General features: G+C 46.9%; 2 protein-coding genes across 3 annotated transcripts in view; one reads left to right on the top strand and one right to left on the bottom strand.

Moving 5' to 3' along the window:
* The first annotated feature begins 35,454 nt into the window (after positions 1-35,454).
* Positions 35,455-106,423, top strand: LOC106595272 (SH2/SH3 adapter protein Nck1). Of its 2 annotated transcripts, none has more exons than XM_082970830.1 (3): positions 35,455-35,713; positions 97,435-98,198; positions 105,388-106,423. In XM_082970830.1, exons 1-3 carry the CDS (start codon positions 35,488-35,490, stop codon positions 105,586-105,588), a joined length of 1,191 nt encoding a protein of 396 aa, XP_082826956.1. In that variant the 5' UTR covers positions 35,455-35,487; the 3' UTR covers positions 105,589-106,423. The 2 variants fall into 2 exon arrangements, with proteins under 2 accessions (XP_082826956.1, XP_045566688.1); XM_045710732.2 differs by lacking the exon at positions 35,455-35,713 and adding an exon at positions 69,513-69,795 and having other exon boundaries at positions 105,388-106,421.
* A 35,550-nt stretch (positions 106,424-141,973) lies between these two features.
* The window catches only part of glyg (Glycogenin-1), a 40,347-nt gene continuing 38,141 nt past the window's right edge, over positions 141,974-144,179 (bottom strand). Inside the window, 1 exon segment of the mRNA NM_001139830.1 lies at positions 141,974-144,179. This exon segment is cut by the window's right edge and continues 462 nt beyond it. The gene's annotated coding sequence lies outside the window, so the exon portion shown is untranslated.

The raw sequence follows: 144,179 nt of genomic DNA, 5'->3' as shown, positions 1-144,179 counted from the left end.
TATTAGAGGATAGAGGGGGGCTGGTAGACAGTATCAGTACTGTATATTAGAGGATAGAGAGGGGGCTGGTAGACAGTATCAGTACTGTATATTAGAGGATAGAGGGGGCTGGTAGACAGTATCAGTACTGTATATTAGAGGATAGAGGGGGCTGGTAGACAGTATCAGTACTGTATATTAGAGGATAGAGGGGGCTGGTAGACAGTATCAGTACTGTATATTAGAGGATAGAGGGGGGCTGGTAGACAGTATCAGTACTGTATATTAGAGGATAGAGGGGGCTGGTAGACAGTATCAGTACTGTATATTAGAGGATAGAGGGGGCTGGTAGACAGTATCAGTACTGTATATTAGAGGATAGAGGGGGGCTGGTAGACAGTATCAGTACTGTATATTAGAGGATAGAGGGGGCTGGTAGACAGTATCAGTACTGTATATTAGAGGATAGAGGGGGGCTGGTAGACAGTATCAGTACTGTATATTAGAGGATAGAGGGGGGCTGGTAGACAGTATCAGTACTGTATATTAGAGGATAGAGGGGGCTGGTAGACAGTATCAGTACTATACAGTATCAGTACTGTATATTAGAGGATAGAGGGGGCTGGTAGACAGTATCAGTACTGTATTTTAGAGGATAGAGGGGGGCTGGTAGACAGTATCAGTACTGTATATTAGAGGATAGAGGGGGGCTGGTAGACAGTATCAGTACTGTATATTAGAGGATAGAGGGGGGCTGGTAGACAGTATCAGTACTGTATATTAGAGGATAGAGGGGGCTGGTAGACAGTATCAGTACTGTATATTAGAGGATAGAGGGGGGCTGGTAGACAGTATCAGTACTGTATATTAGAGGATAGAGGGGGGCTGGTAGACAGTATCAGTACTGTATATTAGAGGATAGATGGGGCTGGTAGACAGTATCAGTACTGTATATTAGAGGATAGAGGGGGGCTGGTAGACAGTATCAGTACTGTATATTAGAGGATAGAGGGGGGCTGGTAGACAGTATCAGTACTGTATATTAGAGGATAGATGGGGCTGGTAGACAGTATCAGTACTGTATATTAGAGGATAGAGGGGGGCTGGTAGACAGTATCAGTACTGTATATTAGGGGATAGAGGGGGCTGGTAGACAGTATCAGTACTGTATATTAGAGGATAGAGGGGGGCTGGTAGACAGTATCAGTACTGTATATTAGAGGATAGAGGGGGGCTGGTAGACAGTATCAGTACTGTATATTAGAGGATAGAGGGGGGCTGGTAGACAGTATCAGTACTGTATATTAGAGGATAGAGGGGGGCTGGTAGACAGTATCAGTACTGTATATTAGAGGATAGATGGGGCTGGTAGACAGTATCAGTACTGTATATTAGAGGATAGAGGGGGGCTGGTAGACAGTATCAGTACTGTATATTAGAGGATAGAGGGGGGCTGGTAGACAGTATCAGTACTGTATATTAGAGGATAGAGGGGGCTGGTAGACAGTGGTATAGCAGATGGTTTTCAAAAAATTTAATAATCTCCATAAAATCACTATTTTTAAAACAAGCCATAGAAAGTTGGTTGTAATTTCAGTTTAATCCACCAGAAAGACAGAACAAATAATACAACAAATATTATGGTTAAACTCAAATATATATTAACTGATAAAAAAACGACTTAAAAAAAATAGGTTTTTAAGGTAATCTTAAAATAACACATATGGAATCATGAAGTAAAAAAAAAAATGTTAAACAAATCAAAAAAAATAAAATGTCTTCAAAGTAGTCATGCTTTCACTTGATGACAGCTTTGCACACTATTGGAATTCTCTCAACCAGCTTTATGAGGTAGTCACCTGGAATGCGTTTCAATTAACAGGTGTGCCTTGTTAAAAGTGAATTAATTTATTTCCTTCTTAATGCATTTGAGCCAATCAGTTGTCTTATGACAAGGTAGGGGTGGTATACAGAAGATAGCCCTATTTAGTAAAATACCAAGTCCATATTATGGCAAGAACAGCTCAAATAAGCAAAGATAAACTACAGTCCATCATTACTTTAAGACGTGAAGGTCAGTCAATCCAGAATTTTGAAAGTTTCTTCAAGTGCGGTCGCAAAAACCAACAAGCGCTATGATGAAACTGGCTCTCATGAGGACCACCACAGGAACGGAAGAACCAGAGTTACTTCTGCTGCAGAGGATAAGTTCATTACAGTTAACTGCACCTCAGATTGCAGCCCAAATAAATGCTTCACAGAGTTCAAGTAACAGACACATCTCAACATCAACTGTTCAGAGGAGACTGTGTGAATCAGGCCTTCATGGTCAAATTGCTGCAAAGAAACCACTACTAAAGGACACCAATAATAAGAAGAGACTTGCTTGGGCCAAGAAACACGAGCAATGGACATTAGACCGGTGGAAATCTGTCCTTTGGTCTGATGTGTCCAAATTTGAGATTTTTGTTCCAACCGCCGTGTCTTTGTGAGACGCGGAGCAGGTGAATGGATGATCTCCGCATGTGTGGTTCCCACCGTGAAGCATGGAGGAGGAGGGGTGATGGTGCTTTGCTGGTGACCCTGTCAGTGATTTATTTAGAATTCAAGGCACACTTAACCAGCATGGCTACCACAGCATTCTGCAGAGATATGCCATCTCATCTGGTTTGCACTTAGTGGGACTATCATTTGTTATTCAACAGGACAATGACAACAAGGAGAGCGATGGAGTGCTGCATCAGATGACCTGGCCTCTACAATCACCTGACCTCAACCCAGTTGAGATGTATGGGGTGTGTTGGACCGCAGAGTGAAGGAAAAGCATACAACTGTGTCCCCAAAATGTTGACTGGTACTGTGTGTGTATGTACACACACACACACACACACACACACACACACACACACACACACACACACACACACACACACACACACACACACACACACACACACAAAATATATATATATATGGAGGATTGTAAATGATGCAGACAGTTACATTGATGGATGCTACAGTCTACTAGGTACTAAAGCTGATCTACCTCATGTATGAATCTGTTATTCAATGCGTTTCTACGGGATAACAGCAGTATTAAGGCCAAATTCAGTATGTCATCAAAAAACATTTTCAGATTTGTTTATATACCTACAGGGTTCCTAAAATTCTAAATCAAATAGCTGAATTAACTTTGGTATGATGATGTTTAAACAATTCCATATGTTAGTTTAGTTGTAATCTCGCGTTGCCATACTTCCAAAATCACGTCGCTGTCACGCCTCCCTTGACGGTCTGGGTACGGTCTAGCGTGTCCCGTGTAGCTCAGTGTGGTAGAGCATGGTGTTTGCAACGCCAGGGCTGTGGGTTCGATTCCCACAGGGGACCAGTACGGGGGGGGGGGAAAAAAATGTATGAAATGTATGCATTCACTACTGTAAGTTGCTCTGGATAAGAAGGTCTGCTAAAATGTAAAATCATTTTTTATTGTTAAAAAATTGCTGGCTCTGTGGCAAGATTTTGATTGGATGTTACATTTCAAGAACCCTCCCCCCACACGCCCATTGGTGCACCGTGTTGTTCCCTGTTTTCAGACCCGGGAAGGACACATTTTGCAGAGAGTTGTTCCAATGTTTGCAACATTGCAGAAAATGGAAGAAAACCTAGAGAAAAAACATAATTCTGTTTTGTCAGTGTACTATATATAGAAAACATGATCAACATATTTTTATGGGGTTGAAAAATAAATAAATATATAAAATATATATATTATTCAGGGATTTCCCGGCCATCCTCACCATAAACTGTAAAAATAATCGTCACACACTGTTGCACGTACGACACTAATCTAGTGAATAAATTATATAATAACGTCTCTACTATAAAACCCATAAAATAAATGGGATGGGTGGTGGGGGGGCTCAGACTGGCCTCTGCCTGGGTCCTCCAAATCACTAAGTCTGCCCCTGGTTTTGTGAGAGCAACCATTTTGTGAGGTTTTGATGAATTGTTTGGGGTGTGATTGGATTGTGGCTAGATGGTATACAGCTTGGGTGGTACAGTAAAGATGTAAAAATGTATACCTTTGCATGCTTGAGTTGCGTCAGTCAGAATTAAAGCTAACCTTAACCCAATTATCCTAACCTTAACCCAATTCTCCTAACCTTAACCTAATTATCCTAACCTTAACCCAATTATCCTAACCGGCTATGAAAAGTAAATTCTGTCCGTAGCAGCTTACCGTCTAGTCGAGAGGTATGTTTTGTTCCTGTACGTTTATTTGTTTGACAATATTCATAATGTTGTATTATTTTATTAAGTTACGCCACTGCAATAATGTATTTAGTTTTCAGTTGGTTGTGTTTTGAGTAAAGTATTTACTATGGGCGTATCACTGTCAGACATGCAGTACCTTGATGGGTGGAGTAAACACCTACTATTAAGTGTTGATACATGGCTCAGTAAGTAAGCCACTGGGCCCTATTGGCTATGCTAAAGAATGTGTAAGCAGGAAATACTGTTTCGACTTAGAAAGAGAATTGGCTGGGTTCTTTGCCTGAGAGAATATTACAGAGATTGGCCCAGCACACTGCAGGATGCAATCTGTTTCCTGCTAAAACAGATGGACTTACTGTACCTAAAGGCGGTCATAGTGATTTGGAGGCCCCAGGCAGAAGCAAGTCTGAGGGTTTTATAGTAAAGATATAATTACATTATAGAAATGATTTTACCTTGTTAATGTGCTATGAACACAACCGGTCGTGATGTTTTCATCTGATTGTCAAACAAAATCACTTTAAAAAAATAGCTTACCTTCACACATTTCCTCCAGAATTATTCCAGCATTCGAACAGTGAACTGTGAACGCGACAACTTTCCTACAATTCGGAAGTGGCTGAAACGATCTCTCCAGAGAAATCGTCCGATGCGACCGAAACAGCGCCCCTCTGTGTTACTATACGTAACCCATGTATCTGATGACGTCTGGCCAAAAAGAGTAATGACACGTCAGCATCAACACAGTTCGTGTCCTCTGCTTCAACGATGATGATGATGGTGACAGTAGAATCAGCAGCACCTGTCTTCTTTTTTTTTACTAAAGAAATGGATATTGTATCCCCCTACAGTCTAAGGGCACTGGGCTTGGTTTCTACCGAGCTAGCCTTGTGGAGAACCAGGCATCCCTCCTAAGGGTTAGCCTGGGGAAGTTCATGGCCGAAAAAAACCCCAGCTAAATGGGGAGGTGACTCTGTAAATCAGTGACACCTCGCTACATGTCAAACCAATTAAATGCCACGCTTAGTACTCTCTAGATTAGTGGCCCTGTCACATCCTGACCAGTATAAAGGGTTATTTGTTATTGTAGTTTGGTCAGGACGTGACAGTGGGGGTGTTTGTTTTGAGTGTTCCGGGGTTTTTGGTTTAGGTTCTAGGTTAGTGTATTTCTATGTTAGATCTAGGTTGTTTAGTTCTATGTTTAGTTTATTGGGATTGGCCTTCAATTGGAGGCAGCTGTTCCTCGTTGCCTCTGATTGAAGGTCCTTGTATAGGGTTGTGTTTGTAATGGGAATTGTGGGTAGTTGTCTCCTGTTTAGTGTCTGTTCACATGACAGGACTGTTAGTGTCGTTTATTGGTTTTGTATACGTGTTTTGTTTGTTTTACCTTCTTTTAACTATTAAAGAAGATGAGTACACACGTTCCCGCTGCGTTTTGGTCCAATCATTACGACGCCCGTTACAGGCGCAGGTCCAACAGAGCATAATAATTACTTTTTTACAGTCTATGGTGAGGATGGCCGGGAAATCACCCCATCAAAATGTTGACATTGATTTTGTCTATTGAGCACACTGACAACACAATTATATTTTTCCTTCAGTTTATTATTTTTTTTTCTCCTCCATTTTCTGCAATGATGCAAACATTGGAACAATTCTCTCCCCAAGATATGTCCTTCCTGGTCTAAAATCAGTGAGGAACATAACACGTAGGTTTAGAGCTTGATGTAGTCACCTCATACAAGTACTTGGGAGTATGGCTAGACGGTACACTGTCCATCTCTCAGCACATATCTAATCTGCAGGCTAAAGTTAAATCTAGACTTGGTTTCCTCTATCGTAAATCGCTCCTTTTTCACCCCAGCTGCCAAACTAACCCTGATTCAGATGACCATCCTACCCATGCTAGATTACGGAGATGTAATTTATAGCTCGGCAGGTCAGGGTGCTCTCGAGTGGCTAGATGTTCTTTACCATTCGGACATCAGATTTGCCACCAATGCTCCTTATAGGACACATCACTGCACTCTATACTCCTCTGTAAACTGGTCATCTCTGTTTACCCGTCACAAGACCCACTGGTTGATGCTTATTTATAAAACCCTCTTAGGCCTCACTCCCCCGTATCTGAGATATCTACTGCAGCCCTCATCCTCCCCATACAACACCCGTTCACTCCCCCCTATCTGAGATATCTACTGCAGCCCTCATCCTCCACATACAACACCCGTTCTGCCAGTCACATTCTGTTAAAGGTCCCCAAAACACACACATCCCTGGGTCGCTCCTCTTTTCAGTTCGCTGCAGCTAGCGACTGGAACGAGCTGCAACAAACACTCAAACTGGACAGTTTTATCTCCATCTCTTCATTCAAAGACTCAATCATGGACACTCTTACTGACAGTTGTGGCTGCTTTGTGTGATGTATTGTTGTCTCTACCTTCTTGGCCTTTGTGCTGTTGTCTGTGGCCAATAATGTTTGTACCATGCTGTGTTGTTATGTTGTGTTGCTACCATGTTGTGTTGCTACCATGCTGTGTTGTTATGTTGTGTTGCTACCATGTTGTGCTGCTGCCATGTTGTGTTGCTACCATGCTGTGTTGTTATGTTGTGTTACTACCATGTTGTGTTGCTACCATGTTGTGCTGCTACCATGTTGTGCTGCTACCATGTTGTGCTGCTACCATGTTGTGTTGCTACCATGTTGTGCTTCTACCATGTTGTGTTGCTACCATGTTGTGCTGCTACCATGTTGTGTTGCTACCATGTTGTGCTGCTACCATGTTGTGCTTCTACCATGTTGTGCTGCTACCATGTTGTGTTGCTACCATGTTGTGCTGCTACCATGTTGTGCTCCTACCATGTTGTGTTGTTGTCTTAGGTCTCTCTTTATGTAGCGCCGTGATGTGTTTTTTGTCCTATATATTTATATATATATATATATCTATATATTTTATTTATTTTTAATCCCAGGCCCCGCAGGAGGCCTTTTGGTAGGCCGTCATTGTAAATAAAAATGTGTTGCCTAGTTAAAAAAAAATAAAAAAAAATGTAACCTTTATTTAAGTAGCATCAACGAGTGTGGGGGGGGAGAGTTATTGAAATGTAATATCCACATCGTGTCACTGGGAGCCCGTCGTTTTTGCAAAAACATTCTCCAGACCTCCAAGAGAGGCGTGACGGCAACGGGAATTTAAACGCATGGCAACGGGAGACTACTAAGTTAACACGTGTTTAAAGATGGAAACTAAGGATAACAACAAGGATCATTTAACTATTTCATTTGGAATTGTAGGACCTCTGTAGGTATTTTTATTTATTTTTATCGAAAAAAGTTTGATGAATGAATGCGTCCTTACTGCTATTAGCCCATAGAAACACATTGAATAACAGATTACTGCTATTAGCCCATAGAAACACATTGAATAACAGATTACTGCTATTAGCCCATAGAAACACATTGAATAACAGATTACTGCTATTAGCCCATAGAAACACATTGAATAACAGATTACTGCTATTAGCCCATAGAAACACATTGAATAACAGATTACTGCTATTAGCCCATAGAAACACATTGAATAACAGATTACTGCTATTAGCCCATAGAAACACATTGAATAACAGATTACTGCTATTAGCCCATAGAAACACATTGAATAACAGATTACTGCTATTAGCCCATAGAAACACATTGAATAACAGATTACTGCTATTAGCCCATAGAAACACATTGAATAACAGATTACTGCTATTAGTCCATAGAAACACATTGAATAACAGATTACTGCTATTAGCCCATAGAAACACATTGAATAACAGATTTCTTTCTGAAGGCACCGTATGTTTTGAGGTGTCTGTCCTATATTGGAGAGATAAATAATAAATAAATATTTTACAATGTAATTACCAGTACAGCTTTTTTACACTTACATCCATTTTTCAGCCCGGTACCGGGTTACCTTCAGATGAGTCTCATATAGCAAAAACAGAGAAGACAATCGTGTTGGTGAGAATCAACATTCCATGGGGTTATATTCATTTTGCCAAATCGGTCATAGGATACAGATGTTTTCTTAAGACAGATTTTAGAGATGCCTCCTGGTCTGAGAAATAATTGTTATATTTTTATATATATATATATATATATATATATATATATATTATTATTATTTGTTATACGCAGGTCATGAGGCCCCCTGATGTGAGGTCTAAGGTCATTTTCTAATCTGCCTGAAGGTAAGTCTGCCAGTGCACACAGCACAGACCTCTAACCTAGACAAGACTAAGTCTACATTCCAAACACTTAAAAAGACACACCCTCTACCCTCAGCCCTCAAATTAAGTGGACGCTTCTGATGACGTATCATGATGTCTGACGAGTGTACACTTGCAGGGCGAGGGGGCGAGGGAGGAAGGAATGAATTTTAAATGGGCCTCCCTTGGACGGAAATTCATCACTCGTTCATCCCGCAATGATTGTGTTTTCAGTGCTTTCTATGCGTTAAGTCAATTATGATTGCATGTCTACTTAAATTAACTATATAAATTATTATTTTTTAATTTCACCTTTATTTAACCAGGTAGGCTAGTTGAGAACAAGTTCTAATTTGCAACTGCGACCTGGCCAAGATAAAGCAAAGCAGTTTGACAACATACAACAACACAGAGTTACACATGGAATAAACAAAACATACAGTCAATAATACAGTAGAAAAAAGAAAACCAAAAAGTCTCTATACAGTGAGTGCAAATGAGGTAAGTTAAGGAAATAAATAGGCCATGGTGGCGAAGTAATTACAATATAGCAATTAAACACTGGAATGGTAGATGTGCAGAAGATGAATGTGCAAGTAGAGATACTGGGGTGCAAAGGAGCAAGATAAATAAATAAATACAGTAGGGGAAGAGGTAGTTGTTTGGGCTAAATTATAGATGGGCTATGTACAGGTGCAGTGATCTGTGAGCTGCTCTGACAGCTGGTGCTTAAAGCTAGTGAGGGAGATAAGTGTTTCAGGTTTCAGAGATTTTTGCAGTTCGTTCCAGTCATTGGCAGCAGAGAACTGGAAGGAGAGGCGGCCGAAGGAGTTGGCTTTAGGGGTGACCATAGAGATATACCTGCTGGAGCGCGTGCTACGGGTGGGTGCTGCTATGGTGACCAGTGAGCTGAGATAAGGGGGGACTTTACCTAGCAGGGTCTTGTAGATGACCTGGAGCCAGTGGGTTTGGCGACGAGTATGAAGCGAGGGCCAGCCAACGAGAGCGTACAGGTCACAGTGGTGGGTAGTATATGGGGCTTTGGTGACAAAACGGATGGCACTGTGATAGACTGCATCCAGTTTATTGAGTAGGGTATTGGAGGCTATTTTGTAAATGACATCGCAGAAGTTGAGGATCGGTAGGATGGTCAGTTTTACGAAAGTATGTTTGGCAGCATGAGTGAAGGATGCTTTGTTGCGAAATAGGAAGTCGATTGTAGATTTAATTTTGGATTGGAGATGCTTAATGTGAGACTGGAAGGAGAATTTACAGTCTAACCAGACACCCAGGTATTTGTAGTTGTCCACATATTCTAAGTTATTAATATACGCCTACTGTATAACTAGCAAATGAATTAGCTAACTAACATTAGCCTGCCTAGCTACTTCTGAAGAAGGAAAATTTCTTATTTCTACAATTTCCAAAAGTTAACCTAACAAAAACATCATTACTTTTATGAACCGTGTTTGTGCATTAGTAGCACAATTTCTAACTTATTTACACTCGTTTTTACTTACACTTCTATTTTGGCTCCATATTTACGTTGAGTTTTTAAGTTTTGGCGGACAATCATCGTGAATTGAATTATGTGTCGTTTCAGGCCCCGAAGTGAACCTAATTACACTCGCAAACTCCGTTAAAAACGGAGGCTCACGTTACAAACATCCTTTACTTGGCGAATCATTTGGACCGAGGACAAATATGGACGCTGGTATTCCCATAAGGGCATAGGGTTTAGGGCCGAGAGTTTAGGGCCGAAGAACGTCTACTTTGAGTTGAAACTCCGGCTAAGAAGAGGCAGAGACGTTGAGGGTATTTATACGTTCTACAGGTTCCCCATTAATAAATGTCCCAAAGGAAACACTGACCTAAACATTGGTTCCTAACTTGTCACACTTTGCGGTGTCCACCACGGCCTCATCAATAGGCATACACTGTCACACAACCTACATAAATAGATCTTAAATAAACGTGTAAATATTGATTTGGAAATGTGTTTCTAAATGCCTCAGGAGGTAAAGGGAAGTGCACCAATGCGTTTCCAAATACCACAGGTATGCAGACAAACTTATCAATCAAATGTGTAGAATAAATAACTTGAGTAAAAGTATATGAATTACTTGGTTTTAAATAAACGTAAGTATCAAAAGTAAATGTAATTACTCAAATATACTTAAGTATCAAAATAAAATTATAAATAATTTCAATTCTTATATTAAGCAAACCATATGGCACGATTTATTTTATTGCATTTTATTTATGGATTGTCAGGGGCACACTCCAACACTCAGACAAACTAAGCATTTGACAAGTCCGCCAGATCAGAAGCAGTAGGGATTACCAGGGATGTTCTCTTAATAAGTGCATAAATTAGACAATTTTCCTGTCCTGATAAGCATTACAAATGTAATGAGTACTTTTGGGTGTCAGGGAAAATGTATGTAGTAAAAAGTACTGTAATGAAACAGTCAGGGAGCAGGCCTCGAACCCTCGACCTTCTAGCCCGAAGTCCAGCGCGCTAAAAGCATGCAGTACATTATTATAACATTATAAGTTACAGTACATTATTTTCTTTAAGAAAATAAACAAATAAAAAAAAAAAAAAAATACAGATACTTAAAATGTATTTACTTAATTTTACTTCACACCACTTTCTATATGAGAGCACATATGGAAATAAAAATAAAAATATATCTCATGGAAAAATAAACATTTCATATCAGTGGGAATGTTGCGGTGGACCGGTTTGATTGACACTGACATCGTCCAATAAAAATACGAAGTTTCACCTCAAACAACCAATAGGAGTGGCGTATCGTGAACACAGTGTGAACATCTATGTCGTCCTGGAAACTACAAGGCTAAGCTAGCTATTTCCAAAAAAGGCATATGATAACAGCCAGCTAGCTAGGTTTTTGGTTCTATCTAGTCACCATCTATCTAAACCGGCGTTTCAAATCCCCCCTTTTTTTCAGTATAATATGGTGATTTCATCAAACAAAAACGGACAGTTACGGCCTATCAGCTAAATTCACAGGTAAGAAGACCAGCGGGGGATCTGAGATGCTCATTATGCCAGCGTTTTAATTAGCTTCGCCAACTAGCCTGTTTTGTCGGCTAACGGTAGCTAAGCTAGCTATGTTGGCTACACTTCTCTGACCTAAAATCTGGAATAGGGGCACGGCCTGACAATAAAATAACTCATGTTTAACGTTGTAGCTAAACGTTGAGAAATTGTATATTGATTAGTTACACATTAACGCTTACTTCACAAGCTAACTAACTGGCTAACGTTAGATTACGGAATGTTAGTGTTAGCCACCTTAGTTAGCGGTCTAGCCAAAGTGCCAACTAACTTGGTTGGCTTTGATTGTTCTGTCTCACGGATTCCGTTTTATGTGATACCCTCAATTAGAAGACGATGAAATTATTATTATTATTATTGTTGGTCAGAACCGGTCATAATTGGGGCTGTTGTCTTACATTTTGTCATGGCATTTTAAACTTGGAATGCTTATTAGTTAACTTAGTTAGCCAACTAGTTATACAGTAAATTGGCTGGTTAACTAGCTAGGCTACCTTTTTTTTGTAAGATTTCCATAGTCATTTGCCACTCAGTAACGGTTCACGGGTACCTCTATCAAGAGCTATCTGACGGATCTTTAGTGCCCTTATCAAGAGCTATCTGACGGATCTTTAGTGCCCTTATCAAGAGCTATCTGACGGATCTTTAGTGCCCTTATCAAGAGCTATCTGACGGATCTTTAGTGCCCTTATCAAGAGCTATCTGACTGATCTTTAGTGCCCTTATCAAGAACTATCTGACTGATCTTTAGTGCCCTTATCAAGAGCTATCTGACGGATCTTTAGTGCCCTTATCAAGAGCTATCTGACGGATCTTTAGTGCCCTTATCAAGAGCTATCTGACTGATCTTTAGTGCCCTTATCAAGAGCTATCTGACTGATCTTTAGTGCCCTTATCAAGAGCTATCTGACGGATCTTTAGTGCCCTTATCAAGAGCTATCTGACGGATCTTTAGTGCCCTTATCAAGAGCTATCTGACTGATCTTTAGTGCCCTTATCAAGAGCTATCTGACTGATCTTTAGTGCCCTTATCAAGAGCTATCTGACTGATCTTTAGTGCCTCTATCAAGAGCTATCTGACGGATCTTTAGTGCCCTTATCAAGAGCTATCTGACTGATCTTTAGTGCCCTTATCAAGAGCTATCTGACTGATCTTTAGTGCCCTTATCAAGAGCTATCTGACTGATCTTTAGTGCCCTTATCAAGAGCTATCTGACTGATCTTTCACTCACGACTGTGGTAAACCATTGATTGTCATCTAGGACCTTGCCATATTTTCCTAAACGACCTAGCTAGTTAACCCAACCAAGCTGGGTTAGTTTTTTACAGTCTGGTACGTTACCTGTGTTTTTAACTGTTTAAACTCTAGTCAACCATCATGTTATCAAACTTGTATCTTTTTGACAGAACGGGTTGGATCAAAGACGTTGTTTTTTAAATGCAGAAGTCATCATTTTAAAATAGTTCCTCTTTATCAAAAACAACTGACACAATGAGATGCAGTCTCTTAATCAACATGATTGCCCATCACAATGCCATACATGAGTTATGTACCATGTTTGTCTTGTCAGAGGGAACTCCTAGACTAGAACAGAATGTATTACATGCTCATAGTGAATATGCATGGTGCCAATGCCAAGTAACTATTGTCCTTGCAACAGCAAGACAAATCAGAGCATCTGTGGATGCAATTAAACGTCACTAGCCGAAACCGCTATCATCTGAGGGGGTTTGATTAATCCCGCCCGGGCCCCTGTATAGCCGTGTTCTACTTCGGCTGAAAGTTGATTGCATTCGATTTGGAAGTGGGCTGCCTCCCGGTCGTGAGCTAAGTTCCCCGTTCAAAGCCCACGGCGAAGTCTGCTCGAAATAAAAGTTTTGTAATTAATCACGTGTAGTAATTAGTAGCATTCGGTGTTTTCCCATGCAAAAAGGATTGCTTTAAAAAAAAAAAAAAACGCTTTTAATCAGAAAATTCAAACCATTTTATTTGATAGAAAACAGATTATGTATGTGTCTGGACGATGCACCATGCTACTTTGTTGACAACATGACCAAAGGGCTCCTCCGCTTTCGCCCTTTTCAAGTGACGCTTCGGTGCTTGTTTCCCCACGGTTCAGCATAATCGAATCCGCCCATTGTCCAGTCGTTCCACAGCGCTGTGAACCGCGGCACATTGAAGCATATGATTGGTCTAGTTATGTAAAGGGCTAAAGGGGATTTGATGCGCGTTTTAAAAGAAACGCCCCTCAACGTTAGAGTGGAGATGAATGGAGAGGGAACGTTCTCCCGCTGAGTTTATACAACTGTAGAAAGAGTAGCACGGTTTTATGTACAATATTGTCAACAAAATTAGGTTGCTGTAACACTCGTTCCTATTGCAGAATGCAACCTTTTGACAGCATAACGTTAATTTAATTCACGCATGTATTAGTCCCCTTGTTCGGTGATTTGTCATTTAGGCTTTGACAACGAAAAGGTAGCAGGCGGAACCTGTAGTATGTTTTAGCAGGGAAGTTTTGGTAAGGTGGCCTGATTTTTAACTATGGAAATAATTTGGTCAAACATTGGGGATCCAGAAGTGGCATTTTAGTGTTGTGGAGATGGTAGGGGGACTCACAACTCATAAATGCATCAAATGTTTTATCTGTAAAGTAAGTTTGTGGCAGAGATCTTAAACTAATAGGCATAAACTACCTGAGTAATGATATATATATTTTTTTTGAAGTTGGGTGATTTTTGAGAAATGAATTGTCATAACAAGAACATTTTCCAACACCCAGCACCTCCTGGGGAGCAAGCAGGATTTTCTTCCAGCCCTATTTTAAAGAGAGTTCACCCAAAATGCTAAATGTTTGTAGCCTTACCTTGAAAGCACTCTATGGACAAAGGGGACTGCAATCTATGATTTGGTTATACACTGCCATCAACCGTTAATATAAACTTTTTCTGTGCAGAGCCTTGGTGTAGTGGTAACATTTCCCGGCACGTGTTGCAGAGAACTTTCCACCTGAGAACCAGGGATCAATCCCTGCTTCCAGCCTTCCTACTGTTCCCCCATTTGCTATCTCCCCATATAATATCATTACTGTCTGAATAAGGTGTCAAACCACCTAAAAAATATTTTAAAAAAAGGTATTAGTGTACTTAAAATATAATCTGCCAAAAATCTCAACAAAGTCGTTGAAATTTTAAGTGTTCATTTAATGTTCAAAGTATCCTGAATACACTTTGGCCCAGTTTCCTGTTTAGAGATAGAATTTAGGCTTGGAAGTGTTTTAACGGTTCATCTTTCCTCTAATGGCCGACGATGTAACATTTCACAAAACGCCACGCAGAGAGGAAGTTCGTTAAGTGCGTCGTTCAGGCGTGTGTGTCGATACTGAATGAAAGCACTGTTCTCGGATCAGCGTTCTCCCTTTCTAATCTGACCTTAACATTTTTAAATGATTCCACAATACTGACGACAGATCAGCTCCTAGAGAGATATTATCACCTATGGATAGAAATATTGAGGCTGCTTATTGTAATACCCTGTCAGGGCCAAAACAGCATCTATTTACCTGGCTCAAAGAGAAGGAATATAATATCTATTGTTTACAGGAAACTCATTCAACAATTTTAGATGAAGTTGTGTAGAAAACAGACTGGTGGAGGTGAAATATGTTTCTCTCATGGGGCAAATAAACTCAAAACGTGTGATGATATTAATTAACAGTAATTTTGATCCGAATGTGCAAATTGTACAAACAGATCCTCAAGGTAGGTGGATGATTTTAAATATGTTATTGAACCATAAACAGATATGGCTTATTAACCTATACGGTCCAAATAATGATCCACGCTTCTTTGAAAATATAATAATTGATCAACCCCACAAGCAATACAAGACTATTATTATGGTGGGAGATTTCAATACGGTCTTAAATACCTCAATGGACCGGAAAGGAAATCACACTACAAACTATCACCCTCATGCTCTTAATGGAAATCATGAATATCATGGATATATTGGAATTAGTGGATAGATGGAGGCTTAATTACCCTGACCTAGTGAGATATACATGGCGGAGGTTTAATATCCTGACCTAGTGAGATATACATGGAGGAGGTTTAATATCCTGACCTAGTGAGATATACATGGCGGAGGTTTAATATCCTGACCTAGTGAGATATACATGGAGGAGGTTTAATATCCTGACCTAGTGAGATATGCATGGCGGAGGTTTAATATCCTGACCTAGTGAGATATACATGGCGGAGGTTTAATATCCTGACCTAGTGAGATATACATGGAGGAGGTTTAATATCCTGACCTAGTGAGATATACATGGAGGAGGTTTAATATCCTGACCTAGTGAGATATACATGGAGGAGGTTTAATATCCTGAACTAGTGGGATATACATGGAGGAGGTTTAATATCCTGACCTAGTGAGATATACATGGAGGAGGTTTAATATCCTGAACTAGTGGGATATACATGGAGGAGGTTTAATATCCTGACCTAGTGAGATATACATGGAGGAGGTTTAATATCCTGACCTAGTGAGATATACATGGAGGAGGTTTAATATCCTGACCTAGTGAGATATACATGGAGGAGGTTTAATATCCTGACCTAGTGAGATATACATGGAGGAGGTTTAATATCCTGACCTAGTGAGATATGCATGGCGGAGGTTTAATATCCTGACCTAGTGAGATATACATGGAGGAGGTTTAATATCCTGACCTAGTGAGATATACATGGAGGTTTAATATCCTGACCTAGTGAGATATACATGGAGGAGGTTTAATACCCCGACCTAGTGAGATATACATGGAGGTTTAATATCCTGACCTAGTGAGATATACATGGAGGAGGTTTAATATCCTGACCTAGTGAGATATACATGGAGGAGGTTTAATACCCTGAACTAGTGAGATATACATGGTGGAGGTTTAATATCCTGACCTAGTGAGATATACATGGAGGAGGTTTAATCAAGCTAGTCGTCTTGACTACTTTCTTATGTCATTCTCGTTGGCACCAAAAGTTAAAAAAGTGTTGATAGGGGACAGAATGTGGTCAGACCATCAACTCTTACAGAATTTCCACATGGGCGAGGATATTAGACATGTGATCAAAGTCTATTGTTTTTAACTAGGACAGGAATTTATAGCGTAATGTTTCAGACAACATAAGAACAGCAGATCCTTTATTGTATGGGATACTTTTAAACGTGTCTTTAGAGGCCATGCAATTCAGTACTCGGCTCTAAAACAAAAGCAATTTAGGTCGAAAGAGTCGATTTTTAACAAAGGAAATACAATGTCTAACAGAACAGATAGATAACAATAAGAACGGCACCATAGAGGATCAGAATAAGTTAGAGAAAAAACAAAAAGAAATGGAGGAACTTATTCATTAAATATCCAGTGTAATATATTATTAAAAAAAATAAAGCAAACTGGATGGAATTATTTTTCATCTTCATCAGAAATACAAATGACGGAATCACCCATGATTCACCAAGTTATATTTTGAAAGACGAAGTAAAGTGCTTTGATCATATGTTTATGTTTTTAAGTCTCCTCCATCTCTAACTGAAGATAATTGTATGTATTATTTTTTTCTATTAATAATTTAAAGTTAACAGCTGTACAGAAAGACTCATGTGAAGGCCAAATTACAGAGGAACTTCTTGATGCAATTAAAGCCTTTAAGGCTGGGAAAACTCCAGGGCTGGATGGCATACCAGTGGAGGTATAACCAAACTCCAGGGCTGGATGGCATACCAGTGGAGGTGTAACCAAACTCCAGGGCTGGATGACATACCAGTGGAGGTGTAACCAAACTCCAGGGCTGGATGACATACCAGTGGAGGTACCAAACTCCAGGGATGGATGGCATACCAGTGGAGGTATACCAAACTCCAGGGATGGATGGCATACCAGTGGAGGTATACCAAACTCCAGGGATGGATGGTATACCAGTGGAGGTATACCAAACTCCAGGGATGGATGGTATACCAGTGGAGGTATACCAAACTCCAGGGATGGATGGTATACCAGTGGAGGTATAACCATACTCCAGGGCTGGATGGTATACCAGTGGAGGTATACCACACTCCAGGGCTGGATGGCATACCAGTGGAGGTATACCAAACTTTAAACAGTTTGGAAAATTCCAGAAAATGATGTAATGGCTTTAGAAGCTTCTGATAGGCTAATTGACATTTGAGTCAATTGGAGGTGTACCTGTGGATGTATTTCAAGGCCTACCTTCAAACCCAGTGCCTCTTTGCTTGACATCATGGGAAAATCAAAAGAAATCTGCCAAGACCTCCACAAGTCTGGTTCAAGTCTGGAGCAATTTCCAAATGCATGAAGGTACCACGCTCATCTGTACAAACAATAGTACGCAAGTGTAAACACCATGGGACCACGCAGCCGTTATACCGCTCAGGAAGGAGACGCGTTCTGTCTCCTAGAGATGAACGTACTTTGGTGTGAAAGTGTAAATCAATCCCTGAACAACAGCAAAGGACCTTGTGAAGATGCTGGAGGAAACAGGTACAAAAGTATCTATATCCACAGTAAAACGAGTCATATATCGACATACCCTGAAAGGCCACTCAGCAAGGAAGAAGCCACTGCTCCAAAACTGCCAGAAAAAAGCAAGACTACGGTTTGCAACTGCACATGGGGACAAAGATCGTATTTTTGGCCATAGAACTGTTTGGCATAATGACCATCATTATGTTTTGAGGAAAAAGGGGGATGCTTGCAAGCCGAAGAACACCATCCCAACCGTGAAGCACGGGGGTGGCAGCATCATGTTGTGGGGTGCTTTGCTGGAGGAGGGACTGGTGCACTTCATAAAATAGATGGAATCATGAGGACGGAAAATTATGTGGATATATTGAAGCAACTTCTCAAGACATCAGTCAGGAAGTTAAAGCTTGGTCGCAAATGGGTCTTCCAAATGGACAATGACCCCAAGCATACTTCCAAAGTTGTGGCAAGATGGCTTCAGGACAACAAAGTCAAGGTATTGGAGTGGCCATCACAAAGCCCTGACCTCAATTCCATAGAAAATTTGTGGGCAGAACTGAAAAAGTGTGTGTGAGCAAGGAGGCCTACAAACCTGACTCAGTTACACCAGGTCTGTCAGGAGGAATGGGCCAAAATTCACCCAACTTATTGTGGGAAGCTTGTGGAAGGCTACCCAAAACGTTTGACCCAAGTTAAACAATTTAAAGGCAATTCCTCCACATTCTAATTGAGTGTATGTAAACTTCTGACCCACTGGGAATGTGATGAAAGAAATAAAATAAAATAAAATATTAAATAAATCATTCTCTTTTCTATTATTCTGACATTTCACATTCATAAAATAAAGTGGTGATCTTAACTGACCTAAGACAGGGAATTTTTACCAGGATTAAATATCAGGAATTGTGAAAAACTGAGTTTAAATGTATCTGACTAAGGTGTATGTAAACTTACGACTTCAAATGTATATGCCCACAGGAAGAAATGATGGTGCCTGTAAGTGTGACAGCCTATTTAAAACAAGTTGTTGTTTCGTTTTGCTTAGAATTCGTTTATAATTATTCATTCTCTTTTTAGGCCTTATCAATAATCAATTTAATCTTTCTTATTGACAATTCTCCTTTTTTGAAACCTTTTTTCTTGAACAAGTCATCAGTCAAAATATAGGCCTGTGAGGTTTTAGTGTTGCGAAGATTAGCTGCCTGCAGGGTCACTTATCTTGTTCCAGACAGTTTCCCCTGGATGAGTGTCTGCTAGATGTCTGGATGGAATGGAAATGTTGAACGGCTTCACTGCAGGTAGATTGTAAATAAAAAAATCCTATGTTTTCATAGTGGGATGGCAACCCAATGTCTGTAGTCTGCTCTACTGGCAACCCAATGTCTGTAGTCTGCTCTACTGGCAACCCAATGTCTCCAGTCTGCTCTACTGGCAACCCAATGTCTCCAGTCTGCTCTACTGGCAACCCAATGTCTGTAGTCTGCTCTACTGGCAACCCAATGTCTGTAGTCTGCTCTACTGGCAACCCAATGTCTCCAGTCTGCTCTACTGGCAACCCAATGTCTGTAGTCTGCTCTACTGGCAACCCAATGTCTGTAGTCTGCTCTACTGGCAACCCAATGTCTGTAGTCTGCTCTACTGGCAACCCAATGTCTCCAGTCTGCTCTACTGGCAACCCAATGTCTCCAGTCTGCTCTACTGGCAACCCAATGTCTGTAGTCTGCTCTACTGGCAACCCAATGTCTGTAGTCTGCTCTACTGGCAACCCAATGTCTGTAGTCTGCTCTACTGGCAACCCAATGTCTGTAGTCTGCTCTACTGGCAACCCAATGTCTCCAGTCTGCTCTACTGGCAACCCAATGTCTCCAGTCTGCTCTACTGGCAACCCAATGTCTCCAGTCTGCTCTACTGGCAACCCAATGTCTCCAGTCTGCTCTACTGGCAACCCAATGTCTGTAGTCTGCTCTACTGGCAACCCAATGTCTCCAGTCTGCTCTACTGGCAACCCAATGTCTCCAGTCGGCTCTACTGGCAACCCAATGTCTGTAGTCTGCTCTACTGGCAACCCAATGTCTGTAGTCTGCTCTACTGGCAACCCAATGTCTGTAGTCTGCTCTACTGGCAACCCAATGTCTGTAGTCTGCTCTACTGGCAACCCAATGTCTCCAGTCTGCTCTACTGGCAACCCAATGTCTCCAGTCTGCTCTACTGGCAACCCAATGTCTCCAGTCTGCTCTACTGGCAACCCAATGTCTCCAGTCTGCTCTACTGGCAACCCAATGTCTGTAGTCTGCTCTACTGGCAACCCAATGTCTGTAGTCTGCTCTACTGGCAACCCAATGTCTCGCAGTCTGCTCTACTGGCAACCCAATGTCTCCAGTCTGCTCTACTGGCAACCCAATGTCTCCAGTCTGCTCTACTGGCAACCCAATGTCTCCAGTCTGCTCTACTGGCAACCCAATGTCTCCAGTCTGCTCTACTGGCAACCCAATGTCTCCAGTCTGCTCTACTGGCAACCCAATGTCTCCAGTCTGCTCTACTGGCAACCCAATGTCTCCAGTCTGCTCTACTGGCAACCCAATGTCTCCAGTCTGCTCTACTGGCAACCCAATGTCTCCAGTCTGCTCTACTGGCAACCCAATGTCTCCAGTCTGCTCTACTGGCAACCCAATGTCTCCAGTCTGCTCTACTGGCAACCCAATGTCTCCAGTCTGCTCTACTGGCAACCCAATGTCTCCAGTCTGCTCTACTGGCAACCCAATGTCTCCAGTCTGCTCTACTGGCAACCCAATGTCTCCAGTCTGCTCTACTGGCAACCCAATGTCTCCAGTCTGCTCTACTGGCAACCCAATGTCTCCAGTCTGCTCTACTGGCAACCCAATGTCTGTAGTCTGCTCTACTGGCAACCCAATGTCTCCAGTCTGCTCTACTGGCAACCCAATGTCTGTAGTCTGCTCTACTGGCAACCCAATGTCTGTAGTCTGCTCTACTGGCAACCCAATGTCTGTAGTCTGCTCTACTGGCAACCCAATGTCTGTAGTCTGCTCTACTGGCAACCCAATGTCTGTAGTCTGCTCTACTGGCAACCCAATGTCTGTAGTCTGCTCTACTGGCAACCCAATGTCTGTAGTCTGCTCTACTGGCAACCCAATGTCTCCAGTCTGCTCTACTGGCATATTTCCCTTTCTGTCCTCACTGGAAAACATATGTGACTGGGTTACTGTGTGTGTGTGGCAGGGGGCCTGTTGCAGCTGGTGAATATTGTACTTTCCCCTCTTCAGTCTCAAATGAAGGTTCCATGGATGGGAAGAGGGAGGACTGTATCCCAGTGTGCTGAGGGAGGGGTGGGAAGCTATAAGCTCGCTAGGGGAAGGGGGTTGAGGTCAGCTAGGCTATTTATAAAAGGGCCGTTTCCTTTAAGGCTAAAAGTCACCCAGTCCATTGAGTGAGAGATTTCCGGGACTGGCAAATAACTGGCCATTGGGAGCCTCTAGCCCCGTGGAGAAGTCCTTTCCCCCCCCCCCTCCCCTCCCGCTATGTGTCGCTCTCTCCCAGGCCTCAGCCCCTTGCCCAAGGCCCTTGCCTGCTCCCTGAGGTCTACAGTGTGCAGCAACAGTTAGCAAGGGCCCCCCCCCCCCCCCTGCTCCACATCCCAGCTCTCTTTCCAGAGCCATTTGGTGGTGGTGGAGGTCTTGACAATGCAGTGATGTGGCTTTATTTACTTAATGTGTGTCTCATTCACAAGCCCTGCATATCCTGCCTCACGCTGTGCTGCACAGCTCTGCCTAGCGGGCTAGGCTAGCTAGCGTTAGCCACATTGTACAGACTAGTTTTAAACTGAAACGGTATAAAGAAACAGACCCTACAAAAGTGGTGACTAGCCTAATAGGTGGCAGGTAGAGTCCTGGAGCCGACAAGGTGAAAAATATGTCACTGTGCCCTTGAACAAGGAACTTAACCCCAGCAGCGAAGGTGTATAAAGATGGCGGCTCCCATGCACAATCGCCTCATTGGCTAAGTTCGGCGTATCGCTACTTTTTGTTGTTGTTGGCATTAGCGCAGTATACATCTCAATTTTAGCTCCAAGACGACGGCAATTTATAAAAGCGAAAAAGTAGATTTGTGCATTTAAAAAAATAAATACAATTTTTTATAGGTGCGCCATAGTTTAAGAACTCTGTGGATCATGTTCGAATGATGACATCTGAATTCCTCCATCTTTATGGTCCTGGGGCGCTGGACAATGATGACCCTGGCCTTGACCCCATTGCTTGCGTATGTCTCGGGGAGATGGGATATACAAGAAACAGATGTGATAAAATACCTAATATAAGCACCCCTTAATAATAATTAGTTTGTAAGAGAATACCGGAAAGTATTAAGACCCTTACATTTTCCCCCCACATTTTGTTACGTTACAGCCTTATTCTAAAATTGATTAAATTGTTTTTTTCCCCCCCCCTCATCAAATCTACACACACTGCCCCAAAACATGTTTTTAGAAATGTTCGTAAATGTATCAAAAATTGAAATATCATATTTGCATAAGTATTCAGTCCTTTTACTCAGTACTTTGTTGAAGGACGTTCGGCAGTGATTACAGCCTCGAGTCTTCTTGGGTATGACGCTACAAGCTTGGCACACCTGTATTTGGAGAGTTTCTGCCATTTCTTCTCTGCAGATCCTCTCAAGCTCTGTCAGGTTGGATGAGAAGCGTCGCTGCACAGCTATTTTTCAGGTCTCTCCAGAGATGTTCGATCGGGTTCATGTCCAGGCTCTGGCTGGGCCACTCAAGGACATTCAGAGACTTGTCCTGAAGCCACTCCTGCATTGTCTTGGCTGTGTGCTTAGGGTCGTTTTCCTCAGTCTCCCAGCCCCTTCCGCTGAAAAACATCCCCACAACATGATGCTGCCACCACCATGCTTCAGCATAGGGATAGTGCCAGGTTTCCTCCAGACGTGACGGTTTGCTTTCAGTCCAAGGAGTTCAATCTTTTTTGGTTTTCATCAGACCAGAGAATCTTGTTTCTCATGGTCTGAGTTCTTTAGGTGCCTTTTGGCAAACTCCAAGCTGGCTGTCATGTAACCTTTTACTGAGGAGTGACTTCCATCTGGCCACTCTACCATAAAAGCCTGATTGGTGGAGTGCTGCAGAGATGGTTGTCCTTCTGGAAGGTTCTCCCATCTCCACTGAGGAACTCTGGAACTCTGTCAGTGACCATCAGGTTCTTGGTCACCTCCCTGACCAAGGCCCTTCTCCCCCGATTGCTCAGTTTGGCCAGGTGGCCCAACTCTAGGGAGTGTCTTGGTGGTTCCAAATTTCATCCATTTTTAAGGATGATGGAGGCCACTGTTCTTAGGGACCTTCAATGCTACAGACATGTTTGTGCCTCGACACAATCCTGTCTCGGAGCGCTATGGAGAATTCCTTTGACATGGCTTGGTTTTTGCTCTGACATGCACTGTCAACTGTAGGACCTTATATAGACAGGTGTGTGCCTTTCCAAATCATGTCCAATCAATTGAATTTACGACAGGTGGACTCCAATCAAGTTGTTGAAACATCTCAAGGAGGATCAATGGAAACAGGATGCACCTGAGCTCAATTTCTAGTCTCATAGCAAAAGGGTCTGCATGCTAATGTAAATCAACTTTTTAGTTTTTAGATTAGAAAGTTTTTCAAATGTATTAAAGCCCTTTTTTTCTCTTTGTAATTATGGGGTATTGTGTGTAGATTGAAAATAATTAGGGCCCTATAAAATCTTATTATTAGACCTCTGTTCGGTTAGGGATGCTTCTGGAGCGTTCATGTGATGGCAGATTTCGCAAAACAAAATGGCCACTGGATTGACGCAAATAATCCTGATCTCCTTCTGCCAGGTAGACAAATAGCTAATTTGTATCTCTATAAGAAGAAGGTTATCATTGGCATCATCGCCAACGGCTAAACCATGTACACGAGGGCGGGAAAATGCCAATTACTGATTCACGTTGTTCATATCTTATGATTTAACTTCGGCAAATTAATTCATTTTCTAATAAGTTCAATACATTTAGTTGATTTCCTACTAAATTCAAAATGTTTGAATATTATTGAATTCAGTTTTAATGTCTGGACTTTGTCATTGTTCTCCAAAACACCGAATTTAGTTTTTTTTAAATGTATTTTTGTTTCAATCTATTAGTTAATTAGTCTAATTGTTTCTGCTTTAGCTCCCCATCCTGTAAACTCCTTGCACCAGTCTGTTTTTAAAGCTCTGGTTAGCTAGTAGGCTCCAGTTTCCACAACTGCCATTCGAGAGAATGTTCTGTCGGGTAATAAGTGGCTGAAAACCCCCTCTAGTCAAATGACAACTCTGCTGTATTAGGCAGTTCACATTTTAGGAGTAAATTGAGCAATGGAGGAAAAAAAAGACTCACCACCATCTTACCTCACTTCTCTAATGCTCTTGCCAGTCTCAATATTGCATAAACTGAGCTTCATTTCACTTCCTCATTTCTGGTTCATGATATCTCTCTTTGGCTGACTGGTTTTACTATGGCTGCTCATGCATGTGGACACATGTCTGAACGCTCATTAATAACCAGGGGTTGGAGCAAAAATTATTTTCCCAATTTTTTGTTGTTGTTCTGAACAGAACCCACATTTTTGTTTTGGTTTCATGCTACTTGTTCCGACCAGCAAAATAAAGTTCTGAACTGGTTCGAACCCTCAACAAAGTACTGGTTTATATTGTTCCTTTTTTTAACCTTTTGAAATCAAGTTTTTCACATTTTAGGTCATTGAATTATTTCACCAATCAGTGGGGATAGATAGAGCAAGCTAGTTGTTTAAATGCGTGATGGACAGTGTAGCCTATGTCGCAACATTTGTCTGACTTTTTGCCGGCGGGGAGAGAGGGTTGAGGAGGAGGCTTGAAGCACTGGGGCATCTTGTTATGAAATGAAGTTGCACCAATTTGTAAGTCGCTCTGGATAAGAGCGTCTGCTAAATGACGTAAATTTAAAGTACACAGAATTATATCTAGTTGGAGCGGCTTCTACGGAAGAACTTTGAGCTAGCTAGCTAGCTAACGAGCTCGTGTTTGCGAAGCGGCACCAGAATTAAAAACACATCATGCCCTTTTTGTAGTTAAGAAATACAACACGAGATGTTATAACTAGGCCTATAGTATCCTTTAACAAGCATTGAACAAGTTAACCCGTTCTTCTCGAGATAGCTAATTTAAAAAAAATATATATATATTTTGAATCAAACGTGTAGCGTCAGTACAGTAGCCTGTAGGCCCGGAGAGGCAGGTAGCCTAAACCCACTCAGGTAAACATTTTTCAGCTTGCAGGTAGACATTGCGTTTGAGTGAGGGCTTTGTTGCGTTTTTGTTGTTGTCGTGGGATTAGAAGAAAGATGTCTAACGTAAATCATTTTATTAACCGGTTCCAAGGCTTTAAACAGTTTCTGTTCTGGATCATTTCCGTTTCAGTTTCTTTAAAAAAAGTTTGTTATTTTTCATTTCTGTTTCCTGAACCGGTTCCAACTCCTGTTAATAACAGAGAGGCGCGCGGCCTCGTCAAGGAGAGGCCTCGTCAAGGAGATGCGTCTGAAACAGCACCCTGTGGGCTCTGGTCAAGAGTAGTGCACTACCCATAAAGCTCTGGTCAAGAGTAGTGCACTACCCATAAAGCTCTGGTCCAAAGTAGGGCACTATCCATAAAGCTCTGGTCCAAAGTAGGGCACTACCCATAAAGCTCTGGTCCAAAGTAGGGCACTACCCATAAAGCTCTGGTCCAACGTAGGGCACTATCCATAAAGCTCTGGTCCAAAGTAGGGCACTACCCATAAAGCTCTGGTCCAAAGTAGGGCACTATCCATAAAGCTCTGGTCCAAAGTAGGGCACTACCCATAAAGCTCTGGTCCAAAGTAGGGCACTACCCATAAAGCTCTGGTCCAACGTAGGGCACTATCCATAAAGCTCTGGTCCAAAGTAGGGCACTACCCATAAAGCTCTGGTCCAAAGTAGGGCACTACCCATAAAGCTCTGGTCCAAAGTAGGGCACTACCCATAAAGCTCTGGTCCAAAGTAGGGCACTATCCATAAAGCTCTGGTCCAAAGTAGGGCACTACCCATAAAGCTCTGGTCCAAAGTAGGGCACTATCCATAAAGCTCTGGTCCAAAGTAGGGCACTACCCATAAAGCTCTGGTCCAAAGTAGGGCACTACCCATAAAGCTCTGGTCCAAAGTAGGGCACTACCCATAAAGCTCTGGTCCAAAGTAGGGCACTACCCATAAAGCTCTGGTCCAAAGTAGGGCACTACCCATAAAGCTCTGGTCCAAAGTAGGGCACTACCCATAAAGCTCTGGTCCAACGTAGGGCACTATATACTGTTTTTAAGGTGCCATTTCAGACAGCGCCTCAGTGTGCAGCGGAATGTTCTCACAACTTGTTCGTCTTTGACTTATCATGCAGAAGACCTGAAACTTCGGTGGTTTAACTTCCTGTTTCTGTGTAGGGAAGTTGTTGTCCACAGTGTCGATGTTTGGGTTTCATCTGTCTGTCTAACGTGGTTTTGGGGGATTTTAATGAAGTTCCTCTTAAGTAATAAGAACGATGTGACCACTGTTCACGTCGGTCTTTCTATGAAGAGATTTTTTATCTCGCCACCGAAATAACTTGTCATATTTCATCTCGTGGTTTTCTAGAGATTTGAGACGACAGTTTTTTTTTGTTGTTGATTTGCTACAAAGATAACAAGTGATACAACAATACAGATTTTAAACGGTGTGGGTTTAGTGATACAACAATACAGATTTTAAACGGTGTGGGTTTAGTGATACAACAATACAGATTTTAAACGGTGTGGTTTTAGTGATACAACAATACAGATTTTAAACGGTGTGGTTTTAGTGATACAACAATACAGATTTTAAACGGTGTGGTTTTAGTGATACAACAATACAGATTTTAAACGGTGTGGGTTTAGTGATACAACAATACAGATTTTAAACGGTGTGGGTTTAGTGATACAACAATACAGATTTTAAACTGTGTGGGTTTAGTGATACAACAATACAGATTTTAAACGGTGTGGGTTTAGTGATACAACAATACAGATTTTAAACGGTGGTTGGAAGCTTAAGGGCTTGTAGAAAAACTACACCACAAAAATAACGATATAGAAAAAAGAATATATAAGTACAAAAATAAAGGTTTGTTAAAATAAATAATGTAACCTACTAATTATGAATGTATAAATGTAATTGATTGTTAATCACAACATTCTGCTAGGTTAAAGCTCTGACAAACAACAGCTTTCAACATTTTGTCATTGTTTAGTGAAGGGCAATGTCTTCAAGGTGGTAACAGTTTTGAAGGGGGGGAAGACTAGGCTACGACATGAGAGATGTGGTTGTACATAACGAGAGTACGCTTCAACGGTTTCACTATTATGCAGTGTATGTAGACTTTTATAAAAAAACCCAACCTCAACAGCACACGGGAGGAGATAGGAGTGATCCCAGAACAGGAAATATAGACCTACAGTTTGTGTGTGTGTGTGTGTGTGTGTGTATGCACCTCAACCTGATTTCTGTATGAAAGGAACATTACATTGCCAGGTGTGTGTGTGTGTGTGTGTGTGTGTGTGTGTGTGTGTGTGTGTGTGAGAGAAATGTAAATGTCTGTTTTCCTTCTCTCTTTCACCCATTTTTTTTTTTTAAACATCAACTAGCCTACATCTGGACCATTCCATTTATCACCATACTCCTTACTATCATCCTTACTATCATCCTTACTATCATCCTTACTATCATGGGAAAGAAACAGGAAGCGGATTTAACTTCTTTAGGAAAACAGCCGTAGTGTTGGAAACCCATGTCACACGTGTTTTATTTCCCAAGCTACGCCACACAATATTTAAAACGCAGCACGTTTTTTTTTGAAGGACCAATTAGATTCGTGTTTTACATTTTTTGGGGGGGGGGGTACTGGTATCGTCCCGGCCAATCATCTGTATCGTCATGCGTTCCAGAACTCCTCCCTCTGCTTCAGAGATTGGTCGGTTTGTTTAGTCCTGTAGTGACAGCCAGACGGCTTCCCCGGGCTTGTTCCTGTCAGGGTGTAGACTATGTACGAGGACAGTCACTGGATCCATTTTCATCTCACAACCTGTCCAGATCTCTGTCTCTCTCTCTCTCTCTCTCTGTCTCTCTCTGCTCTCTCTCTGTGTCTCTCTCTGTGTCTCTCTCTGTGTCTCTCTCTGTGTCTCTCTCTGTGTCTCTCTCTGTGTCTCTCTCTGTGTCTCTCTCTGTGTCTCTCTCTGTGTCTCTCTCTGTCTCTCTCTCTGTCTCTCTCTCTGTCTCTCTCTGTGTCTCTCTCTGTGTCTCTCTCTGTCTCTCTCTCTGTCTCTCTCTCTGTCTCTCTCTGTGTCTCTCTCTGTGTCTCTCTCTGTCTCTCTCTCTGTCTCTCTCTCTGTCTCTCTGTGTCTCTCTCTGTGTCTCTCTCTGTGTCTCTCTCTCTGTCTCTGTCTCTCTCTCTGTCTCTCTCTCTGTCTCTCTCTCTGTCTCTCTCTCTGTCTCGCTCTCTGTCTCGCTCTCTGTCTCGCTCTCTGTCTCGCTCTCTGTCTCTCTCTGTCTCTCTCTCTCTCTGCGCTATTTTCACTCAACAATGACTTCATTTTGATTTGGGTGAATGATGCTAGCTAGCTTTACTCCGTAGCCTGACACAACAGTTTACAGTCTCGACTGTAAATGACAGTTGATATCATGACCCTCCTGTGTTTTGGCAATTTCAGGACAGTCGGTCTGTTAGGTCCGTAATCTACACACAATATCCCATAATGACAAAGATGACAGGTTTTAAGAATATGTGTGTCCGAGCGAAAACCAAGCCATGAGGTCGAAGGAATTGTCCGTGGAATTCCGAGACAGGATTGTGTCGAGACTCAGATCTGGGGAAGGTATCAAAACATTTCTGCAGCATTGAAGGTCCCCAAGAACACAGTGGCCTCCATCATTCTGAAATGGAAGAAGTTTGGAACCACCAAGACTCTTCCTAGTTCTGGCCGCCCGGCCAAACTGAGCAATCGGGGGAGAAGGGCCTTGGTCAGGGAGGTGACCAAGAACCAGATGGTCACTCTGACAGAGTTCCAGAGCTCCTCTGTGGAATGGGAGAACCTTCCAGAAGGACAACCATCTCTGCAGCACTCCACCAATCAGGCCTTTATGGTAGAGTGGCCAGATGGAAGCCACTCCTCAGTAAAAGGCACATGACAGCCTGCTTGGAGTTGCCAAAAGGCACCTAAAGGACTCTGACCATGAGAAACAAGATTCTCTGGTCTGATGAAACCTAGATTGAACTCTTTGGCCTGAATGCCAAGCGTCAGGTCTGGAGGAAACCTGGCACCATCCCTACGGTGAAGCCTGGTGGTGGCAGCATCATGCTGTGGGGATGTTTTTCAGCGGCAGGAACTGGGTGACTAGTCAGGATCGAAGCAAAGATGAACAGAGCAAAGTACAGAGAGATCCTTGATGAAAACCTGCTCCATTGCGCTCAGGACCTCAGACTGGGACGAAGGTTCACCTTCCAAGAGGACAACGACCCTAAGCTCACAGCCAGGACAACACAGGAGTGGCTTCAGGACAGGTCTCTGAAAGTCCTTGAGTGGCCCAGCCAGATCCCGGACATGAACCTGATCGAACATCTCTGGAGAGACCTGAAAATAGCTGTGCAGCGACGCTTCTCATCCAACCTGACAGAGCTTGAGAGGATCTGCAGAGAAGAATGGGAGAAACTCTCCAAATACAGGTGTGCCGAGCTTGTAGCGTCATACCCAAGAAGACTCGAGGCTGTAATCACTGCCAAAGGTGCTTCAACAAAGTACTGAGTAAAAGGTCTGAATACTTATGTAAGTGTGATATTTCAGTTTTATGAAACCTGTTTTTGCCTGGTCATTGAGGTATTTTGTGTAGATTTGAAAGTAAAAACAACAACATTGAATCCATGTTAGAATAAGGCTATAATGTAACCAAATGTGGAATAAGTAAACTGGTCTGAATTATTCCTGTATGTCGCCTTTGTCATTCTTCTGAGGTGGAACCTAATCGTCCATTTCCTCTCTAAGACAGGAAATTACGTCGAAATAGTGGGGACAACTTCCTGTGTGTGTGGGTCCTTTAAACATTTCTGAAGGTGATTTTAGGTTAGGTTTAGGTTTCCTGCCTTGATTACATGGTTGTACGATCATTGTGAACGGCTGACAGTGAGAGTCAGTGGACCTCTGTCTATTCTCAGTTGGTCTGATGCAGATGTTGAAACTATTTCTGTCATTCCCAACTCTGCGAATGGTTATCCCAGTGGGTGGCTGGTTAACCAACTGATTTCACATAGTGGTGTTAGCCCTGTTCTCTCTCTACACTCTCCTCTCCCTCTTTCTACTCTCTGTTTTCTCTCTCTGTTCTCGCTCTACACTCTCCTCTCCCTCTTTCTACTCTCTCCTCTCTCTTCTCTCTCTTCTCTCTCTCTTCTCCTCTGTTTTCTCTACTCTCATTAATGACATGCATGTGAATCTCATGGTTTGAAGTGGAAGAGAGATTGACTTCATCACTACTTGTTTTTGTAACAAGTGTTGACAAGCTGAATGCACCAAGCTGTCTGTTTTAAACTACTGGCACACAGCTCAGACGCCCATCCATACCCCACAAGACATGCCACCAGAGGTCTGTTTAAACTACTGGCACACAGCTCAGACACCCATCCATACCCCACAAGACATGCCACCAGAGGTCTGTTTAAACTACTGGCACACAGCTCAGACACCCATCCATACCCCACCTGACATGCCACCAGAGGTCTGTTTAAACTACTGGCACACAGCTCAGACACCCATCCATACCCCACAAGACATGCCACCAGAGGTCTGTTTAAACTACTGGCACACAGCTCAGACACCCATACATACCCCACAAGACATGCCACCAGAGGTCTGTCTAAACTACTGGCACACAGCTCAGACACCCATCCATACCCCACAAGACATGCCACCAGAGGTCTGTTTAAACTACTGGCACACAGCTCAGACACCCATCCATACCCCACAAGACATGCCACCAGAGGTCTGTTTAAACTACTGGCACACAGCTCAGACACCCATACATACCCCACAAGACATGCCACCAGAGGTCTGTTTAAACTACTGGCACACAGCTCAGACACCCATCCATACCCCACAAGACATGCCACCAGAGGTCTGTTTAAACTACTGGCACACAGCTCAGACGCCCATCCATACCCCACAAGACATGCCACCAGAGGTCTCTTCCCAGTCCCCAAGTCCAGAACAGACTATGGGAGGAGCACAGTACTACATAGAGCCATGACTACATGGATCTCTATTCCACATCAGGTAACTGATGCAGCAGAAGAATCAGATTTAAAAAACAGGTAAAAATACACCTTATGGAACAACAGGGACTGTGAAGAGACACACACACACACACAAAGGTACAGACACATGCATACTCACACATGGTGGTATTGTTGCATGGTGGTATTGTTGTATTGTGATATTGTTGTATGGTGATATTGTGATATTGTTGTATGGTGATATTGTGATATTGTTGTATGGTGGTATTGTTGCATGGTGATATTGTTGTATGGTGGTATTGTGATATTGTTGTATGGTGATATTGTTGTATGGTGGTATTGTGATATTGTTGTATGGTGATATTGTTGTATGGTGATATTGTGATATTGTTGTATGGTGATATTGTGATATTGTTGTATGGTGGTATTGTTGTATGGTGATATTGTTGTATGGTGATATTGTGATATTGTTGTATGGTGGTATTGTTGTATGGTGATATTGTGATATTGTTGTATGGTGATATTGTTGTATGGTGATATTGTGATATTGTTGTATGGTGATATTGTGATATTGTTGTATGGTGATATTGTTGTATGGTGATATTGTTGTATGGTGGTATTGTGATATTGTTGTATGGTGATATTGTGATATTGTTGTATGGTGATATTGTGATATTGTTGTATGGTGATATTGTGATATTGTTGTATGGTGGTATTGTTGTATGGTGGTATTGTTGTATGGTGGTATTGTTGTATGGTGATATTGTTGTATGGTGGTATTGTGATATTGTTGTATGGTGATATTGTTGTATGGTGGTATTGTGATATTGTTGTATGGTGATATTGTGATATTGTTGTATGGTGGTATTGTTGTATGGTGATATTGTTGTATTGTGATATTGTTGTATGGTGATATTGTGATATTGTTGTATGGTGGTATTGTGATATTGTTGTATGGTGGTATTGTGATATTGTTGTATGGTGGTATTGTGGTATTGTTGTATGGTGATATTGTGATATTGTTGTATGGTGGTATTGTGATATTGTTGTATGGTGGTATTGTGATATTGTTGTATGGTGATATTGTGATATTGTTGTATGGTGATATTGTTGTATGGTGGTATTGTGATATTGTTGTATGGTGATGTTGTGATATTGTTGTATGGTGGTATTGTTGTATGGTGGTATTGTGATATTGTGATATGGTGGTATTGAACATGTTGTGGTTTTGTTTCCTCTCTTCCTAGTATTGTGATTCTGGTACTGTGTGAACCCTACAGGGCATTAAGGGCAGTGATGCTAGGGGAAGATACCGTGATCTTGTCTGAACTCTGACCTCATGGCTCTCTCTGTCAGAGGAGTGTTGTGTCACTCTCCCACCCCTATTCTCTACTGTTTTCCCCAGTTCCTGTCTCGCGCCAAGTCTCCCATGACCACTTGCTGCTTCGATGCCGTTTTTGTTTTGAGAGGATTTGGGACAGCTGTCAGGAGATGCAGAGATGAAGAAATACAGGCTTTGGTGTCAGCTACAGTTTTTGAGGTCAGATGCGTTCTCTTGGGTCAGATGTAATCTGTAAAATCACACCCAATTGTAACTCTGCCTAGTCTCCTCTAACCTGGTCTGTCCATTCTGGGTTCAGACTGTGTGTGTGTGTAGCCTATACTAGTGTGTGCTGTAAGGAAGTGTAGCATTGGTGCTGGAGGGGGGCCTTGCTCAGAGCTCACAGAGCATCACATTCCAACACCCTGATTTTTAGCAACCTGTCTGAGGGGTGAGGTTACTCTGCTATCTCTGTCTGTCGCTATCTCTCTCTGTCGCTATCTCTCTCTGTCTCAGATAACGCTACTGCTGTTTCACTGCTTCCGAGCACCGACCCAGATTCTACAACATCCTGGGGAGATGGAGGAGTAGATATCTGTAGTATTAATCTCCCGGGGAGATGGAGGAGTAGATATCTGTAGTATTCATCTCCCGGGGAGATGGAGGAGTAGATATCTGTGGTATTAATCTCCTGGGGAGATGGAGGTGTAGATATCTGTAGTATTAATCTCCTGGGGAGATGGAGGAGTAGATATCTGTGGTATTAATCTCCTGGGGAGATGGAGGAGTAGATATCTGTAGTATTAATCTCCTGGGGAGATGGAGGAGTAGATATCTGTAGTATTAATCTCCTGGGGAGATGGAGGAGTAGATATCTGTAGTATTAATCTCCTGGGGAGATGGAGGAGTAGATATCTGTAGTATTCATCTCCTGTGTTTTATTGGGAGGAAGCTGTGCACATTGTGATGCCCAGCCATGTGTAACATTGTTGTGGTGGAGAGGGTTGCAATGCTGTGAGAACTGCTGTAGTTTTGGTTAGCGTTCAGTATGTACACTGCACGTTTCCTGCTTCCTCTAACTAACACACACACACAGAGAGAGAGAGAGAGAGAGAGAGAGAGAGAGAGAGAGAATCTGCCTCAGGGGAATTATACTGAACAATAATATCAACTCAACAATTTCAATGATTTTACTGAATTACAGTTTATATCATGAAATCAGTCAATTGTAAATTAAGTCCTAATCTATGGATTTCGCATGACTGGGAAGGGCCACAGCCATGGGTGGGCCTGGGAGGGTATAGGAGCCTGGCCCAGCCTGGGAGGGTATAAGGCCCACTCACTGGGGAGCCTAGCCCAGCCTGGGAGGGTATAGGAGCCAGGCCCAGCCTGGGAGGGTATAGGAGCCAGGCCCAGCCTGGGAGGGTATAAGGCCCACTCACTGGGGAGCCTGGCCCAGCATATCAGAATAGGTTTTTCCCCACAAAACGACTTTATTACAGACAGAAATGCTCCTCAGTTTCGGGGCTCCCGAGTGGCGCAGCGGTCTAAGGCACTGTGTCTCAGTGCCAGAGGCGTCAATACAGACCCTGGTTTGATTCCAGGCTGTATCACAACCGGCCGTGATTGGGAGTCCCATAGGGCGGCGCACAATTGGCCAAGCGTCGTTAGGGTTTGGCCGGAGTAGGACGTGATTGTAAATAATAGTTTGTTCTTAACTGACTTGCCTCGTTAAATAAAGGTCAAATAAATAAATGAATACAATCAGCTGTCCAGGTGGCTGGTCTCAGACGATCCCGCAGGTGAAGATGCCGGATATGGAGGTACTGGGCTGGCGTGGTTGTGAGGCCGGTTGGACATACTGCCAAATTCTCTAAAAGTACGTTGGAGGTGGCTTATGGTAGAGAAATGAACAATCAATTATCTGGCAACAGCTCTGGTGGACATTCCTGAAGTCAGCATGCCACGCTGCCTCAAAACTTGAAACATCTGTCGTGTTGTGTGAGACAACTGCACATTTTAGTGACCTTTTTATTGTCCCCAGCACAAGGTGCACCTGTGTAATGGTCATGAATACATTTCTTGATCTGCTTTTCAAAAAAAAAAATGTATTGGCCAACAGCCGGCTGTTACCGCCTAACGGACACCCTGTGTCCTTTATGAAATGACCTTTTTGTTAGTGTAAAAATGACCCAAATACAACTACCAAAACCAATGGTGAACCGGAACAATCTCAAATACAACTACCAAAACCAATGGTGAACCGGAACAATGAATGAATGATTTGAAAACCCTCATCAGTAGTTGCGTAAAACATACATTTATACAGCGGGTTTAGAAACAATGACCCAGCAAATTACATAGGCTTTATTAGTTGATTGACAACCTATGATTTGACATTGGGAAAGCCATTTTAGAAACATCTAAATGCTGAAGGAGCAGGGATAGGCCTACCTCTCGTTGGCGCACTGTCCGCACAGTTATCTGCCAGTCACACTGGTCCCCAGGTCCAAGATGACAGAACTTAACCGTATATCTTCTTCTCTCTCTCCCCAGGTCCAAGATGACAGAACTTAACCGTATATCTTCTTCTCTCTCTCCCCAGGTCCCCAGGTCCAAGATGACAGAACTTAACCGTATATCTTCTTCTCTCTCTCCCCAGGTCCAAGATGACGGAAGAGGTGATTGTCATCGCCAAGTTTGACTACCTGGCTCAGCAGGACCAGGAGTTGGACATTAAGAAGAACGAGCGGCTGTGGCTGCTGGACGACAGTAAGTCCTGGTGGAGGGTCCGTAACGCCACCAACAAGACCGGCTTCGTCCCCTCCAACTACGTGGAGAGGAAGAACAGCGCCAGGAAGGCTTCCATCGTCAAGAACCTCAAAGACACACTAGGTCAGGAACTGCCCTAACCTCAACCTCAGTCACACTAGGTCAGGAACTGCCCTAACCTCAGTCACACTAGGTCAGGAACTGCCCTAACCTCAGTCACACTAGGTCAGGAACTGCCCTAACCTCAGTCACACTAGGTCAGGAACTGCCCTAACCTCAGTCACACTAGGTCAGGAACTGCCCTAACCTCAGTCACACTAGGTCAGGAACTGCCCTAACCTCAGACACACTAGGTCAGGAACTGCCCTAACCTCAGACACACTAGGTCAGGAACTGCCCTAACCTCAGACACACTAGGTCAGGAACTGCCCTAACCTCAGACACACTAGGTCAGGAACTGCCCTAACCTCAGACACACTAGGTCAGGAACTGCCCTAACCTCAGACACACTAGGTCAGGAACTGCCCTAACCTCAACCTCAGACACACTAGGTCAGGAACTGCCCTAACCTCAGACACACTAGGTCAGGAACTGCCCTAACCTCAGACACACTAGGTCAGGAACTGCCCTAACCTCAGTCACACTAGGTCAGGAACTGCCCTAACCTCAGACACACTAGGTCAGGAACTGCCCTAACCTCAGACACACTAGGTCAGGAACTGCCCTAACCTCAGACACACTAGGTCAGGAACTGCCCTAACCTCAAAGACACACTAGGTCAGGAACTGCCCTAACCTCAGACACACTAGGTCAGGAACTGCCCTAACCTCAGACACACTAGGTCAGGAACTGCCCTAACCTCAGACACACTAGGTCAGGAACTGCCCTAACCTCAGACACACTAGGTCAGGAACTGCCCTAACCTCAGACACACTAGGTCAGGAACTGCCCTAACCTCAAGACACACTAGGTCAGGAACTGCCCTAACCTCAGACACACTAGGTCAGGAACTGCCCTAACCTCAAAGACACACTAGGTCAGGAACTGCCCTAACCTCAGACACACTAGGTCAGGAACTGCCCTAACCTCAGACACACTAGGTCAGGAACTGCCCTAACCTCAGACACACTAGGTCAGGAACTGCCCTAACCTCAGACACACTAGGTCAGGAACTGCCCTAACCTCAGTCACACTAGGTCAGGAACTGCCCTAACCTCAGTCACACTAGGTCAGGAACTGCCCTAACCTCAAAGACACACTAGGTCAGGAACTGCCCTAACCTCAAAGACACACTAGGTCAGGAACTGCCCTAACCTCAGACACACTAGGTCAGGAACTGCCCTAACCTCAGTCACACTAGGTCAGGAACTGCCCTAACCTCAGACACACTAGGTCAGGAACTGCCCTAACCTCAGTCACACTAGGTCAGGAACTGCCCTAACCTCAGTCACACTAGGTCAGGAACTGCCCTAACCTCAGTCACACTAGGTCAGGAACTGCCCTAACCTCAGACACACTAGGTCAGGAACTGCCCTAACCTCAGTCACACTAGGTCAGGAACTGCCCTAACCTCAGACACACTAGGTCAGGAACTGCCCTAACCTCAGTCACACTAGGTCAGGAACTGCCCTAACCTCAGTCACACTAGGTCAGGAACTGCCCTAACCTCAGTCACACTAGGTCAGGAACTGCCCTAACCTCAAGACACACTAGGTCAGGAACTGCCCTAACCTCAGACACACTAGGTCAGGAACTGCCCTAACCTCAGACACACTAGGTCAGGAACTGCCCTAACCTCAGACACACTAGGTCAGGAACTGCCCTAACCTCAGACACACTAGGTCAGGAACTGCCCTAACCTCAGTCACACTAGGTCAGGAACTGCCCTAACCTCAAAGACACACTAGGTCAGGAACTGCCCTAACCTCAGACACACTAGGTCAGGAACTGCCCTAACCTCAGTCACACTAGGTCAGGAACTGCCCTAACCTCAGACACACTAGGTCAGGAACTGCCCTAACCTCAGACACACTAGGTCAGGAACTGCCCTAACCTCAGACACACTAGGTCAGGAACTGCCCTAACCTCAGACACACTAGGTCAGGAACTGCCCTAACCTCAGTCACACTAGGTCAGGAACTGCCCTAACCTCAACCTCAGACACACTAGGTCAGGAACTGCCCTAACCTCAACCTCAGTCACACTAGGTCAGGAACTGCCCTAACCTCAGACACACTAGGTCAGGAACTGCCCTAACCTCAGACACACTAGGTCAGGAACTGCCCTAACCTCAGTCACACTAGGTCAGGAACTGCCCTAACCTCAGACACACTAGGTCAGGAACTGCCCTAACCTCAGTCACACTAGGTCAGGAACTGCCCTAACCTCAGACACACTAGGTCAGGAACTGCCCTAACCTCAGTCACACTAGGTCAGGAACTGCCCTAACCTCAGACACACTAGGTCAGGAACTGCCCTAACCTCAGACACACTAGGTCAGGAACTGCCCTAACCTCAGTCACACTAGGTCAGGAACTGCCCTAACCTCAGACACACTAGGTCAGGAACTGCCCTAACCTCAGACACACTAGGTCAGGAACTGCCCTAACCTCAGACACACTAGGTCAGGAACTGCCCTAACCTCAAAGACACACTAGGTCAGGAACTGCCCTAACCTCAGTCACACTAGGTCAGGAACTGCCCTAACCTCAGACACACTAGGTCAGGAACTGCCCTAACCTCAGACACACTAGGTCAGGAACTGCCCTAACCTCAGACACACTAGGTCAGGAACTGCCCTAACCTCAGACACACTAGGTCAGGAACTGCCCTAACCTCAAGACACACTAGGTCAGGAACTGCCCTAACCTCAGACACACTAGGTCAGGAACTGCCCTAACCTCAAGACACACTAGGTCAGGAACTGCCCTAACCTCAGACACACTAGGTCAGGAACTGCCCTAACCTCAGACACACTAGGTCAGGAACTGCCCTAACCTCAAAGACACACTAGGTCAGGAACTGCCCTAACCTCAGTCACACTAGGTCAGGAACTGCCCTAACCTCAGTCACACTAGGTCAGGAACTGCCCTAACCTCAGACACACTAGGTCAGGAACTGCCCTAACCTCAGACACACTAGGTCAGGAACTGCCCTAACCTCAGACACACTAGGTCAGGAACTGCCCTAACCTCAGACACACTAGGTCAGGAACTGCCCTAACCTCAAAGACACACTAGGTCAGGAACTGCCCTAACCTCAGACACACTAGGTCAGGAACTGCCCTAACCTCAGACACACTAGGTCAGGAACTGCCCTAACCTCAGACACACTAGGTCAGGAACTGCCCTAACCTCAAAGACACACTAGGTCAGGAACTGCCCTAACCTCAGACACACTAGGTCAGGAACTGCCCTAACCTCAGACACACTAGGTCAGGAACTGCCCTAACCTCAGACACACTAGGTCAGGAACTGCCCTAACCTCAGACACACTAGGTCAGGAACTGCCCTAACCTCAGTCACACTAGGTCAGGAACTGCCCTAACCTCAGTCACACTAGGTCAGGAACTGCCCTAACCTCAGACACACTAGGTCAGGAACTGCCCTAACCTCAGACACACTAGGTCAGGAACTGCCCTAACCTCAGTCACACTAGGTCAGGAACTGCCCTAACCTCAAAGACACACTAGGTCAGGAACTGCCCTAACCTCAGACACACTAGGTCAGGAACTGCCCTAACCTCAGACACACTAGGTCAGGAACTGCCCTAACCTCAGACACACTAGGTCAGGAACTGCCCTAACCTCAGTCACACTAGGTCAGGAACTGCCCTAACCTCAGACACACTAGGTCAGGAACTGCCCTAACCTCAGACACACTAGGTCAGGAACTGCCCTAACCTCAGACACACTAGGTCAGGAACTGCCCTAACCTCAAAGACACACTAGGTCAGGAACTGCCCTAACCTCAAGTCACACTAGGTCAGGAACTGCCCTAACCTCAAAGTCACACTAGGTCAGGAACTGCCCTAACCTCAGTCACACTAGGTCAGGAACTGCCCTAACCTCAGTCACACTAGGTCAGGAACTGCCCTAACCTCAGACACACTAGGTCAGGAACTGCCCTAACCTCAGACACACTAGGTCAGGAACTGCCCTAACCTCAGACACACTAGGTCAGGAACTGCCCTAACCTCAGTCACACTAGGTCAGGAACTGCCCTAACCTCAGACACACTAGGTCAGGAACTGCCCTAACCTCAAGACACACTAGGTCAGGAACTGCCCTAACCTCAGTCACACTAGGTCAGGAACTGCCCTAACCTCAGACACACTAGGTCAGGAACTGCCCTAACCTCAGTCACACTAGGTCAGGAACTGCCCTAACCTCAGACACACTAGGTCAGGAACTGCCCTAACCTCAGTCACACTAGGTCAGGAACTGCCCTAACCTCAGACACACTAGGTCAGGAACTGCCCTAACCTCAGTCACACTAGGTCAGGAACTGCCCTAACCTCAGACACACTAGGTCAGGAACTGCCCTAACCTCAGACACACTAGGTCAGGAACTGCCCTAACCTCAGTCACACTAGGTCAGGAACTGCCCTAACCTCAGACACACTAGGTCAGGAACTGCCCTAACCTCAGACACACTAGGTCAGGAACTGCCCTAACCTCAGTCACACTAGGTCAGGAACTGCCCTAACCTCAGACACACTAGGTCAGGAACTGCCCTAACCTCAGTCACACTAGGTCAGGAACTGCCCTAACCTCAGTCACACTAGGTCAGGAACTGCCCTAACCTCAGTCACACTAGGTCAGGAACTGCCCTAACCTCAGTCACACTAGGTCAGGAACTGCCCTAACCTCAGTCACACTAGGTCAGGAACTGCCCTAACCTCAGTCACACTAGGTCAGGAACTGCCCTAACCTCAGTCACACTAGGTCAGGAACTGCCCTAACCTCAGACACACTAGGTCAGGAACTGCCCTAACCTCAGACACACTAGGTCAGGAACTGCCCTAACCTCAGACACACTAGGTCAGGAACTGCCCTAACCTCAGTCACACTAGGTCAGGAACTGCCCTAACCTCAGACACACTAGGTCAGGAACTGCCCTAACCTCAGACACACTAGGTCAGGAACTGCCCTAACCTCAGTCACACTAGGTCAGGAACTGCCCTAACCTCAGTCACACTAGGTCAGGAACTGCCCTAACCTCAGTCACACTAGGTCAGGAACTGCCCTAACCTCAGTCACACTAGGTCAGGAACTGCCCTAACCTCAGTCACACTAGGTCAGGAACTGCCCTAACCTCAGTCACACTAGGTCAGGAACTGCCCTAACCTCAGACACACTAGGTCAGGAACTGCCCTAACCTCAGACACACTAGGTCAGGAACTGCCCTAACCTCAGACACACTAGGTCAGGAACTGCCCTAACCTCAGACACACTAGGTCAGGAACTGCCCTAACCTCAGACACACTAGGTCAGGAACTGCCCTAACCTCAGACACACTAGGTCAGGAACTGCCCTAACCTCAACCTCAGTCACACTAGGTCAGGAACTGCCCTAACCTCAGTCACACTAGGTCAGGAACTGCCCTAACCTCAGTCACACTAGGTCAGGAACTGCCCTAACCTCAGTCACACTAGGTCAGGAACTGCCCTAACCTCAGACACACTAGGTCAGGAACTGCCCTAACCTCAGACACACTAGGTCAGGAACTGCCCTAACCTCAGACACACTAGGTCAGGAACTGCCCTAACCTCAGTCACACTAGGTCAGGAACTGCCCTAACCTCAGTCACACTAGGTCAGGAACTGCCCTAACCTCAGACACACTAGGTCAGGAACTGCCCTAACCTCAGACACACTAGGTCAGGAACTGCCCTAACCTCAGTCACACTAGGTCAGGAACTGCCCTAACCTCAGTCACACTAGGTCAGGAACTGCCTCTAACCTCAGTCACACTAGGTCAGGAACTGCCCTAACCTCAGTCACACTAGGTCAGGAACTGCCCTAACCTCAGACACACTAGGTCAGGAACTGCCCTAACCTCAGTCACACTAGGTCAGGAACTGCCCTAACCTCAGACACACTAGGTCAGGAACTGCCCTAACCTCAGTCACACTAGGTCAGGAACTGCCCTAACCTCAGTCACACTAGGTCAGGAACTGCCCTAACCTCAGACACACTAGGTCAGGAACTGCCCTAACCTCAGTCACACTAGGTCAGGAACTGCCCTAACCTCAGACACACTAGGTCAGGAACTGCCCTAACCTCAGACACACTAGGTCAGGAACTGCCCTAACCTCAGTCACACTAGGTCAGGAACTGCCCTAACCTCAGTCACACTAGGTCAGGAACTGCCCTAACCTCAGACACACTAGGTCAGGAACTGCCCTAACCTCAGTCACACTAGGTCAGGAACTGCCCTAACCTCAGACACACTAGGTCAGGAACTGCCCTAACCTCAGTCACACTAGGTCAGGAACTGCCCTAACCTCAGTCACACTAGGTCAGGAACTGCCCTAACCTCAGTCACACTAGGTCAGGAACTGCCCTAACCTCAGTCACACTAGGTCAGGAACTGCCCTAACCTCAGTCACACTAGGTCAGGAACTGCCCTAACCTCAGACACACTAGGTCAGGAACTGCCCTAACCTCAGTCACACTAGGTCAGGAACTGCCCTAACCTCAGTCACACTAGGTCAGGAACTGCCCTAACCTCAGTCACACTAGGTCAGGAACTGCCCTAACCTCAGACACACTAGGTCAGGAACTGCCCTAACCTCAGTCACACTAGGTCAGGAACTGCCCTAACCTCAGACACACTAGGTCAGGAACTGCCCTAACCTTAACCTCAGTCACACTAGGTCAGGAACTGCCCTAACCTCAGACACACTAGGTCAGGAACTGCCCTAACCTCAGTCACACTAGGTCAGGAACTGCCCTAACCTCAGACACACTAGGTCAGGAACTGCCCTAACCTCAGTCACACTAGGTCAGGAACTGCCCTAACCTCAGACACACTAGGTCAGGAACTGCCCTAACCTCAGTCACACTAGGTCAGGAACTGCCCTAACCTCAGTCACACTAGGTCAGGAACTGCCCTAACCTCAGTCACACTAGGTCAGGAACTGCCCTAACCTCAGACACACTAGGTCAGGAACTGCCCTAACCTCAGTCACACTAGGTCAGGAACTGCCCTAACCTCAGACACACTAGGTCAGGAACTGCCCTAACCTCAGTCACACTAGGTCAGGAACTGCCCTAACCTCAGTCACACTAGGTCAGGAACTGCCCTAACCTCAGTCACACTAGGTCAGGAACTGCCCTAACCTCAGACACACTAGGTCAGGAACTGCCCTAACCTCAGTCACACTAGGTCAGGAACTGCCCTAACCTCAGTCACACTAGGTCAGGAACTGCCCTAACCTCAACCTCAGTCACACTAGGTCAGGAACTGCCCTAACCTCAGTCACACTAGGTCAGGAACTGCCCTAACCTCAGACACACTAGGTCAGGAACTGCCCTAACCTCAGTCACACTAGGTCAGGAACTGCCCTAACCTCAGTCACACTAGGTCAGGAACTGCCCTAACCTCAGACACACTAGGTCAGGAACTGCCCTAACCTCAGTCACACTAGGTCAGGAACTGCCCTAACCTCAGACACACTAGGTCAGGAACTGCCCTAACCTCAGTCACACTAGGTCAGGAACTGCCCTAACCTCAGTCACACTAGGTCAGGAACTGCCCTAACCTCAGTCACACTAGGTCAGGAACTGCCCTAACCTCAGACACACTAGGTCAGGAACTGCCCTAACCTCAGTCACACTAGGTCAGGAACTGCCCTAACCTCAGACACACTAGGTCAGGAACTGCCCTAACCTCAGTCACACTAGGTCAGGAACTGCCCTAACCTCAGACACACTAGGTCAGGAACTGCCCTAACCTTAACCTCAGTCACACTAGGTCAGGAACTGCCCTAACCTCAGACACACTAGGTCAGGAACTGCCCTAACCTCAGTCACACTAGGTCAGGAACTGCCCTAACCTCAGACACACTAGGTCAGGAACTGCCCTAACCTCAGTCACACTAGGTCAGGAACTGCCCTAACCTCAGACACACTAGGTCAGGAACTGCCCTAACCTCAGTCACACTAGGTCAGGAACTGCCCTAACCTCAGTCACACTAGGTCAGGAACTGCCCTAACCTCAGACACACTAGGTCAGGAACTGCCCTAACCTCAGTCACACTAGGTCAGGAACTGCCCTAACCTCAGTCACACTAGGTCAGGAACTGCCCTAACCTCAGTCACACTAGGTCAGGAACTGCCCTAACCTCAGTCACACTAGGTCAGGAACTGCCCTAACCTCAGTCACACTAGGTCAGGAACTGCCCTAACCTCAGTCACACTAGGTCAGGAACTGCCCTAACCTCAGTCACACTAGGTCAGGAACTGCCCTAACCTCAGTCACACTAGGTCAGGAACTGCCCTAACCTCAGACACACTAGGTCAGGAACTGCCCTAACCTCAGTCACACTAGGTCAGGAACTGCCCTAACCTCAGTCACACTAGGTCAGGAACTGCCCTAACCTCAGTCACACTAGGTCAGGAACTGCCCTAACCTCAGTCACACTAGGTCAGGAACTGCCCTAACCTCAGTCACACTAGGTCAGGAACTGCCCTAACCTCAGTCACACTAGGTCAGGAACTGCCCTAACCTCAGTCACACTAGGTCAGGAACTGCCCTAACCTCAGTCACACTAGGTCAGGAACTGCCCTAACCTCAGTCACACTAGGTCAGGAACTGCCCTAACCTCAGACACACTAGGTCAGGAACTGCCCTAACCTCAGTCACACTAGGTCAGGAACTGCCCTAACCTCAGTCACACTAGGTCAGGAACTGCCCTAACCTCAGACACACTAGGTCAGGAACTGCCCTAACCTTAACCTCAGTCACACTAGGTCAGGAACTGCCCTAACCTCAGTCACACTAGGTCAGGAACTGCCCTAACCTCAGTCACACTAGGTCAGGAACTGCCCTAACCTCAGTCACACTAGGTCAGGAACTGCCCTAACCTCAGTCACACTAGGTCAGGAACTGCCCTAACCTCAGACACACTAGGTCAGGAACTGCCCTAACCTCAGTCACACTAGGTCAGGAACTGCCCTAACCTCAGTCACACTAGGTCAGGAACTGCCCTAACCTCAGTCACACTAGGTCAGGAACTGCCCTAACCTCAGACACACTAGGTCAGGAACTGCCCTAACCTCAGTCACACTAGGTCAGGAACTGCCCTAACCTCAGTCACACTAGGTCAGGAACTGCCCTAACCTAACCTCAGTCACACTAGGTCAGGAACTGCCCTAACCTCAGTCACACTAGGTCAGGAACTGCCCTAACCTCAGTCACACTAGGTCAGGAACTGCCCTAACCTCAGTCACACTAGGTCAGGAACTGCCCTAACCTCAGTCACACTAGGTCAGGAACTGCCCTAACCTCAGTCACACTAGGTCAGGAACTGCCCTAACCTTAACCTCAGTCACACTAGGTCAGGAACTGCCCTAACCTAACCTCAGTCACACTAGGTCAGGAACTGCCCTAACCTCAGTCACACTAGGTCAGGAACTGCCCTAACCTTAACCTCAGTCACACTAGGTCAGGAACTGCCCTAACCTCAACCTCAGTCACACTAGGTCAGGAACTGCCCTAACCTTAACCTCAGTCACACTAGGTCAGGAACTGCCCTAACCTCAACCTCAGTCACACTAGGTCAGGAACTGCCCTAACCTCAGTCACACTAGGTCAGGAACTGCCCTAACCTCAGTCACACTAGGTCAGGAACTGCCCTAACCTTAACCTCAGTCACACTAGGTCAGGAACTGCCCTAACCTAACCTCAGTCACACTAGGTCAGGAACTGCCCTAACCTCAGTCACACTAGGTCAGGAACTGCCCTAACCTTAACCTCAGTCACACTAGGTCAGGAACTGCCCTAACCTCAGTCACACTAGGTCAGGAACTGCCCTAACCTCAGTCACACTAGGTCAGGAACTGCCCTAACCTAACCTCAGTCACACTAGGTCAGGAACTGCCCTAACCTCAACCTCAGTCACACTAGGTCAGGAACTGCCCTAACCTTAACCTCAGTCACACTAGGTCAGGAACTGCCCTAACCTTAACCTCAGTCACACTAGGTCAGGAACTGCCCTAACCTCAGTCACACTAGGTCAGGAACTGCCCTAACCTTAACCTCAGTCACACTAGGTCAGGAACTGCCCTAACCTTAACCTCAGTCACACTAGGTCAGGAACTGCCCTAACCTCAGTCACACTAGGTCAGGAACTGCCCTACCTAACCTCAGTCACACTAGGTCAGGAACTGCCCTAACCTTAACCTCAGTCACACTAGGTCAGGAACTGCCCTAACCTCAGTCACACTAGGTCAGGAACTGCCCTAACCTCAGTCACACTAGGTCAGGAACTGCCCTAACCTTAACCTCAGTCACACTAGGTCAGGAACTGCCCTAACCTTAACCTCAGTCACACTAGGTCAGGAACTGCCCTAACCTTAACCTCAGTCACACTAGGTCAGGAACTGCCCTAACCTTAACCTCAGTCACACTAGGTCAGGAACTGCCCTAACCTTAACCTCAGTCACACTAGGTCAGGAACTGCCCTAACCTTAACCTCAGTCACACTAGGTCAGGAACTGCCCTAACCTTAACCTCAGTCACACTAGGTCAGGAACTGCCCTAACCTCAACCTCAGTCACACTAGGTCAGGAACTGCCCTAACCTCAGTCACACTAGGTCAGGAACTGCCCTAACCTTAACCTCAGTCACACTAGGTCAGGAACTGCCCTAACCTTAACCTCAGTCACACTAGGTCAGGAACTGCCCTAACCTTAACCTCAGTCACACTAGGTCAGGAACTGCCCTAACCTTAACCTCAGTCACACTAGGTCAGGAACTGCCCTAACCTTAACCTCAGTCACACTAGGTCAGGAACTGCCCTAACCTTAACCTCAGTCACACTAGGTCAGGAACTGCCCTAACCTTAACCTCAGTCACACTAGGTCAGGAACTGCCCTAACCTAACCTCAGTCACACTAGGTCAGGAACTGCCCTAACCTCAACCTCAGTCACACTAGGTCAGGAACTGCCCTAACCTCAACCTCAGTCACACTAGGTCAGGAACTGCCCTAACCTCAACCTCAGTCACACTAGGTCAGGAACTGCCCTAACCTTAACCTCAGTCACACTAGGTCAGGAACTGCCCTAACCTTAACCTCAGTCACACTAGGTCAGGAACTGCCCTAACCTAACCTCAGTCACACTAGGTCAGGAACTGCCCTAACCTTAACCTCAGTCACACTAGGTCAGGAACTGCCCTAACCTTAACCTCAGTCACACTAGGTCAGGAACTGCCCTAACCTTAACCTCAGTCACACTAGGTCAGGAACTGCCCTAACCTTAACCTCAGTCACACTAGGTCAGGAACTGCCCTAACCTTAACCTCAGTCACACTAGGTCAGGAACTGCCCTAACCTTAACCTCAGTCACACTAGGTCAGGAACTGCCCTAACCTTAACCTCAGTCACACTAGGTCAGGAACTGCCCTAACCTCAACCTCAGTCACACTAGGTCAGGAACTGCCCTAACCTCAGTCACACTAGGTCAGGAACTGCCCTAACCTTAACCTCAGTCACACTAGGTCAGGAACTGCCCTAACCTTAACCTCAGTCACACTAGGTCAGGAACTGCCCTAACCTTAACCTCAGTCACACTAGGTCAGGAACTGCCCTAACCTTAACCTCAGTCACACTAGGTCAGGAACTGCCCTAACCTTAACCTCAGTCACACTAGGTCAGGAACTGCCCTAACCTTAACCTCAGTCACACTAGGTCAGGAACTGCCCTAACCTTAACCTCAGTCACACTAGGTCAGGAACTGCCCTAACCTTAACCTCAGTCACACTAGGTCAGGAACTGCCCTAACCTTAACCTCAGTCACACTAGGTCAGGAACTGCCCTAACCTTAACCTCAGTCACACTAGGTCAGGAACTGCCCTAACCTTAACCTCAGTCACACTAGGTCAGGAACTGCCCTAACCTTAACCTCAGTCACACTAGGTCAGGAACTGCCCTAACCTTAACCTCAGTCACACTAGGTCAGGAACTGCCCTAACCTCAACCTCAGTCACACTAGGTCAGGAACTGCCCTAACCTTAACCTCAGTCACACTAGGTCAGGAACTGCCCTAACCTTAACCTCAGTCACACTAGGTCAGGAACTGCCCTAACCTCAACCTCAGTCACACTAGGTCAGGAACTGCCCTAACCTTAACCTCAGTCACACTAGGTCAGGAACTGCCCTAACCTCAACCTCAGTCACACTAGGTCAGGAACTGCCCTAACCTCAGTCACACTAGGTCAGGAACTGCCCTAACCTTAACCTCAGTCACACTAGGTCAGGAACTGCCCTAACCTTAACCTCAGTCACACTAGGTCAGGAACTGCCCTAACCTTAACCTCAGTCACACTAGGTCAGGAACTGCCCTAACCTTAACCTCAGTCACACTAGGTCAGGAACTGCCCTAACCTTAACCTCAGTCACACTAGGTCAGGAACTGCCCTAACCTCAGTCACACTAGGTCAGGAACTGCCCTAACCTCAGTCACACTAGGTCAGGAACTGCCCTAACCTCAGTCACACTAGGTCAGGAACTGCCCTAACCTTAACCTCAGTCACACTAGGTCAGGAACTGCCCTAACCTTAACCTCAGTCACACTAGGTCAGGAACTGCCCTAACCTTAACCTCAGTCACACTAGGTCAGGAACTGCCCTAACCTTAACCTCAGTCACACTAGGTCAGGAACTGCCCTAACCTTAACCTCAGTCACACTAGGTCAGGAACTGCCCTAACCTTAACCTCAGTCACACTAGGTCAGGAACTGCCCTAACCTTAACCTCAGTCACACTAGGTCAGGAACTGCCCTAACCTTAACCTCAGTCACACTAGGTCAGGAACTGCCCTAACCTCAACCTCAGTCACACTAGGTCAGGAACTGCCCTAACCTCAGTCACACTAGGTCAGGAACTGCCCTAACCTTAACCTCAGTCACACTAGGTCAGGAACTGCCCTAACCTTAACCTCAGTCACACTAGGTCAGGAACTGCCCTAACCTTAACCTCAGTCACACTAGGTCAGGAACTGCCCTAACCTTAACCTCAGTCACACTAGGTCAGGAACTGCCCTAACCTTAACCTCAGTCACACTAGGTCAGGAACTGCCCTAACCTTAACCTCAGTCACACTAGGTCAGGAACTGCCCTAACCTTAACCTCAGTCACACTAGGTCAGGAACTGCCCTAACCTTAACCTCAGTCACACTAGGTCAGGAACTGCCCTAACCTTAACCTCAGTCACACTAGGTCAGGAACTGCCCTAACCTTAACCTCAGTCACACTAGGTCAGGAACTGCCCTAACCTTAACCTCAGTCACACTAGGTCAGGAACTGCCCTAACCTTAACCTCAGTCACACTAGGTCAGGAACTGCCCTAACCTTAACCTCAGTCACACTAGGTCAGGAACTGCCCTAACCTCAACCTCAGTCACACTAGGTCAGGAACTGCCCTAACCTCAGTCACACTAGGTCAGGAACTGCCCTAACCTTAACCTCAGTCACACTAGGTCAGGAACTGCCCTAACCTTAACCTCAGTCACACTAGGTCAGGAACTGCCCTAACCTTAACCTCAGTCACACTAGGTCAGGAACTGCCCTAACCTTAACCTCAGTCACACTAGGTCAGGAACTGCCCTAACCTTAACCTCAGTCACACTAGGTCAGGAACTGCCCTAACCTTAACCTCAGTCACACTAGGTCAGGAACTGCCCTAACCTCAACCTCAGTCACACTAGGTCAGGAACTGCCCTAACCTCAACCTCAGTCACACTAGGTCAGGAACTGCCCTAACCTCAACCTCAGTCACACTAGGTCAGGAACTGCCCTAACCTTAACCTCAGTCACACTAGGTCAGGAACTGCCCTAACCTTAACCTCAGTCACACTAGGTCAGGAACTGCCCTAACCTCAGTCACACTAGGTCAGGAACTGCCCTAACCTCAGTCACACTAGGTCAGGAACTGCCCTAACCTTAACCTCAGTCACACTAGGTCAGGAACTGCCCTAACCTTAACCTCAGTCACACTAGGTCAGGAACTGCCCTAACCTCAACCTCAGTCACACTAGGTCAGGAACTGCCCTAACCTCAACCTCAGTCACACTAGGTCAGGAACTGCCCTAACCTCAACCTCAGTCACACTAGGTCAGGAACTGCCCTAACCTTAACCTCAGTCACACTAGGTCAGGAACTGCCCTAACCTTAACCTCAGTCACACTAGGTCAGGAACTGCCCTAACCTTAACCTCAGTCACACTAGGTCAGGAACTGCCCTAACCTTAACCTCAGTCACACTAGGTCAGGAACTGCCCTAACCTTAACCTCAGTCACACTAGGTCAGGAACTGCCCTAACCTCAACCTCAGTCACACTAGGTCAGGAACTGCCCTAACCTCAGTCACACTAGGTCAGGAACTGCCCTAACCTTAACCTCAGTCACACTAGGTCAGGAACTGCCCTAACCTAACCTCAGTCACACTAGGTCAGGAACTGCCCTAACCTTAACCTCAGTCACACTAGGTCAGGAACTGCCCTAACCTTAACCTCAGTCACACTAGGTCAGGAACTGCCCTAACCTTAACCTCAGTCACACTAGGTCAGGAACTGCCCTAACCTTAACCTCAGTCACACTAGGTCAGGAACTGCCCTAACCTTAACCTCAGTCACACTAGGTCAGGAACTGCCCTAACCTTAACCTCAGTCACACTAGGTCAGGAACTGCCCTAACCTTAACCTCAGTCACACTAGGTCAGGAACTGCCTAACCTAACCTCAGTCACACTAGGTCAGGAACTGCCCTAACCTCAACCTCAGTCACACTAGGTCAGGAACTGCCCTAACCTTAACCTCAGTCACACTAGGTCAGGAACTGCCCTAACCTTAACCTCAGTCACACTAGGTCAGGAACTGCCCTAACCTCAACCTCAGTCACACTAGGTCAGGAACTGCCCTAACCTCAACCTCAGTCACACTAGGTCAGGAACTGCCCTAACCTCAACCTCAGTCACACTAGGTCAGGAACTGCCCTAACCTTAACCTCAGTCACACTAGGTCAGGAACTGCCCTAACCTTAACCTCAGTCACACTAGGTCAGGAACTGCCCTAACCTTAACCTCAGTCACACTAGGTCAGGAACTGCCCTAACCTTAACCTCAGTCACACTAGGTCAGGAACTGCCCTAACCTCAACCTCAGTCACACTAGGTCAGGAACTGCCCTAACCTCAGTCACACTAGGTCAGGAACTGCCCTAACCTTAACCTCAGTCACACTAGGTCAGGAACTGTCCTAACCTTAACCTCAGTCACACTAGGTCAGGAACTGCCCTAACCTTAACCTCAGTCACACTAGGTCAGGAACTGCCCTAACCTTAACCTCAGTCACACTAGGTCAGGAACTGCCCTAACCTTAACCTCAGTCACACTAGGTCAGGAACTGCCCTAACCTCAACCTCAGTCACACTAGGTCAGGAACTGCCCTAACCTTAACCTCAGTCACACTAGGTCAGGAACTGCCCTAACCTTAACCTCAGTCACACTAGGTCAGGAACTGCCCTAACCTTAACCTCAGTCACACTAGGTCAGGAACTGCCCTAACCTTAACCTCAGTCACACTAGGTCAGGAACTGCCCTAACCTTAACCTCAGTCACACTAGGTCAGGAACTGCCCTAACCTTAACCTCAGTCACACTAGGTCAGGAACTGCCCTAACCTTAACCTCAGTCACACTAGGTCAGGAACTGCCCTAACCTTAACCTCAGTCACACTAGGTCAGGAACTGCCCTAACCTCAACCTCAGTCACACTAGGTCAGGAACTGCCCTAACCTCAACCTCAGTCACACTAGGTCAGGAACTGCCCTAACCTCAACCTCAGTCACACTAGGTCAGGAACTGCCCTAACCTCAACCTCAGTCACACTAGGTCAGGAACTGCCCTAACCTCAACCTCAGTCACACTAGGTCAGGAACTGCCCTAACCTTAACCTCAGTCACACTAGGTCAGGAACTGCCCTAACCTTAACCTCAGTCACACTAGGTCAGGAACTGCCCTAACCTTAACCTCAGTCACACTAGGTCAGGAACTGCCCTAACCTTAACCTCAGTCACACTAGGTCAGGAACTGCCCTAACCTTAACCTCAGTCACACTAGGTCAGGAACTGCCCTAACCTTAACCTCAGTCACACTAGGTCAGGAACTGCCCTAACCTTAACCTCAGTCACACTAGGTCAGGAACTGCCCTAACCTCAGTCACACTAGGTCAGGAACTGCCCTAACCTTAACCTCAGTCACACTAGGTCAGGAACTGCCCTAACCTTAACCTCAGTCACACTAGGTCAGGAACTGCCCTAACCTTAACCTCAGTCACACTAGGTCAGGAACTGCCCTAACCTCAACCTCAGTCACACTAGGTCAGGAACTGCCCTAACCTTAACCTCAGTCACACTAGGTCAGGAACTGCCCTAACCTCAACCTCAGTCACACTAGGTCAGGAACTGCCCTAACCTCAACCTCAGTCACACTAGGTCAGGAACTGCCCTAACCTTAACCTCAGTCACACTAGGTCAGGAACTGCCCTAACCTTAACCTCAGTCACACTAGGTCAGGAACTGCCCTAACCTTAACCTCAGTCACACTAGGTCAGGAACTGCCCTAACCTTAACCTCAGTCACACTAGGTCAGGAACTGCCCTAACCTTAACCTCAGTCACACTAGGTCAGGAACTGCCCTAACCTTAACCTCAGTCACACTAGGTCAGGAACTGCCCTAACCTTAACCTCAGTCACACTAGGTCAGGAACTGCCCTAACCTTAACCTCAGTCACACTAGGTCAGGAACTGCCCTAACCTTAACCTCAGTCACACTAGGTCAGGAACTGCCCTAACCTTAACCTCAGTCACACTAGGTCAGGAACTGCCCTAACCTTAACCTCAGTCACACTAGGTCAGGAACTGCCCTAACCTTAACCTCAGTCACACTAGGTCAGGAACTGCCCTAACCTTAACCTCAGTCACACTAGGTCAGGAACTGCCCTAACCTTAACCTCAGTCACACTAGGTCAGGAACTGCCCTAACCTTAACCTCAGTCACACTAGGTCAGGAACTGCCCTAACCTTAACCTCAGTCACACTAGGTCAGGAACTGCCCTAACCTCAACCTCAGTCACACTAGGTCAGGAACTGCCCTAACCTCAACCTCAGTCACACTAGGTCAGGAACTGCCCTAACCTCAACCTCAGTCACACTAGGTCAGGAACTGCCCTAACCTTAACCTCAGTCACACTAGGTCAGGAACTGCCCTAACCTTAACCTCAGTCACACTAGGTCAGGAACTGCCCTAACCTTAACCTCAGTCACACTAGGTCAGGAACTGCCCTAACCTCAACCTCAGTCACACTAGGTCAGGAACTGCCCTAACCTCAACCTCAGTCACACTAGGTCAGGAACTGCCCTAACCTCAACCTCAGTCACACTAGGTCAGGAACTGCCCTAACCTCAACCTCAGTCACACTAGGTCAGGAACTGCCCTAACCTTAACCTCAGTCACACTAGGTCAGGAACTGCCCTAACCTTAACCTCAGTCACACTAGGTCAGGAACTGCCCTAACCTTAACCTCAGTCACACTAGGTCAGGAACTGCCCTAACCTCAACCTCAGTCACACTAGGTCAGGAACTGCCCTAACCTCAACCTCAGTCACACTAGGTCAGGAACTGCCCTAACCTCAACCTCAGTCACACTAGGTCAGGAACTGCCCTAACCTCAACCTCAGTCACACTAGGTCAGGAACTGCCCTAACCTCAACCTCAGTCACACTAGGTCAGGAACTGCCCTAACCTTAACCTCAGTCACACTAGGTCAGGAACTGCCCTAACCTTAACCTCAGTCACACTAGGTCAGGAACTGCCCTAACCTTAACCTCAGTCACACTAGGTCAGGAACTGCCCTAACCTCAACCTCAGTCACACTAGGTCAGAAACTGTCTTAACCTCAGTCACACTAGGTCAGAAACTGTCTTAACCTCAGTCACACTAGGTCAGGAACTGTCTTAACCTCAGTCACACTAGGTCAGAAACTGTCTTAACCTCAGTCACACTAGGTCAGGAACTGCCCTAACCTTAACCTCAGTCACACTAGGTCAGGAACTGCCCTAACCTCAACCTCAGTCACACTAGGTCAGAAACTGTCTTAACCTCAGTCACACTAGGTCAGAAACTGTCTTAACCTCAGTCACACTAGGTCAGGAACTGTCTTAACCTCAGTCACACTAGGTCAGGAACTGTCTTAACCTCAGTCACACTAGGTCAGGAACTGCCCTAACCTTAACCTCAGTCACACTAGGTCAGAAACTGTCTTAACCTCAGTCACACTAGGTCAGAAACTGTCTTAACCTCAGTCACACTAGGTCAGAAACTGTCTTAACCTCAGTCACACTAGGTCAGAAACTGCCCTAACCTTAACCTCAGTCACACTAGGTCAGAAACTGTCCTAACCTCAGTCACACTAGGTCAGAAACTGTCTTAACCTCAGTCGCACTAGGTCAGAAACTGTCTTAACCTCAGTCACACTAGGTCAGAAACTGTCTTAACCTCAGTCACACTAGGTCAGAAACTGTCTTAACCTCAGTCACACTAGGTCAGAAACTGTCTTAACCTCAGTCACACTAGGTCAGAAACTGCATATTGGCCTGTAGGCTGTTATTCACCACCTAATGAACTGGGAACTAGGAACAGGAAGTGGGAACTAGGGATGCAGATTTCAGTCCATTTTTCTGCTGACTAATCGGTCAATAAACGTTACATTTTTTTCCCAACAACAAAATGACCACTGGAAAATACTATGCTGCATTGAGATTAATGGACCTATACCGTATGCATTGTGATTTCCATTATATTTTTTTGGGGAAACCTGGCCCTGACCTGTGGGTTTTATTTTCCTCCCTGGTCATAGGTCTAAGCGATGTCAAAATATGTAGAATTTCAGGAAATGAGCTTTTAAAACAGTATAATTTTCCTGGGGGGGGGGGGGGGACCTCCAGACCCCCTGTCTAGGGGTTGTACCGGGGGGCAATGAAATTCACATAGCAAATCTCACTCCAAGCTTTTTTGAAAAGTTGGCAGCCCCTAGATGCATAGTAATAATTTTATATTAAGCTGATTTTATAGCAGTAGGCAGACTACAATTGTCATGTAAACACTTTACTCTGCTTATCTTAATTGTCTTAAGGTCAAAATCGAGGTAAGCGTACGTCAATTAAAAGACCAGATTTTCTCAGCAATCTTTTGAATAATTATGACTTTTTGTTTGTTATTTGCTGTGCAATGAAAGCACGTTTTACTCCAGTACCAGCTTTTTGACGAGCTGCTCTCATGCTGTCTGACAGTTGATGGGCCATTCTGCTCCTCAAACTGGGTTCTGTTTGCTGTGTGGTTGTGATGAAGACTAACAAAAATAGACACGCGTTAATTTCATTCCACAAAATTATGCAAAATAACCTATAGACTGGTAAGAATCACTGGTTAAAATGTTCGGTGTCTAACCGGTTAACCATTAAAATCCCTAGTGGGAACTCAAAACATCTCTAAATATAATATTGTTGCTATATAGCCATGTAGGTTAATTTATCTGCCAGGGAAATCTGACCATAACTATATTCTCCTGATTCCTGCTTACAAGCAAAAACTACTCATTGGCGGCAGCTCTGGCTTTTAGCTCAGTGTGGATGTTGCCTGTAATACATGGCTTCTGGTTGGGAAATGTACGTACGGTCACTGTGGGGACAACGTCGTCGATGCACTTATTGACGAAGCCGGTGATTTCTTGAGGTGGTATACTCCTCAATGACATTGGATGAATCCCGGAACATATTCCAGTCTGCGAGCGAACAGTCCTGTAGTGTAGCATCCGCGTCATCTGACCACTTCTGTATTGAGCAAGTCACTGGTACTTCCTGCTTTAGTTTTTGCTTGTAAGCAGGATTCAGGAGGATAGAATTATGGCCAGATTCGCCAAATGGAGGGCGAGGGAGAGGTTTGTCTTTGTGTGTGGAGTAAAGGTGGTCTCAAGTTTTTTTTCTTCCCCTCTGGTTGCACATGCCGGTAGAAATTAGGTAAAATGGATTTGTTTGCCTGCGTTAAAGTCGCCGGCCACTAGGAGCGCTGCTTCTGCATTAGCATTTTCTTGTTTGCTGATGGCCTTATACAGCTCGTTGAGTGCGGTCTTAGTGCCAGCATCGGTCTGTGGTGGTAAATAGACAGCTACAAATAATATAGATGAGAACTCTCTTGGTAGATAGTGTGGTCTACAGCTTATCATGAGATACTCTACCTCAGGCGAGCAATACCTCGAGACTTCTTTAATATTAGACATCGCGCACCAGCAGTTATTGACAAATAAACGCACACCAACTTTTCTTCACGCTGATGACGGGGATTTGCGCCTTGTCTCGACAAAGCAGTATATCCTTTGCGTCGGACTCGTTAAATAAAAAGTCTTTGTCCAGTTCGAGGTGAGTAATCGCTGTTCTGATGTCCACAAGCACTTTTCGGTCATAAGAACAGGTAGCAACAACTTTATGTACAAAATGAGTTACAAACAATGCAAAAAAAACAAACAAATTGTGCTGTTGGTTAGGAGCCCGTAAAACGGCAACCCCTCCAGCACCATTCTCTAATGACTCATGCCAGAAACCCTAGACCCACCCCAATTCTCAAACCGCCCCAACAGATCCACGCACTCTCAATCACACTCCACACTGCCCTTTCCCACCTGGACAAAAGGAACACCTATATGAGAATGCTATTCATTGACTACAGCTCAGCGTTCAATACCATAGTGCCCACAAAGCTCATCACTAAGCTAAGGACCCTTGGGACTAAACACCTCCCTCTGCAACTGGATCCTGGACTTCCTGACGGGCCGCCCCCAGGTGGTGAGGGTAGGCAACAACACATCTGCCATGCTGATCCTCAAAACGGGGGCCCCTCAGGGGTGCGTGCTTAGTCTCCTCCTGTACTCCCTGTTCACCTACGAATGCGTGGCCAAGCACCACTCCCAACACCATCATTAAGTTTGCTGACGACACAACAGTGTTAGGCCTGATCACTGACAATGATGACACCGCCTATAGGGAGGAGGTCCAAGTGTGCAAGGACCAACAACCTCTCCCTCAATGTGAGCAAGACATAGGAGCTGATTGTGGACTACAGGAAAAGGAGGGCTGAACAGTCCCCAATTAACATCAACGGGGCTGAAATTTAGCGGGTCGAGAGTTTCAAGTTCCTTGGTGTCCACATGACCAACAAACTATCATGGTCCAAACACACCAAGACAGTCGTGAAGAGGGCACGACAAACACCTTTTCCCCCTCAGGAAACCGCAAAGATTTGTCATGGGTTCCCAGATCCTCGAAAGGTTCTACAGCTGCACCATCGAGACATCCTGACCGGTTGCATCACCGCCTGGTATTGCAACTGCTTGGCCTCCCACCATAAAGCGCTACAGAGGGTAATGCTTTTTACCTTTATTTAACTAGGCAAGTCAGTTAAGAACAAATTCTTATTTTCAGTGACTGCCTAGGAACAGTGGGTTAACTGCCTTGTTCAGGGGCAGAACGACAGATTTGTACCTTGTCAGCTCGGGGATTCAATCTTGCAACCTTTCGGTTACTGGCCCAATGCTCTAACCACTTGGCTACCTGCCGCCCCAGTACATCACTGGGGCCAAGCTTCCTGCCATCCAGGACCTATATACTAGGCAGTGTCAGTGGAAGGCCCAAAAAATTGTCAAAGACTCCAGTCACTGAAGTCATAGACCACGGCAAGTGGTACCGAAGCGGTACCACGTTAAGTCTAAGTCCAAAATGCTCCTTAATGGCTTCTACCCCCAAGCCATAATACTGCTGAACAATTAATCAAATGGCCCCCACATTGCTGCTACTCTCTGTTTATTATCTATGCATCTATACTTTACAAATTACCTGGACTAACCTGTACCGCCGCACATTGACTCGGTACCAGACCCGGCTGTATACAGCCTCATTACTAACCTGTACCGCCGCACATTGACTCGGTACCGGACCCGGCTGTATATAGCCTCATTACTAACCTGTACCGCCGCACATTGACTCGGTACCAGACCCGGCTGTGTACAGCCTCATTACTAACCTGTACCGCCGCACATTGACTCGGTACCGGACCCGGCTGTATACAGCCTCATTACTAACCTGTACCGCCGCACATTGACTCGGTACTGGACCCGGCTGTATACAGCCTCATTACTAACCTGTACCACCGCGCATTGACTCGGTACCGGACCCGGCTGTATATAGCCTCATTACTAACCTGTACCACCGCGCATTGACTCGGTACTGGACCCGGCTGTATATAGCCTCATTACTAACCTGTACCACCGCACATTGACTCGGTACTGGACCCGGCTGTATACAGCCTCATTACTAACCTGTACCACCGCACATTGACTCGGTACTGGACCCGGCTGTATATAGCCTCATTACTAACCTGTACCGCCGCGCATTGACTCGGTACTGGACCCGGCTGTATATAGCCTCATTACTAACCTGTACCGCCGCGCATTGACTCGGTACTGGACCCGGCTGTATATAGCCTCATTACTAACCTGTACCACCGCGCATTGACTCGGTACCAGACCCGGCTGTATATAGCCTCATTACTAACCTGTACCACCGCACATTGACTCAGTACTGGACCCGGCTGTATATAGCCTCATTACTAACCTGTACCACCGCGCATTGACTCGGTACCGGACCCGGCTGTATATAGCCTCATTACTAACCTGTACCGCCGCACATTGACTCGGTACCGGACCCGGCTGTATATAGCCTCATTACTAACCTGTACCACCGCGCATTGACTCGGTACTGGACCCGGCTGTATATAGCCTCATTACTAACCTGTACCACCGCGCATTGACTCGGTACCGGACCCGGCTGTATATAGCCTCATTACTAACCTGTACCACCGCGCATTGACTCGGTACCGGACCCGGCTGTATATAGCCTCATTACTAACCTGTACCACCGCGCATTGACTCAGTACTGGACCCGGCTGTATATAGCCTCATTACTAACCTGTACCGCCGCACATTGACTCGGTACTGGACCCGGCTGTATACAGCCTCATTACTAACCTGTACCGCCGCACATTGACTCGGTACTGGACCCGGCTGTATATAGCCTCATTACTAACCTGTACCGCCGCGCATTGACTCGGTACTGGACCCGGCTGTATATAGCCTCATTACTAACCTGTACCACCGCGCATTGACTCGGTACCGGACCCGGCTGTATATAGCCTCATTACTAACCTGTACCACCGCGCATTGACTCGGTACCAGACCCGGCTGTATATAGCCTCATTACTAACCTGTACCGCCGCGCATTGACTCGGTACCAGACCCGGCTGTATTATGTCATTTTCTTGTTCCTTTTTGATTAGATTTTTTTTTTTACTTGAGTTTATTTAATAAATATTTTCTTAACTCTATTTCTTGAACTGCATTGTTGGTTAAGGGCTTGTAAGTAAAGCATTTCACTGTGAGGTCTACTACACCTGTTGTATTCAGCATTTCACTGTGAGGTCTACTACACCTGTTGTATTCAGCATTTCACTGTGAGGTCTACTACACCTGTTGTATTCAGCATTTCACTGTGAGGTCTACTACACCTGTTGTATTCAGCATTTCACTGTACGGTTTACTACACCTGTTGTATTCAGCATTTCACTGTAAGGTCTACTACACCTGTTGTATTCAGCATTTCACTGTGAGGTCTACTACACCTGTTGTATTCGGCGCATGTGACAAATAACATTTGATTAATGTAGACTAATGTCCTACTAAAACTTTCCAGTGTTAAGCCTCGGCTACTTGATGTAACTGTACTACACGGCCTACTCTGGGTCTGAACCGTACGGCACGCTGCTTCTCTCTCTCGCTCTCACTCTCGCTCTCTCTGCTTTGAGACTAATGCTGTGTTCAAAACAGCTGGGAACTCGTAAGTCTCCAACCTCAGTGCGTTCAACAGCTGGGAACTGGTAAAATGAGATCCGACTGGGGAGAAATAGTTTTGAACGGTCATCGAACTCGGAATTCCAAGTAGAAAACATTTTCCTGATTTGTCATGATTTGACCTCGTTGTTGTGCTGGGGTGTGTTGTGCTGGGGTGTGTTGTGCTGGGGTGTGTTGTGCTGGGGTGTGTTGTGCTGGGGTGTGTTGTTGAGGTGTTATTGTGTTGGGATGTGTTGTTGAGGTGTTGTTGTGCTGGGATGTGTTGTTGAGGTGTTATTGTGCTGGGGTGTGTTGTTGAGGTGTTGTTGTGCTGGGATGTGTTGTTGTGTTGGGGTGTGTTGTTGTGTTGGGGTGTGTTGTTGTGTTGGGGTGTGTTGTTGTGTTGGGGTGTGTTGTTGTGTTGGGGTGTGTTGTTGTGTTGGGGTGTGTTGTTGTGTTGGGGTGTGTTGTTGTGCTGGGGTGTGTTGTTGTGCTGGGGTGTGTTGTTGTGCTGGGGTGTGTTGTTGTGCTGGGGTGTGTTGTTGTGCTGGGGTGTGTTGTTGTGCTGGGGTGTGTTGTGCTGGGGTGTGTTGTGCTGGGGTGTGTTGTGCTGGGGTGTGTTGTTGTGTTGGGGTGTGTTGTGCTGGGGTGTGTTGTTGTGTTGGGGTGTGTTGTGCTGGGGTGTGTTGTTGAGGTGTTGTTGTGCTGGGGTGTGTTGTTGTGCTGGGGTGTGTTGTTGTGCTGGGGTGTGTTGTTGTGCTGGGGTGTGTTGTTGTGCTGGGGTGTGTTGTTGTGCTGGGGTGTGTTGTTGTGCTGGGGTGTGTTGTTGTGCTGGGGTGTGTTGTTGTGCTGGGGTGTGTTGTGCTGGGGTGTGTTGTTGAGGTGTTGTTGTGCTGGGGTGTTGATTGTTTGTGTCTTTCTTCCTATGGCCACCGGGAACAGAGGTCTTACCTGGACTTGAAGAACGCACTGCCACTTTTACAGGTTCCAACTGTAGCCTAGGGTTTCAACCATGTTGTCCCCTCCAGACTCTCTCTCTCTCTCTCTCTCTCTCTCTCTCCTGCTTGGTGGTGTTGTCCCCCTCCAGACTCTCTCTCTCTCTCCTGCTTGGTGGTGTTGTCCCCTCCAGACTCTCTCTCTCTCTCCTGCTTGGTGGTGTTGTCCCCCTCCAGACTCTCTCTCTCTCTCCTGCTTGGTGGTGTTGTCCCCCTCCAGACTCTCTCTCTCTCTCTCTCCTGCTTGGTGGTGTTATCCCCTCCAGACTCTCTCTCTCCTGCTTGGTGGTGTTGTCCCCTCCAGACTCTCTCTCTCTCTCTCCTGCTTGGTGGTGTTGTCCCCCTCCAGACTCTCTCTCTCTCTCTCTCCTGCTTGGTGGTGTTGTCCCCTCCAGACTCTCTCTCTCCTGCTTGGTGGTGTTGTCCCCCTCCAGACTCTCTCTCTCTCTCTCCTGCTTGGTTGTGTTGTCCCCTCCAGACTCTCTCTCTCTCTCTCTCTCTCCTGCTTGGTGGTGTTGTCCCCTCCAGACTCTCTCTCTCTCTCCTGCTTGGTGGTGTTGTCCCCTCCAGACTCTCTCTCTCTCTCCTGCTTGGTGGTGTTGTCCCCTCCAGACTCTCTCTCTCCTGCTTGGTGGTGTTGTCCCCTCCAGACTCTCTCTCTCTCTCTCTCTCTCTCTCCTGCTTGGTGGTGTTGTCCCCCTCCCCTCTCTCTCTATCTCTCTCCTGCTTGGTGGTGTTGTCCCCTCCAGACTCTCTCTCTCTCCTGCTTGGTGGTGTTGTCCCCTCCAGACTCTCTCTCTCTCTCCTGCTTGGTGGTAGTTGTCCCCTCCAGACTCTCTCTCTCTCTCTCCTGCTTGGTGGTGTTGTCCCCTCCAGACTCTCTCTCTCCTGCTTGGTGGTGTTGTCCCCTCCAGACTCTCTCTCTCTCTCTCTCTCTCCTGCTTGGTGGTGTTGTCCCCCTCCAGACTCTCTCTCTCTCTCCTGCTTGGTGGTGTTGTCCCCCTCCAGACTCTCTCTCTCTCTCTCCTGCTTGGTGGTGTTGTCCCCTCCAGACTCTCTCTCTCCTGCTTGGTGGTGTTGTCCCCTCCAGACTCTCTCTCTCTCTCCTGCTTGGTGGTGTTGTCCCCCTCCAGACTCTCTCTCTCTCTCTCTCCTGCTTGGTGGTGTTGTCCCCTCCAGACTCTCTCTCTCCTGCTTGGTGGTGTTGTCCCCCTCCAGACTCTCTCTCTCTCTCTCCTGCTTGGTTGTGTTGTCCCCTCCAGACTCTCTCTCTCTCTCTCTCTCTCCTGCTTGGTGGTGTTGTCCCCTCCAGACTCTCTCTCTCTCTCCTGCTTGGTGGTGTTGTCCCCTCCAGACTCTCTCTCTCTCTCTCTCCTGCTTGGTGGTGTTGTCCCCTCCAGACTCTCTCTCTCCTGCTTGGTGGTGTTGTCCCCCTCCAGACTCTCTCTCTCTCTCTCCTGCTTGGTTGTGTTGTCCCCTCCAGACTCTCTCTCTCTCTCTCTCTCTCCTGCTTGGTGGTGTTGTCCCCTCCAGACTCTCTCTCTCCTGCTTGGTGGTGTTGTCCCCTCCAGACTCTCTCTCTCTCTCTCTCTCTCTCCTGCTTGGTGGTGTTGTCCCCCTCCAGACTCTCTCTCTCTCTCCTGCTTGGTGGTGTTGTCCCCTCCAGACTCTCTCTCCTGCTTGGTGGTGTTGTCCCCCTCCAGACTCTCTCTCTCTCTCCTGCTTGGTGGTGTTGTCCCCTCCAGACTCTCTCTCTCTCTCTCCTGCTTGGTGGTGTTGTCCCCTCCAGACTCTCTCTCTCTCTCTCCTGCTTGGTGGTGTTGTCCCCCTCCAGACTCTCTCTCTCTCTCTCTCTCTCTCTCTCTCTCCTGCTTGGTGGTGTTGTCCCCCTCCAGACTCTCTCTCTCTCTCTCTCTCCTGCTTGGTGGTGTTGTCCCCTCCAGACTCTCTCTCTCCTGCTTGGTGGTGTTGTCCCCTCCAGACTCTCTCTCTCTCTCTCTCTCTCTCTCCTGCTTGGTGGTGTTGTCCCCTCCAGACTCTCTCTCTCTCCTGCTTGGTGGTGTTGTCCCCCTCCAGACTCTCTCTCTCTCTCTCTCTCCTGCTTGGTGGTGTTGTCCCCTCCAGACTCTCTCTCTCTCTCTCTCCTGCTTGGTGGTGTTGTCCCCTCCAGACTCTCTCTCTCTCTCCTGCTTGGTGGTGTTGTCCCCTCCAGACTCTCTATCTCTCTCCTGCTTGGTGGTGTTGTCCCCTCCAGACTCTCTCTCTCTCTCTCTCTCTCTCCTGCTTGGTGGTGTTGTCCCCTCCAGACTCTCTCTCTCTCCTGCTTGGTGGTGTTGTCCCCTCCAGACTCTCTCTCTCTCTCCTGCTTGGTGGTGTTGTCCCCTCCAGACTCTCTCTCCTGCTTGGTGGTGTTGTCCCCTCGAGACTCTCTCTCTCTCCTGCTTGGTGGTGTTGTCCCCTCCAGACTCTCTCTCTCTCCTGCTTGGTGGTGTTGTCCCCCTCCAGACTCTCTCTCTCTCTCTCTCTCTCTCTCTCCTGCTTGGTGGTGTTGTCCCCCTCCAGACTCTCTCTCTCTCCTGCTTGGTGGTGTTGTCCCCCTCCAGACTCTCTCTCTCTCTCTCCTGCTTGGTGGTGTTGTCCCCTCCAGACTCTCTCTCTCCTGCTTGGTGGTGTTGTCCCCTCCAGACTCTCTCTCTCTCTCTCTCCTGCTTGGTGGTGTTGTCCCCTCCAGACTCTCTCTCTCTCTCCTGCTTGGTGGTGTTGTCCCCTCCAGACTCTCTCTCTCTCTCTCCTGCTTGGTGGTGTTGTCCCCTCCAGACTCTCTCTCTCTCTCTCCTGCTTGGTGGTGTTGTCCCCTCCAGACTCTCTCTCTCTCTCTCCTGCTTGGTGGTGTTGTCCCCTCCAGACTCTCTCTCTCTCTCTCTCCTGCTTGGTGGTGTTGTCCCCCTCCAGACTCTCTCTCTCTCTCTCTCTCTCTCTCTCTCTCTCTCTCCTGCTTGGTGGTGTTGTCCCCTCCAGACTCTCTCTCTCTCTCCTGCTTGGTGGTGTTGTCCCCTCCAGACTCTCTCTCTCTCTCTCCTGCTTGGTGATGTTGTCCCCCTCCAGACTCTCTCTCTCTCTCTCTCTCTCCTGCTTGGTGGTGTTGTCCCCTCCAGACTCTCTCTCTCTCTCCTGCTTGGTGGTGTTGTCCCCCTCCAGACTCTCTCTCTCTCTCTCTCTCTCCTGCTTGGTGGTGTTGTCCCCCTCCAGACTCTCTCTCTCTCTCTCTCTCTCTCCTGCTTGGTGGTGTTGTCCCCTCCAGACTCTCTCTCTCTCTCTCTCTCTCCTGCTTGGTGGTGTTGTCCCCCTCCAGACTCTCTCTCTCTCCTGCTTGGTGGTGTTGTCCCCTCCAGACTCTCTCTCTCTCTCCTGCTTGGTGGTGTTGTCCCCTCCAGACTCTCTCTCTCTCTCTCCTGCTTGGTGGTGTTGTCCCCTCCAGACTCTCTCTCTCTCTCCTGCTTGGTGGTGTTGTCCCCTCCAGACTCTCTCTCTCTCTCTCCTGCTTGGTGGTGTTGTCCCCTCCAGACTCTCTCTCTCTCCTGCTTGGTGGTGTTGTCCCCCTCCAGACTCTCTCTCTCTCTCTCCTGCTTGGTGGTGTTGTCCCCTCCAGACTCTCTCTCTCTCCTGCTTGGTGGTGTTGTCCCCTCCAGACTCTCTCTCTCTCCTGCTTGGTGGTGTTGTCCCCTCCAGACTCTCTCTCTCTCTCTCCTGCTTGGTGGTGTTGTCCCCTCCAGACTCTCTCTCTCTCTCCTGCTTGGTGGTGTTGTCCCCTCCAGACTCTCTCTCTCTCTCTCCTGCTTGGTGGTGTTGTCCCCTCCAGACTCTCTCTCTCTCTCTCTCTCTCTCCTGCTTGGTGGTGTTGTCCCCCTCCAGACTCTCTCTCTCACTCCTGCTTGGTGGTGTTGTCCCCTCCAGACTCTCTCTCTCTCTCCTGCTTGGTGGTGTTGTCCCCTCCAGACTCTCTCTCTCTCTCTCTCTCTCCTGCTTGGTGGTGTTGTCCCCTCCAGACTCTCTCTCTCTCTCCTGCTTGGTGGTGTTGTCCCCTCCAGACTCTCTCTCTCTCTCCTGCTTGGTGGTGTTGTCCCCTCCAGACTCTCTCTCTCTCTCCTGCTTGGTGGTGTTGTCCCCCTCCAGACTCACTCTCTCTCTCTCTCCTGCTTGGTGGTGTTGTCCCCTCCAGACTCTCTCTCTCCTGCTTGGTGGTGTTGTCCCCTCCAGACTCATCTCTCTCTCTCTCCTGCTTGGTGGTGTTGTCCCCTCCAGACTCTCTCTCTCTCTCTCTCTCTCTCTCTCCTCTCTCTCTCTCCTGCTTGGTGGTGTTGTCCCCCTCCAGACTCTCTCTCTCTCCTGCTTGGTGATGTTGTCCCCTCCAGACTCTCTCTCTCTCTCTCTCCTGCTTGGTGGTGTTGTCCCCTCCAGACTCTCTCTCTCTCTCTCCTGCTTGGTGGTGTTGTCCCCCTCCAGACTCTCTCTCTCTCTCTCTCTCCTGCTTGGTGGTGTTGTCCCCTCCAGACTCTCTCTCTCTCTCCTGCTTGGTGGTGTTGTCCCCTCCAGACTCTCTCTCTCTCCTGCTTGGTGGTGTTGTCCCCTCCAGACTCTCTATCTCTCTCTCCTGCTTGGTGGTGTTGTCCCCCTCCAGACTCTCTCTCTCTCCTGCTTGGTGGTGTTGTCCCCCTCCAGACTCTCTCTCTCTCTCTCTCTCTCCTGCTTGGTGGTTTTGTCCCCCTCCAGACTCTCTCTCTCTCCTGCTTGGTGGTGTTGTCCCCTCCAGACTCTCTCTCTCTCCTGCTTGGTGGTGTTGTCCCCCTCCAGACTCTCTCTCTCTCCTGCTTGGTGGTGTTGTCCCCTCCAGACTCTCTCTCTCTCTCCTGCTTGGTGGTGTTGTCCCCTCCAGACTCTCTCTCTCTCTCCTGCTTGGTGGTGTTGTCCCCCTCCAGACTCTCTCTCTCTCTCCTGCTTGGTGGTGTTGTCCCCTCCAGACTCTCTCTCTCTCTCTCTCTCCTGCTTGGTGGTGTTGTCCCCTCCAGACTCTCTCTCTCTCCTGCTTGGTGGTGTTGTCCCCCTCCAGACTCTCTCTCTCTCTCTCTCCTGCTTGGTGGTGTTGTCCCCTCCAGACTCTCTCTCTCTCTCCTGCTTGGTGGTGTTGTCCCCTCCAGACTCTCTCTCTCTCTCCTGCTTGGTGGTGTTGTCCCCTCCAGACTCTCTCTCTCTCTCTCTCTCTCCTGCTTGGTGGTGTTGTCCCCTCCAGACTCTCTCTCTCTCTCTCCTGCTTGGTGGTGTTGTCCCCCTCCAGACTCTCTCTCTCTCTCTCTCTCTCTCTCTCTCTCTCTCTCCTGCTTGGTGGTGTTGTCCCCTCCAGACTCTCTCTCTCTCTCCTGCTTGGTGGTGTTGTCCCCTCCAGACTCTCTCTCTCTATCTCTCTCCTGCTTGGTGGTGTTGTCCCCTCCAGACTCTCTCTCTCTCTCCTGCTTGGTGGTGTTGTCCCCTCCAGACTCTCTCTCTCTCTCCTGCTTGGTGGTGTTGTCCCCTCCAGACTCTCTCTCTCTCTCTCCTGCTTGGTGGTGTTGTCCCCTCCAGACTCTCTCTCTCTCTCTCCTGCTTGGTGGTGTTGTCCCCTCCAGACTCTCTCTCTCTCCTGCTTGGTGGTGTTGTCCCCTCCAGACTCTCTCTCTCTCTCTCCTGCTTGGTGGTGTTGTCCCCTCCAGACTCTCTCTCTCTCCTGCTTGGTGGTGTTGTCCCCCTCCAGACTCTCTCTCTCTCTCTCTCTCTCTCTCTCTCTCTCCTGCTTGGTGGTGTTGTCCCCTCCAGACTCTCTCTCTCTCTCTCTCTCTCTCCTGCTTGGTGGTGTTGTCCCCTCCAGACTCTCTCTCTCTCCTGCTTGGTGGTGTTGTCCCCCTCCAGACTCTCTCTCTCTCTCTCCTGCTTGGTGGTGTTGTCCCCCTCCAGACTCTCTCTCTCTCTCTCCTGCTTGGTGGTGTTGTCCCCTCCAGACTCTCTCTCTCTCCTGCTTGGTGGTGTTGTCCCCTCCAGACTCTCTCTCTCTCCTGCTTGGTGGTGTTGTCCCCCTCCAGACTCTCTCTCTCTCTCTCTCTCTCTCTCCTGCTTGGTGGTGTTGTCCCCTCCAGACTCTCTCTCTCTCCTGCTTGGTGGTGTTGTCCCCTCCAGACTCTCTCTCTCTCTCCTGCTTGGTGGTGTTGTCCCCTCCAGACTCTCTCTCTCTCCTGCTTGGTGGTGTTGTCCCCCTCCAGACTCTCTCTCTCTCTCTCTCTCTCTCTCTCTCTCCTGCTTGGTGGTGTTGTCCCCTCCAGACTCTCTCTCTCTCTCTCTCTCTCCTGCTTGGTGGTGTTGTCCCCTCCAGACTCTCTCTCTCTCCTGCTTGGTGGTGTTGTCCCCCTCCAGACTCTCTCTCTCTCTCTCCTGCTTGGTGGTGTTGTCCCCCTCCAGACTCTCTCTCTCTCTCTCCTGCTTGGTGGTGTTGTCCCCTCCAGACTCTCTCTCTCTCCTGCTTGGTGGTGTTGTCCCCTCCAGACTCTCTCTCTCTCTCCTGCTTGGTGGTGTTGTCCCCTCCAGACTCTCTCTCTCTCTCTCTCTCTCTCTCCTGCTTGGTGGTGTTGTCCCCTCCAGACTCTCTCTCTCTCCTGCTTGGTGGTGTTGTCCCTGTGTTTCCTCCTTCAGTCTCAATACTTATAGGCTGGCAGATATGTTGCTGGTTTGAATCAGGCCAACGAGGTGAAAAAGGCACGTCACCCTAATTACTGCTGTAAATCGCTCTGGATTAGAATGTCTGTTAAATGACTAAAAAGAAGCTTCCATTCCTATGTCCCATAGTTCTCATTTCCTGTTTGTATTGATGTGTCTAGTGGTCTAGGTGGTGATGTGTGTGTGTGTGTGTGTGTGTGTGTGTGGTATCCTGGCTGCTTAGCGTCAAAACCAGATCTACCCAAACCCAGGAAACCCTAAACGTACACGCACGCACACACACACACACACACACACACACACACACACACACACACACACACAGCACAAAGGCTCTCACTGAGTCCTGACCCACCCCACGTGACATGCGACTACATGCCTGGTCTGGGGAGCTGCGATTTATCTCAAGATTCATTTTTAGAAGCGCTGCGCAGGCATAAAAGTTGTAATTCATTTATTTTATTTATTTATTCAAAAGTCTACTAAAGTGAACTGTTTTTTTTTGGTCCCTTTTTTGTCGGCTATTTGCATTGTTTTGTTCACAAGCTAGGTTGGTTTTAAATGCTTCAGTGAAGACTCGTCGGCTACTAGTCAAGTTGTCATATCTCGCTGGCAGGCCCACACGTTGGCAGGCCCACACGCTGGCAGGCCCACACGCTGGCAGGCCCACACGCTGGCAGGCCCACACGCTGGCAGGCCCACACGCTGGCAGGCCCACACGCTGGCAGGCCCACACGCTGGCAGGTCCACACGCTGGCAGGCCCACACGCTGGCAGGCCCACACGCTGGCAGGCCCACACGCTGGCAGGCCCACACGCTGGCAGGCCCACACGCTGGCAGGCCCACACGCTGGCAGGCCCACACGCTGGCAGGCCCACACGCTGGCAGGCCCACACGCTGGCAGGCCCACACGCTGGCAGGCCCACACGCTGGCAGGCCCACGCTGTGTTTGGTCGCCACAGCATCCTCCTGCCCTTTTTAAGTGGGCAGCTGAACACTTGTCTCATCTGTGATATTTAGGCTAAAAGACTCGGGTAAATAAAATATACCACATCACTTCTTACTATGTCTTGTTTTAGAAACATGACAAAGCATTGCTTTTTGCTGTAAGAATGACACACAAATGATTTGGCCTGGTTTAAAAATAAAATCTGAGAGAAAAATCTACCTGCCGCAGTGGCTGGTGGATAAAATGAATGAATCTATTTTTTTTATTCAAAGCTTTATGTTTTGAAATATAATATGGTCTGAGGAGAACAATCTTGGCAGGCCAGGCATATAGCCACTATGCTGTGATGATGTACCAGGCTTACTACAGAACTGTTTGTGTTTGGTCAGCGTTCCATTTTAAATGGAGATCTCCGCTTGCTTTCTGACTGAGAAAGGCATCTTTACTCAACAGGTTATATAGAGGGGAACTGGGGACCACTAGAGGGGAACTGGGGACCACTAGAGGGGAACTGGGGACCACTAGAGGGGAACTGGGGACCACTAGAGGGGAACTGGGGACCACTAGAGGGGAACTGGGGACCACTAGAGGGGAACTGGGGACCACTAGAGGGGAACTGGGGACCACTAGAGGGGAACTGGGGACCACTAGAGGGGAACTGGGGACCACTAGAGGGGAACTGGGGACCACTAGAGGGGAACTGGGGACCACTAGAGGGGAACTGGGGACCACTAGAGGGGGTGTGTGTGTGTGTGTGTTGGGGGGTGTGTTGGGTGTGTGTGTGTGTGTCATGTTGTGTCTGCAGATGGTTGCTATGAGTCTCTACAGGCAACTGGAGCACAGAGTCCTGACTCGCTGACTAGCTAACGTTCAGACTGACAAGCTGACTGGCGCACACACACACTCTCTCTCTCTCTCTCTCTCTCTCTCTCTCTCTCTCTCTCTCTCTCTCTCTCTCTCTCTCTCTCTCTCTCTGTCTCTGTCTCTGTCTCTGTCTCTGTCTCTGTCTCTCTCTCTCTCTCTCTCTCTGTGTCCTCCCTCTGAGAAGTCTGTACTGGGCTCAGCAGGCAGTTGGCTGAAGCCTCTCTCCTTGCTCTCTATTGGCTGTGTCAGGTCACATGTCCAGGGAGTGGGCTGCCTGTCCTGTTCCTGTTCCTCTCTCTGGTTATTCACAGAGAATAACGCTGTAGTGGAGAGAGAGAGAGGCCGCGAGAGAGAGACGGGCCAGGGGCGAGAGAGAGAGGCCGGGGGCGAGAGAGAGAGAAGGGGAGCGCCCAAAATGAACATGGCTAACCTCTTCAAGCACTTTTTCCGTGAGTTTTAGCATTTCTGGTCTTACCCAGATACTCTGGCTTTCTGGACAAATGTTTCTGGTGTGATTTTTTTTTACTTAGAAAAAGAGAGTTTTTGAAGTTCAGTATTTGTTTTCCTGTCCTTCTTCCTCCCTCTCTCTCTGATTTCTGTCTGGTTTAGGGACTATTACACAGTGTGAGAGAGCAGCAGTGTTGTGTGTTTAGGTCATTCATATATAGTTAGTTGGTGCTGTATGAATTGTTTTTAACCGAGCTGGTAAAACAGGGCGGATATGAGTCGGAAAGCCTGATGCTAAAGCCTGGGATTGCAGCCTAACACACACACACACACACACACACACACACACACACACACACACACACACACACACACACGACCCTCTGTAATCCTACTTCATTTTTCTCTACTTGTACACTACACTGGAGTGGGCTGTAGTTTGTAGTCTATAGTGGGCTGTAGTCTATAGTGGGCTGTAGTTTGTAGTCTATAGTGGGCTGTAGTCTTGTGGTCTATAGTGGGCTGTAGTCTTGTGGTCTATAGTGGGCTGTAGTCTTGTGGTCTATAGTGGGCTGTAGTCTTGTGGTCTATAGTGGGCTGTAGTCTTGTGGTCTATAGTGGGCTGTAGTCTTGTGGTCTATAGTGGGCTGTAGTCTTGTGGTCTATAGTGGGCTGTAGTGCTGCAGTTTTACTGGATCGTTCTTATCCATGTTTTGGAACTGAACAGGAGTATTCGGTGAGATGACTAAGCAGTAAGCCAGGCTCGTGGGTTTCAGTCCGTAGAGGACATGTAATTTACGGGGGCTAGTCGTCAGGCTCCCCTGTAGCCCAGGGAGGGTCCCTGCTTGGAGGGTCCCTGGTTTGTGGGACAGTCCTCCCCCTCCCCTCCTCTCTCTTTACCCTCCCCTCCTCTCTCTTTACCCTCCCCTCCTCTCTCTTTACCCTCCCCTCCTCTCTCTTTACCCTCCCCTCCTCTCTCTTTACCCTCCCCTCCTCTCTCTTTACCCTCCCCTCCTCTCTCTTTACCCTCCCCTCCTCTCTCTTTACCCTCGTCTCCTCTCTCTTTACCCTCGTCTCCTCTCTCTTTACCCTCGTCTCCTCTCTCTTTACCCTCGTCTCCTCTCTCTTTACCCTCCCCTCCTCTCTCTTTACCCTCGTCTCCTCTCTCTTTACCCTCGTCTCCTCTCTCTTTACCCTCGTCTCCTCTCTCTTTACCCTCCCCTCCTCTCTCTTTACCCTCCCCTCCCCTCTCTTTACCCTCCCCTCCTCTCTCTTTACCCTCCCCTCCCCTCTCTTTACCCTCCCCTCCTCTCTCTTTACCCTCCCCTCCTCTCTCTTTACCCTCCCCTCCTCTCTCTTTACCCTCCCCTCCTCTCTCTTTACCCTCCCCTCCTCTCTCTTTACCCTCCCCTCCTCTCTCTTTACCCTCCCCTCCTCTCTCTTTACCCTCCCCTCCTCTCTCTTTACCCTCCCCTCCTCTCTCTTTACCCTCCCCTCCTCTCTCTTTACCCTCGTCTCCTCTCTCTTTACCCTCGTCTCCTCTCTCTTTACCCTCGTCTCCTCTCTCTTTACCCTCGTCTCCTCTCTCTTTACCCTCGTCTCCTCTCTCTTTACCCTCCCCTCCTCTCTCTTTACCCTCGTCTCCTCTCTCTTTACCCTCCCCTCCTCTCTCTTTACCCTCCTCTCCTCTCTCTTTACCCTCCCCTCCTCTCTCTTTACCCTCCTCTCCTCTCTCTTTACCCTCCCCTCCTCTCTCTTTACCCTCCCCTCCTCTCTCTTTACCCTCCCCTCCTCTCTCTTTACCCTCCCCTCCTCTCTCTTTACCCTCCCCTCCTCTCTCTTTACCCTCGTCTCCTCTCTCTTTACCCTCCCCTCCTCTCTCTTTACCCTCCCCTCCTCTCTCTTTACCCTCCCCTCCTCTCTCTTTACCCTCCCCTCCTCTCTCTTTACCCTCGTCTCCTCTCTCTTTACCCTCGTCTCCTCTCTCTTTACCCTCGTCTCCTCTCTCTTTACCCTCCCCTCCTCTCTCTTTACCCTCCCCTCCTCTCTCTTTACCCTCCCCTCCTCTCTCTTTACCCTCCCCTCCTCTCTCTTTACCCTCCCCTCCTCTCTCTTTACCCTCCCCTCCTCTCTCTTTACCCTCCCCTCCTCTCTCTTTACCCTCGTCTCCTCTCTCTTTACCCTCGTCTCCTCTCTCTTTACCCTCCCCTCCTCTCTCTTTACCCTCCCCTCCTCTCTCTTTACCCTCCCCTCCTCTCTCTTTACCCTCCCCTCCTCTCTCTTTACCCTCGTCTCCTCTCTCTTTACCCTCGTCTCCTCTCTCTTTACCCTCGTCTCCTCTCTCTTTACCCTCGTCTCCTCTCTCTTTACCCTCCCCTCCTCTCTCTTTACCCTCCCCTCCTCTCTCTTTACCCTCCCCTCCTCTCTCTTTACCCTCCCCTCCTCTCTCTTTACCCTCCCCTCCTCTCTCTTTACCCTCCCCTCCTCTCTCTTTACCCTCCCCTCCTCTCTCTTTACCCTCCCCTCCCCTCTCTTTACCCTCCCCTCCTCTCTCTTTACCCTCCCCTCCTCTCTCTTTACCCTCCCCTCCTCTCTCTTTACCCTCGTCTCCTCTCCTCCCCTTACCCTCGTCTCCTCACTGCTACAATTCTTCTTCAAAGGGCCTGATGGTTTAGTAATCCCACACTTTACTGTAGAGCAATAACTGCTCTACCTTCTCTCTCTGTGGTGTGTGAGAGAGAGAGAGCAAGCTGGTTGGGCCTAGTTGTGGTAAAGATACAGGCTAGATGTTTGATGAGAGGAGCTCATTAAAACCTTACATACCTGCTAACTAAACTATCAGAACTTTTAGGTGGTTAAACATTACAATCATTAGGAGCCTGGTTCTCTCCCTTTCTGTTTTCCTCCCCCCCTCTCCCTACCCTCTCCTTCTGTTTTCCTCCCCCCCTCTCCCTACCCTCTCCTTCTGTTTTCCTCCCCCCCTCTCCCTACCCTCTCCTTCTGTTTTCCTCCCCCCCTCTCCCTACCCTCTCCTTCTGTTTTCCTCCCCCCCTCTCCCTACCCTCTCCTTCTGTTTTCCTCCCCCCCTCTCCCTACCCTCTCCTTCTGTTTTCCTCCCCCCCTCTCCCTACCCTCTCCTTCTGTTTTCCTCCCCCCCTCTCCCTACCCTCTCCTTCTGTTTTCCTCCCCCCCTCTCCCTACCCTCTCCTTCTGTTTTCCTCCCCCCCTCTCCCTACCCTCTCCTTCTGTTTTCCTCCCCCCCCTCTCCCTACCCTCTCCTTCTGTTTTCCTCCCCCCCTCTCCCTACCCTCTCCTTCTGTTTTCCTCCCCCCCTCTCCCTACCCTCTCCTTCTGTTTTCCTCCCCCCCTCTCCCTACCCTCTCCTTCTGTTTTCCTCCCCCCCTCTCCCTACCCTCTCCTTCTGTTTTCCTCCCCCCCTCTCCCTACCCTCTCCTTCTGTTTTCCTCCCCCCCTCTCCCTACCCTCTCCTTCTGTTTTCCTCCCCCCCTCTCCCTACCCTCTCCTTCTGTTTTCCTCCCCCCCTCTCCCTACCCTCTCCTTCTGTTTTCCTCCCCCCCTCTCCCTACCCTCTCCTTCTCCCTTTCAGTTTTCCTCCCCCCCTCTCCCTACCCTCTCCTCCTTTTTTCTTCCCCCCCCTCTCCCTACCCTCTCCTTCTGTTTTCCTCCCCCCCTCTCCCTACCCTCTCCTTCTGTTTTCCTCCCCCCCTCTCCCTACCCTCTCCTTCTGTTTTCCTCCCCCCCTCTCCCTACCCTCTCCTTCTGTTTTCCTCCCCCCCCTCTCCCTACCCTCTCCTTCTGTTTTCCTCCCCCCCTCTCCCTACCCTCTCCTTCTGTTTTCCTCCCCCCCTCTCCCTACCCTCTCCTTCTGTTTTCCTCCCCCCCTCTCCCTACCCTCTCCTTCTCCCTTTCAGTTTTCCTCCCCCCCTCTCCCTACCCTCTCCTCCTTTTTTCTTCCCCCCCCTCTCCCTACCCTCTCCTTCTGTTTTCCTCCCCCCCTCTCCCTACCCTCTCCTTCTGTTTTCCTCCCCCCCTCTCCCTACCCTCTCCTTCTGTTTTCCTCCCCCCCTCTCCCTACCCTCTCCTTCTGTTTTCCTCCCCCCCTCTCCCTACCCTCTCCTTCTGTTTTCCTCCCCCCCTCTCCCTACCCTCTCCTTCTGTTTTCCTCCCCCCCTCTCCCTACCCTCTCCTTCTGTTTTCCTCCCCCCCTCTCCCTACCCTCTCCTTCTGTTTTCCTCCCCCCCTCTCCCTACCCTCTCCTTCTGTTTTCCTCCCCCCCTCTCCCTACCCTCTCCTTCTGTTTTCCTCCCCCCCTCTCCCTACCCTCTCCTTCTGTTTTCCTCCCCCCCTCTCCCTACCCTCTCCTTCTGTTTTCCTCCCCCCCTCTCCCTACCCTCTCCTTCTGTTTTCCTCCCCCCCTCTCCCTACCCTCTCCTTCTGTTTTCCTCCCCCCCTCTCCCTACCCTCTCCTTCTGTTTTCCTCCCCCCCTCTCCCTACCCTCTCCTTCTGTTTTCCTCCCCCCCTCTCCCTACCCTCTCCTTCTGTTTTCCTCCCCCCCTCTCCCTACCCTCTCCTTCTGTTTTCCTCCCCCCCTCTCCCTACCCTCTCCTTCTGTTTTCCTCCCCCCCTCTCCCTACCCTCTCCTTCTGTTTTCCTCCCCCCCTCTCCCTACCCTCTCCTTCTGTTTTCCTCCCCCCCTCTCCCTACCCTCTCCTTCTGTTTTCCTCCCCCCCTCTCCCTACCCTCTCCTTCTGTTTTCCTCCCCCCCTCTCCCTACCCTCTCCTTCTGTTTTCCTCCCCCCCTCTCCCTACCCTCTCCTTCTGTTTTCCTCCCCCCCCTCTCCCTACCCTCTCCTTCTGTTTTCCTCCCCCCCCTCTCCCTACCCTCTCCTTCTGTTTTCCTCCCCCCCTCTCCCTACCCTCTCCTTCTGTTTTCCTCCCCCCCCTCTCCCTACCCTCTCCTTCTGTTTTCCTCCCCCCCTCTCCCTACCCTCTCCTTCTGTTTTCCTCCCCCCCTCTCCCTACCCTCTCCTTCTGTTTTCCTCCCCCCCTCTCCCTACCCTCTCCTTCTGTTTTCCTCCTCTCCCTACCCTCTCCTTCAGTTTTCCTCCCCCCCTCTCCCTACCCTCTCCTTCTGTTTTCCTCCCCCCCTCTCCCTACCCTCTCCTTCTGTTTTCCTCCCCCCCTCTCCCTACCCTCTCCTTCTCCCTTTCAGTTTTCCTCCCCCCCTCTCCCTACCCTCTCCTTCTGTTTTCCTCCCCCCCCTCTCCCTACCCTCTCCTTCTGTTTTCCTCCCCCCCTCTCCCTACCCTCTCCTTCTGTTTTCCTCCCCCCCTCTCCCTACCCTCTCCTTCTGTTTTCCTCCCCCCCTCTCCCTACCCTCTCCTTCTGTTTTCCTCCCCCCCTCTCCCTACCCTCTCCTTCTGTTTTCCTCCCCCCCTCTCCCTACCCTCTCCTTCTGTTTTCCTCCCCCCCTCTCCCTACCCTCTCCTTCTGTTTTCCTCCCCCCCTCTCCCTACCCTCTCCTTCTGTTTTCCTCCCCCCCTCTCCCTACCCTCTCCTTCAGTTTTCCTCCCCCCCTCTCCCTACCCTCTCCTTCTGTTTTCCTCCCCCCCTCTCCCTACCCTCTCCTTCTGTTTTCCTCCCCCCCTCTCCCTACCCTCTCCTTCTGTTTTCCTCCCCCCCTCTCCCTACCCTCTCCTTCTGTTTTCCTCCCCCCCTCTCCCCACCCTCTCCTTCTCCCTTTCTGTTTTCCTCCCCCCCTCTCCCTACCCTCTCCTTCTGTTTTCCTCCCCCCCTCTCCCTACCCTCTCCTTCTCCCTTTCTGTTTTTCTCCCCCCCCCTCTCCCCACCCTCTCCTTCTCCCTTTCTGTTTTCCTCCCCCCACCCTCTCCCTACCCTCTCCTTCTGTTTTCCTCCCCCCCTCTCCCTACCCTCTCCTTCTCCCTTTCTGTTTTCCTCCCCCCCTCTCCCTACCCTCTCCTTCTCCCTTTCTGTTTTCCTCCCCCCACCCTCTCCCTACCCTCTCCTTCTCCCTTTCTGTTTTCCTCCCCCCACCCTCTCCCTACCCTCTCCTTCTCCCTTTCTGTTGACCCTGTCCTTTCGTCGTTCTCACCCTCCCTGTTTCTTGGTCTGCTGAGGAACATTCAGACGCTGCAGTTTGAAACGTCCATGGTGTTTCCTCCAGTTATTGAATTATGATATATGAATTAATGTTTATTATTATATTCCAGCACCTATTAAAACTGTCTTGTTATAACTGTTAAGGCCCTGTGGAATGATGAGGAATTTGAAAGCTGTATGGTGTAGGTTAACTTACTGTAAATTTGAGAAATTATGTGACTTAAACTGAACAAAAAGATAAATTACCAAGTATATGAATGATTTAACTCTTTCATTGAATCAGATGGCTCATTTACCACAAAACCTTTTGATGTTGTCAATTATATGAATGATTACTTAATTGGCAAAGTGGGCAAACTTAGGCAGGAAATGCCCACAATAAACAGTGAGTCATCATATTCATGCATAAAATAACAAGTAATGAAAGAAAATCATTGTAATTTAGTATTTCATAAAGTTAGTGTGGGAGAGGTGGAACAATTTATTGTTATCGATCAATAATGACAAACCTCCTGGCATTGACAACTTTAGATGGAGAGTTACTGAGGATGGTATCTGACTCTATAGCCTCTCCTATCTGTCATATCTTTAATCTGGGCCGAGAGGAAAGTCTTTGTCCTCAGGTGTGGAGGGAAGCCAAAGTTATTCCGCTACCCAAGAGTGGTAAAGCAGCCTTTACTGGTTCTAACAGCAGACCTATGCCAGGTGTTAGCAAATTGTTGGATAAAATTATTTTTGACCAAATGCAATGCTATTTCTCTGTAAACAAATGAACAACAGACATTCAGCATGCTTATAGAGAAGGGCACTCGACATGTACTGGCACTGACACAAATGACTGATGATTGGTTGAAAGAAATCGATAACAAGATGATTGTGGGAGCTTGTACTGTTAGATTTCCGGATCAGCCTTTGATATTATTGTTGTTGTTAAAAAAAACGTACGTGTTATGACTTTTCAACCTCAGCTCTGAATCCACAATCTATCTATCTATCTATCTATCTATCTATCTATCTATCTATCTATCTATCTATCTATCTATCTATCTATCTATCTATCTATCTATCTAATAGAACTCAAAGGGTTTTCTTTAGTAGAAGCTTCTCTAATGTTAAACATGTAGAGTGTGGTGTACCGCAGGGCAGCTCTCTTGGCCCTTTTACATTTGTACATTTTTATTAATGACCTGCTACTGGCATTAAACAAAGTCTGTGTGTGTATATGTATGCTGACGAGCAACTACAGCTAGGTAAACTACTGCAATCCTAAACAAAGAGTGGCTGGCTAGTCATAAACTAGTCCTGAACATTCTTAAAACTAAAAGTATAGTGTTTGGTAAAAAAAATAATTCCCTAAGTTCTAAACCTCAGCTGACTCTGAAAATGTCCACAAAGCATGTCCTGCAGGCTCTAGTTTTATCTTATCTTGATTATTGTCCAGTCGTGTGATCCAGTGCTGCAAGGAAAGACCTAGTTAAGCTGCAGCTGGCCCAGAACAGAGCATCACGTCTTGCTCTTCATTGTAATCAGAGGGCTGATATTAATACTATGCATGCCAGTCTCTCTTGGCTAAGAGTTGAGGAGAGACTGACTGCATCACTTCTTCTTTTTATAAGAAACATTAATGTGTTGAAAATCCAAAATTGTTTGCATAGTCAACTTACACACACACTTACCCCACCAGACATGCCACCAGGGGTCTTTTCACAGTCCCCAAATCCAGAACAAATTCAAGAAAGCGTACAGTATTATATAGAGCCATTACTGCAGGGACCTCTGTTCCATCTCATGTTGCTCAGATAAACAGCAAACCTGGTTTAAAAAACAGATAAAGCAACACCTCACGGCCCAACGCCTCTCCCCTATTGGACCAGATAGTTTGTGTGTGTGTATTGATATGTAGGCTATTGGACCAGATAGTTTGTGTGTGTGTATTGATATGTAGGCTGTTGGACCCAGATAGTTTGTGTGTGTGTATTGATATGTAGGCTATTGGACCCAGATAGTTTGTGTGTATTGATATGTAGGCTATTGGACCCAGATAGTGTGTGTGTATTGATATGTAGGCTATTGGACCAGATAGTTTGTGTGTGTATTGATATGTAGGCTATTGGACCCAGATAGTTTGTGTGTGTATTGATATGTAGGCTATTGGACCAGATAGTTTGTGTGTGTATTGATATGTAGGCTATTGGACCCAGATAGTTTGTGTGTGTATTGATATGTAGGCTATTGGACCCAGATAGTTTGTGTGTGTGTATTGATATGTAGGCTATTGGACCCAGATAGTTTGTGTGTGTGTATTGATATGTAGGCTATTGGACCCAGATAGTTTGTGTGTGTGTATTGATATGTAGGCTATTGGACCCAGATAGTTTGTGTGTGTGTATTGATATGTAGGCTATTGGACCCAGATAGTTTGTGTGTGTGTATTGATATGTAGGCTATTGGACCCAGATAGTTTGTGTGTGTGTATTGATATGTAGGCTATTGGACCCAGATAGTTTGTGTGTGTGTATTGATATGTAGGCTATTGGACCCAGATAGTTTGTGTGTGTGTATTGATATGTAGGCTATTGGACCCAGATAGTTTGTGTGTGTGTATTGATATGTAGGCTATTGGACCCAGATAGTTTGTGTGTGTGTATTGATATGTAGGCTATTGGACCCAGATAGTTTGTGTGTGTGTATTGATATGTAGGCTATTGGACCCAGATAGTTTGTGTGTGTGTATTGATATGTAGGCTATTGGACCCAGATAGTTTGTGTGTGTGTATTGATATGTAGGCTATTGGACCCAGATAGTTTGTGTGTGTGTATTGATATGTAGGCTATTGGACCCAGATAGTTTGTGTGTGTGTATTGATATGTAGGCTATTGGACCCAGATAGTTTGTGTGTGTGTATTGATATGTAGGCTATTGGACCCAGATAGTTTGTGTGTGTGTATTGATATGTAGGCTATTGGACCCAGATAGTTTGTGTGTGTGTATTGATATGTAGGCTATTGGACCCAGATAGTTTGTGTGTGTGTATTGATATGTAGGCTATTGGACCCAGATAGTTTGTGTGTGTGTATTGATATGTAGGCTATTGGACCCAGATAGTTTGTGTGTGTGTATTGATATGTAGGCTATTGGACCCAGATAGTTTGTGTGTGTGTATTGATATGTAGGCTATTGGACCCAGATAGTTTGTGTGTGTGTATTGATATGTAGGCTATTGGACCCAGATAGTTTGTGTGTGTGTATTGATATGTAGGCTATTGGACCCAGATAGTTTGTGTGTGTGTATTGATATGTAGGCTATTGGACCCAGATAGTTTGTGTGTGTGTATTGATATGTAGGCTATTGGACCCAGATAGTTTGTGTGTGTGTATTGATATGTAGGCTATTGGACCCAGATAGTTTGTGTGTGTGTATTGATATGTAGGCTATTGGACCCAGATAGTTTGTGTGTGTGTATTGATATGTAGGCTATTGGACCCAGATAGTTTGTGTGTGTGTATTGATATGTAGGCTATTGGACCCAGATAGTTTGTGTGTGTGTATTGATATGTAGGCTATTGGACCCAGATAGTTTGTGTGTGTGTATTGATATGTAGGCTATTGGACCCAGATAGTTTGTGTGTGTGTATTGATATGTAGGCTATTGGACCCAGATAGTTTGTGTGTGTGTATTGATATGTAGGCTATTGGACCCAGATAGTTTGTGTGTGTGTATTGATATGTAGGCTATTGGACCCAGATAGTTTGTGTGTGTGTATTGATATGTAGGCTATTGGACCCAGATAGTTTGTGTGTGTGTATTGATATGTAGGCTATTGGACCCAGATAGTTTGTGTGTGTGTATTGATATGTAGGCTATTGGACCCAGATAGTTTGTGTGTGTGTATTGATATGTAGGCTATTGGACCCAGATAGTTTGTGTGTGTGTATTGATATGTAGGCTATTGGACCCAGATAGTTTGTGTGTGTGTATTGATATGTAGGCTATTGGACCCAGATAGTTTGTGTGTGTGTATTGATATGTAGGCTATTGGACCCAGATAGTTTGTGTGTGTGTATTGATATGTAGGCTATTGGACCCAGATAGTTTGTGTGTGTGTATTGATATGTAGGCTATTGGACCCAGATAGTTTGTGTGTGTGTATTGATATGTAGGCTATTGGACCCAGATAGTTTGTGTGTGTGTATTGATATGTAGGCTATTGGACCCAGATAGTTTGTGTGTGTGTATTGATATGTAGGCTATTGGACCCAGATAGTTTGTGTGTGTGTATTGATATGTAGGCTATTGGACCCAGATAGTTTGTGTGTGTGTATTGATATGTAGGCTATTGGACCCAGATAGTTTGTGTGTGTGTATTGATATGTAGGCTATTGGACCCAGATAGTTTGTGTGTGTGTATTGATATGTAGGCTATTGGACCCAGATAGTTTGTGTGTGTGTATTGATATGTAGGCTATTGGACCCAGATAGTTTGTGTGTGTGTATTGATATGTAGGCTATTGGACCCAGATAGTTTGTGTGTGTGTATTGATATGTAGGCTATTGGACCCAGATAGTTTGTGTGTGTGTATTGATATGTAGGCTATTGGACCCAGATAGTTTGTGTGTGTGTATTGATATGTAGGCTATTGGACCCAGATAGTTTGTGTGTGTGTATTGATATGTAGGCTATTGGACCCAGATAGTTTGTGTGTGTGTATTGATATGTAGGCTATTGGACCCAGATAGTTTGTGTGTGTGTATTGATATGTAGGCTATTGGACCCAGATAGTTTGTGTGTGTGTATTGATATGTAGGCTATTGGACCCAGATAGTTTGTGTGTGTGTATTGATATGTAGGCTATTGGACCCAGATAGTTTGTGTGTGTGTATTGATATGTAGGCTATTGGACCCAGATAGTTTGTGTGTGTGTATTGATATGTAGGCTATTGGACCCAGATAGTTTGTGTGTGTGTATTGATATGTAGGCTATTGGACCCAGATAGTTTGTGTGTGTGTATTGATATGTAGGCTATTGGACCCAGATAGTTTGTGTGTGTGTATTGATATGTAGGCTATTGGACCCAGATAGTTTGTGTGTGTGTATTGATATGTAGGCTATTGGACCCAGATAGTTTGTGTGTGTGTATTGATATGTAGGCTATTGGACCCAGATAGTTTGTGTGTGTGTATTGATATGTAGGCTATTGGACCCAGATAGTTTGTGTGTGTGTATTGATATGTAGGCTATTGGACCCAGATAGTTTGTGTGTGTGTATTGATATGTAGGCTATTGGACCCAGATAGTTTGTGTGTGTGTATTGATATGTAGGCTATTGGACCCAGATAGTGTGTGTATGTATTGATATGTAGGCTACATGTGCCTTTAAATGTTTTATTATTTTTTGTTTTGTGAGGACCCCAGGAAGAGTAGCTTCTGCTTTTTGCAACAGCTAATGGGATCCTAGTAAAAGACCAAATAACCTCATTCTCTCACTCCCCCCTCATTCTCCCTTTCTGTTTCCTGCCTTGTTCTCCCCAGCGAGGGAGCGGAAGCTCTAATTTGAGACACATTTCTCCCGAGGAGCAGCAGCAGGAAGTGAGGGGGAGGCAGATGGCCGGGTCTGTTGAAGAACAGCTTAGCTCCATAAACCTGATAGACACATAGTGGAAACATCCACACCACCATTTGGGGCGGCAGGTAGCCTAGTGGTTAGAGCGTTGGGACAGTTACCGAACGGTTGCAGGATCGAATCCCTAAGCTGACAAGGTAAAAATATGTCATTCTGCCCCTGAACAAGGCAGTTAACCCACTGTCCCCTGGGTAGGCCGTCATTCTATATAAGAATTTGTTCTTAACTGACTTACCCTAGTTAAATAAAAAAATATATAAAAATTGTCTGCTGGATAGATCACAACTACTGCATTAGTCTATAACCCACAGGAGAAGTCTCTATGGGCCGACCCTAGGAGAAGTCTCTATGGGCCGACCCTAGGAGAAGTCTCTATGGGCCGACCCTAGGAGAAGTCTCTATGGGCCGACCCTAGGAGAAGTCTCTATGGGCCGACCCTAGGAGAAGTCTCTATGGGCCGACCCTAGGAGAAGTCTCTATGGGCTGACCCTAGGAGAAGTCTCTATAGGCCGACCCTAGGAGAAGTCTCTATGGGCCGACCCTAGGAGAAGTCTCTATGGGCCGACCCTAGGAGAAGTCTCTATGGGCCGACCCTAGGAGAAGTCTCTATGGGCCGACCCTAGGAGAAGTCTCTATGGGCCGACCCTAGGAGAAGTCTCTATGGGCCGACCCTAGGAGAAGTCTCTATGGGCCGACCCTAGGAGAAGTCTCTATGGGCCGACCCTAGGAGAAGTCTCTATGGGCCGACCCTAGGAGAAGTCTCTATGGGCCGACCCTAGGAGAAGTCTCTATGGGCCGACCCTAGGAGAAGTCTCTATGGGCCGACCCTAGGAGAAGTCTCTATGGGCCGACCCTAGGAGAAGTCTCTATGGGCCGACCCTAGGAGAAGTCTCTATGGGCCGACCCTAGGAGAAGTCTCTATGGGCCGACCCTAGGAGAAGTCTCTATGGGCCGACCCTAGGAGAAGTCTCTATGGGCCGACCCTAGGAGAAGTCTCTATGGGCCGACCCTAGGAGAAGTCTCTATGGGCCGACCCTAGGAGAAGTCTCTATAGGCCGACCCTAGGAGAAGTCTCTATGGGCCGACCCTAGGAGAAGTCTCTATGGGCTGACCCTAGGAGAAGTCTCTATGGGCTAACCCTTGGATAAGTCTCTATGGGCTAACCCTTAGACAAGTTGATATAACCCTAGGTGAAGTATCTATAGGCTAACCCTTAGACAAGTTGATATATTAAAAAATTGATCACATACATTTTTTCCCCTCGTCTATCTACTCACAATACCCCAATGACAAAACGAAAACAGGTTTTTAGAAATGTTTGCTAATTTGTTTCTCATAGTCTTAGAGTCCTTTAGGTGCCTTTTGGCAAACTCCAAGCGGGCTGTCATGTGCCATTTACTGAGGAGTGACTTCCGTCTGGCCACTCTACCATAAAGGCCTGATTAGTGGAGTGGTGCAGAGATGGTTGTCCTTCTGGAAGGTTCTCCCATCTCCACAGAGGAACTCTGGAGCTCTGTCAGAGTGACCATCAGGTTCTTGGTCACCTCCCTGACCAAGGCCCTTCTCCCCCGATTGCTCAGTTTGACCGGGCGGCCAGAACTAGGAAGAGTCTTGGTGGTACCAAACATTTGCAGTTTAAGAATTATGGAAACCACTGTGTTCTTGGGGACCTTCAATGCTGCTGAAATGTTTTGCTGCCCTTCCCCAGAACCCCACAATCCTGTCTCAGAGCTCTACGGTCAATTCCTTCCACCTCATGGTTTGGTTTTTGCTCTGACATGCACTGTCAACTGTGGGACCTTATATAGACAGGTGTGTGCCTTTCCAAGTCATGTCCAATCAATTGAATTTACCACAGCTGGACTCCAATCAAGTTGTAGAAACATCTCAAGGATGATCAATGGAAACAGGATGCACCTGAGCTCAATTTCTAGTCTCATAGCGAAGGGTCTGAATACTAATGTAAACAAGGTATTTTTTTATAAGTTTGTAAAAAAAAATCTAAACCTGTTTTCTCTTTGTCATTATGGGGGTATTGTGACGTCATTATGGGGGTATTGTGACATCATTATGGGGGTATTGTGACATCATTATGGGGGTATTGTGACATCATTATGGGGGTATTGTGACATCATTATGGGGGTATTGTGACATCATTATGGGGGTAGTGTGATGTCATTATGGGGGTAGTGTGATTTCATTATGGGGTATTGTGTGTAGATTGAGATTTCTTAAGGCTCTAACATAACAAAATGTGGAAAAAGTCAAGGGGTATGAATACTTTGCGAATGCACTGTATGTACAGCAATAGTTGAATAGGATGGCCTTGACTAGAATACAGTATATACATATGAAGTGGGTAAAATGGTATGTAAACATTATTAAAGTGACCAGTGTCCGATGTCTACGTACATAGGTCAGCAGTCTCTAAAGTTCAGGGCAGGGTGCTGGGTGGAGGCCGGCTAGTTGTGACTATTTAAAGTCTGATGGCCATGAGATAGAAGCTGTTTTTCAGTTTCTCTGTCCCACCTTTGATGCTCCTGTACTGACTTGGCCTTCAGAATGGTAGCGGGGTGAACAGGCCGTGGCTTGGGTGGCTGAGGTCCTTGATGATCTTCTAGATGGTAGCGGGGTGAACAGGCCGTGACCCAGGTGGCTGAGGTCCTTGATGATCTTCTAGATGGTAGCGGGGTGAACAGGCCGTGACCCAGGTGGATGAGGTCCTTGATGATCTTCTAGATGGTAGCAGGGTGAACAGGCCGTGACCCAGGTGGATGAGGTCCTTGATGATCTTCTAGATGGTAGCAGGGTGAACAGGCCGTGACCCAGGTGGATGAGGTCCTTGATGATCTTCTAGATGGTAGCGGGGTGAACAGGCCGTGACCCAGGTGGATGAGGTCCTTGATGATCTTCTAGATGGTAGCGGGGTGAACAGGCCGTGACCCAGGTGGATGAGGTCCTTGATGATCTTCTAGATGGTAGCAGGGTGAACAGGACGTGGCTTGGGTGGCTGAGGTCCTTGATGATCTTCTAGATGGTAGCGGGATGAACAGGCCGTGGCTCGGGTGGCTGAGGACCTTGATGATCTTCTTGTCCTTCCTGTGACATCGGCTGGTGTAGGTGTCCTGGAGGACAGGTAGTTTTGCCCCGGTGATGCGTTGGGCAGACCGCACCACCCTCTGGAGAGCCCTGCGGTTGCGGACGGTGCAGTTGCCCTACCAGGCGGTGATACAGGCCAACAGGATGCTCTCAATGGTGCGTCTGTAAACGTTTGAGGGTCTTAGGGGCCAAGCAGAATTTCTAAAGCCTCCTGAGGTTGAAAAAGCACTGTTGCGCCTTCACCACACTTTCTGACCATTTCAGATTGTCAGTGACGTGTACGATGAGGAACTTGAAGCAGGCCTACCACTGTTGTCGCCTGTAAACTTGATGATTGAGTTGGAGGCGTGCGTGGCCACGCAGTCATGGGTGAACAGGGAGTACAGGAGGGGGCTGAGAACGCACCCTTGTGGGGCCCCAGTGTTGAGGATCAGCAAAGTGGAGGTGTTGTTGCCTAGCTTCACCACCTGGGGGCGGCCTGTCAGGAAGTCCAGGACTCAGTTGCACAGGATGGGGTTCAGACCCAGGGCCCCGAGGTTAATGATGAGCATGGAGGGTACTATGGTGTTGAAGGCTGAACTGTAGGGATATTCAGTATCTTTATTTTGTTTTATTTATATATAGTTACGTATTTTTCCTCACCCTGAGCTCGTCTACTTTTATTGTCCACGGACTGAACATTAGCGAGTAATATACTTGGAAGCGGTGGATATTCATGCATGCCACTTGAGTCGGAGCGGCGCCGAGGAGCAGTCTCTGGGATAAGTGGAATTGTTTTGGGGGGTGCGAACAAAGGGTCCAATTGAGGAAAGTCATATTTATGGGTAGAAGTAAAACATAATTTTTTTTTTTAAAGCTGACATTGAATATACCTTTTAATAAGGATGAAGTTTTTAATTAGGCTTTAGATGGTGTGTCAATACACCCAGAAACTATAAAGATACAGGTGTTCTTCTTAACTCAGTTGCCAGAGAGGAAGGAAACTGCTCAGGGATTTCACCATGAAACTAATGGTGATTTTAATACTTTTAATTTTAATACTGTTTTAATGGCTGTGATAGGAGAGAACTGAGAATGTATTAACAACATTAACATTGTAGCTACTCCGTAATACTAACCTAAATTACAGTGGTGCAAATCTAACATCACTGAGTACGGCTTTCAAGCATTGTGGTGGCTGTATCATGTCATAGGTATACTTGTCATCAGCAAGGCATGGTGAGTTTTTCAGGATAAAAGGAAACTAATAGAGCTAAGCACAGGCAAAATCCTAGAGGAAAACCTGGTTCAGTCTGCTTTCCAACAGACACTGGGAGATGAGTTCACCTTTCAGCAGGACAATAACCTAAAACACAAGGCAAAATATACACTGGAGTTGCTTACCAAGACGACAGTGAATGTTCCTGAGTGGCTGAGTTAGTTTTAACTGAAATCTGCTTGAAAATCTATTGAAAATAAGTTCAAACGGTGATAAACAACCAACCAGACAGAGCTCGAAGACTTTTGAAAAGAATAATGAGCAAATTGTTCACAATCCAGGTGTGGAAATCTCTTGGAGACTTACCCAGAAAGACTCACAGTTGTAATTGCTGCCAAAGGTGATTCTAGCACTTATTGACTAAGGGGTGTGAATATTTAAGTACATGAGAGGAGGAGTGGGGAGAGGAGGGACAGGAGGTGGGGGTACAGGAGGAGGAGGGAGAGGAGGGGGGGTACAGGAGGAGGAGGAAGAGGCATTGGCTTCCTTCCTCAACGACCACCGCTCAGTGTTTCCTCTCTCCTCACTTTTCTTAGACAATAAGGTAAGGGCTGTTTCCTCATCTCCTCCCTCCGCTGCTGCCTCCGCCACATTGTTCTCAACACCAATATGCTGGTTACTTTTGCTGTTATGCACATAGCAACATGGTCACATAGCAACATGGTCTAGGAAAAGGCACCAATTCAACAGTGCAGTGATGTTTCAGAACCGTGGACAGGAACCGCGATCCAACGCCAGAGAATACGCATTTGTTATAATAATACAGTTGAAGTCGGAAGTTTACATAAACCTTAGCCAAATACATTTAAACTCAGTTTTTCACAATTCCTGATATTTAATAAGAGTAAAAATGTCCTGCTTTAGGTCAGTTAGGATCACCACTTTATTTTAAGATTGTGAAATGTCAGAATAATAGCAGAGAGTGATTTATTTCAGCTTTTATTTATTTTGTCACATTACCGGTGGGTCAGAAGTTTACAAACACTAAATTAGTATTTGGTAGCATTGCCTTTACATTGTTTAACTTGGGTCAAACGTTTCAGGTAGCCTTCCACAAGCTTCCCACAATAAGTTGGGTAAATTTTGGCCCATTCCTCCTGACAGAACTGGTGTAACTGAGTCAGGTTTGTAGGCCTCCTTGCTCACACACACTTTTTCAGTTCTGCCCACACATTTTCTATAGGATTGAGGTCAGGGCTTTGTGATGGCCACTCCAATACCTTGACTTTGTTCTTGAGCCATTTTGCCACAACTTTGGAAGTATGCTTGGGGTCATTGTCCATTTGGAAGACACATTTGTGACCAAGCTTTAACTTCCTGACTGATGTCTTGAGATGTTGCTTCAATATATCCACATCATTTTCCGTCCTCATAATGCCATCTATTTTATGAAGTGCACCAGTCCCTCCTCCAGCAAAGCACCCCCACAACATGATGCTGCCACCCCCGTGTGTCACGGTTGGGATGGTGTTCTTCGGCTTGCAAGCCTCCCCCTTTTTCTCCAAACATAACGATGGTCATTTTGGCAAACATTTCTATTTTTGTTTCATCAGACCAGAGGACATTTCTCCAAAAAGTACAATCTTTATCCCCATGTGTAGTTGCAAACCGTAGTCTGGCTTTTTTATGGCGGTTTTGGAGCAGTGGCTTCTTCCTTGCTGAGCGGCCTTTCAGGTTATGTCGATATAGGACTCGTTTCACTATGGATATAGATACTTTTGTACCTGTTTCCTCCAGCATCTTCACAAGGTCCTTTGCTGTTGTTCTGAGATTGATTTGCACTTTTCGCACCAAAGTACGTTCATCTCTAGGAGACAGAACGCGTCTCCTTCCTGAGCGGTATGACGGCTGTGTGGTCCCATGGTGTTTATACTTGCGTACTATTGTTTGTACAGATGAACGTGGTACCTTCAGGCGTTTGGAAATTGCTCCCAAGGATGAACCAGACTTGTGGAGGTCTACAATTGTTTTTCTGAGGTCTTGGCTGACTTCTTTTGATTTTCCCATGATGTCAAGCAGAGAGGCACTGAGTTTGAAGGTAGGCCTTGAAATACATCCACAGGTTCACCTCCAATTGACTCAAATGATGTCAATTAGCCTATCAGAAGCTTCTAAAGCCATGACATCATTTTCTGGAATTTTCCAAGCTGTTTAAAGGCACAGTCAACCTAGTGTATGTACATTTCTGACCCACTGGCATTGTGATACCGTGAATTATAAGTGAAATAATCTGTCTGTAAACAATTGTTGGAAAAATGACTTGTGTCATGCACAAAGTAGATGTCCTAACCGACTTGCCAAAACTATAGTTTGTTAACAAGAACCTTGTGGAGTGGTTGAAAAACGAGTTTTAATGACTCCAACCTAGTGGATGTAAACCTCTGACTTCAACTGTATGTTTATTAGTGCTGCACCATTGTTGTTACATAGACATGTCCAGCTGTAATTGGTTTTACTTAGTGATGACCGTCCCCACGGCCTTCACAATGGACAGGCGCCAATCAGACCGGTGTCTTGTACACCAGGAAATATAGATATTTTTGTTGCTACTGCTCGTCTAAAGAAATCTCGGTCAACCAACAGCCTATTGATCAAACAATGGACCAGCAAAATGTGGTCGGCCCTAGTGGCTGTAGAAGGTTTTAAGGTGTATGTGATGGAGTGGTTTAGAGAGCTCAGTGATGGCTCTGATGGAGTGGTTTAGAGAGCTCAGTGATGGCTGTGATGGAGTGGTTTAGAGAGCTCAGTGATGGCTCTGACGGTGGAGTGGTTTAGAGAGCTCAGTGATGGCTCTGACGATGGAGTGGTTTAGAGAGCTCAGTGATGGCTCTGATGGAGTGGTTTAGAGAGCTCAGTGATGGCTCTGACGATGGAGTGGTTTAGAGAGCTCAGTGATGGCTCTGACGGTGGAGTGGTTTAGAGAGCTCAGTGATGGCTGATACGATGGAGTGGTTTAGAGAGCTCAGTGATGGCTCTGACGGTGGAGTGGTTTAGAGAGCTCAGTGATGGCTCTGACGGAGGATGTGAAGGCTGTGATGGAGTGGTTTAGAGAGCTCAGTGATGGCTCTGACGGTGGAGTGGTTTAGAGAGCTCAGTGATGGCTCTGACGGTGGAGTGGTTTAGAGAGCTCAGTGATGGCTGATACGATGGAGTGGTTTAGAGAGCTCAGTGATGGCTCTGATGATGGAGTGGTTTAGAGAGCTCAGTGATGGCTCTGACGGTGGAGTGGTTTAGAGAGCTCAGTGATGGCTCTGATGATGGAGTGGTTTAGAGAGCTCAGTGATGGCTCTGACGGTGGAGTGGTTTAGAGAGCTCAGTGATGGCTCTGATGATGGAGTGGTTTAGAGAGCTCAGTGATGGCTCTGATGATGGAGTGGTTTAGAGAGCTCAGTGATGGCTCTGACGGTGGAGTGGTTTAGAGAGCTCAGTGATGGCTCTGATGATGGAGTGGTTTAGAGAGCTCAGTGATGGCTCTGATGATGGAGTGGTTTAGAGAGCTCAGTGATGGCTCTGACAGTGGAGTGGTTTAGAGAGCTCAGTGATGGCTCTGATGGAGTGGTTTAGAGAGCTCAGTGATGGCTCTGATGGAGTGGTTTAGAGAGCTCAGTGATGGCTCTGACGGTGGAGTGGTTTAGAGAGCTCAGTGATGGCTCTGACGGTGGAGTGGTTTAGAGAGCTCAGTGATGGCTCTGACGGTGGATGTGAAGGCTGTGATGGAGTGGTTTAGAGAGCTCAGTGATGGCTCTGATGGAGTGGTTTAGAGAGCTCAGTGATGGCTCTGATGGAGTGGTTTAGAGAGCTCAGTGATGGCTCTGATGGAGTGGTTTAGAGAGCTCAGTGATGGCTCTGATGGAGTGGTTTAGAGAGCTCAGTGATGGCTCTGACGGTGGATGTGAAGGCTGTGATGGAGTGGTTTAGAGAGCTCAGTGATGGCTCTGATGGAGTGGTTTAGAGAGCTCAGTGATGGCTCTGATGATGGAGTGGTTTAGAGAGCTCAGTGATGGCTCTGACGGTGGAGTGGTTTAGAGAGCTCAGTGATGGCTCTGATGATGGAGTGGTTTAGAGAGCTCAGTGATGGCTCTGATGATGGAGTGGTTTAGAGAGCTCAGTGATGGCTCTGACGGTGGATGTGAAGGCTGTGATGGAGTGGTTTAGAGAGCTCAGTGATGGCTCTGATGGAGTGGTTTAGAGAGCTCAGTGATGGCTCTGATGATGGAGTGGTTTAGAGAGCTCAGTGATGGCTCTGACGGTGGAGTGGATTAGAGAGCTCAGTGATGGCTCTGATGATGGAGTGGTTTAGAGAGCTCAGTGATGGCTCTGATGATGGAGTGGTTTAGAGAGCTCAGTGATGGCTCTGACGGTGGAGTGGTTTAGAGAGCTCAGTGATGGCTCTGATGGAGTGGTTTAGAGAGCTCAGTGATGGCTCTGATGATGGAGTGGTTTAGAGAGCTCAGTGATGGCTCTGACGGTGGAGTGGTTTAGAGAGCTCAGTGATGGCTCTGACGGTGGAGTGGTTTAGAGAGCTCAGTGATGGCTCTGATGATGGAGTGGTTTAGAGAGCTCAGTGATGGCTCTGATGGAGTGGTTTAGAGAGCTCAGTGATGGCTCTGACGGTGGAGTGGTTTAGAGAGCTCAGTGATGGCTCTGATGGAGTGGTTTAGAGAGCTCAGTGATGGCTCTGATGGAGTGGTTTAGAGAGCTCAGTGATGGCTCTGATGGAGTGGTTTAGAGAGCTCAGTGATGGCTCTGATGATGGAGTGGTTTAGAGAGCTCAGTGATGGCTCTGATGGAGTGGTTTAGAGAGCTCAGTGATGGCTCTGACGGTGGAGTGGTTTAGAGAGCTCAGTGATGGCTCTGATGGAGTGGTTTAGAGAGCTCAGTGATGGCTCTGATGGAGTGGTTTAGAGAGCTCAGTGATGGCTCTGACGGTGGAGTGGTTTAGAGAGCTCAGTGATGGCTCTGACGGTGGAGTGGTTTAGAGAGCTCAGTGATGGCTCTGACGGTGGATGTGATGGCTGATACGTTAGCTAAATTAAGTGATACTGGTAAGCACAATGTGCAAGTTTTTCCTGATCTATCGCAAGCCTTGCACAGTCCCAATACATTGGTGATAATGTTGCTTCCTGAGATGAGTAGAGTACTTTGATGAATGAACGTTTTCGTTTTTAGATCAGGTCAGAACAGGTGGGCCTCTCCGTTTTAGACAACCAGGCTTATACATGACTATTACTATCAGGACTGGAAGAACTACCCAGCAGCACAGCCCTGAACTGACAAGCTCAGACACGTTGAAATCACGACAGACACGCAAGATGCCCTAGAATACCACCTCTTATCTTAGTCCAGTGTCGTCCTCCTATCACTCCAGAGGATACAGACTACCACAGACCACCATAACTAACTGATATTACCAGAGGGGCTGCGGGCGGGTGGGATGGTGGGGGATGCCAGCCAGGCAAACAAAGTGATCGGCCTCATGCTATTTTAATGCAAAGTGGTTGTTTTTGAATAGTGGAGGAAAATAGCTAAGTCAATTTCCCATGATGCCCAGTGTGATAACACTACTGTCACCTCGCTAGTAATATACAGTTGAAGTCGGGAAGTTTACATACACCTTCGCCAAATACATTTAAACTCAGGTTTTTTTACAATTCCTGACATTTAATCCTAGTAAAAATTCCCTGTTTTAGGTCAGTTAGGATCACCACTTTATTTTAAGAATGTGAAATGTCAGAATAATAGTAGAGAGAATTGATTTATTTCAGCTTTTATTTCTTTCATCACATTCCCAGTGGGTCAGAAGTTTACATACACTCAATTAGTATTTGGTAGCATTGCCCATCAGTATCTCCATGTGCTCCTCCTATAGACTGGTTATCAGCATCTCCATGTGCTCCTCCTATAGACTGGTTATCAGCATCTCCATGTGCTCCTCCTATAGACTGGTTATCAGCATCTCCATGTGCTCCTCCTATAGACTGGTTATCAGCATCTCCATGTGCTCCTCCTATAGACTGGTTATCAGCATCTCCATGTGCTCCTCCTATAGACTGGTTATCAGCATCTCCATGTGCTCCTCCTATAGACTGGTTATCAGCATCTCCATGTGCTCCTCCTATAGACTGGTTATCAGCATCTCCATGTGCTCCTCCTATAGACTGGTTATCAGCATCTCCATGTGCTCCTCCTATAGACTGGTTATCAGGATCTCCATGTGCTCCTCCTATAGACTGGTTATCAGCATCTCCATGTGCTCCTCCTATAGACTGGTTATCAGGATCTCCATGTGCTCCTCCTATAGACTGGTTATCAGCATCTCCATGTGCTCCTCCTATAGACTGGTTATCAGCATCTCCATGTGCTCCTCCTATAGACTGGTTATCAGCATCTCCATGTGCTCCTCCTATAGACTGGTTATCAGCATCTCCATGTGCTCCTCCTATAGACTGGTTATCAGCATCTCCATGTGCTCCTCCTATAGACTGGTTATCAGCATCTCCATGTGCTCCTCCTATAGACTGGTTATCAGCATCTCCATGTGCTCCTCCTATAGACTGGTTATCAGCATCTCCATGTGCTCCTCCTATAGACTGGTTATCAGCATCTCCATGTGCTCCTCCTATAGACTGGTTATCAGGATCTCCATGTGCTCCTCCTATAGACTGGTTATCAGCATCTCCATGTGCTCCTCCTATAGACTGGTTATCAGGATCTCCATGTGCTCCTCCTATAGACTGGTTATCAGCATCTCCATGTGCTCCTCCTATAGACTGGTTATCAGCATCTCCATGTGCTCCTCCTATAGACTGGTTATCAGCATCTCCATGTGCTCCTCCTATAGACTGGTTATCAGCATCTCCATGTGCTCCTCCTATAGACTGGTTATCAGCATCTCCATGTGCTCCTCCTATAGACTGGTTATCAGCATCTCCATGTGCTCCTCCTATAGACTGGTTATCAGCATCTCCATGTGCTCCTCCTATAGACTGGTTATCAGCATCTCCATGTGCTCCTCCTATAGACTGGTTATCAGCATCTCCATGTGCTCCTCCTATAGACTGGTTATCAGCATCTCCATGTGCTCCTCCTATAGACTGGTTATCAGCATCTCCATGTGCTCCTCCTATAGACTGGTTATCAGCATCTCCATGTGCTCCTCCTATAGACTGGTTATCAGCATCTCCATGTGCTCCTCCTATAGACTGGTTATCAGCATCTCCATGTGCTCCTCCTATAGACTGGTTATCAGCATCTCCATGTGCTCCTCCTATAGACTGGTTATCAGCATCTCCATGTGCTCCTCCTATAGACTGGTTATCAGCATCTCCATGTGCTCCTCCTATAGACTGGTTATCAGCATCTCCATGTGCTCCTCCTATAGACTGGTTATCAGCATCTCCATGTGCTCCTCCTATAGACTGGTTATCAGCATCTCCATGTGCTCCTCCTATAGACTGGTTATCAGCATCTCCATGTGCTCCTCCTATAGACTGGTTATCAGGATCTCCATGTGCTCCTCCTATAGACTGGTTATCAGCATCTCCATGTGCTCCTCCTATAGACTGGTTATCAGCATCTCCATGTGCTCCTCCTATAGACTGGTTATCAGCATCTCCATGTGCTCCTCCTATAGACTGGTTATCAGCATCTCCATGTGCTCCTCCTATAGACTGGTTATCAGCATCTCCATGTGCTCCTCCTATAGACTGGTTATCAGGATCTCCATGTGCTCCTCCTATAGACTGGTTATCAGGATCTCCATGTGCTCCTCCTATAGACTGGTTATCAGCATCTCCATGTGCTCCTCCTATAGACTGGTTATCAGCATCTCCATGTGCTCCTCCTATAGACTGGTTATCAGCATCTCCATGTGCTCCTCCTATAGACTGGTTATCAGCATCTCCATGTGCTCCTCCTATAGACTGGTTATCAGCATCTCCATGTGCTCCTCCTATAGACTGGTTATCAGGATCTCCATGTGCTCCTCCTATAGACTGGTTATCAGCATCTCCATGTGCTCCTCCTATAGACTGGTTATCAGCATCTCCATGTGCTCCTCCTATAGACTGGTTATCAGCATCTCCATGTGCTCCTCCTATAGACTGGTTATCAGCATCTCCATGTGCTCCTCCTACAGACTGGTTATCAGCATCTCCATGTGCTCCTCCTACAGACTGGTTATCAGGATCTCCATGTGCTCCTCCTATAGACTGGTTATCAGGATCTCCATGTGCTCCTCCTATAGACTGGTTATCAGCATCTCCATGTGCTCCTCCTATAGACTGGTTATCAGCATCTCCATGTGCTCCTCCTATAGACTGGTTATCAGCATCTCCATGTGCTCCTCCTATAGACTGGTTATCAGCATCTCCATGTGCTCCTCCTATAGACTGGTTATCAGCATCTCCATGTGCTCCTCCTATAGACTGGTTATCAGGATCTCCATGTGCTCCTCCTATAGACTGGTTATCAGCATCTCCATGTGCGCCTCCTATAGACTGGTTATCAGGATCTCCATGTGCTCCTCCTATAGACTGGTTATCAGGATCTCCATGTGCGCCTCCTATAGACTGGTTATCAGCATCTCCATGTGCTCCTCCTATAGGCTGGTTATCAGCATCTCCATGTGCTCCTCCTATAGACTGGTTATCAGCATCTCCATGTGCTCCTCCTATAGACTGGTTATCAGCATCTCCATGTGCTCCTCCTACAGACTGGTTATCAGCATCTCCATGTGCTCCTCCTACAGACTGGTTATCAGGATCTCCATGTGCTCCTCCTATAGACTGGTTATCAGGATCTCCATGTGCTCCTCCTATAGACTGGTTATCAGGATCTCCATGTGCTCCTCCTATAGACTGGTTATCAGGATCTCCATGTGCTCCTCCTATAGACTGGTTATCAGGATCTCCATGTGCTCCTCCTATAGACTGGTATGGCCTTATAGAGGGTTAGAGTCACCGCTAGATAGGGGCTTCAAACTTGACTTGACTTTTGACCTTTAGTTGTGAGTTAACAGGGTCTACCCTGTTCTCAGGGCCTGTACTGGCCTGCTGTTTTTTTCCTTTTCTCTGTGTTGTGGCTGTCTGTCGGCTGGCTGTCTCCACGTGGAGTCTAATGATGGAGTTTACCTGCCTGGCCTTAGTTCTACTGGCTCATCAAACTACCATGGGTCTGTCTGTCTGTCTGTCTGTCTGTCTGTCTGTCTGTCTGTCTGTCTGTCTGTCTGTCTGTCTCAGAAACATCACAAATGGTCCTTTTGTTCGATAAACTACTTTTTTTTATATCTCCAAAATGTCCATTTATTTGGCCTTTTGATTCAGAAAAACACCGGTTCCAACTCGCCCAACATGACTGCAAATGATCTAATCAGTTACCTGTAAACTTTGTCCAAACATGTCAAACAACTTTCCTAATCCATCCTTAGGTATCCTAAAACGTAAATAATCGCTACAATTTAAGACGGAATATACTGTGTTCAATTGCGGATAAAATCAACGTGGAGCGCGTGACCTGGATCGCGCGCCAAACAAAAGAGTACACTCGGCTTGACTCTCATTCTGAATAGCCGTACTTCTTCATTTCTCAAAGGAAAAACATCAACCAATTTCTAAAGACTGTTGACATCTAGTGGTAGCCATAGGAACTGCAACCAGATGCCTCATAAATCCAGTTTCCCATAGAAATACCATTAGAAAACAGTCAACTCAACAACAACAACAAAAATGTCCTGGATGGTTTGTCCTCGGGGTTCCGCCTGCCAAATAAGTTCTGTTATTCTCACAGACATTATTTTAACAGTTTTGGAACCTTTAGAGTGTTTTCTATCCAAATCTACTAATTATATGCATATCATAGCTTCTGGGCCTGAGTAGCAGGCAGTTTAATTTGGGCACGCTTTTCATACGGACGTGAAAATACCGCCCCCTATCCCAAAGAGGTTAAACAGGTTAACATTCACAAGGCCAGATTACCAGGACGCGTACTCGGAGCATGCACTGACCAGCTGGCAAGTGTCACTGACATTTTCAACCTCTCCCTGACCCAGTCTGTAATACCTACATGTTTCAAGCAGACCACCATAGTACATGTTTCAAGCAGTCTGTGTGCCACCGTTGTCTCTGGCTCAAATCAACACCGTCATACCAGACACCCTTGACCCACTCCATTTCGCATTACCGCCCCAACAGATCCACAGATGACGCAATCTCTATTGCACTCCACACTGCCCTTTCCCACCTGGACAGGAGGAACACCTATGTGAGAATTTTGTTAATTGACTACAGCTCAGAATTCAACACCATAGTGCCTTCCAAGCTCATCACTAAGCTAAGAAACCTGGGACGAAACACCTCCCTCTGCAACTGGATCCTGGACTTATTGACAGGCCGCCCTCAGATGGTGATGGTAGGCAACAACACATCCTCCACTCTGTCCCTCAACATGGGGTCACCTCAGGGGCTTAGTCCCCTCCTGTACTCCCTGTTCACCCATGACTGATTGGCCGTGCGCGACTCCAACACCATCATTAAGTTTGCTGACGACACAACAGTGGTAGGCCTGATCACCGACAACGATGAGACAGCCTATAGGGAGGAGGTCAGAGACCTGACAGTGTGGTGCCAGAACAACAACCTCTCCCTCAATGTTAGCAAGACAAAGGAGCTGATTGTGGACTACAGGGCCGAACACAACCCATTCACATCGACAAGGCTGTAGTGGAGCGGGTCGAGAACTTCAAGTTCCTCGGTGTCCACATCACTAAGGATCTATCATGGTCCACGCACACCAACACAGTCGTGAAGAAGGACACGACAATGACTCTTTCCCCCGCAGAAGGCTGAAAAGATTTTTCATGGGCTCTCAGATCCTCAAAAAAATTCTACAGCTGCATCATCTCTATACCAGGTGGTGTCAAAGGCCCTAAAAAATGTCAGACTCCAGCCACCCAAGTCTTAGACTGAAAGAAAACCGTTATATAAGAAATTTGAAATAATTTAAACTTTCACTTTTTAGTTTCTTAAGTATATTTGGACATTTACTTTTGATACTTACATATATTTACAACCAAATACTTTTGGACTTTTACCTCAAGTAGTTTTTTACTGGGTGACTTTTTTGCTTTTAGCTGAGTTGTTTTCTATTAATATATCTTTACATTTACTACAGTATGACAATTGGGTACTTTTTACACCACCGCTGGTGATGCTGGTAGTTGGTACTTACTACTGTGTTCATGTGTGGCTCACTTGGTAGAGTATGGTGTCTGCAACAGCAGGATTTGTGGGTTTGTTTCCCGCTTGGGCCACCCATGACCTAAGTCGCTTTGGATAAAAGTGTCTGCTTAAATGTCATATATTATTTATTATTATATTGTCTATGATCACACACAAGTTTCACCCTTTTTTTTATAAGATCTCATGGTGCATCGCTCCCTGTCCTAACAGACCCATCATATAACTGTCTGAATACCCTCTCAGTAATCATGACAACCTCTCCTGGTTTTTCCCCCAACAGGCATCGGGAAGGTGAAGCGGAAAACGGGAATGCGTGACACGGCCTCCAACGCGGACGCCGACACGTCCCCCGACAACGGCGAGCGCCTGTACGACCTCAACCTGCCGGCGCTCGTCAAGTTCAGCTACACCGCCGAGCGGGAGGACGAGCTCTCGTTGGTCAAGGGTACGCGCGTCATCGTCATGGAGAAGTGTAGCGATGGCTGGTGGCGTGGGGGGTACCAGGGTTGTTCCGGGTGGTTCCCTTCCAACTACGTGACGGAGGACGCAGACGGGACAGCGGGGGGAGGAGGGGATGACAGTTTGGGGGACCCGGCGGGGTCACTGACTGAGAAGCTAGCAGCAGTAGTTCACAGTGCGTCTAACGGGAACCGGGTCCTCCACTCGGTGCAGGCGCTCTACCCTTTCAGCTCGGGGAACGACGAGGAGCTGAACTTTGAGAAGGGAGAGGTGATGGAGGTGGTAGAGAAACCAGACAACGACCCTGAGTGGTGGAAGTGCCGTAAAGCAGATGGACAGCTGGGACTAGTGCCTAAGAACTACGTCAATGTGCTACCTCCCCAGCAGGACTCCACTACCCAGAATGCCTCACCGGGCCCCGCGGGGCCGCCCACGCCCGACTGCGACTACATCTCTCCGGCCACGGTGGGGCGGTTTGCGGGGAAGCAGTGGTACTATGGCAAGGTGACGCGACATCAGGCGGAGGTGGCTCTCAACCAGAGAGGAGCGGAGGGAGACTTCCTCATCAGAGACTCTGAATCATCGGTGAGTCCTGACCTTCATATATAGCCCAGGGTTTTAGACGTTTATAATTTAGGGAGACTTCCTCATCAGAGACTAGGTCATCGGTGTGTATCTACATCCTGAACTCTGATATGGACTTCCGCAAGTCATAGAGACATCTTTAGCTGTGGCTATTTGATATCTATTTCTACACTTTATTACAGCCAAAATAGCCTAGCCTGGGTGCCAGTCTGTTTTCTGCTATCATGCCAACTCATTATAGAACTGGCGTGCCAATTGGCTTGACCATGGCGTAGGCAAAAGCACAAACAGATCTAGAGTCAGTGTTGAACCACTCAGTACTACAACGGTAGAGTCAGTGTTGAACCACTCAGTACTACAACGGTAGAGTCAGTGTAGAGTCAGTGTTGAACCACTTAGTACTACAACGGTAGAGTCAGTGTTGAACCACTCAGCACTACAACGGTAGAGTCAGTGTAGAGTCAGTGTTGAACCACTCAGTACTGCAACGGTAGAGTCAGTGTTGAACCACTTAGTACTGCAACGGTAGAGTCAGTGTAGAGTCAGTGTTGAACCACTCAGTACTACAACGGTAGAGTCAGTGTAGAGTCAGTGTTGAACCACTCAGTACTACAACGGTAGAGTCAGTGTAGAGTCAGTGTAGAGTCAGTGTTGAACCACTCAGCACTACAACGGTAGCCAGAACGAAACGTGATCTGGAGAATGGTGTGACCTGCGGAGATCTGAGGTACTGGAACCTAAAACATTGTATTTGCGTTGTGGCAGATAAGAGTATAGTGGTGCTTACTTAAGTTGCACACATGGGATTGTTTTTAGTAGCCTAGGGTCTGGGAAGGATAATGCCTTTTTTATAAACTAATTTCATGCAATTCTACATTTTATTTCACCTTTATTTAGACAGGGAGTCAGAGCTGAGACCAAGGAGTCTTTATTCAGACAGGGAGTCAATGCTGAGACCAAGGAGTCTGTATTTAGACAGGGAGACAGATATGAGATCAAGGCGTCTTTATTTAGACAGGGAGTCAATGCTGAGACCAAGGAGTCTGTATTTAGACAGGGAGTCAATGCTGAGACCAAGGAGTCTTCATTTAGACAGGGAGTCAATGCTGAGACCAAGGAGTCTGTATTCAGACAGGGAGTCAATGCTGAGACCAAGGAGTCTGTATTTAGACAGGGAGTCAATGCTGAGACCAAGGAGTCTGTATTTAGACAGGGAGTCAGAGCTGAGACCAAGGAGTCTTTATTTAGACAGGGAGTCAATGCTGAGACCAAGGAGTCTGTATTTAGACAGGGAGTCAATGCTGAGACCAAGGAGTCTGTATTTAGACAGGGAGTCAGAGCTGAGACCAAGGAGTCTTTATTCAGACAGGGAGTCAGAGCTGAGACCAAGGAGTCTGTATTTAGACAGGGAGACAGATATGAGATCAAGGCGTCTTTATTTAGACAGGGAGTCAGTGCTGAGACCAAGGAGTCTGTATTTAGACAGGGAGTCAATGCTGAGACCAAGGAGTCTGTATTTAGACAGGGAGTCAATGCTGAGACCAAGGAGTCTGTATTTAGACAGGGAGTCAATGCTGAGACCAAGGAGTCTGTATTTAGACAGGGAGTCAATGCTGAGACCAAGGAGTCTGTATTTAGACAGGGAGTCAGAGCTGAGACCAAGGAGTCTTTATTCAGACAGGAAGTCAATGCTGAGACCAAGGAGTCTTTATTCAGACAGGGAGTCAATGCTGAGACCAAGGAGTCTTTATTCAGACAGGGAGTCAGAGCTGAGACCAAGGAGTCTTTATTTAGACAGGGAGTCAGAGCTGAGACCAAGGAGTCTGTATTTAGACAGGGAGTCAATGCTGAGACCAAGGAGTCTGTATTTAGACAGGGAGTCAGAGCTGAGACCAAGGAGTCTTTATTTAGACAGGAAGTCAGAGCTGAGACCAAGGAGTCTGTATTCAGACAGGGAGTCAGAGCTGAGACCAAGGAGTCTGTATTCAGACAGGGAGTCAATGCTGAGACCAAGGAGTCTGTATTCAGACAGGGAGTCAATGCTGAGACCAAGGAGTCTGTATTTAGACAGGGAGTCAGAGCTGAGACCAAGGAGTCTTTATTTAGACAGGGAGTCAATGCTGAGACCAAGGAGTCTGTATTTAGACAGGGAGTCAGAGCTGAGACCAAGGAGTCTGTATTTAGACAGGGAGTCAATGCTGAGACCAAGGAGTCTGTATTTAGACAGGGAGTCAATGCTGAGACCAAGGAGTCTTCATTTAGACAGGGAGTCAATGCTGAGACCAAGGAGTCTTTATTCAGACAGGGAGTCAGAGCTGAGACCAAGGAGTCTTTATTCAGACAGGGAGTCAATGCTGAGACCAAGGAGTCTTCATTTAGACAGGGAGTCAATGCTGAGACCAAGGAGTCTGTATTTAGACAGGGAGTCAATGCTGAGACCAAGGAGTCTTCATTTAGACAGGGAGTCAATGCTGAGACCAAGGAGTCTTTATTCAGACAGGGAGTCAGAGCTGAGACCAAGGAGTCTGTATTTAGACAGGGAGACATATGAGATCAAGGCGTCTTTATTTAGACAGGAGTCAGAGCTGAGACCAAGGAGTCTGTATTTAGACAGGGAGTCAGAGCTGAGACCAAGGAGTCTTTATTTAGACAGGAAGTCAGAGCTGAGACCAAGGAGTCTTTATTTAGACAGGAAGTCAGAGCTGAGACCAAGGAGTCTGTATTCAGACAGGGAGTCAGAGCTGAGACCAAGGAGTCTTTATTTAGACAGGAAGTCAGAGCTGAGACCAAGGAGTCTTTATTTAGACAGGAAGTCAGAGCTGAGACCAAGGAGTCTTTATTCAGACAGGGAGTCAGAGCTGAGACCAAGGTCCCTTGGCCTATACAGGGGGTGGCCTATACAGGGGGTGGTCTATACAGGGGGTGGCCTATACAGTCTATACAGGGGGTGGTCTATACAGGCTATACAGGGGGTGGTCTATACAGGGGGTGGTCTATACAGTAGTCTATACAGGGGGTGGTCTATACAAGGGGAGGTCTATACAGTAGTCTATACAGGGGGTGGTCTATACAGGGGGAGGTCTATACAGGCTATACAGGGGGTGGTCTATACAGGCTATACAGGGGGTGGTCTATACAGGGGGTGGTCTATACAGGGGGTGGTCTATACAGTAGTCTATACAGGGGGTGGTCTATACAAGGGGAGGTCTATACAGGCTATACAGGGGGTGGTCTATACAGGGGGTGGTCTATACAGGGGGTGGTCTATACAGGGGGTGGTCTATACAGGGGGTGGTCTATACAGGGGGTGGTCTATACAGGGGGTGGTCTATGCAGGCTATACAGGGGGTGGTCTATGCAGGCTATACAGGGGGTGGTCTATACAGTCTATACAGTCTATACAGGGGGTGGTCTATACAGGCGGTGGTCTGAGTGGTCTATACAGGCGGTGGTCTATACAGGCGGTGGTCTATACAGGCGGTGGTCTATACAGGCGGTGGTCTATACAGGGGGTGGTCTATACAGGGGGTGGTCTATACAGGGGGTGGTCTATACAGGCGGTGGTCTATACCGGCGGTGGTCTATACAGTCTATACAGGCGGTGGTCTATACCGGCGGTGGTCTATACAGTCTATACAGGCGGTGGTCTATACCGGCGGTGGTCTATACAGTCTATACAGGCGGTGGTCTATACAGGCGGTGGTCTATACAGGGTGTGGTCTATACCGGCGGTGGTCTATACAGTCTATACAGGCGGTGGTCTATACAGTCTATACAGGGGGTGGTCTATACAGTTGGTGGTCTATACAGGGGGTGGTCTATACAGGCGGTGGTCTATACAGGCGGTGGTCTATACAGGGGGTGGTCTATACAGTCTATACAGGGGGTGGTCTATACAGGGGGTGGTCTATACAGGGGGTGGTCTATACAGTCTATACAGGGGGTGGTCTATACAGGGGGTGGTCTATACAGTCTATAATGATACAGACCGTGAACCCGCTCCGGCCCAACTCGCATCAGTCCATAGATCACCAGGCACGTTTTAACGACGTTCTTTAGGGCTTTTTACTCGAATTAACTCTGATGGCGTTTTTTCGTTGGAAACAGTGACAATTATTTTTCACTGATCCTGGTAGAAACACTACATGACCAAAAGTATGTGGACACCTGCTCGTCCAACATCTCATTCCAAAATCATGGGCATTAATATGGAGTTGTTCCCCCCTTTGCTGCTATAACAGCCTCCTCTCTTCTGGGAAGGCTTTCCACTAGATGTAGGAACATTGCTGCTATAACAGCCTCCACTCTTCTGGGAAGGCTTTCCACTAGATGTTGGAACATTGCTGCTATAACAGCCTCCACTCTTCTGGGAAGGCTTTCCACTAGATGTAGGAACATTGCTGCTATAACAGCCTCCACTCTTCTGGGAAGGCTTTCCACTAGATGTTGGAACATTGCTGCTATAACAGCCTCCAGTCTTCTGGGAAGGCTTTCCACTAGATGTTGGAACATTGCTGCTATAACAGCCTCCAGTCTTCTGGGAAGGCTTTCCACTAGATGTTGGAACATTGCTGCTATAACAGCCTCCACTCTTCTGGGAAGGCTTTCCACTAGATGTTGGAACATTGCTGCTATAACAGCCTCCAGTCTTCTGGGAAGGCTTTCCACTAGATGTTGGAACATTGCTGCTGGGACTTGCTTCCATTCAGCCACAAGAGCATTAGTGAGGTCCGATTAGGCCTTACTCGCCGTCGGCGTTCCAATTCATCCCAAAGGTGTTCGATGGTGTTGAGGTCAGGGTTTTGTGCAGGCCAGTCAAGTTCTTCCACACCGATCTCGACAAACCCTTTCTGTATGGACCTCGCTTTATGCACGGGGGCATTGTCATGCTGAAACAGGAAAGGACCTTCCCCAAACTGTTGCCACAAAGTTGGATCACAGAATCGTCTAGAATGTCATTGTAGGTTGTAGCGTTAAGATTTCCCTTCACTGGAACTAAGGGGCCTGAACCATGAAAAACAGCCCCAGACCATTATTCCTCTTCCACCAAACTTTACAGTTGGCACTATGCATTGGGACAGGTAGCGTTCTCCTGGCATCCGCCAAACACAGATTAGTCCATCGGACTGCCAGATGGTGAAGCGTGATTCATCACTCCAGAGAACGTGTTTCCACTGCTCCAGAGTCCAATGGGGGCGAGCTTTACACCACTCCAGCCGACGCTTGGCATTGCGCATGGTGATCTTCGGCTTGTGTGCGGCTGCTCGGCCATGGAAACCCATTTCATGAAGCTCCCACCGAACAGTTATTGTGCTGACGTTGTTTCCAGAGGGAGTTTGGAACTCGGTAGTGAGTGTTGCTACCAAGGTCATATTATTTTTACGTGCTTCAGCACTCAGCGGTCCCGTTCTATGAGCTTGTTTGGCCTACCACTTTTCGGTTGATCCGTTGTTGCTCCTAGGCGTTTCCGGGGCAGCGGTAGCAGGGCAGAAATTTTACAAACTTACGTGTTGGAAAGGTGGCATCCTGTGTCACGTTGAAAGTCACTGAGCTCGTCAGTGAGGCCGTTCTACTGCCAATGTTTGTCTATGGAGATTGCATGGCTGTTTGCTCGATTTTACATACCAGTCAGCAACAGGTGTAGTTGAAATGACTCAACGTCAACAGTGAAGCAGCGACTCCGGGATGAAGCAAAGAAAAAGCCATATCTCACACTTGCCCATCTTAATCTTTTATTTTTATTGGCCAGTCTGAGATATGTATTTTTCTTTGCAACTCTGCCTAGAAGGCCAGCATCCCGGAGTCGCCTCTTCACTCTTGACGTTGAGATTGGTGTTTTGCGGGTACTATTTAATGAAGCTACCAGTTAAGGACTTGTGAGGCATCTGTTTCTCAAACTAGACACTCTAATGTACTGGTCCTCTTGCTCAGTTGTGCACCGGGGCCTCCCACTCCTCTTTCTATTCTGGTTAGAGCCAGTTTGCGCTGTTCTGTGAAGGGAGTAGTACACAGCGTTGTACGAGATCTTCAGCTTCTTGGCAATTTCTCGCATGGAATAGTCTTCATTTCTCAGAACAAGAATAGACTGACGAGTTTCAGAAGAAAGTTCTTTGTTTCTGGCCATTTTGAGCCTGTAATCAAACCCACAAATGCTGTTGCTCCAGATACTCAACTAGTCTAAAGAAGGTCAGTTTTATTGATTCTTTAATCAGGACAACAGTTTTCAGCTGTGCTAACATAATTGCAAAAGGGTTTTCTAATGATCAATTAGCCTTTTTAAAATGATAAACTTGGATTAGCTAACACAACGTGCCATTGGAACACAGGAGTGATGGTTGCTGATAATGGGCCTCTGAACACCTATGTAGATATTCCATTAAAAATCAGCCGTTTCCAGCTACAAAAGTCATTTACAACATTAACAATGTCCACACTGTATTTCTGATCAATTTGATGTTATTTAAATGGGCAATTTTTTTTTTTTTTTGCTTTTCTTTAAAAAACAAGGACATTTCTAAGTGACCCCAAACTATTGAACGGTAGTGCGTGTTTATAGATGTGTATGTGTTTTATATTTATATTTATATATATTTATATATATATGACATCTAGCAAGTTAACAAACCAAATGCTGAGCTGAACATAATTTATTTGACACATCTTCAGAGTTCTTATATTAAACTTATAAACAGTAGCGCCCTGCCTTGTCGAGGAGGAACCGGTAAGTAAGCGTTTCATTGGACGATGTACACCATACGACTAATTCAACTTGAAACTGTTGGGGCCCATTGGTCCTTTTGGCCCTACAGTCACAAGTAGTAGAATCTGTCATGAGATAAATAGGGCTGTGTTTACTGCTTGTATTGACCTTTCTCCGTATTTGTGTCCCTCTCTCTCTGTCCCTCTCTCTCTGTCCCTCTCTCTCTGTCCCTTCTCTCTCTGTCCCTTCTCTCTCTGTCCCTTCTCTCTCTGTCCCTCTCTCTCTCTGTCCCTCTCTCTCTGTCCCTCTCTCTCTCTGTCCCTCTCTCTCTGTCCCTCTCTCTCTCTCCCTCTCTCTCTGTCCCTCTCTCTCTGTCCCTCTCTCTCTGTCCCTCTCTCTCTGTGTCCCTCTCTCTCTGTGTCCCTCTCTCTCTGTGTCCCTCTCTCTGTGTCCCTCTCTCTCTGTCTCTGTCTCTCTCTCTCCCTCTAGCCCAATGATTTCTCCATCTCTCTGAAGGCCCAGGGGAAGAACAAGCATTTTAAGGTTCAGTTGAAGGATGGTGTGTACTGCATCGGCCAGAGGCAGTTCAGTTCTCTGGAGGACTTGGTGGAACACTACAAGAAGGCTCCCATCTTCACCAGCGAGCAGGGAGACAAGCTCTACTTAGTTAAGGCCCTGGCTGCCTCTTGATCACACACTCTTAAACACACACACACACACTGACAAACACACACACACACACACACGGAGGGAAAGAAGCAGTACATACACTCAGACTGGAGATTTCACATCACTAGGACTACTTATGTGCCAGGCGCTGTGAGCAAGAAGAAAAGGGAGGAGGAGGAGGAGGAGGAGAAGAAGGAGTGGAGAGGGGAGGAGGACATTCTGTCAGACCTGTTGGTGGATCATGTGTTTAGGTCATTATGCCATCTACTAAATCTACACTGAACAAAAATATAAAACGCAACATGTAAAGTGTTGGTCCCATGTTTCATGAACTGAAATAAAAGATTAAAAAAAAAAAAAATGTTTCATACACACAAAAAGCTTATTTCTCTACATTTTTGTGCACATACCTGTTAGTGAGCATTTCTTCTTTGCCAAGATAATCCATCCACCTGACAGGTGTGTCATATCAAGAAGCTGATTAAACAGCATGATCATTACACAGGTGCACCTTGTGCTGGGGACAATAAAAAGCCACACTAAAATGTGCAGTTTTGTCAAAACAACACAATGCCACAGACGTCTCAAGTTTTAAGGGAGTTTACAATTGGGATGCTGACTGCAGGAATATCCACTAGAGCTGTTGTAAGATAATTGCTACCATGATCCACCTCCAATGTAGTTTTAGAGTATTTGTAAGTTCGTCCAACTGGCCTCACAACTGCAGACCACGTGTAACCACACTAGCCCGGCCCGCCCCACACTAGCCCGCCCCGGCCCGCCCCACACTAGCCCGGCACGCCCCACACTAGCCCGGCCCGCCCCGTCCCGCCCCACACTAGCCCGGCCCGCCCCACACTAGCCCGGCCCGCCCCGTCCCGCCCCACACTAGCCCGGCCCGCCCCACACTAGCCCGCCCCGGCCCGCCCCACACTAGCCCGGCCCGCCCCGGCCCGCCCCACACTAGCCCGGCCCGCCCTGGCCCGCCCCACACTAGCCCGGCCCGCCCCACACTAGCCCGCCCCGGCCCGCCCCACACTAGCCCGGCCCGCCCCACACTAGCCCGGCCCGCCCCACACTAGCCCGGCCCGCCCCACACTAGCCCGGCCCGCCCCACACTAGCCCGCCCCGGCCCGCCCCACACTAGCCCGGCCCGCCCCACACTAGCCCGCCCCGGCCCGCCCCACACTAGCCCGGCCCGCCCCACACTAGCCCGGCCCGCCCCGGCCCGCCCCACACTAGCCCGGCCCGCCCCACACTAGCCCGGCCCGCCCTGGCCCGCCCCACACTAGCCCGGCCCGCCCCACACTAGCCCGCCCCGGCCCGCCCCACACTAGCCCGGCCCGCCCCACACTAGCCCGCCCCGGCCCGCCCCACACTAGCCCGGCCCGCCCCACACTAGCCCGTCCCGCCCCACACTAGCCCGGCCCGCCCCACACTAGCCCGGCCCGCCCCACACTAGCCCGGCCCGCCCCGGCCCGCCCTGGCCCGCCCCACACTAGCCCGGCCCGCCCCGGCCCGCCCCACACTAGCCCGCCCCGGCCCGCCCCACACTAGCCCGGCCCGCCCCACACTAGCCCGGCCCGCCCCACACTAGCCCGGCCCGCCCCACGCTAGCCCGGCCCGCCCCGGCCGCCCCACACTAGCCCGGCCCGCCCCACACTAGCCCGGCCCGCCCTGGCCCGCCCCACACTAGCCCGGCCCGCCCTGGCCCGCCCCACACTAGCCCGGCCCGCCCTGGCCCGCCCCACACTAGCCCGGCCCGCCCTGGCCCGCCCCACACTAGCCCTCCCCGGCCCGCCCCACACTAGCCCTCCCCGGCCCGCCCCACACTAGCCCTCCCTGGCCCGCCCCACACTAGCCCGGCCCGCCCTGGCCCGCCCCACACTAGCCCTCCCCGGCCCGCCCCACACTAGCCCTCCCCGCCCCACACTAGCCCTCCCCGGCCCACACTAGCCCTCCCCGCCCCACACTAGCCCTCCCCGCCCCACACTAGCCCTCCCCGGCCCACACTAGCCCTCCCCGCCCCACACTAGCCCTCCCCGGCCCACACTAGCCCTCCCCGGCCCACACTAGCCCTCCCCGGCCCAATCATGTGAAATCTATAGATTAGGGCCTCATGATTTTTTTTTCTCCAATTGACTGATTTCCTCATTAACTGTAACTCAGTAACATCTTTGAAATTGTTGCATGTTGCGTTTTATATTTGTTTCCAGTATACGTTTAGTTGTGAATAATATATATATATATAAAGTTTATTTTTTAAAATGTGATGTTTTTTTAATTCTACCCAATAACGACCAGTTACCAGTGAGCATGTTTTGGATTGGGGGTGCAGTCGACGAGGTGTGCTGCCAAGTGATTAGTAATAAAGGTCTAGTTCAATAAATATAAATCTTTTTTAGATTTATCAGCGGATGCTGCAAGCGCCTTCATCGCCCCCTTCTTCCCGCGGCTATGAGGCCTTTCGTCGAGGATCCAGAAACTAGCCTTGCTAAACATTTCATTGTATTTTTGTCTGTCTTCACTCTCTCAACGTCGTACAACATATGTTGTGGACAATAATCCACAGTCCTGCTAATTTACTGCTCAACCTGAATAAAAATGATTAAATGACCAGGGTTTCATTTCATCCTGGACCATTTGATGTATTTAGGATATTGTACTGTGTAAAATGTTACCATTGACTGAGGTCAGGAGAGATACTGTATGGATCTCTGCTATCTGTCTGTAGTTGAGGTTACAGGTCCGAGGCCCGGTTCTGTTCTGAACCAACAGTATAGAGTCGGGTGGATGGTGTTACCTGAATGTGTCTTACCTAAAGCAAACTATAGCCCACATATCAATACATACTGTACAAACTATAACCTACATATCAATACATACTGTACAAACTATAACCTACATATCAATACATACTGTACAAACTATAACCCACATATCAATACATACTGTACAAACTATAACCCACATATCAATACATACTGTACAAACTATAACCTACATATCAATACATACTGTACAAACTATAGCCCACATATCAATACATACTGTACAAACTATAGCCCACATATCAATACATACTGTACAAACTATAGCCCACATATCAATACATACTGTACAAACTATAGCCCACATATCAATACATACTGTACAAACTATAGCCCACATATCAATACATACTGTACAAACTATAGCCCACATATCAATACATACTGTACAAACTATAACCCACATATCAATACATACTGTACAAACTATAGCCCACATATCAATACATACTGTACAAACTATAGCCCACATATCAATACATACTGTACAAACTATAGCCCACATATCAATACATACTGTACAAACTATAGCCCACATATCAATACATACTGTACAAACTATAGCCCACATATCAATACATACTGTACAAACTATAACCCACATATCAATACATACTGTACAATCTATAGCCCACATATCAATACATACTGTACAAACTATAGCCCACATATCAATACATACTGTACAAACTATAACCCACATATCAATACATACTGTACAATCTATAGCCCACATATCAATACATACTGTACAAACTATAGCCCACATATCAATACATACTGTACAAACTATAGCCCACATATCAATACATACTGTACAAACTATAGCCCACATATCAATACATACTGTACAAACTATAGCCCACATATCAATACATACTGTACAAACTATAGCCTACATATCAATACATTAACACAGTATCTGGTCATATAGCCCACATATCAATACATTAACACAGTATCTGGTCAAATAGCCTACATATCAACACAGTATCTGGTCAAATAGCCTACATATCAATACATACACAAACTATCTGGTCCAATAGCCTACATATCAATACACACAAACTATCTGGGTCCAATAGGGGAGAGGCGTTGGGCCGTGAGGTGTTGCTTTATCTGTTTTTTAAACCAGGTTTGCTGTTTATCTGAGCAACATGAGATGGAACAGAGGTCCCTGCAGTAATGGCTCTATATAATACTGTACACTTTCTTGAATTTGTTCTGGATTTGGGGACTGTGAAAAGACCCCTGGTGGCATGTCTGGTGGGGTAAGCGTGTGTGTAAGTTGACTATGCAAACAATTTGGGATTTTCAACACATTAATGTTTCTTATAAATGAAGAAGTGATGCAGTCAGTCTCTCCTCGACTCTTAGCCAAGAGAGACTGGCAGCATAGTATTAATATCAGCCCTCTGATTACAATGAAGAGCAAGACGTGCCGCTCTGTTCTGGGCCAGCTGCAGCTTAACTAGGTCTTTCCTTGCAGCACTGGACCACACGACTGGACAATAATCAAGATTAGACAAAACTAGAGCCTGCAGGACTTGCTTTGTGGAGTGCGGTGTCAAAAAAGCAGAGCATCTCTTTACTACGGACAGACCTCTCCCCATCTTTACAACCATTGAATCTATATTTTTTGACCTTGTTGACAGTTTACACTCTATCGTAACACCAAGTAATTTAGTCTCCTCAACTTGTTCAACAGCCACTTCATTCATTACCAGATTCAGCTGAGGTCTAGAACTTGGGGAATGATTTGTACCAAACACAATGCTCTCATTAAAACCAGTAGAGAGTGGTAGAGCTGACGTAGTCCACGTTTTCCTATTGAAAACTCCTGATGGAGCATGAAGAAGGAAGCATTTCAGTTTGAAGCGCGTCACATTGTATTGATAAACGGAGCAGAAAGGCACCAAGAAATAGCAAAGGATCATGGGGAAAGAGGGCGTAAACACCTACTGTCTTAGTGCCGCCCCGTCAGACAGCACTAACAGATCTGGTACCAGGCTATTCACCACCTACTGTCTTAGTGCCACCCCGTCAGACAGCACTAACAGATCTGGTACCAGGCTATTCACCACCTACTGTCTTAGTGCCACCCCGTCAGACAGCACTAACAGATCTGGTACCAGGCTATTCACCACCTACTGTCTTAGTGCCACCCCGTCAGACAGCACTAACAGATCTGGTACCAGGCTATTCACCACCTACTGTCTTAGTGCCGCCCCGTCAGACATCACTAACAGATCTGGTACCAGGCTATTCACCACCTACTGTCTTAGTGCCACCCCGTCAGACAGCACTAACAGATCTGGTACCAGGCTATTCACCACCTACTGTCTTAGTGCCACCCCGTCAGACAGCACTAACAGATCTGGTACCAGGCTATTCACCACCTACTGTCTTAGTGCCACCCCGTCAGACAGCACTAACAGATCTGGTACCAGGCTATTCACCACCTACTGTCTTAGTGCCACCCCGTCAGACAGCACTAACAGATCTGGTACCAGGCTATTCAACACCTACTGTCTTAGTGCCGCCCCGTCAGACAGCACTAACAGATCTGGTACCAGGCTATTCACCACCTACTGTCTTAGTGCCACCCCGTCAGACAGCACTAACAGATCTGGTACCAGGCTATTCACCACCTACTGTCTTAGTGCCACCCCGTCAGACAGCACTAACAGATCTGGTACCAGGCTATTCACCACCTACTGTCTTAGTGCCACCCCGTCAGACAGCACTAACAGATCTGGTACCAGGCTATTCACCACCTACTGTCTTAGTGCCACCCCGTCAGACAGCACTAACAGATCTGGTACCAGGCTATTCACCACCTACTGTCTTAGTGCCACCCCGTCAGACAGCACTAACAGATCTGGTACCAGGCTATTCAACACCTACTGTCTTAGTGCCACCCCGTCAGACAGCACTAACAGATCTGGTACCAGGCTATTCACCACCTACTGTCTTAGTGCCACCCCGTCAGACAGCACTAACAGATCTGGTACCAGGCTATTCACCACCTACTGTCTTAGTGCCACCCCGTCAGACAGCACTAACAGATCTGGTACCAGGCTATTCACCACCTACTGTCTTAGTGCCACCCCGTCAGACAGCACTAACAGATCTGGTACCAGGCTATTCACCACCTACTGTCTTAGTGCCACCCCGTCAGACAGCACTAACAGATATGGTACCAGGCTATTCACCACCTACTGTCTTAGTGCCACCCCGTCAGACAGCACTAACAGATCTGGTACCAGGCTATTCACCACCTACTGTCTTAGTGCCACCCCGTCAGACAGCACTAACAGATCTGGTACCAGGCTATTCACCACCTACTGTCTTAGTGCCGCCCCGTCAGACAGCACTAACAGATCTGGTACCAGGCTATTCACCACCTACTGTCTTAGTGCCACCCCGTCAGACAGCACTAACAGATCTGGTACCAGGCTATTCAACACCTACTGTCTTAGTGCCACCCCGTCAGACAGCACTAACAGATCTGGTACCAGGCTATTCACCACCTACTCTCTTAGTGCCACCCCGTCAGACAGCACTAACAGATCTGGTACCAGGCTATTCACCACCTACTGTCTTAGTGCCACCCCGTCAGACAGCACTAACAGATCTGGTACCAGGCTATTCACCACCTACTGTCTTAGTGCCACCCCGTCAGACAGCACTAACAGATCTGGTACCAGGCTATTCACCACCTACTGTCTTAGTGCCACCCCGTCAGACAGCACTAACAGATCTGGTACCAGGCTATTCACCACCTACTGTCTTAGTGCCGCCCCGTCAGACAGCACTAACAGATCTGGTACCAGGCTATTCACCACCTACTGTCTTAGTGCCGCCCCGTCAGACAGCACTAACAGATCTGGTACCAGGCTATTCACCACCTACTGTCTTAGTGCCACCCCGTCAGACAGCACTAACAGATCTGGTACCAGGCTATTCAACACCTACTGTCTTAGTGCCACCCCGTCAGACAGCACTAACAGATCTGGTACCAGGCTATTCACCACCTACTGTCTTAGTGCCACCCCGTCAGACAGCACTAACAGATCTGGTACCAGGCTATTCACCACCTACTGTCTTAGTGCCACCCCGTCAGACAGCACTAACAGATCTGGTACCAGGCTATTCACCACCTACTGTCTTAGTGCCGCCCCGTCAGACAGCACTAACAGATCTGGTACCAGGCTATTCACCACCTACTGTCTTAGTGCCGCCCCGTCAGACAGCACTAACAGATCTGGTACCAGGCTATTCACCACCTACTGTCTTAGTGCCACCCCGTCAGACAGCACTAACAGATCTGGTACCAGGCTATTCACCACCTACTGTCTTAGTGCCACCCCGTCAGACAGCACTAACAGATCTGGTACCAGGCTATTCACCACCTACTGTCTTAGTGCCACCCCGTCAGACAGCACTAACAGATCTGGTACCAGGCTATTCACCACCTACTGTCTTAGTGCCACCCCGTCAGACAGCACTAACAGATCTGGTACCAGGCTATTCACCACCTACTGTCTTAGTGCCACCCCGTCAGACAGCACTAACAGATCTGGTACCAGGCTATTCACCACCTACTGTCTTAGTGCCACCCCGTCAGACAGCACTAACAGATCTGGTACCAGGCTATTCACCACCTACTGTCTTAGTGCCACCCCGTCAGACAGCACTAACAGATCTGGTACCAGGCTATTCACCACCTACTGTCTTAGTGCCGCCCCGTCAGACAGCACTAACAGATCTGGTACCAGGCTATTCACCACCTACTGTCTTAGTGCCACCCCGTCAGACAGCACTAACAGATCTGGTACCAGGCTATTCACCACCTACTGTCTTAGTGCCGCCCCGTCAGACAGCACTAACAGATCTGGTACCAGGCTATTCACCACCTACTGTCTTAGTGCCGCCCCGTCAGACAGCACTAACAGATCTGGTACCAGGCTATTCACCACCTACTGTCTTAGTGCCACCCCGTCAGACAGCACTAACAGATCTGGTACCAGGCTATTCACCACCTACTGTCTTAGTGCCACCCCGTCAGACAGCACTAACAGATCTGGTACCAGGCTATTCACCACCTACTGTCTTAGTGCCACCCCGTCAGACAGCACTAACAGATCTGGTACCAGGCTATTCACCACCTACTGTCTTAGTGCCACCCCCGTCAGACAGCACTAACAGATCTGGTACCAGGCTATTCACCACCTACTGTCTTAGTGCCACCCCGTCAGACAGCACTAACAGATCTGGTACCAGGCTATTCACCACCTACTGTCTTAGTGCCGCCCCGTCAGACAGCACTAACAGATCTGGTACCAGGCTATTCACCACCTACTGTCTTAGTGCCACCCCGTCAGACAGCACTAACAGATCTGGTACCAGGCTATTCAACACCTACTGTCTTAGTGCCACCCCGTCAGACAGCACTAACAGATCTGGTACCAGGCTATTCACCACCTACTGTCTTAGTGCCGCCCCGTCAGACAGCACTAACAGATCTGGTACCAGGCTATTCACCACCTACTGTCTTAGTGCCGCCCCGTCAGACAGCACTAACAGATCTGGTACCAGGCTATTCAACACCTACTGTCTTAGTGCCACCCCGTCAGACAGCACTAACAGATCTGGTACCAGGCTATTCACCACCTACTGTCTTAGTGCCGCCCCGTCAGACAGCACTAACAGATCTGGTACCAGGCTATTCACCACCTACTGTCTTAGTGCCACCCCGTCAGACAGCACTAACAGATCTGGTACCAGGCTATTCACCACCTACTGTCTTAGTGCCACCCCGTCAGACAGCACTAACAGATCTGGTACCAGGCTATTCACCACCTACTGTCTTAGTGCCACCCCGTCAGACAGCACTAACAGATCTGGTACCAGGCTATTCACCACCTACTGTCTTAGTGCCACCCCGTCAGACAGCACTAACAGATCTGGTACCAGGCTATTCACCACCTACTGTCTTAGTGCCACCCCGTCACACAGCACTAACAGATCTGGTACCAGGCTATTCACCACCTACTGTCTTAGTGCCGCCCCGTCAGACAGCACTAACAGATCTGGTACCAGGCTATTCACCACCTACTGTCTTAGTGCCGCCCCGTCAGACAGCACTAACAGATCTGGTACCAGGCTATTCACCACCTACTGTCTTAGTGCCGCCCCGTCAGACAGCACTAACAGATCTGGTACCAGGCTATTCACCACCTACTGTCTTAGTGCCGCCCCGTCAGACAGCACTAACAGATCTGGTACCAGGCTATTCACCACCTACTGTCTTAGTGCCACCCCGTCAGACAGCACTAACAGATCTGGTACCAGGCTATTCACCACCTACTGTCTTAGTGCCGCCCCGTCAGACAGCACTAACAGATCTGGTACCAGGCTATTCACCACCTACTGTCTTAGTGCCACCCCGTCAGACAGCACTAACAGATCTGGTACCAGGCTATTCACCACCTACTGTCTTAGTGCCACCCCGTCAGACAGCACTAACAGATCTGGTACCAGGCTATTCACCACCTACTGTCTTAGTGCCACCCCGTCAGACAGCACTAACAGATCTGGTACCAGGCTATTCACCACCTACTGTCTTAGTGCCACCCCGTCAGACAGCACTAACAGATCTGGTACCAGGCTATTCACCACCTACTGTCTTAGTGCCACCCCGTCAGACAGCACTAACAGATCTGGTACCAGGCTATTCACCACCTACTGTCTTAGTGCCACCCCGTCAGACAGCACTAACAGATCTGGTACCAGGCTATTCACCACCTACTGTCTTAGTGCCACCCCGTCAGACAGCACTAACAGATCTGGTACCAGGCTATTCACCACCTACTGTCTTAGTGCCGCCCCGTCAGACAGCACTAACAGATCTGGTACCAGGCTATTCACCACCTACTGTCTTAGTGCCACCCCGTCAGACAGCACTAACAGATCTGGTACCAGGCTATTCACCACCTACTGTCTTAGTGCCACCCCGTCAGACAGCACTAACAGATCTGGTACCAGGCTATTCACCACCTACTGTCTTAGTGCCACCCCGTCAGACAGCACTAACAGATCTGGTACCAGGCTATTCACCACCTACTGTCTTAGTGCCACCCCGTCAGACAGCACTAACAGATCTGGTACCAGGCTATTCACCACCTACTGTCTTAGTGCCACCCCGTCAGACAGCACTAACAGATCTGGTACCAGGCTATTCACCACCTACTGTCTTAGTGCCACCCCGTCAGACAGCACTAACAGATCTGGTACCAGGCTATTCACCACCTACTGTCTTAGTGCCACCCCGTCAGACAGCACTAACAGATCTGGTACCAGGCTATTCACCACCTACTGTCTTAGTGCCGTCTGTCCCCCTGCGTCCCTTGTGCTTCTCTCTAGCCTGTCATAGCAGTGTTTTATCTGATTACAGCTTTGCATGTACGTAGGTTTCTGATCCGGTAGAGATGTTGAACTGATTTATGTTCCAACTCATCTCTTCTCAAAACTTCCTCTTCCATCCAAACAGATCACTCTTCCTATTTAAGACTTGAGTAACATTTTGATGTGTATCTCTGTCAATGGACAATATTTAACGCTAAATCATCAAGTGAACTTAAACCCTAGCTCAAATCAAATCAAATTGTTATTGGGTCACATACACGTGTTTAGCAGATGTTATTACGTGTGTAGCGAAGCGCTTGTGTTTCTATCTCCGACAGTGCAGTTATATCTAACAATTCCCCAACAACTACCTAATACACACAAATCTAAGTAAAGTAATTGAATTTAGAATATATAAATATATGGAGGAGCGATGTCAGAGCGGCTGAGATACAGTAGAATAGTATAGAATACAGTATATACCTAATATATATACACATGAGATGAGTTATGCAAAAGATGTAAACATTATTAAAGTGGCATTATTAAAGTGGCTAGTGTTCCATGTATTAAAGTGGCCAATGATATCAAGTCTGTATACAGATATAGCCAAAAATATTGGCACACGTGCACTTTTTTCAAATAATGCACCATTTCTTCCAGAAAACGGTTGAAATTAAAACAATTTTTGGTATCCACATATGTATGTCAACGGTGTGCAGTTGGGCCCCCCCCCCCCCCCCCCCCCCCCAAAAAAAATAACTGAATAATTTACTAAATCTTAGCTAATTCCACTAAGAAATCCTAAAAGGGCCCGGACAATAATATTGGCACCTTCTAGAAGTAGTTGGAAATAATTTGATTTCAAGCAGGTGATTCTCATTTACTTTGGAATTGAAGGTTATATGGTAGGAGATCCAGGAAGACCTGCTGAGTGAAAGACATAAGAAAGCCTGACTGCAATTTGCCAAAACACACCTGAACATGCCAAAAATCCTTCCGGGTGAATGTTCAGATGAAACCAAATTAGAGATGTTTGGTAAAGAACCTCTATGTTTACAGAAAACAAAATGAAGCTTTCACAGAAAATAACACTACAGTCCAACATGGAGGAGGTTCAGTCATGTTTTGGGTTGGCTTTCCTACCTCTGGTAACTGGGTGCCATGAACGTGTGCATGGAATTTTTAATTTTTTTTAATTTCACCTTTATTTAACCAGGTAGGCAAGTTGAGAACAAGTTCTCATTTACAACTGCGACCTGGCCAAGATAAAGCAAAGCAGTTTGACACATTACAAAAACACAGAGTTACACATGGAGTAAAACAAACATACAGTCAATAATACAGTAGAAAAATAAGTCTATATACAATGTGAGCAAATGAGGTGAGATAAGGGAGGCAAAAAAGGCCATGGTGGCAAAGTAAATACAATATAGCAAGTAAAACACTGGAATGGTAGATTTGTAGTGGAAGAAAGTGCAAAGTAGAAATAGAAAATAGGGGTGCAAAGGAGCAAAATAAATAAAATACAGTAGGGGAAGAGGTAGTAGTTGGGGCTAAATTATAGATGGGCTATGTACAGGTGCAGTGATCTGGGAGCTGCTCTGACAGTTGGTGCTTAAAGCTAGTGAGGGAGATAAGTGTTTCCAGTTTCAGAGATTTCTGTAGTTCATTCCAGTCATTGGCAGCAGAGAACTGGAAGGAGAGACGGCCAAAGGAGGAATTGGCTTTGGGGGTGATCATAGAGATATACCTGCTGGAGCGCGTGCTACAGGTGGGTGCTGCTATGGTGACCAGTGAGCTGAGATAAGGCGGGACTTTACCTAGCAGGGTCTTGTAGATGACCTGGAGCCAGTGGGTTTGGCGACGAGTATGAAGCGAGGGCCAGCCGACGAGAGCGTACAGGTCGCAGTGGTGGGTAGAATATGGGGCTTTGGTGACAAAACGGATGGCAATGTGATAGACTGCATCCAGTTTATTGAGTAGGGTATTGGAGGCTATTTTGTAAATGACATCGCCGAAGTCGAGGATCGGTAGGATGGTCAGTTTTACGAGGGTATGTTTGGCAGCATGAGTGAAGGATGCTTTGTTGCGAAATAGGCATCATGAAATAAGGTGAATACCAAAGTATTTTGGAGCACAATGTGGGACCCAGTGTCAGAAAGCTGGGTCTCCGTCGAAGATCATGGGTCTTCCAGTAGGACAATGACCCCAAAACACACTTCAAAAAGCACCCAAGAATGGTTCAAGACAAAACGCTGGACTGTTCTGAAGTAGCCAGCAATGAATCCAGATCCAAATCTCATGGAAAACTTGTGGAGAGATCTGAAAACAGCAGTTAGGAGAAGGGACACTTCTAATATGGGAGAACTGGAGCAGTTTGCACAAGAGGAGTGGGCCAAACTGCCACTACAGAGGTGCAGGAAGCTCATCGATGGTTACAGGAAGCGCTTGATTGCAGTCATTTTGACCAAAGGCTGTGCTACCAAATATTAAGTATAGGGTGTCAATAATTCTGTCAATGCTATTTGTTTATTTTCTAATTTAAATGGATATATTAAGTTCTGAATCAAAAACAAAGGTTCTGTAATATTAACATTGAAATAAAGAATTGTGGAGACCAAATACTTTGTTCAATTTCAAATTATTTTTTAGGGAAAATTGTGAGTTACTTGAAAAAAGTGCAAGAGTGCCAACATTTTTGGCCGCTACTGTATATATAGGCAGCAGCCTCTCTGTGTTAGTGATGGCTGTTTACCAGTCTGATGGCCTGGAGATGGAAGCTGTTTACCAGTCTGATGGCCTGGAGATGGAAGCTGTTTAGCAGTGTGATGGTCTGGAGATAGAAGCTGTTTTTCAGTCTCTCGGTCCCAGCTTTGACGCACCTGTACTGACCTCGCCTTCTGGATGATAGCGGGGTGAACAGGCAGTGGCTCGGGTGGTTGTTGTCCTTGATGATCTTTTTGGCCTTCCTGTGACATCGGGTGGTGTAGGTGTCCTGGAGGGCAGGTAGTTTGCCCCCGGTGATGCGTTGTGCATTGAGGTATGTGTGTAAAGCTATTTTGTAGGCAAACTGAATGCGCACAACAGTAAACCGATAATCTCATAGATAACCTCACCTGAATACCATATTCATAATGTATCAAATGTCCTAGGAGTGTCATCTGATGAAGATCATCAAAGGTTAGTGCTGCATTTAGCTGTGGTTTTGTTTTTTGTGACATTATATGCTAGCTTGAAAAATGGGTGTCTGATTATTTCTGGTTGGGTACTCTGCTGACATAATCTAATGTTTTGCTTCGGACAGTGTGGTTAGATAAAGGAGAGTCTTGTCTTTAAAATGCTGTAAAATAGTCATATGTTTGAAAAACGGAAGTTTTCGGATTTTCGAGGAGTTTGTATTTCGCGCCACGCCTGTCATTGGATATTGGAGCAGGTGTTCCGCTAGCGGAACGTCTAGATGTAAGATTAACTACAATATAAACGTCTAAAATGATCCCAGATCAGCCACTGAGATGCTCTGTCGTATCAGGTCACCCATTAACTACAATATAAAACGGCTAAAATGATCCCAGATCAGCCACTGAGACGCTCTGTCATATCAGGTCACCCATTAACTACAATATAAAACGGCTAAAATGATCCCAGATCAGCCACTGAGAGGCTCTGTAGTATCAATATTTCTTTGGTTACTACATGATTCCATGTGTGTTATTTCATAGTTTTGATGTCTTCACTATTATTCTGTAACGTAGAAAATAAAGAAAAATAAAGAAAAACCCTTGAATGAGTAGGTGTTCTAAAACTTTTGACCGGTAGTGTATATTTTTGACAATTTTTATTTTTACTTCACTACATTCCTAAAGAAAATAATGTACTTTACTCCATACATTTTCCCTGACATCCAAAAGTACTCGTTACATTTTTAGCAGGACAGGAAAATGGTCCAATTTACGCAATTATCCCTGGTCATCCTGACTGCCTGTGATCTGGCAGACTCACTAAACACACATGCTTCATGTTTAAATGATGTCTGAGTTTGTGCCCCTGGCTCTTTAAATAAATAAAAAACAAGAAAATGGTTCCATTTTAGACGGTTGACGTGCTACAAGTCCCGCCTCTCCCATCTCCTCATTGGTTGTTAGGAGCATAGACCCACGTGGGTGATTGAAAGATGAACTGAGGTCAACACTCCAGTCCAGTTGGTGGTGGTAATGCACCTTAAAGTTGGTTGCCAACCTCCATATAAAATCCACAGAAGAAGAAGGTGAACGGATAAATGAATGATGAGAGCTTAATCAAAGAACACTAACAACACTGAACAAAAATATAAACGCAACATGCAAAGTGTTGGTCCCATGTTTCATGAGCTGAAATAAAAGATCCCAGAAATGTTCCGTACGCACACAAACTTTATTTCTCTCAAATGTTGTGCACGAATTTGTTTACACCCTGTTAGTGAGCATTTCTCCTTTGTGAAGATGAACCATCCACCTGACAGGTGTAGCATATCAAGAAGCTGATTAAACAGCATGATCATTACACAGGTGCACCTTGTGCTGGGGGACAATAAAAAGCCACTCTAAAATGTGCAGTTTTGTCAAAACAACACAATGCCACAGATGTCTCAAGTTTTGAAGGAGTGTGCAATTGGCATGCTGACTGCAGGAATGCCCACCAAAACTATTGCAAGATAATATAATGTTCATTACTCTACCATAAGCCGCCTCCAACGTTGTTTTAAAGACTTTGGCAGTACGTCCAACCAAAGAATTTCTGCACAAACTGTCAGAAACCGTTTCAAGGAAGCTCATCTGCGTGCTCATCGTCCTCACCAGGGTCTTGACTTGACAGAAGCTGGGCGTCGTAACAGACTTCAGTGGGCCAAATGCTCACGTTCGATGGCCACTGGCACGCTGGAGAAGTGTGCTCTTCACGGATGAATCCCAGTTTCATTTGTACCTGGCAGATGGCACACAGTGTGTATGGCATTGTGTGGGCTAGCGGTTTGCTGACGTCAGTGTTGTGAACAGAGTGCCCCATGGTGGCGCGGGGTTATGGTATATGCATAAGCTATGGACAATGAACACAATTGCACTTTATCAATAGCAATTTGAATGCACAGAGATACCGTGATGAGATCCTGAGGCCCATTGTGGTGCCATTCATCCACATCCATCACCTCATGTTTCAGCATGATAACCATGTCACAAGGATCTGCACACAATTCCTAGAAGCTGAAAATGTCCCAGTTCTATCGTGACCTGCATACCCCCCAGACATTGAGCATGTTTGGGATGCTCTGGATCGACGTATACCACAGGGTGTTCCAGTTCCCACCAATATCTAGCAACTTTTACGTGTTTCCTACGTTCCCAAAATGAATATAGTTGGTTCAAATCAAATCAAAGTTTATTTTTCACGAGCTCCGAATACAACAGGTGTAGGTTCAGTTATTTTGTAAAATATTTTAACCTGCATGACATGGACGCATCTGGTGGGGATCGACAAAATCAACATGCACACTGGCAGAGACGGTTTGGGCATCATGTTACTGCTGTATTTAGGGCTGGGCATCATGTTACTGCTGTATTTAGGGCTGGGCATCACGTTACTGCTGTATTTATGTTACTGCTGTATTTAGGGCTGGGCATCACGTTACTGCTGTATTTAGGGCTGGGCATCACGTTACTGCTGTATTTAGGGCTGGGCATCATGTTACTGCTGTATTTAGGGTTGGGCATCACGTTACTGCTGTATTTAGGGTTGGGCATCATGTTACTGCTGTATTTAGGGCTGGGCATCATGTTACTGCTGTATTTAGGGTTGGGCATCACGTTACTGCTGTATTTAGGGTTGGGCATCATGTTACTGCTGTATTTAGGGCTGGGCATCATGTTACTGCTGTATTTAGGGCTGGGCATCATGTTACTGCTGTATTTAGGGTTGGGCATCATGTTACTGCTGTATTTAGGGTTGGGCATCACGTTACTGCTGTATTTATGTTACTGCTGTATTTAGGGCTGGGCATCACGTTACTGCTGTATTTAGGGCTGGGCATCATGTTACTGCTGTATTTATGTTACTGCTGTATTTAGGGTTGGGCATCATGTTACTGCTGTATTTAGGGTTGGGCATCACGTTACTGCTGTATTTAGGGCTGGGCATCATGTTACTGCTGTATTTAGGGCTGGGCATCACGTTACTGCTGTATTTAGGGTTGGGCATCACGTTACTGCTGTATTTAGGGTTGGGCATCACGTTACTGCTGTATTTAGGGCTGGGCATCACGTTACTGCTGTATTTAGGGCTGGGCATCACGTTACTGCTGTATTTAGGGTTGGGCATCATGTTACTGCTGTATTTAGGGCTGGGCATCACGTTACTGCTGTATTTAGGGCTGGGCATCATGTTACTGCTGTATTTAGGGTTGGGCATCATGTTACTGCTGTATTTAGGGTTGGGCATCATGTTACTGCTGTATTTAGGGTTGGGCATCATGTTACTGCTGTATTTAGGGCTGGGCATCATGTTACTGCTGTATTTAGGGCTGGGCATCATGTTACTGCTGTATTTAGGGCTGGGCATCACGTTACTGCTGTATTTAGGGCTGGGCATCATGTTACTGCTGTATTTAGGGCTGGGCATCACGTTACTGCTGTATTTATGTTACTGCTGTATTTAGGGCTGGGCATCACGTTACTGCTGTATTTAGGGCTGGGCATCACGTTACTGCTGTATTTAGGGCTGGGCATCACGTTACTGCTGTATTTAGGGCTGGGCATCACGTTACTGCTGTATTTAGGGTTGGGCATCACGTTACTGCTGTATTTAGGGCTGGGCATCATGTTACTGCTGTATTTAGGGTTGGGCATCACGTTACTGCTGTATTTATGTTACTGCTGTATTTAGGGCTGGGCATCACGTTACTGCTGTATTTATGTTACTGCTGTATTTAGGGCTGGGCATCATGTTACTGCTGTATTTAGGGCTGGGCATCACGTTACTGCTGTATTTAGGGTTGGGCATCACGTTACTGCTGTATTTAGGGCTGGGCATCATGTTACTGCTGTATTTAGGGTTGGGCATCACGTTACTGCTGTATTTAGGGTTGGGCATCACGTTACTGCTGTATTTAGGGCTGGGCATCACGTTACTGCTGTATTTAGGGCTGGGCATCACGTTACTGCTGTATTTAGGGCTGGGCATCATGTTACTGCTGTATTTAGGGCTGGGCATCATGTTACTGCTGTATTTAGGGTTGGGCATCATGTTACTGCTGTATTTAGGGCTGGGCATCATGTTACTGCTGTATTTAGGGCTGGGCATCATGTTACTGCTGTATTTAGGGCTGGGCATCATGTTACTGCTGTATTTATGTTACTGCTGTATTTAGGGCTGGGCATCACGTTACTGCTGTATTTAGGGCTGGGCATCATGTTACTGCTGTATTTAGGGTTGGGCATCACGTTACTGCTGTATTTAGGGCTGGGCATCATGTTACTGCTGTATTTAGGGCTGGGCATCACGTTACTGCTGTATTTAGGGTTGGGCATCATGTTACTGCTGTATTTATGTTACTGCTGTATTTAGGGTTGGGCATCATGTTACTGCTGTATTTAGGGTTGGGCATCACGTTACTGCTGTATTTAGGGCTGGGCATCACGTTACTGCTGTATTTATGTTACTGCTGTATTTAGGGCTGGGCATCACGTTACTGCTGTATTTAGGGTTGGGCATCATGTTAATGCTGTATTTATGTTACTGCTGTATTTAGGGTTGGGCATCATGTTACTGCTGTATTTAGGGTTGGGCATCACGTTACTGCTGTATTTAGGGCTGGGCATCACGTTACTGCTGTATTTATGTTACTGCTGTATTTAGGGCTGGGCATCATGTTACTGCTGTATTTATGTTACTGCTGTATTTAGGGCTGGGCATCATGTTACTGCTGTATTTAGGGTTGGGCATCACGTTACTGCTGTATTTAGGGCTGGGCATCATGTTACTGCTGTATTTAGGGCTGGGCATCATGTTACTGCTGTATTTAGGGCTGGGCATCACGTTACTGCTGTATTTAGGGTTGGGCATCACGTTACTGCTGTATTTAGGGCTGGGCATCATGTTACTGCTGTATTTAGGGTTGGGCATCATGTTACTGCTGTATTTAGGGCTGGGCATCATGTTACTGCTGTATTTAGGGCTGGGCATCACGTTACTGCTGTATTTAGGGCTGGGCATCACGTTACTGCTGTATTTAGGGCTGGGCATCATGTTACTGCTGTATTTATGTTACTGCTGTATTTAGGGTTGGGCATCACGTTACTGCTGTATTTATGTTACTGCTGTATTTAGGGCTGGGCATCACGTTACTGCTGTATTTAGGGCTGGGCATCATGTTACTGCTGTATTTAGGGCTGGGCATCATGTTACTGCTGTATTTATGTTACTGCTGTATTTAGGGTTGGGCATCACGTTACTGCTGTATTTAGGGCTGGGCATCATGTTACTGCTGTATTTAGGGCTGGGCATCATGTTACTGCTGTATTTAGGGCTGGGCATCACGTTACTGCTGTATTTAGGGTTGGGCATCACGTTACTGCTGTATTTAGGGTTGGGCATCACGTTACTGCTGTATTTAGGGTTGGGCATCACGTTACTGCTGTATTTAGGGCTGGGCATCACGTTACTGCTGTATTTAGGGCTGGGCATCATGTTACTGCTGTATTTAGGGTTGGGCATCATGTTACTGCTGTATTTAGGGCTGGGCATCATGTTACTGCTGTATTTAGGGTTGGGCATCATGTTACTGCTGTATTTAGGGCTGGGCATCACGTTACTGCTGTATTTAGGGCTGGGCATCACGTTACTGCTGTATTTAGGGCTGGGCATCACGTTACTGCTGTATTTAGGGCTGGGCATCACGTTACTGCTGTATTTAGGGCTGGGCATCATGTTACTGCTGTATTTATGTTACTGCTGTATTTAGGGTTGGGCATCACGTTACTGCTGTATTTATGTTACTGCTGTATTTAGGGCTGGGCATCACGTTACTGCTGTATTTAGGGTTGGGCATCATGTTACTGCTGTATTTATGTTACTGCTGTATTTAGGGCTGGGCATCATGTTACTGCTGTATTTAGGGTTGGGCATCATGTTACTGCTGTATTTAGGGCTGGGCATCATGTTACTGCTGTATTTAGGGCTGGGCATCATGTTACTGCTGTATTTAGGGCTGGGCATCATGTTACTGCTGTATTTAGGGCTGGGCATCATGTTACTGCTGTATTTAGGGTTGGGCATCATGTTACTGCTGTATTTAGGGTTGGGCATCATGTTACTGCTGTATTTAGGGCTGGGCATCATGTTACTGCTGTATTTAGGGCTGGGCATCATGTTACTGCTGTATTTAGGGCTGGGCATCATGTTACTGCTGTATTTAGGGCTGGGCATCACGTTACTGCTGTATTTAGGGCTGGGCATCACGTTACTGCTGTATTTAGGGCTGGGCATCATGTTACTGCTGTATTTATGTTACTGCTGTATTTAGGGTTGGGCATCACGTTACTGTATGTATTTATGTTACTGCTGTATTTAGGGCTGGGCATCACGTTACTGCTGTATTTAGGGCTGGGCATCATGTTACTGCTGTATTTAGGGTTGGGCATCATGTTACTGCTGTATTTAGGGTTGGGCATCACGTTACTGCTGTATTTAGGGTTGGGCATCACGTTACTGCTGTATTTAGGGCTGGGCATCATGTTACTGCTGTATTTAGGGTTGGGCATCACGTTACTGCTGTATTTAGGGCTGGGCATCATGTTACTGCTGTATTTAGGGTTGGGCATCATGTTACTGCTGTATTTAGGGTTGGGCATCACGTTACTGCTGTATTTATGTTACTGCTGTATTTAGGGCTGGGCATCACGTTACTGCTGTATTTAGGGTTGGGCATCATGTTACTGCTGTATTTAGGGTTGGGCATCATGTTACTGCTGTATTTAGGGCTGGGCATCATGTTACTGCTGTATTTAGGGTTGGGCATCACGTTACTGCTGTATTTAGGGCTGGGCATCACGTTACTGCTGTATTTAGGGTTGGGCATCATGTTACTGCTGTATTTAGGGCTGGGCATCATGTTACTGCTGTATTTAGGGCTGGGCATCATGTTACTGCTGTATTTAGGGTTGGGCATCATGTTACTGCTGTATTTAGGGTTGGGCATCACGTTACTGCTGTATTTATGTTACTGCTGTATTTAGGGCTGGGCATCACGTTACTGCTGTATTTAGGGCTGGGCATCACGTTACTGCTGTATTTAGGGTTGGGCATCACGTTACTGCTGTATTTAGGGCTGGGCATCACGTTACTGCTGTATTTAGGGCTGGGCATCACGTTACTGCTGTATTTAGGGTTGGGCATCACGTTACTGCTGTATTTAGGGCTGGGCATCACGTTACTGCTGTATTTAGGGCTGGGCATCATGTTACTGCTGTATTTAGGGTTGGGCATCATGTTACTGCTGTATTTAGGGCTGGGCATCATGTTACTGCTGTATTTAGGGCTGGGCATCATGTTACTGCTGTATTTAGGGCTGGGCATCATGTTACTGCTGTATTTAGGGTTGGGCATCATGTTACTGCTGTATTTAGGGCTGGGCATCATGTTACTGCTGTATTTAGGGCTGGGCATCACGTTACTGCTGTATTTAGGGCTGGGCATCACGTTACTGCTGTATTTAGGGCTGGGCATCATGTTACTGCTGTATTTAGGGCTGGGCATCATGTTACTGCTGTATTTAGGGCTGGGCATCACGTTACTGCTGTATTTAGGGTTGGGCATCACGTTACTGCTGTATTTAGGGCTGGGCATCACGTTACTGCTGTATTTAGGGCTGGGCATCATGTTACTGCTGTATTTATGTTACTGCTGTATTTAGGGTTGGGCATCACGTTACTGCTGTATTTATGTTACTGCTGTATTTAGGGCTGGGCATCACGTTACTGCTGTATTTAGGGTTGGGCATCATGTTAATGCTGTATTTATGTTACTGCTGTATTTAGGGTTGGGCATCATGTTACTGCTGTATTTAGGGCTGGGCATCATCGTTACTGCTGTATTTAGGGCTGGGCATCACGTTACTGCTGTATTTAGGGCTGGGCATCATGTTACTGCTGTATTTAGGGCTGGGCATCACGTTACTGCTGTATTTAGGGCTGGGCATCATGTTACTGCTGTATTTAGGGTTGGGCATCATGTTACTGCTGTATTTAGGGTTGGGCATCACGTTACTGCTGTATTTAGGGCTGGGCATCATGTTACTGCTGTATTTAGGGCTGGGCATCACGTTACTGCTGTATTTAGGGCTGGGCATCACGTTACTGCTGTATTTAGGGCTGGGCATCATGTTACTGCTGTATTTAGGGCTGGGCATCACGTTACTGCTGTATTTAGGGTTGGGCATCACGTTACTGCTGTATTTATGTTACTGCTGTATTTAGGGCTGGGCATCACGTTACTGCTGTATTTAGGGTTGGGCATCATGTTAATGCTGTATTTATGTTACTGCTGTATTTAGGGTTGGGCATCATGTTACTGCTGTATTTAGGGTTGGGCATCACGTTACTGCTGTATTTATGTTACTGCTGTATTTAGGGCTGGGCATCATGTTACTGCTGTATTTATGTTACTGCTGTATTTAGGGCTGGGCATCATGTTACTGCTGTATTTAGGGTTGGGCATCACGTTACTGCTGTATTTAGGGCTGGGCATCATGTTACTGCTGTATTTAGGGCTGGGCATCATGTTACTGCTGTATTTAGGGTTGGGCATCACGTTACTGCTGTATTTATGTTACTGCTGTATTTAGGGCTGGGCATCACGTTACTGCTGTATTTAGGGCTGGGCATCATGTTACTGCTGTATTTAGGGCTGGGCATCATGTTACTGCTGTATTTAGGGCTGGGCATCACGTTACTGCTGTATTTAGGGTTGGGCATCACGTTACTGCTGTATTTAGGGTTGGGCATCACGTTACTGCTGTATTTAGGGCTGGGCATCATGTTACTGCTGTATTTAGGGCTGGGCATCACGTTACTGCTGTATTTAGGGCTGGGCATCATGTTACTGCTGTATTTAGGGTTGGGCATCACGTTACTGCTGTATTTAGGGCTGGGCATCATGTTACTGCTGTATTTAGGGCTGGGCATCACGTTACTGCTGTATTTAGGGTTGGGCATCACGTTACTGCTGTATTTAGGGTTGGGCATCACGTTACTGCTGTATTTAGGGCTGGGCATCACGTTACTGCTGTATTTAGGGCTGGGCATCACGTTACTGCTGTATTTAGGGTTGGGCATCATGTTACTGCTGTATTTAGGGCTGGGCATCACGTTACTGCTGTATTTAGGGCTGGGCATCACGTTACTGCTGTATTTAGGGTTGGGCATCATGTTACTGCTGTATTTAGGGTTGGGCATCATGTTACTGCTGTATTTAGGGCTGGGCATCATGTTACTGCTGTATTTAGGGCTGGGCATCACGTTACTGCTGTATTTAGGGCTGGGCATCATGTTACTGCTGTATTTAGGGCTGGGCATCATGTTACTGCTGTATTTAGGGCTGGGCATCACGTTACTGCTGTATTTAGGGCTGGGCATCACGTTACTGCTGTATTTAGGGCTGGGCATCATGTTACTGCTGTATTTAGGGCTGGGCATCACGTTACTGCTGTATTTATGTTACTGCTGTATTTAGGGCTGGGCATCACGTTACTGCTGTATTTAGGGCTGGGCATCACGTTACTGCTGTATTTAGGGTTGGGCATCACGTTACTGCTGTATTTAGGGCTGGGCATCACGTTACTGCTGTATTTAGGGTTGGGCATCACGTTACTGCTGTATTTAGGGCTGGGCATCACGTTACTGCTGTATTTAGGGCTGGGCATCATGTTACTGCTGTATTTAGGGCTGGGCATCACGTTACTGCTGTATTTAGGGTTGGGCATCATGTTACTGCTGTATTTAGGGCTGGGCATCATGTTACTGCTGTATTTAGGGCTGGGCATCATGTTACTGCTGTATTTAGGGCTGGGCATCACGTTACTGCTGTATTTAGGGCTGGGCATCACGTTACTGCTGTATTTAGGGCTGGGCATCATGTTACTGCTGTATTTAGGGTTGGGCATCACGTTACTGCTGTATTTATGTTACTGCTGTATTTAGGGCTGGGCATCACGTTACTGCTGTATTTAGGGCTGGGCATCACGTTACTGCTGTATTTAGGGTTGGGCATCACGTTACTGCTGTATTTAGGGCTGGGCATCACGTTACTGCTGTATTTAGGGTTGGGCATCACGTTACTGCTGTATTTAGGGCTGGGCATCATGTTACTGCTGTATTTAGGGCTGGGCATCACGTTACTGCTGTATTTAGGGCTGGGCATCATGTTACTGCTGTATTTAGGGCTGGGCATCACGTTACTGCTGTATTTAGGGCTGGGCATCACGTTACTGCTGTATTTAGGGCTGGGCATCATGTTACTGCTGTATTTAGGGCTGGGCATCACGTTACTGCTGTATTTAGGGTTGGGCATCACGTTACTGCTGTATTTAGGGCTGGGCATCACGTTACTGCTGTATTTAGGGTTGGGCATCACGTTACTGCTGTATTTATGTTACTGCTGTATTTAGGGCTGGGCATCACGTTACTGCTGTATTTAGGGTTGGGCATCATGTTACTGCTGTATTTATGTTACTGCTGTATTTAGGGTTGGGCATCATGTTACTGCTGTATTTAGGGTTGGGCATCACGTTACTGCTGTATTTATGTTACTGCTGTATTTAGGGCTGGGCATCATGTTACTGCTGTATTTATGTTACTGCTGTATTTAGGGCTGGGCATCATGTTACTGCTGTATTTAGGGTTGGGCATCACGTTACTGCTGTATTTAGGGCTGGGCATCATGTTACTGCTGTATTTAGGGCTGGGCATCATGTTACTGCTGTATTTAGGGCTGGGCATCACGTTACTGCTGTATTTAGGGTTGGGCATCACGTTACTGCTGTATTTAGGGCTGGGCATCACGTTACTGCTGTATTTAGGGCTGGGCATCATGTTACTGCTGTATTTAGGGTTGGGCATCACGTTACTGCTGTATTTAGGGCTGGGCATCACGTTACTGCTGTATTTAGGGCTGGGCATCACGTTACTGCTGTATTTAGGGTTGGGCATCACGTTACTGCTGTATTTAGGGTTGGGCATCACGTTACTGCTGTATTTAGGGCTGGGCATCACGTTACTGCTGTATTTAGGGCTGGGCATCACGTTACTGCTGTATTTAGGGCTGGGCATCATGTTACTGCTGTATTTAGGGTTGGGCATCATGTTACTGCTGTATTTAGGGCTGGGCATCACGTTACTGCTGTATTTAGGGCTGGGCATCACGTTACTGCTGTATTTAGGGTTGGGCATCACGTTACTGCTGTATTTAGGGCTGGGCATCATGTTACTGCTGTATTTAGGGCTGGGCATCATGTTACTGCTGTATTTAGGGTTGGGCATCACGTTACTGCTGTATTTAGGGCTGGGCATCACGTTACTGCTGTATTTAGGGTTGGGCATCACGTTACTGCTGTATTTAGGGCTGGGCATCACGTTACTGCTGTATTTAGGGCTGGGCATCATGTTACTGCTGTATTTAGGGTTGGGCATCATGTTACTGCTGTATTTAGGGTTGGGCATCACGTTACTGCTGTATTTAGGGCTGGGCATCACGTTACTGCTGTATTTAGGGCTGGGCATCATGTTACTGCTGTATTTAGGGTTGGGCATCACGTTACTGCTGTATTTAGGGCTGGGCATCACGTTACTGCTGTATTTAGGGCTGGGCATCACGTTACTGCTGTATTTAGGGTTGGGCATCACGTTACTGCTGTATTTAGGGCTGGGAATCACGTTACTGCTGTATTTAGGGCTGGGCATCACGTTACTGCTGTATTTAGGGCTGGGCATCACGTTACTGCTGTATTTAGGGTTGGGCATCACGTTACTGCTGTATTTAGGGCTGGGCATCACGTTACTGCTGTATTTAGGGCTGGGCATCACGTTACTGCTGTATTTAGGGCTGGGCATCACGTTACTGCTGTATTTAGGGCTGGGCATCACGTTACTGCTGTATTTAGGGTTGGGCATCACGTTACTGCTGTATTTAGGGTTGGGCATCACGTTACTGCTGTATTTAGGGCTGGGCATCACGTTACTGCTGTATTTAGGGCTGGGCATCATGTTACTGCTGTATTTAGGGCTGGGCATCATGTTACTGCTGTATTTAGGGCTGGGCATCACGTTACTGCTGTATTTAGGGCTGGGCATCATGTTACTGCTGTATTTAGGGCTGGGCATCACGTTACTGCTGTATTTAGGGCTGGGCATCACGTTACTGCTGTATTTAGGGTTGGGCATCATGTTACTGCTGTATTTAGGGCTGGGCATCATGTTACTGCTGTATTTAGGGCTGGGCATCATGTTACTGCTGTATTTAGGGTTGGGCATCACATTACTGCTGTATTTAGGGTTGGGCATCACGTTACTGCTGTATTTAGGGCTGGGCATCATGGTACTGCTGTATTTAGGGCTGGGCATCATGTTACTGCTGTATAGGTTTGCGAAATTACAGTAACTTTCCCCATATTCCCTGCTTATTCCCTTGTATTTCCAGGAATTCTTCAACCAGAATTTCTGTGGAATTTTGGGAAACTTGCTGGAATTTTGCAACCCTAATAAATGGAGGATGTATAGATCGATCCTGAAACACACAGCCTTACCGACGTATAGATCGATCCTGAAACACACAGCCTTACCGACGTATAGATCGATCCTGAAACACACAGCCTTACCGATGTATAGATCGATCCTGAAACACACAGCCTTACCGACGTATAGATCGATCCTGAAACACACAGCCTTACCGACGTATAGATCGATCCTGAAACACACAGCCTTACCGACGTATAGATCGATCCTGAAACACACAGCCTTACCGACGTATAGATCGATCCTGAAACACACAGCATTACCGACGTATAGATCGATCCTGAAACACACAGCATTACCGACGTATAGATCGATCCTGAAACACACAAGATTGTTAAATATCACCTCCAACTTTCTGTTTGTTCTTCAGAGTTAAATATTTGTCAAAGCTGCCTCTGAATATATTTTACTTTGTTTCTGCTAGGAAGGTTTACTAAAACTGCAAATGAATTGTACTTAGTTTACTGTATAAACTGCATGAGGTGGACTTGGACAGATAGGTCTGGGCTGAATCCAGATGTAATAACAATCCTGATGTTGATAGCAGATGATCTGTGATAGCTCGGTGTTGCTTCCATGTTGTTTTGCCCTACTCTAACCTCATCGCCAGGCACAATGCATATAATCCTGGGTTAAAAACCTTTCAAAATTGGCCTTAGTGGGAGTGACCACAAGAATTCTATTAGAGTGACCTAATGAGTAAAGTATTTTGTCATTTAATTTTAGCGAATCACATGATTGTTATACGTGGGAAGGGTTGGGGGGAAGGTATTGTGGGAGAGGACTGGTTGGTAGATTAAACTGATTAATCCAAAAGCCTATGAGCAGGGAGATCGTCCGGGTCTTTCTGTATTGGCTAACGAAGGCCACGTTATCCATTGTGATATGTCAGTTCCCATGGAGGGGTTTGGGGGCTGACATCTGGAGAGCTGTGTGTGACTCCTCTGGTATGACTCAGACACATAATGCATCATGATTTCAACATAGACAGTATGTTCCTGAGAAGACTAGGCCTGTATATAGTATGCAGTCAGTGGAGGATTACATTTGTGATTATGAGGCACTATTAAAGGCATGGCAATTAATTTACTTTTTTTTTGTGGCAAAAAAATAATGGTCTATATACTGTATATGGGATAGAAAGATCATGGAACACTGACCTGGAACACTGACCTGGAACACTGCTGTTAATACAGAACATCATGATAACTGACCTGGAACACTGAACTGGAACACTGACCTGGAACACTGACCTGGAACACTGCTGTTAATACAGAACATCATGATAACTGACCTGGAACACTGAACTGGAACACTGACCTGGAACACTGACCTGGAACACTGCTGTTAATACAGAACATCATAATAACTGACCTGGGACACTGAACTGTAACACTGACCTGGAACACTGACCTGGAACACTGAACTGGAACACTGCTGTTGAATACAGAACATCATAATAACTGAACTGGAACACTGACCTGGAACACTGCTGTTAATACAGAACATCCTGGTAACTGAACTGGAACACTGAACTGGAACACTGCTGTTGAATACAGAACATCCTGGTAACTGAACTGGAACACTGACCTGGAACACTGCTGTTAATACAGAACATCCTGGTAACTGAACTGGAACACTGACCTGGAACACTGCTGTTAATACAGAACATCCTGGTAACTGAACTGGAACACTGACCTGGAACACTGCTGTTAATACAGAACATCATGATAACTGACCTGGAACACTGAACTGGAACACTGACCTGGAACACTGACCTGGAACACTGAACTGGAACACTGCTGTTGAATACAGAACATCATAATAACTGAACTGGAACACTGCTGTTGAATACAGACCATCCTGGTAACTGACCTGGAACACTGCTGTTGAATACAGGACATCCCCATTTATCTTTCTAACATGTTGTGCTGTGCAATTGCATCATCTGGTGGTCAGCTGTAATAGTGCACCTTTCCTCTGGTGGTTTGGGTACAAGTCAATGAACCCCCCACCAAATGGGAATGAAGGAAATGGAGAATTGATATCATATAGTTGTTTATTCCAGATCATCTTTGAAAGGACATCTGATTGCAACAATATTTTTACTGTTAACTTTAAATCTACAAAAATATTCCAATCCACTGATTACAAAACAAAAAAGTTTTCATCAATTACAAAATCTTAACTGTTTAAATATAAAATGCTTGTTTACATACGTTTGCAAGGCCAAAGTCCTCCGATTATTAAAACCAACCATGCGGATGATTATAATCTCAGAGAGGAGCCAGCAACACAAAGCCAGTCTGTTGTTATTTCATAGCCTGGAATGAGTCTAGCCAAGTCTCACAGGGCCATACAGTAGGCAGCCTGGCCTGTTCCGGACTGGGCAACAAACAGAACAGCAAGAACCCTACAGTTCTTCTTCTCTAGCTCAGGGCCCGTATCCACAAAACATCTCAGAGTAGGAGAGCGGATCGAGGATCAGTTTAGCCTTATAGATCATAATAAATACGATTGTACGGACAGATCCTAGACCAGTACTTCTACTCTAAGTCGGTTGGATACGGGCCCTGGTCCCTAAGCCAGGCTGACAGCCCAGATGAAGTCCTGGCCAGTCAGAACAAAGGGCCTCCGTCTGCCGAGAAAACAGTTCAAATTGAAAGTTTCTTTTTGACGATTTGACTTTTTGTGGTTAAATGAATGGATATGATGGATATGAATGCCAAAGGGACTGCAGTGCATCACTTATAAACCATAAGACAATAACGGTTCACCCAGCAGGTCATTAAGACAGTAACGGTTCACCCAGCAGGTCATTAAGACAGTAACGGTTCACCCAGCAGGTCATTAAGACAGTAACGGTTCACCCAGCAGGTCATTAAGACAGTAACGGTTCACCCAGCAGGTCATTAAGACAGTAACGGTTCACCCAGCAGGTCATTAAGACAGTAACGGTTCACCCAGCAGGTCATTAAGACAGTAACGGTTCACCCAGCAGGTCATTAAGACAGTAACGGTACACCCAGCAGGTCATTGAGACAGTAACGGTTCACCCAGCAGGTCATTAAGACAGTAACGGTTCACCCAGCAGGTCATTGAGACAGTAACGGTTCACCCAGCAGGTCATTAAGACAGTAACGGTTCACCCAGCAGGTCATTAAGACAGTAACGGTTCACCCAGCAGGTCATTAAGACAGTAACGGTTCACCCAGCAGGTCATTAAGACAGTAACGGTTCACCCAGCAGGTCATTAAGACAGTAACGGTTCACCCAGCAGGTCATTAAGACAGTAACGGTTCACCCAGCAGGTCATTAAGACAGTAACGGTTCACCCAGCAGGTCATTAAGACAGTAACGGTTCACCCAGCAGGTCATTAAGACAGTAACGGTTCACCCAGCAGGTCATTAAGACAGTAACGGTTCACCCAGCAGGTCATTAAGACAGTAACGGTTCACCCAGCAGGTCATTAAGACAGTAACGGTTCACCCAGCAGGTCATTAAGACAGTAACGGTTCACCCAGCAGGTCATTAAGACAGTAACGGTTCACCCAGCAGGTCATTAAGACAGTAACGGTACACCCAGCAGGTCATTGAGACAGTAACGGTTCACCCAGCAGGTCATTAAGACAGTAACGGTTCACCCAGCAGGTCATTGAGACAGTAACGGTTCACCCAGCAGGTCATTAAGACAGTAACGGTTCACCCAGCAGGTCATTAAGACAGTAACGGTTCACCCAGCAGGTCATTAAGACAGTAACGGTTCACCCAGCAGGTCATTAAGACAGTAATGGTTCACCCAGCAGGTCATTAAGACAGTAACGGTTCACCCAGCAGGTCATTAAGACAGTAACGGTTCACCCAGCAGGTCATTAAGACAGTAACGGTTCACCCAGCAGGTCAGTCATTAAGACAGTAACGGTTCACCCAGCAGGTCAGTCATTAAGACAGTAACGGTTCACCCAGCAGGTCAGTCATTAAGACAGTAACGGGTCACCCAGCAGGTCATTAAGACAGTAACGGTTCACCCAGCAGGTCATTAAGACAGTAACGGTTCACCCAGCAGGTCATTAAGACAGTAACGGTTCACCCAGCAGGTCATTAAGACAGTAACGGTTCACCCAGCAGGTCATTAAGACAGTAACGGTTCACCCAGCAGCTCATTAAGACAGTAATGGTTCACCCAGCAGGTCATTAAGACAGTAACGGTTCACCCAGCAGGTCATTAAGACAGTAACGGTTCACCCAGCAGGTCATTAAGACAGTAACGGTTCACCCAGCAGGTCATTAAGACAGTAACGGTTCACCCAGCAGGTCATTAAGACAGTAACGGTTCACCCAGCAGGTCAGTCATTAAGACAGTAACGGTTCACCCAGCAGGTCAGTCATTAAGACAGTAACGGGTCACCCAGCAGGTCATTAAGACAGTAACGGTTCACCCAGCAGGTCATTAAGACAGTAACGGTTCACCCAGCAGGTCATTAAGACAGTAACGGTTCACCCAGCAGGTCATTAAGACAGTAACGGTTCACCCAGCAGGTCATTAAGACAGTAACGGGTCACCCAGCAGGTCATTAAGACAGTAACGGTTCACCCAGCAGGTCATTAAGACAGTAACGGTTCAACCAGCAGGTCATTAAGACAGTAACGGTTCACCCAGCAGGTCATTAAGACAGTAACCGTTCACCCAGCAGGTCATTAAGACAGTAACGGTTCACCCAGCAGGTCATTAAGACAGTAATGGTTCACCCAGCAGGTCAGTCATTAAGACAGTAACGGTTCACCCAGCAGGTCATTAAGACAGTAACGATACACCCAGCAGGTCATTAAGACAGTAACGGTTCACCCAGCAGGTCATTAAGACAGTAACGATACACCCAGCAGGTCATTAAGACAGTAACGGTTCACCCAGCAGGTCATTAAGACAGTAACGGTTCACCCAGCAGGTCAGTCATTAAGACAGTAACGGGTCACCCAGCAGGTCATTAAGACAGTAACGGTTCACCCAGCAGGTCATTAAGACAGTAACGGTTCACCCAGCAGGTCATTAAGACAGTAACGGTTCACCCAGCAGGTCATTAAGACAGTAACGGTTCACCCAGCAGGTCATTAAGACAGTAACGGTTCACCCAGCAGGTCATTAAGACAGTAACGGTTCACCCAGCAGGTCATTAAGACAGTAACGGTTCACCCAGCAGGTCATTAAGACAGTAACGGTTCACCCAGCAGGTCATTAAGACAGTAACGGTTCACCCAGCAGGTCATTAAGACAGTAACGGTTCACCCAGCAGGTCATTAAGACAGTAACGGTTCACCCAGCAGGTCATTAAGACAGTAACGGTTCACCCAGCAGGTCATTAAGACAGTAACGGTTCACCCAGCAGGTCATTAAGACAGTAACGGTTCACCCAGCAGGTCAGTCATTAAGACAGTAACGGTTCACCCAGCAGGTCAGTCATTAAGACAGTAACGGTTCACCCAGCAGGTCAGTCATTAAGACAGTAACGGGTCACCCAGCAGGTCATTAAGACAGTAACGGTTCACCCAGCAGGTCATTAAGACAGTAACGGTTCACCCAGCAGGTCATTAAGACAGTAACGGTTCACCCAGCAGGTCATTAAGACAGTAACGGTTCACCCAGCAGGTCATTAAGACAGTAACGGTTCACCCAGCAGCTCATTAAGACAGTAATGGTTCACCCAGCAGGTCATTAAGACAGTAACGGTTCACCCAGCAGGTCATTAAGACAGTAATGGTTCACCCAGCAGGTCATTAAGACAGTAACGGTTCACCCAGCAGGTCATTAAGACAGTAACGGTTCACCCAGCAGGTCATTAAGACAGTAACGGTTCACCCAGCAGGTCAGTCATTAAGACAGTAACGGTTCACCCAGCAGGTCAGTCATTAAGACAGTAACGGGTCACCCAGCAGGTCATTAAGACAGTAACGGTTCACCCAGCAGGTCATTAAGACAGTAACGGTTCACCCAGCAGGTCATTAAGACAGTAACGGTTCACCCAGCAGGTCATTAAGACAGTAACGGTTCACCCAGCAGGTCATTAAGACAGTAACGGGTCACCCAGCAGGTCATTAAGACAGTAACGGTTCACCCAGCAGGTCATTAAGACAGTAACGGTTCAACCAGCAGGTCATTAAGACAGTAACGGTTCACCCAGCAGGTCATTAAGACAGTAACCGTTCACCCAGCAGGTCATTAAGACAGTAACGGTTCACCCAGCAGGTCATTAAGACAGTAATGGTTCACCCAGCAGGTCAGTCATTAAGACAGTAACGGTTCACCCAGCAGGTCATTAAGACAGTAACGATACACCCAGCAGGTCATTAAGACAGTAACGGTTCACCCAGCAGGTCATTAAGACAGTAACGATACACCCAGCAGGTCATTAAGACAGTAACGGTTCACCCAGCAGGTCATTAAGACAGTAACGGTTCACCCAGCAGGTCAGTCATTAAGACAGTAACGGGTCACCCAGCAGGTCATTAAGACAGTAACGGTTCACCCAGCAGGTCATTAAGACAGTAACGGTTCACCCAGCAGGTCATTAAGACAGTAACGGTTCACCCAGCAGGTCATTAAGACAGTAACGGTTCACCCAGCAGGTCATTAAGACAGTAACGGTTCACCCAGCAGGTCATTAAGACAGTAACGGTTCACCCAGCAGGTCATTAAGACAGTAACGGTTCACCCAGCAGGTCATTAAGACAGTAACGGTTCACCCAGCAGGTCATTAAGACAGTAACGGTTCACCCAGCAGGTCATTAAGACAGTAATGGTTCACCCAGCAGGTCATTAAGACAGTAACGGTTCACCCAGCAGGTCATTAAGACAGTAACGGGTAGCAGGTCATACTCTGCCCTACACAATACTACATAACTGATACTCTGCCCTACACAATACTACATAACTATAATACTCTGCCCTACACAACACTACATAACTATAATACTCTGCCCTACACAATACTACAAAACTGGTAGTCTGCCCTACACAATACTACATAACTATAATACTCTGCCCTACACAATACTACATAACTATAATACTCTGCCCTACACAATACTACATAACTATAATACTCTGCCCTACACAATACTACATAACTGATACTCTGCCCTACACAATACTACATAACTATAATACTCTGCCCTACACAATACTACATAACTATAATACTCTACCCTACACAATACTTTATAACTGATAGTCTGCCCTACACAATACTACATAACTGATACACTGCCCTGCCCTACACAATACTACATTACTATAATACTCTACCCTACACAATACTACATAACTATAATACTCTGCCCTACACAATACTACATAACTGATAGTCTGCCCTACACAATACTACATAACTATAATACTCTGCCCTACACAATACTACATAACTATAATACTCTGCCCTACACAATACTACATAACTATAATACTCTGCCCTACACAATACTACATAACTATAATACTCTGCCCTACACAATACTACATAACTATAATACTCTGCCCTACACAATACTACATAACTGATAGTCTGCCCTACACAATACTACATAACTGATACACTGCCCTACACAATACTACATAACTGATACTATGCCCTACACAATACTACATAACTATAATACTCTGCCCTACACAATACTACATAACTATAATACTCTATCCTACACAATACTTTATAACTGATAGTCTGCCCTACACAATACTACATAACTGATACACTGCCCTGCCCTACACAGTACTACATTACTATAATACTCTACCCTACACAATACTACATAACTATAATACTCTGCCCTACACAATACTACATAACTGATAGTCTGCCCTACACAATACTACATAACTGATAGTCTGCCCTACACAATACTACATAACTGATACACTGCCCTACACAATACTACATAACTGATACTATGCCCTACACAATACTACATAACTATAATACTCTGCCCTACACAATACTACATAACTATAATACTCTATCCTACACAATACTTTATAACTGATAGTCTGCCCTACACAATACTACATAACTGATACACTGCCCTGCCCTACACAGTACTACATTACTATAATACTCTACCCTACACAATACTACATAACTATAATACTCTACCCTACACAATACTTTATAACTGATAGTCTGCCCTACACAATATTACATAACTGATACTCTGCCCTACACAATACTACATAACTGATACTCTGCCCTACACAATACTATATAACTATACTACTCAAAAAAATAAAGGGAACACTTAAACAACACAATGTAACTCCAAGTCAATCACACTTCTGTGAAATCAAACTGTCCACTTAGGAAGCAACACTGATTGACAATAAATTTCACATGCTGTTGTGCAAATGGAATAGACAACAGGTGGAAATTATAGGCAATTAGCAAGACACCCCCAATAAAGGAGTGGTTCTGCAGGTGGGGACCACAGACCACTTCTCAGTTCCTATGCTTCCAGGCTGATGTTTTGGTCACTTTTGAATGCTGGCGGTGCTTTCACTCTAGTGGTAGCATGAGACGGAGTCTACAACCCACACAAGTGGCTCAGGTAGTGCAGCTCATCCAGGATGGCACATCATTGCGAGCTGTGGCAAGAAGGTTTGCTGTGTCTGTCAGCGTAGTGTCCAGAGCATGGAGGCGCTACCAGGAGACAGGCCAGTACATCAGGAGATGTGGAGGAGGGCGTACGAGGGCAACAACCCAGCAGCAGGACCGCTACCTCCGCCTTTGTGCAAGGAGGAGCAGGAGGAGCACTACCAGAGCCCTGCAAAATTACCTCCAGCAGGCCACAAATGTGCATGTGTCTGCTCAAACGGTCAGAAACAGACTCCATGAGGGTGGTATGAGGGCCCGACGTCCACAGGTGGGGGTTGTGCTTACAGCCCAACACCGTGCAGGACATTTGGCATTTGCCAGAGAACACCAAGATTGGCAAATTCGCCACTGGCGCCCTGTGCTCTTCACAGATGAAAGCAGGTTCACACTGAGCACATGTGACAGATGTGACAGAGTCTGGAGACGCCGTGGAGAACGTTCTGCTGCCTGCAACATCCTCCAGCATGACCGGTTTGGCGGTGGGACAGTCATGGTGTGGGGTGGCATTTCTTTGGGGGGCCGCACAGCCCTCCATGTGCTCGCCAGAGGTAGCCTGACTGCCATTAGGTACCGAGATGAGATCCTCAGACCCCTTGTGAGACCATATGCTGGTGCGGTTGGCCCTGGGTTCCTCCTAATGCAAGACAATGCTAGACCTCATGTGGCTGGAGTGTGTCAGCAGTTCCTGCAAGAGGAAGGCATTGATGCTATGGACTGGCCCGCCCGTTCCCCAGACCTGAATCCAATTGAGCACATCTGGGACATCATGTCTCGCTCCATCCACCAACGCCACGTTGCAGCACAGACTGTCCAGGAGTTGGCGGATGCTTTAATCCAGGTCTGGGAGGAGATCCCTCAGGAGACCATCCGCCACCTCATCAGGAGCATGCCCAGGCGTTGTAGGGAGGTCATACAGGCACGTGGAGGCCACACACACTACTGAGCCTCATTTTGACTTGTTTTAAGGACATTACATCAAAGTTGGATCAGCCTGTAGTGTGGTTTTCCACTGACTCCAAATCCAGACCTCCATGGGTTGATAAATTGGATTTCCATTGATTCTTTTTGTGTGATTTTGTTGTCAGCACATTCAACTATGTAAAGAAAAAAGTATTTAATAAGATTATTTCTTTCATTCAGATCTAGGATGTGTTGTTTAAGTGTTCCCTTTATTTTTTGGAGCAGTGTATAATACTCTACCCTACACAATACTACATAACTGATACTCTGCCCTACCCAATACTACATAACTATGATTCTCTGCAATGCTCTACACAATACTACATAGCCAGAATACTCTGCCATACCCAATACTACATAACTATGATACACTACCCTGCCCTACACAATACTACATAACTGATACTCTGCCCTACCCAATACTACATAACTATGATTCTCTGCAATGCTCTACACAATACTACATAGCCAGAATACCCTACCCTACACAATACTACATAACTGATACTATGCCCTTCACTATACAACACTATATAAGTATGTGCTCCCCTTATTTCCTATGAACTCAATCCAACCCTCAAGATAATATACAAATACATCAGGATACGAGTACATAACAGGTCAGAGATATGGGGTGTAATGACATGTAGTATTGTAATGTATTTATGAACCTTTATTGAACCTACCTGAATGAACCCCGTCTGTCTGTTTTATGGTTAGATGTGCCAAATAAAGACCCAGCACAACTCACTATTAATTCTACAAGTACTTTATTTAGCATGTGACAGCATCTGTGGTACAGGCACCATTTGGGTCAAGTAAAACAGCAGTGAGCTCTGAACAAAGAGAGATCAACATCTAGATCAACACATACCGGCATTAGGAGCCAGTACCTAGACAAGAGTACAGGTGATGATCAACTGTGAGGGTTAAGGCCAACTGGAAAACTACCCTGGGTTAAGAGCAACTGGAAATCTACCCTGGGTTAAGGCCAACTGGAAACCTACCCTGGGTTAAGGCCAACTGGAAACCTACCCTGGGTTAAGGCCAACTGGAAACCTACCCTGGGTTAAGGCCAACTGGAAACCTACCCTGGGTTAAGGCCAACTGGAAACCTACCCTGGGTTAAGGCCAACTGGAAACCTAACCTGGGATAAGGCCAACTAAAAATCATACCATGTTTTAAGGCCAACAACAAAAAACTACCCTGGGTTAAGGCCAACTGGAAACTTACCCTAGGTAAAGGCCAACTGGAAACCTACCCTGGGTTAAGGCCAACTAAAAAACCTACCCTGGGTTAAGGCCAACAACAACAAAAACTACCCTGGGTAAAACAAGCCGGAGAGGAGATCCCTCACAGCGCCTGAAGAAGTGAAGTGCAAACGGTATAAAAACTAAGGGAGCAGAACAGTATCTTTCCACAAGAACATAAGCAGAAATACGTACAGGTCCTTCCGAAAGTATTCACTTGACTTTATTCCACATGAAAAATTAAACAAATATACAGCATCTTGATTGGGTAAGTAATTTAACCCCGAGTCAATACACATTAGAATTACCTTTGGCAGTGATTACATCTGTCTTTCTGGGTAAGTCTAAAAGATTTGTACAATATTTGCCCATTATTCTGTAAAGAAAAGAAAAAAAGATTCAAGCTCTCAACTTGGTTGCTGATCATTGCTAGACATTTTCAAGCTGCTTTAAGTTAAACTGTAACTGGGCCACTCAGGAAAATTCATCGTCATCTTGGTAAGCGACTCGTGTATAATTGGCCTTGTGTTTAAGGTTATTGTCCTGCTGAAAGGTGAATTCATCTCCCAGTGTCTGGTGGAAAGTAGACTGAACCAGGTTTTCCTCTAGGATTTTGCCTGTGCTTAGCTCCATTCGTTTCCTAAAAAAACTCCCTAGTCCTTGCCGCTGCCAAGCACACCCAGAACCTGAAGCCACCGTCACGCTTGAAAATATGGCGAGTGGTACTCAAGTGATGTGTTGGATTTGTCCCAAACATAACGCTTTATTCAGGACAAAGTACAGTTCTTTACATTTTTTTTGTAGTTTAACTTTAGTGCCTTATTGCAAACAGGATGCATATTCTGTACAGGGTTCCTTCTTTTCACTGCGACTTCAGTTCGTATTGGTGAAGTAACTACAATGTTGTGGAGCCATCCTCAGTGTTCTCCTATCACAGCTATTAGACTCTGTTTTAAAAAGTCACCATTGGCCGCATGGTGAAATCCCCGAGAGGTTTCCTTCCTCTCAGGCAACTGAGTTAGGAAGGACGCCTGTTTCCTTGTAGTGACTGGGTGTATTGATACGCCATCCCAAGTTTAGTAACTTCACCACGCTCAAATGGATATTCAATGTCTGCTTTTTCAAAATGTTTACCCCTCTACCAATAGGCGGCCTTCTTTGCGAGGCGTTGGAAAACCTCCGATCTTTGTGGTTGAATCTGTTACATTCACTGCACAACCTTACAAGATGTATGGGGTTGGGTGGGTGGTACAGAGACGAGGTAGTCATTCAATAATCACGTTAAGCACTTCAGGCAACTTAAGCACTTAGGCTTGCCATAAGAGGTTGAACACTTGACTCAAAGGACATTTCAGTTCAATTTAAATGTGTCAACAACAAAAAATTACATAATCCACAGACAAAAATGGGATATTGTGACAAAATCTGTTAAAAATCCATTTTAAATTCAAGCTGTAACAACTAAATGTGGAATAAGTCAAGGGGTGTGAATACTTTCTGAAGGCCCAGGTTGTGCAGACATGGCAGGACAAAACATTAAAAATCCTCTTAATTATACAGTATATGGCCACGCCGGCATCTATGAAACTACAAGGCATACTGTATTGATCATCTTTCATTTGTTAAAGTGTCCACACGTGGAAAAAAGGCTCATGTCCATTTACCAAGGCCATATTTATTTATTTATTATATTTTATTGCGGTTTTAA

This window comes from Salmo salar, chromosome 29 (assembly GCF_965601325.2).
Source record: "Salmo salar chromosome 29, fSalSal1, whole genome shotgun sequence".
NCBI lineage: Eukaryota > Metazoa > Chordata > Actinopteri > Salmoniformes > Salmonidae > Salmo > Salmo salar.
The sequence above is the reverse complement of the archived record's forward strand: the minus strand, read 5'-3'. Positions and strand labels throughout refer to the sequence as shown.

What these genes read in the sequence shown, in the direction of transcription:
- LOC106595272 (XM_082970830.1), top strand. Translation starts at nt 35,488, where the DNA reads ATGACGGAAGAGGTGATTGTCATCGCCAAGTTTGACTACCTGGCTCAG. An exon ending in GAACCTCAAAGACACACTAG is followed by an intron (nt 35,714 to 97,434) that starts GTCAGGAACTGC and finishes TTCCCCCAACAG; the next exon opens with GCATCGGGAAGGTGAAGCGG. An exon ending in TCAGAGACTCTGAATCATCG is followed by an intron (nt 98,199 to 105,387) that starts GTGAGTCCTGAC and finishes CTCTCCCTCTAG; the next exon opens with CCCAATGATTTCTCCATCTC.